Here is a 144179-nt window from a genome sequence, read left to right on the forward strand (position 1 = left end):
CAAAATCTTGGTATACACCAACCATCAATCGACATTATACTGAAAATGAACAACGTTAAGGCATACTTTGCCTTATGGAAATACTACAAGGATGCAGACATCAACATTTAAAAAGTTAAAGAGCAGAATTAGCAAACTAACGCAAATTATTATCATAACTACAATTATCCAGTGAAACAAATCAAAAATCTACAATATTCCCATGAAATATATTTTTACCCGTGAAAGTGGCAACATAGACTTAGTGTCTCATGTCACTTTAAATTCCACCCCCAAACATGGTGGAATCGACATATGAAACATATGCCTGAAGAAGAAGAAGAAGGGGGTTCACATGAATAGAAAGAAATATCATAGTGGTTTAATGCCCCCTCTGGGGATCTCATTGGCATGTTCAGCGTCGATGCATGGCCCAATTATAAAGGTCCTCTCTCAAAAGCAAATGATTTTGATTTGAGCTGTCAAAATTCATATTTGTCATTTGAAATCGCTGTGAGGTAGAAAAATGTCAAACTGTAGAGGAACAGGTAGATGCATATCGAAAAAAGAAAAAAAAAATCAACTTTATGTTGTACTCGTAAAATGTCGGCATTTGTTGTTTTGTATTAGAATTTAATTTACAATAACTTATTTTGGCAGTTAAAGATCGATCAGGTGGTATTTTCTGTTACGCCAAACAAAAATAACTGCCTCAACAACTTTTTCTCGGAAAATGTTATGTATGCATCTACCTTAATTGACAATAATGAAATTCGCCTCAAACATATTCCGTGTCGGCGGAAACAATTTTTTCGCCTTTGTTTATGAATTTTGACATTTCAAATCTTTGTTTTTGTTTGAATTCGCTTGAAAGAGGACCTGTATAATTGGGCCATGCGTCGATGGCACTTGGGAACCTAAGGCCATGTTTATATTATAGCCTAAGGCAGGGTTAACCTTCCTAATTAGGATTTACTTGACGTATACGTAAAGGAATTGACATTTGAAACCTAGTGGGTTTGTTAAATCCGCTTATACATATGTATATAAATGTACTATAATACAGTATGGTCCATCCGAGCCAAACAGACTGTTATTTTTGGCAATGAAAGAAAATTTAACCGTTTTGGGTCGGACGGACCAAATAAGGTATGGCATAACGGCCTTGGACCCTAAACATACAATTTCAACCGTAACCCTGCGTTTACAAATGACAGGACAGTTGACTTCATGTATTGATTGTCAAAATCCCACAACTTGCCTGTGTGACGTAGGCGTCCCGACAATTGCAAAAACAGTTGTAAAACAAGTAAAAAAGTATCAGTCGGCTTTGCCGACAGAGATATACCCTCAACCTGTGTATATTGAAACAATTTTTCCCAAAATACGTATGTATCTAGGGGGTTTTAAAATTTTTGGGCGTTTGAACCGACAAAAATGTTGATTAGGATTAAAGACCAAAAGTTTAGCGGAGGAGATACTAAAAGGAATGGATCGACATTGACAGTTATTGAAGTGGGTCTCCAGCCACTACATATGGTGCTATAGGAGGTTTTTACACTCTTCGGGCTGTTTGCTCAAGAAGTATGGACTTGCCCCTGAAACAACTTTTACCATCGCAATTGAGGCAGCGAATGCAAGTTGCTTCAACAAAAATCAAAGTGATTCGAAAGCAGGTCTTAAAGTGAACATGTATCCGAAATTTTGTGTGGGAGGTACCGGATGGAGTGGACAAATATAGTCCATATTTGAACCTGATCTACATCTGGTAGATATATTAAGATGTGTAAAGTACGGTCCAATTCGGCCACTCTCTTCAAGAGTTATCGTACGCACAATTTTACCGAACATTTTTGAACTTTTGTGGGGGAGGTACCTGAAGGAGTGGACCGATATGGCTTATCTTCGAACTTAAACTATGTTTGGACAAAATATTACTAAGACCAAACTTTGGACCGAATCGGCAGACCTGTTCGAGAGTTATTTTGCCCTCCAACCTCCTCACACGGTGTCATAGGGGTTTTTTGCAACTTTCAGGCTATTTTCTCAGGAAGTATGGACTTGCCCCTGATGAAACTTATACCGTCGTATGGAGGGCAGTGAATACAAGTTGCTAAAGCAAAAATCAAAGCGGTTCGAGAGATGGTCCTAAACTGAACTTTTCCAAATTTTTGTGTGGGAGGTACCCGACGGAGTGGACCAATTGAGTCCATATTAAAACCTGATCTAAGTCTGGTACACGCTCCACGATGGGCAAAGTATGGACCATATCGGTTACTCCCTTCAAGAGTTATCGTGCGCACAAATTTTCCGAACATTTTCGAACTTTTGTGGGGGAGGTACCGGAAGGAGTGGACCGATATAGCTCATCTTCGAACTTAAACTAAGTTTGGGCAAAATATTACGAAAGCCAAAATTTGAACCGAATCGGTTCATCCGTTCGAGAGTTATCGTGCGCTCCAGCCAGCCAGCCAGACAGACAGACAGACGGACATTGCTCAATCGACTCCAAATTGTCTGAAACACATTTCGTCCAAACATACTTGGGGTCTAACACCATTATTTCGATGAGGCACATTTTGCCCGTATGAAAGTGTATATACCCTTCATAGCCTAAAGGCTGAGGGTATAATTATGAATGAAAATCATCGAATTCCTTTTGTTTTCCGTTCACATATTTTATTTTCGTTCATGTTCTTTTGTTTTCAACACATTTCAATTATTATCTCACACATTTTTACAAAAAATTTCAAAATTTTTTTAACCCGGCTGTCTGTGAAGGAATGATGGACAGCGGGTAGCCAAACGACAAATGTATGTATGTGTTAGTAAATCAGAGTTGTATTTGAAGACAAACTGTCTAGTGTAAACGCCTAGTAAAGCACGTAGGAGGATCTGTTATGGAATGGAGTTGTATAAATGCTTCCGGTGTAGGGAATCTTGTCTTTATTGAAGGAATTATGGATAAGATGTGTTATTTAAATATTCTGAAGGATAATTTGGAATGTAGCGCTAAAAAATGGGATTGGGGACAACATTCCAATTTTATCAAAATAATGACCCCAATCACAAATCACACATTGTTCGAGAATGGATGCTATATAACTATTCAAAAGTAATTCAAATACCTCCCCAATCCCCGGATTTGAATCCTATAGACAATTTATGGAGTATTTTGGGTGCAAATAAACATAGCCCAGGAAGTCTGCGTTCACCTTAAAACTTTTCAAAAATGATACAAAACATTACATAAATGGGTAAATGAGAACAGTTTTACTTTCATAAATATTTTATTCGCGCTCTTTAGTACAAGAATAAAAAGAAAAACTTCAGAAAATACATTACTTGCTGTGTTCCAGAACCTGCTAGAAGCTACTATTTTTTACTACGATAACATTTTTTCCTTTATGTTATCGGAAAAAAATTGTAAAAATTAGTAGATTCTTGCAGTACTGGAACAGACCAACTATTACGAAGATAAGGTTGAAAATGTGTTTCAACTACTAAATTAGAGACCCAAAAAGTCAGCGTTCGCTTTGTATGTTGTAATAGAACCATTAGTTTTTTTGAATTTTTTTTTGCAGTTTTCTCTCATTTTTAATCAATATTGTCACATTCTGTAAGCTCGTTTGCACACTTAACTTAAAAGAGTAAATTATTTCAAGAATGGAAAACAAGGGCAACGAAATTAGCATTGATGAAAGGAAAATTTTATGGAAAAAGCTACTGAAATATTGGTGAAACTGTAGGTAGGACATATTAGTCCGTATAGAGAGTGGATCTCAAAGCCTTACGATCTCAGCAGTATGCTTTAAAACGTTATCTTGTTGGAACCAAAATGTCGTAGCTAAGCCAAGTTTTTCTACACTTTGGATCAAATTGTGTTTCAAGATGTTTAGGTAAGCATACTTGTCCTTTGTCGATTCAATAAATATAAGTTGACCCACTCCAGAAGCTGTTATACACCCCCAAACCATAACACCACACCACCATGTTCTACCGTGAAGAAGATTTTGTTTTTTAAGCACTGTTCCGACTTTTCTCCAAACTATTTGACGTCCTTTTATTCCAAGTACCAATCACCGCTTCATTTTTATTATAAACCGTCGCCTGGTGTCTATCATCATCGCAACCTCAACAACAATACATGAATTATCTCTACAATATACCAACCACCGCACATCACTGCAGTATAAACCAGTCGCCACACACAACAACTTGATTATAAACTTACATCCATCATCACAACCTCAGCAACAACCTATAAACTCACATCCATCATCACAGCATCACCTACACACTCAACTTCACAACAAATCCGCAATAGTCCAGCATCTATCATCATCACATATAGCCCAAGCACAAAACACAGTTTCTTTAAGAATGATCACAATGGACCTCAAGGTCTCCGAGTGAAGTAGCTGCCAACAACGGTAGCTGCGCGTCCTAAAACCAAACCATTCCAAGTATACAGAACCTCGTCATTTCTGGGTTAATTCATTAAGTTGCATGTTCTTCCGGCTTTAAGTTAAGAGTCAAAGCATACGAAAAATCGTGTTTCAGCACACATTCAGCCGCATAGAGTTGCCACCTCTACGCGGCTGAATAGGTGTGTCTTTTTACGTGATATTTTGTAATAATTATTACGAAATGTTACTAAATGCTGTCTTTTTACACAAAAGTTCAGTAAAAGAGAGCGAAGTGAGAGAACAATTTTGACAGTTCTTTGCTGAGAAATTGCTGAAAGAATTTTTCCCAGCGACGTTTAGCAAGTTCGATCAGCTTTTTTTTAATCATCTGCTCATGGTCAGCTGCTCAATGTTTACCTTATTTTTGTGGAAAAATACTATAAATATTACGATTCAGCTATATTTATTGATTATTATAGTAATATATTACATGGTAGAACAAATACAAGGTAAAGTTAATACTACAACAAATACAACTCGAACAACAACCACAAAGGAATTTGTTTTTGTTTGTAACGTTACTGCCAATTGTATTTGTAAACAAAACAAGGAAATGTCTATAAATTATTGGAATTTAAAAAACTAATAATTTTTCACATTTGATTGAATATTTTGAAAAACATGAATGAAAACTGGTTAGATTTTCAGTTTGAATGTTTCCGTATCATTCCACTAAATACACAATATCACGCAGGAAGTAGAATTCTTGCCAAAATGTTTGGGGTCGCTCGTAATTCATTGAAAAAAGAGAAGCTGTTTCAATCTTTTGTTTTTGAAAACAAAAAGCACATGTTTATTAGGGCTTTATTATTTTCAAGTTTAATAAAATACCACACATATTAACAAATATTGTACCGTCTCTATAAGTGGTGTTTTAGTGTGCGACATGTCGTTCGGACCTGGAGGAGGTTACATGTCATTGATATGAAGGAGTCTTTGTGGGAAATTGTTTTTATTTCAGATGAATAATTTTTTTCTTCAAAAAATATATATCCCTATTATACATCGAACATAGAAATAAATATATAAAATGTCGTATGGAATTTGACACTAACACTACAGCCCAGTTCAGTCAGCTGGGTATTGCTGCTACCTTTTCTTGTTCTACCATGAATATATTAATAGTTTTTTATTTATTTTGCTTAAAATTTAAGAACTTTTTCATTGCTTTGGAGTTAGTTTTTCTTTCATGCATTGGCGCCAATGTTTTTGTTTTGGTAATCAACTGTTGTCTTGCTAAAGTTTACTAAATGCAGTCTTTTTACTTTTTTCTCTATTTTCGTATCAAAGAGCAAAATATCTCTTACTCTCTGAAAAGAAGTTACTGAATAATTATTACTGAAAAAGTAAAAAGACACAACTAATGTGTGCTGAAACACGATTTTCGTATGCTTTGACTTTTGACTTAAAGCCGGAAGATCAAAGCCAGAAATCCTCTTATGTGACGAGGCCTTAAGAAATGAGGGGAAAAATCTTCCATAATAGCCAAATCCTTGGAAAGGCCGGTGAGTTTTGCCTAAAACATATTGAAACCAAAACAAAACTGAAGAAAGACAAAAAAATCGATAGTCCTACTGTTGCCGTCGCTAAAGGGACCTATTAAACTCATCTTGGGTAATTACTGTTGACACAGGTAATGTTATATTCACACGAATACCTCGGAGAACACTAGGCACTAGTGGCTACCAAATTACCAAAAAAGTTAACAAAAGCAGTTCAACTGTTTCGGAAAAAAAATTGTTGACGAGGTCCTCCTTCACTAAAAATCATATGGGTTGATTCGGAAAAACGTATATGAACAAATTGGCGAAATTTCTTCTAGAGCAATGAAATGAAAAATCACATTACATCACATTATAGATGCTGGGACCAAGTTCCAATACAAAAACTTATTGGACAACACAATGTTGCTAAAAAAATGCTTTTTATATGCAGAACTAGGGTCCAAAACATACATCCTCATATGTCAAGGATTGGTTCCAGGAAAGGTACTTGACTCGCCTAGGCCGAAATCGGACATGAATCCAATAGTAAACCCTTGTGGACACATAAAACAGTGAATTGGTACACAAAAACAAAAAAAAAAAAACATTGTTCCACAACATCCCATACGGGACAAGGGAGACTTCTCTCATATCAATGAGTGCACCCCGATTCATATTTAGCTCAATGATATGGGACCTACTGTTTATCGCCGAGTCCGAACGGTGTGTCTTAAGACACCACTTGTGGAGAAGTTTTTCAAGGCTGAAATACTCAGGAAATGTCGCCAACATTACTGAGGGGTATTTTGTCACCGTTGAAAAATGTTTGATGTTGCCTGGCCGGGGAATCGAACCCCAGACCTTCTTCAATTGGTACACAATCATTCCAAAATAAGCATCAAATTTGGATTTTTATAAAAAAATGAGGTATTAAATATCTTTTGAAAATTATAGGTTTGTCCTTGTACTTTCTCAGTAAATATTACTCAGTAACTTCTTTTTAGAGAGTAAAGCATTTTATACTCTTTCAAAGGAAAATATTAAAAAAGTAAAAAGACAACATTCAGTAAAAATTTTCAATTTGATTAATAGTTACGATTATGATATTTGAATATTTTAAACTTTTGACAACTTCCTAAAGCTACAAAATGTTACTGAACAAAATTCCTTCAGTAAAAATTATAAGTTCTCAGTAATAAAAATTTCAAAACAAGTTTCTCAATTCATTCTCTTTTACTGAACATTTGTGTAAAAAAACAACATTCAGTAATAATTTGTAATAATTATTACAAATTATCGAGTACGCAGACACACTTTATAGCAAGCTTCTAAGGAATATGCCAAAAAGAATACAAAAAGTAGTTCAAAATCACCAAATAGTAATAATGTAAACATCCTAGGGGTCGATTATGGATAGCAACTCAGATGAGAAAATAATGCAATTAAAATAACTGAAACGACAGAAATCCGTTCAATATCAGTGTTTTGAACCTTCAGCTATTAATTTAATTGTAAAAAAGTTTGAATTTCGATACAGGTTTATGGACTTGTAGGGATTCTAAATCTACAGAGTAGTTTTAGTGCCGAAATTAATTGTTGTCCAAAGACGAACAACAACAGCACTTCAATGAATATAGACAACACAACAAGTATTCAGGCGATACTTACGTGTTGCTATTAGGAAACTGGTGGTGTAGGTTAAATGAAACACTTAGTTTAATAGACGCAGGCGATCTGAACTTTGGTTTTATTTATTTTACAATTAATTCTTTTGCGGCAAAGTTGCTGCTTCTACTTCAAAGGTTAACAAATGATTGTTCTCTTTGATTTGACGTTGATGACATTTTATATAGCGCCAATAAATACAAATTGTCGAGGTTTTTGACAGTTATCGGAAGTAATGTCATATAGCCTCCAAACCTCGACAAATACATATTCAGCCCTATTCTGAACGCATGGGAGTTGGGAATTTTTTCCCATTCCCACATTTTCGTATTCTGAACAAAATTTTGTGGGAGTTTTTTTCCCATTTCCCATCTCCCCTCATTCTGAATGAAGTTCGAATTGGGAATTTGTTCCCATGGGAAAAAAGTATACATTCTCTATCTTGAATTGTGGGAGAATTTTGTGTCTTTTTGTGGGAAAAATCTCCCCAGCAAACAGTGTGGGAGTTTGAAAAAAAATTCAAGAAATTTCATATTTTTATGAAATTTCATATTTTAAGACATCTACACGACAAAATTATTGCAAATATTTATAATCGCCATGTGTTTGCTTAATAAAAGCATACAAAATGTACTGTAAAATATGTCATTAGTAGACTTCGGATTTTGCATATTCTTATATGATACAAAAACCTGCAAGAATCTAACATGTTTTACACCGATAAAAAATTTTCCTTTATGTTATCGAACAAAACAAAAAAAAAGTAGTAAAAATTAGTAGATTTTTGCAGTTCTGGAACAGACCATATGTATTGAAATATGAGAAAAAGAGTCATGGTTGATTCTATTAACGCAGAACAACAAGTAAAAACAAATCAATTTCAAAAGAATTTTTGGCAATAATTATTAAAATATATTGGAAAATAACCATAATATATACAATCTTTACAACTTTTATTAATTTTCGTAATATAACCTTCGGATTTTTTAAATCAGACGACCAAAGTTCTATTGAAAACGTGTTAGTCTCCTCAACGACACGACAACGATCACAGGCGTACATACATATATGCCAAATTATTGCAATGCTATTCCATTTTCCGAAATGCCTTTTCTTGAATAGGATCGTTATTTTTGAACGTAGAAGCTTGAAATTTTGCAAGGGCATGTGTTTTAGTTTTAGATTCAATCACAAACGTATTTTATTATTATTATTATTTTTTTTTTTTTGAGATACGTCTTCGGATATTTATGGTGACGATATGTAATAACAAGGAAAAATATGTAATAATCGAGAAAAATATCCGAACTTATCCTTTTGAATTTTTTTAAAAATATGCAAAATACGAGTTCTAGCGATCATTAGGAATAAGTAAAACTAGCGATATACTCGTTAAACCCCTAACTAAAATTACTCGGTATCAACATACAATTTTTAAATTCGTTACAAACTTAAAAAGTTCCTATTACTTTTTACATAAAAATTATGTTTGCCTACTAATTAAAAAATGCTTACACCAATTCGCACAATCTGAAGAAAATGTGCTTATTAGAACAACATCGTTGACACCATTCAATTAAAAAATCCATAAATCAATGCACGGTTGTTGAATTAAGTAAGTTGTGCTTTTGCTAATCTAATTCAAAAACCGCGAATTCAATGCAAATAGGCATTTTGTATTACAAAACAAAATTACAGCCCCCCAAAAGTATGCTATCATAATTTGGTGTAACTAATTTTAACTAAAATTTCGAAAATTCAATTCCCATGATTTGATGTTCCCACGTCGTTGAGAATATGGAAAACGTGGGAATGGGAAATTTCGCTCCCATGGGAAACAGTTCCCATGGGAATGTTCAGAATAGGGCTGATTAATTAATGATTTCCAAAATGTATATATTATTTAGTCCATCAATTTTTATGACTTTTTTTCTTAATATCGAATTTAGTAGTTTGTCTATCTTGAAGATCTACACAAACGTTATTTTTTAAGTGTTACACATGTTGCCAAAATTAAATTTAAACTGAGCTTTGTTTTACAGTGAATACATTTCCTGAATTAAACGAAAAACCTGCATACTAATGTTTGTACTTATTATTTTGGCCATATGTGTATGTAAATTTTGACTTGCACAAAGTGCCCGCATTTAAATTTCCTTTAAGTGGATGGACGGCCTTCAGGCGGAAATTTAAGGCGTTTACCTATGGACAGGGTTCAATCCTGGCTCCGCGCTTAAATGTTTCGTTTATAAATGAAACAAGTAAAAAAGCATTAAGTTCGGCCGGGCCGAACTTTTCATACCCTCCACCATAAAATATTCATTCCTGTCCCCAACTTTAAGTGAGTACGTTAAAATGTCAGATAATGTACATAAAATGCTTCATTCGGGAGGCCCTTTTTTATGGTGCCTATATCTAACTGTTGACAATTTTTTGGTGGGAGGTACTGTTATATAGGGGTTATAATAAAACATGGGTCTATGTTGAGAGTTTTTGATGGGAGCCTTTAATGTCAAATAACTCCTAATTCGGTTAAAAAAATTAGCTAGAATCCTCAAAATATCGAAAATCGGTACATAACGTGGGAACTTCAAATGTCATTAACAGCTAGTTCGGAGGTATCTGGGCTATACGAAAATATGAACTTAAATGAACAATTTTTGTTGAAGAATTTTTGTTGACTTTTAAATTTTAAATTACAGAAAGTTCGTCCAAAAATAAAGCTAAGGTACGGAAAATCGGGAGGTTTATTTTGGGGCTATACAAAAACATGGACCTACGTTCGGTTAAACATTTTAAGTAAAATCCTCAAAGTACCGAAAATCGGGAAGTATCGTTATATTGGGGCTATGTTGAAAATTGTTGATGCAGATGCGTGGTGACCACCACAACCTTCAAATGTCAAATTACAGTTAGTTCTGTTAAAAATTGTAGCTAAAATGGTCAAATTACTGAAAATTGGGAGGTACCGTTAAATGGGAGCTATATCCGAACATGGACCTATGTTGACATTTTTTGATGGAGAGGTGTTGTGACCACTAAGAACTTCAAATGTAAAATTACTGCTAGTTCGGTTTAATATTGTAGCTAAAATCATCAAATTACTGAAAATCGGGAGGTACCGATATATAGGGGCTTTCTTAACAATTTTTAGTGGAGAGTTGTGGTGAGCACTAAGAATTTCAAATGTCAAATACCTGAAATCGGGCGGTAACGTGTTATGGGGGCTATTCCAAACCATGGACCTATGTCCACTAGTTATATATGTTTATTGACATTTAAGAACACTAAATGTCAATTGATAGCTAAACCGGTATGAAAATGTAGCTAAACCCGTCAAAATACCGTAAATCGGGGGGTACCGTTATATGGGGGCTATACTAAAACGTGGACCTATGTCCACAACTTTTGTTATATAAGTTTATTAACACTTAAGAACCCTAAATGTCAAATTATAGCTACATCGGTCTGAAAATGTAGCTAAAAACGTCAAAATACCGCAAATCGGTGGTTACCGTTATATGGGGGCTATACCAAAACGTGGACCTATGTCCACAACTTCTAATATATAAGTTTATTAACACTTAAGAACCCTAAATGTCAAATTATAGCTACATCGGTCTGATAATGTAGCTAAAAACGTCAAATACCGTATATCGGGGGGTACCGTTATATGGGGGCTATACCAAAACGTGGACCTATGTCCACAACTTTTGTTATATAAGTTTATTGATACTTAAGAACCCTAAATGTTAAATTATCAAAGATGTCAATATTATAAGATAGGAAAAGTCAATTGTGAAAAATTAACTGTAGAGGGGGTTAACCTCTTTTGCTACGACATCATAGCAACATTCTGTTAAACGAAAACTGTTACTCATTGGAATATTAACAAGAAAAACATTAAAACTCAAATTTTACGGCGTTCAATTTCTTTTTTTTTATGAAATAAAAAATAAAAAATAGTGAAGAAATAAATTTCAGCCACAAAACACGACGTTAATGTTTTCTGTCGCGAGAAAATGGAGTCAAAAACTATTGGCATTGCTGCTATCAATTCCATTGAGCTGTGTAGCCACCTGAAACCAAAATGTGGAACTATTAGCATATGTTTTTGGAAAATGCATTTGTTCGGGTCTTTATTGATTTACGTCTTTGAAATTATAGCTAAATCGGTCTAAAAATGTAGCTAAAAACGTCAAAATAGAGCAAATCGGGGGGTACCGTTATATGGGGGCTATACCAAAACGTGGACCTATATAGCCAATCATCGAACTTGACCTGCCTGCAAACAAAAGACGCATTTTCCCAAAATTTCAGCGTCCTGTCTCCATTTTTGTGGATGCTAGAGTGATTACCACAGACGGACGGACGGACGGACGTGCTCAGATCGACTTAGAATTTTACGCTGATCAAGAATATATATCGTCACCATAAATGCCGGAAGACGTAACCGACATGAAAATAGAAATTAGTTTTTTGATGGAATCTGATACATAAAGCTAAAATGCATGCTCCGGCAAAATTTCAAGCTTCTACGTTCAAAAATAACGATTCTATTCAAGAAATGGCATTTCGGAAAATGGAATAACATTGCAGATGTTTTTGTAATGACAGATCGCAAAACCAAGCGTTTTCGCGGTTTTAGTTTCATTACTTACTCCCATTCATACGTGATTGTTAATACTTCAAATAATCAAAGATGTCAATATTACAAGATAGGAAAAGTCAATTGTTAAAAATTAACTGTAGAGGGAGTTAACCTCTGTTGCTACGACATCATAGCAACATTCTGTTAAATTAAAACTGTTACTCATTGGAATATTGACAAGAAAAACATTAAAACTCAAATTTTAAGGCGTTGACTTTTGTTTTTTTATTAAATAAAAAATAAGAAATAGTGAAGAAATAAATTTCAGCCACAAAACACAACGTTAATGTTTTCTGCCGCGAGAAATGGGAATCAAAAACTATTGACATTGCTGTTATCATTTCCAATGAGTTGTGTAGCCATCTGTAACCAAAATGTGGAACTATTAGCATATGTTTTTGGAAAATGCATTTGTTCGGGTCTTTATTGCTATACGTCTTTGAAATAATCGCTCAAATAAGATTGATATTCTATAAAACAGTTTTTGATTTTATAACGTTTTTTACTTCTACTGTAAAGTTTTGATTTTGTGGGTTACGTCTTCGGGCATTTATGGTGACGATATACTTTGTGGGGTCGCAAATGAGTATTTCAATGCGTTACAAACGGAAAAACAAACTTAATATACCCTCCATACTATGGTGGAGGGTATAAAAATGTTCCAATACCCCCAGTTGATCAAGACACAAACGTGCCAATATTCTTAGGGAGCATATTCATGTAGGAAAGTTGCATAGTATTGTACATTTAATCACAGACCTCCATCAGATTTTTTTAAATGATGAATATGTTTACATTGACGATACTACCAATGAGAACTTATTGAATCCGATTCTCAATTTATTTGTTCTATGCTAAGCGATGTGCATTTATTTCTGATTTAGCCATGTCCGGTTGTATTTCAGAGCTGTGGTGTTCGCGATAACTTCCAATAAGAGTAAGGCTGACTTCCGCATCGTCAGTTGCTTTGTGTTTGTTAAACCTCCTATTCTCAATTTTGTTGTTCTAAGCTAAGCGATGTGCATTTACATATTTCTTATTTAACCATGTCCGGTTGTATTTCTGAGCTGTGGTGTTCGCGATAACTTCCAATAAGAGTAAGGCTGACTTCCGTATCGTCAGTTGCTTGTGTTTTTAAACCTCATCAAAATATTTTAGCTGCACATTGAAATGCAACAACAACAGAAATAAAAATGACACATGTTTGCTTTTACCTGCTTTAAGAATGCAAAATACACGAAAACTAAGCGTAAATGGGGTGAACAAAATGCTTGAGGCGTGAAGTGAGAGTTCAAGTGTGTCTCAGAACATACCCGAATACTTCACACATTTGCAGCCATTTGCCAAGCAACTGACGATACGGAATCCGCCTAATCTTTACTTTTCAAGCTATGTTCAAATGTTCTCTATTTAGATCAGTTCCATCCCGTAACTGCTCATAGTAGATGTTCAAATTGGTTTGCTTTAGTGCAATTTGAGGTATCATCGTCTTGAAAGTGGAACAAAAGATATACAAATTTTCTACTCACCAACTTTAAAAGCTGTGGAGCAAAATAACTCTGGAATGGAGAGATCAGTTATTCCAGCTTAAATTATATTTCGTAGGTGGGCTATATAGTTCCATTCCTTTTTGGTACATCTATATTATTTTCCAGGTAAACAAAGGGCCCCATGAAATAAATAAGGATTTGTGCATAAAATTGTTCGATTCCATCCTAGCGAAAACTACCCCACAAACACCGAAAGTATGAAATTAGGTTCGTTTACTCAACAATTTGCAAGACCTTGTAAATGCTTTTTACTTGAGAAGTTATTGAACAGGCCTATTGTTGCCAAATTTAATTTTTTTATGGCTGTGTATTTCTCCAATTATTTTTCTTTTATAATTTATAATTATAAAGGTTGCAAAATTCGTTTTAGTATTTGCCAACTAATAAAGGATAATTGAATTTAAAAACAAGAACTATTGCCCGCACAAGCACTATTGTATAAACAGCGTCCACAAAAATTCCATAATCGCATTTAATAACTGTATTTAAATTTCATTTATTGCTGCAGAATTAAATTCCATCACCAAGGGCAAATGAAATTTTAACACAGAGAATTGTTTTTTGTTTTTACATCCACTGTTCGCTGGAGAAATGGTGCACAAGATTTATGAATTAATTATTTAAAGTAATCTAAAAAATACATGTATTTCATCGATCGACATATAATTGGCATTAATCGATTTAGACATCATAACCAACAATGTGGCGTTTGCCAATGCATTCACCAATGTAGAACCAGAAGCAAACTTCCATGGTGACCAATGTGTTCAACCAGGCTTCACGAACAGTCAAGTTCTTGTAAGCACCGGTACGAGCACCAGTAATCAAGCGGCCAATACCTTGACGAATAGCAGGAATGTCAGCTGGTGTTGGTGGAGTCAATTCCACCTTGGCGTATCTCAAGAATGTGTCCAATTGAGGACGAGCTTGAGTAAGCAATCCTAAAGAAGGGATAAAAGAAAGCGAATGAAAAATACTCCAAAATCAACATAATGACAAAAAGTTATGAACTTTGCAAATCTAAAAATACATTACATAATGAAAATGTAAGGTTAGACTTGTGTTCTCTAATTTGGAATATGTTTTACTTTTTGTATTTTTATATTACTTACTGTTCACTAATGTGGATCCCTTTGTAGCAACACCAGCCATTTTCTTTGTTTATTCGTGGACAAGTAATCTACAAGAAAATAAGAATTATTTAACTTATAACACAGAGCGTCGTAATTTTGGGTATTTTTCGCATACCTGTCAATGAAATACACAGTTGGAAATGTATGAATCAATCACAATAATATGAGAGTTGTTGCTTCACATAGTAGTATTGTACTAAGTGTTGCCAACAACGTTTAATTAAAAGTTATAAAATATATTATAGATGGCGTGTTGCATATTGATACTGAATGAATAGTAGTACGTTTACATAGGAGCAAGTTCAATGGATTTCAGATGAGTTTTAATTTGACGTATACTCAAAGGAATTGACAGTTGAAATCGAGTGGATTTCGTAAATGTGAACCAAGCATGAGTGGGGTACACACGATCAGTTTTGACTGCTAGTTAAGGGGGCACCCGCCTCCCTTCCCACAAGCCCCATAAACTTCCCAAGGGGGCCCGACCTCAACTTGCCCCCTTCCTCAACTTGCCCTCCCCCTTAAATTGCCCCCGCCCCTCAACTCCCCCTTTGGAGCTCTGCAATTTTTTCTCCTGTGTCTATGAATTTTGACATTTCAAATCTTTGTTTTTCTTCGAATACTCTTGGTGAAGTACCTGTATTATAGCCTGTTTATATAATAGGGTTTTCGGTTAACCTTCTTTATGAGGATTTATTTGACGTATACCCAATGGAATTGACATTTAAAACGCAGTGGGTTTGTTAAATCCGATTATATAAACGTACTTTTTTGAGTTAACCTATGTTTACATTTACGAAATCCACTCGATTTCATCTGTCAAATCCATAGGTTCAACGTCAAATGAAATCCAATGGATTTCAGATGAGATTTCATTTGACGTTTGAGCTATGGAATTGACAGATGAAATCGAGTGGATTTCGTAAATGTAAACTTAGCATTACCGACAAAAATCAGTAAAATTAAAACGCAAAATTATAAATGAAAAGTTCAAATAAAAGTTGACAAAACTCTTGCTATCGGTAGAACTTTACGCGACTACTATTTATTCGTCGCTAACTAACCGACAAACATCGTTAATTACCGTAATTGCTTATAAGCATTTTAATTTTACCGCCAATTTTCGGTAACTCAAAAAATGAGTTAGAGAATCGCACTACAGGGGCTGGATTCTGTTTCTATGAAAATGTGAAATGAAAAAAATTATAAAGGAAATAAATGCCAAATGAAAAAACTATAAAGGAACTATTTTTCATTTCAAATTTTCATAGAACAAGAATCCAGCCCCAGCTGATGTCATACATGTGAAAAAGCATATGGTGTAATATAGCCATTATTGTGAATAAAAAAAACATACAAAATGTAACCAAGTAATTCACAATAATACATTATTGTGACCAAATTTGACGTTTGGTTTGATTTGATGTAACACCTAGTTAAGCCTGATTTAGACTATGCTGGATTTAGCAAATCCAGTGGATTTAAGTTGTCATTTTCATACAACATATGTCAAATAAAACCAGATAATTGCTAAATCCAGCGTAGTCTAAATGGACTTTTATTCCAACATGATATGAACCATGGCACAATTACCCGGGTAGTGGCATCGTAAAATTTTGAATATGTTATGTCAAAACTTTCTTTATGTTGTTGGGGAAATTACAACAAAAATATTTTTTATAAAGGGATTTGGTACAAGATCTATATAACAGGTCACGTAAGTAGCACAACAACAACTCTATTTTGACCGAAAATTCTTCAATATGTCAAAATGTTTGTTTACGTTTTCATACAATTTATTCACAATAACAAAATATTTGACAGATTGAAACCAATCAGCTGGCCTTTTTACGCCACCTTATAATTTCATTATGGATTTGGTAGTTCTGCCATGATACCTGGTAGTTCTGCCATGATATGAACGTAGCATAAATCGATAGTTCGATGAATAGAATTTACAAGTTATCGATTTACTAAATTGTCGATAAATTGACAACCTACCGAACCCTAATTTACACCAACTCACGCCTTTTTCTGCAAACGAAATTGATGTCTTGGGACGAAACTCGTCGGCATATAGTTTGTATAATTTTTTCTCTCGAAAAAATATATTCTGTAAATTTGAAAAATTATAAAATTATCGAATAAAGTGTTTGAAGAAAAAAGTGAAGTGAATACATGAAATAAAATCTCAAAAAATATGAATAAATGAAACAAGAAAAAAAATCTAACAGTGGAGGCGGGGGCAATAACAAGATGAGATCAAATAATCGATGATGAAGTACTACTACACGAATGAAGAGAAGATGGAGAAAAAAAGTAATGAAATGTGAACACAATACAGCAACAACGACGACGACAAATAAAAATATAAAAAAATACGTGCAAAGTTTTTTTGTGTTTCTATCCGACTTCTTCTCCATCTGAATACGAGACGAGAGTGAATAATAATAATAAATCTTATGTGAATTGCTTTGTTAAATAAAGTATAAATATTAAACAAGACAAGTAAAGAAAAGTAAAAAGTTGAAATTTTCAAGTCAAAAGTCCTGTGTAATGTTGTTTAACCTAAAAGAGCTGGATTTAAAGATTTGTACGTGAGACCATTTAGAAAGATAAGAAGTGTTCCAATTGGTTTTTTACCAGACTACATTAAATGAAAGAGGTGCCGTCGCAAATATCTACAAGGAGTAATTGTTTTAATCATTCAGTTCACACACACACACAAACTCGCAAGAAAAAAAGGTAAGGTGGCCCCCCACAACACTGCTGCAGTGCATAATAACTGAACTGCGGGTTTTAATTGTATTTAAGGCGTTGGTCGTCATCCTTTATATTGACGTTATAGTTAGTGCATTCGTTGAAGATGTCCTTGTTATCTTATTGTTATGATTCCCTTTACTATTGTCCATGGATGGAAAAAATGTTTGCAAACGCCACGCCCTAATGAACTTCCCAAAAAGTTAGCCTGTATGACAAAATTCAGACAAAAGTTCCACAAAAACAAAATAAAATTGACAAATATTTGTTTTTGGTTGCCTTTCCGAATGAATGATAAACTATTTTCTTCGTTTTTGTTGTTGCTTTTGGTGGGGTTTGCAAAAAAGTTCTCCATTGCAAAACGTCATCAAGTTTTCGTCTGTCTTCGTTGTGACGATGATGGTGATTGTTTTTGTTGTTGGTACTGGTGGTACTTACTCTTTCTCGTTCGTTGCTGTTATTTGCTCTTTGCTGGTTATTACTCTCTCCTCCTCTCGTTACTCTGGTTGATTTGGCTTTTCGTTTGTTGTCAACCTTGTTGACTTTTTCATATGGTGCTGTCATTGTTGGTTTGCGAATGTGCAAATAAATTGTTTATGATGGATTTTTAAAGTTTTAAGTAAATTGGTTTTACGTAAAGCTTATTTAAGAAATAAAGAGACGTAGTTCAGCTATTTAAATTTATTTAACTGTCAAACACAAAGACACAAATGCAAATTGTATTTTGTGTACCCAGTTAAAGGAATAGGGTAGGGGTATGTTGGCAAATTTCATGTGTGTTTCTTAAGTAAGGTAACGTGATCGCTTAGTTTTTCATGCTGCAAAAAAAACTTAACATTTTGATTTATATTTTATTATATAGGTGGCGAAACTACTTGCGTTCAAAACGATGTTTGCTCCTCAGGTCGATCGTCGTTTCCCAGCAAACCAAAATCGGAAAAAACATCAGAGTTCGGACCGAATTCGGTCCGAAAGTCGGATGAAACGTCCGAGTTCGGATCCGAATTCGGTCCGAACTCTGACCGAAAGTCATATGGCGTGGTTGACGTGTTCTCTGACCGAAATTCGGATGAAAATCGGATGTTTTAGCCGACTTTCGGACCGAATTCGGTCCGAACTCTGATGAACTATCGTATAAATTTCTGATGTATTTACCGACTTTCGGACAGCTATCGGTCCGAATTCGGAAGTAAAATCTTATGAAATTCGAAAGTGTTTTAGTTAAGAAATATCCAAATCCTATAAAAGTTTATCTACTATAAACATATTAAAGGTTTTAATATCATCTGAACAAACTGTGGAGAACAACAAATTCGCCAACACGATTTGTGAAAATACATGTCTTCACATGCAAAAAATGTTCATATCATAAAAGTGGTAATAAATTTAACTTTGGCCATATGCAAATATAAAACATAGTGTTGAAGTTTGACGAAGAAAATCTTTACTTTCATTAACTTCACAAAAATAAAGAAATATGTATGCAACCGATCTCTATGAATAACATTTAAACACAATCATGCATCAACACGAATAACAAAAATAAACCAAATTTGTTCTCCGATACAGAAATTAAAACCCGAGCACTCAATTTTTCTTCGTACTGCATCAATGTCGGCACATAAACAATTACACATTTACAATGTGCGAGCGAAAGAGGACAGAAAAAGTTCGTCAGACTAGTCGGACAGAGTTCGGACCGAAGTCGGTCAGACGCCTCGGAAAAAACTTCCGACTTTGAGCAGACGCGTCGGACGTCCGACATTGTGTTTGCTGGGTTATTACAGGCGCCCAGTAAAATATATCTTTTTCTGTTCTTCATTGTCTTTGATAGGGACGTGGAGCCAAATATAGCAGGTGTTTATGTTATAAAATTTAGGAGAGATTTTAGCTGCTTCAGTCTAACCACAAAATTCTTGCCAAACATATGTTCGTATTTTATAACATTGGGCTTATTCATAGTTTATGTAAAATCGTCGGATCGATTTGAAATTTTTACCATAGATAGATAAAAACTTGGCGGCGGTATTAACCTTTTATCCGGTTTTTTTAACCGAAATTTCGGGTAAAAAACCGGTTTTTCAAAACCGAAATGGGTATCTAATGAAAGTTTATGAAACCAGCTATCCAAAAAAGTAGTATTTTCTTCCGTATTCCTACTAACCGGTTATAAATATAAAGCCAAGAAAATGAATTTAATTTATTTCTTTCAACCACTATTACCGAAATTTTGTCCGCGTAGTCGAAATTTGCACTTGTCCATATGAGAAAGTCCTAAATCCCCGGGCGAAGGCCGGCTACTTAAGAAAACTTACAATTTTAAAGAAATTTTGCCCGCGTACCCAAAATTTGTTCTAGAATTGTAACCAGTTTATATACATCTGGAAATATTACATTTCTGGATAGGTGTTTTCTTAAGCTTTCGTTTGATATCCATATCGGTTCAGAAACCCCGGTTATATAGGTATCCGTTTTTTTTTCGGTTCGGTTATGACCGTCGCCAAATTTGTATAATTTTGTAATCAGGGCAACAAGATTTATCTATGGTAAAAATTTCAAATCGATCCGACGATTTTACCCCAACTAGAAATGTTCCCCAAAAATATAATCGTGCAGCAATAATAGCTCATTAAAATATACCTTCCCTTACTTGCAGTACAAGAAATGTTGGTGGAGATGTAGGGCTTGTCATTTCAACCAAAGTCCCAATCAATACCATGTGTGCAAAAAAGATGTTCGGGGTCAAAGTTTAGATTATAAAGTGCTTTAAGGTCTACGCCTGGGCGACTGTAATTAATGCAGCCGTTTCACTCGAGACTAAAGGTGCATCAAAGAGTGGTAAAAAATATCCCACAACGCCTTGTAAAACGGTTTAGATAGACTTCCCTTTGGTTTAAGCATTGAGTGCTTTGCTAGTACGTTCTTTTAAGATTTACGCCTCACAATATTGTTAAAGCTTTTTATACCCTCAAACTTTAGGCTAATGAGGGACGTTATCTACACTTTCATACAACTCAAAGTGTATTTGAAACGAAACCCATTTCAGACAATTTCGAGTCGATTTAGCAATCTGGCTGGAGCGCACAATAACGCCGAACGGATCAACCAACTTGGTCCAAAATTTGGTCTTTGTAATATTTTGTCCAAATTTAGGCATAAGTTGGGCTGACTCGCTCAACTCGGATCGGTATGACATTTTTTCACAGGAAGTTCCAGCCTCCCTGATCACAGCAATATACAATTTTTATTTGGGAAGTCCACACTTCCCCAGATATGGGACTCTAAAGCTTCGATAATTCCCTTGATAAAGGCCGGTTTTACAGTTTAAAAGATATATAGTACCCGTGCCCGAAATTGGCACATGTCCATAGGAGAAAGTTTTAAATCTCAGGCTGAAGGACGGCGATTTAAGAAAAGTTTACAATTTTTAAAGAAATTTAGTTTGCGTGGCATGTTAGCTCAACTTGTTGCCAAACTTATATAAACTTCAAAAATAGGCCATGTATGTACGTCAACTACTTCGGATACCTCCCACACAAAATTTCAAAATTGTTTGCAAAAGTGCGGTTCCGAATCTTTTTTATTTTTTTTTTTTAAACACTTATCTGCGCATACCCTTTTACGACGTCTTAAAAACTCTTTAAAAACTTTTCGCAACAACTAAAATGAATAATCAGTTTTCTTACCGAATTGACCCGAAATCACAGTGTTTCGGTCATCGGCTGCCAACCGAGCATCAAACCTCCTATGCTTCTACGTAGGTTTCTATGCTTCTTTAACAAAAGCTAACGACTAACGGTATTGATTGGGCATCCCATTTGGACGAAACTTTGCACATCGTAAAAATTCTTCCAAATGTACAAATTCCCAGAAGCTCTATATCCGGCAACACCTTCGGGTACCTCCCTCACAATAGTTATTTTAGCTCAAATGCTGTTTATTTGCTGTTCGAGGATTCCTTTGAATTGTTTATCGTAAAGTAAGCCTTATGATTCTGATTGCAACGATAATATTTTTTCGTTGACAAGTCAATGCTTTCTGCCAAAATATTCCAAATGTTAAATGGATGGTACGAGCTATCGAAAGGAATGACTCTCAAAATTAGATCCAGTTCCAGTTCGTGTATTCCATCAGGTATCTATCTACTCCGCAAAATTACAACACTTTTGCGCTTTAATCCAGTTTTAAGATCATTTATTATTTATTTCATTTTAACTGTTTTTGATCATTTTCATATTTTGTTACAGTCGTTTTCAGTACATTGAGTTTAAATAAAAAGCAGGTGACTATTGATACATGCCGAGCTTAGGAGCACTTATCACGATCTAACATCCATGCAATCATATTAAAAACTATGTATAAATATCGTAAATATCTATACGTGCTAATTTACATTCAGTAAACTTCCACCTCTAGGTCTTCAAACAAACAACAACTAAAAATGCTTAGATATTTCATTTCGGTATCTTCTTGTGGCAATAAAGACGAACGCACTTTTAATTTTTGTTTATGGTCGAAAACAATAAAATTTTTCCGGTTTATATTTTCCCCCATTTCTTTTATTGTTTATTTCTATATTCAATGTGCAAATTTACTAATTATTAACTTTTTTATTTCTAAGGCAGCACAACAATATAATAACTCAGCAAAAAATCGAAAGAAAAAAAAAACATTGGCAAAATCCGTATTCGTCACGCAAACCATGAATGAGTGAGTGTACTGTGTGTGGGTATGGATGGAAAGACAGACAACTTGCGTGTATACGTATTTATGTAGCAATAACTTCTTGTACTACATCACCACTTCTACAAGTCTTACAAACATCCAGCCAGCCACTACAACTTTCTTTATCTATAATTCAACTCCCAAATACTCCCCTTTTTTTGCCTTGTGGCGGCGGTGGCACTGCATGGCATGGAAGTTTTCTTTCGTACAGAAGCAGCAGCAGCAGTGCGAAATAATTGTTGCCTATGAAAAAAGTAAACATTGCGCAAGTTTCAAACTGTTGGTAACTAGATGGATAGATGGATGGATTGTTGGCTGGCTGGCGCTGTTGTTTGGATTATATTGCACTTGCTTGCTTCTTTGCCAGCTATGGGGGTCGATCGGTCTAGTTGCAGAAGAAAAACAAACGTTACTCACACACATAAATTCATGTAAAAAAGATTTTCCAACAAACGTTTTTCCATCTATTTTTGTTTGTTGGCTTCTTTGGTATAACATTTTCATTTGAAAAAAAGAAAAATATGCGTTATTCCTACTCTAATGCCATTCAAAACCACCAAAGAAAGAATTGTATGTACTGAACCAAAACTAGCCAAGCCAAGTAGAAGAAGCTCTATTGTATCCTCTTACCATTTTTCAATTATTATATTTAGAATTTGCAGCGGAGAGATCTTGTTGACTCCTTTTTCTTTGTCTGTTGCCAGCACTTCTTTCTATCGTCATCATCATCATCATCATCACAAACAAACCTTAAAGTTTACAAAGACGACGACTCTTCTTTGTTCTGTCAATGTTTGTAGTTTTTTCGAGAGTAAAGCGTAAAATTCATTCATTCATGGTTTCTTTCTATTGTTTGGGATTTTTCAAACGTCTATGGTCTGGTTTCTGTTGTTGTGATGTTACTGCTTGCTGCTGCTTATGTTACGGCCTGTGGTTTCATAACTGTCATTTAACTTGCCTCTTCTTCTGATTCTTTCCTAGACATAATTTGTTTCAAATAAAAAAATAGTTGTTCTAATTTGTCTGAGCTCTTACCCATATAATTTTTCTTTTCTTATTACCAAGAGAAGAGCCTATTCATTGAAGAACTTCTAATGGGTATGGAAGTAAAGTTGAAGTAGTTTTTATTTAACAATTTCCTAAAGAAGGAACTTTGCAGTTGGGAGAAAATGTGAATTGTAACTTCCTTATATAATTGCAAAACATTGAAATCTGAACGTTGAATAATACAGATAATTATAGTTCCCATTTGGCAGGCATCCGCTAATTTGGAATATTTTTAAGGTTTAACACAATTTTGATCGATCCACAGGGTCATCCACCAAAAACAGTCACTCCAATTCCACGTCAGCGGGTTCTGTGCACGGGACTGACCCGAAACCAAAAGCGTTTCGGCCAGTGGCTACCAATCTAGCACCAAACCTATGCTGCTTGGCGACTTCATACCACCAACATTGGATGGAGTACAGTTGCATCTATCTCCTGAGGCCAAATACCTAGGTACAATCCTGGATTCTCAACTGAGATGGAAAAGGAACGTCGAGGAACGGACGAAGAGAGGTATGATCGCACTCTATTCAAGTAAGAATTCGATTGGGAAAAGTTGGGGTTTAAATCCAGCTATTATACACTGGTTGTATAATACTGTGGTGAGACCCATCCTATCCTATGGATGTCTTGTCTGGTGGCATGCGCTTCGACATAAATCGAACTCGGGCAGCATAGACAAGGTGCAAAGGGCAGCCTCGATCCTGATAACTGGAGCTTTTAGAAGTACACCACAAGCAGCTCTGAACGCGATGCTAAACCTCTTGCCCACGAGACTTAGCATCAAAGGTCAACCAGCACGTAGTGCCCTAAGGCTACATGAATTGAATCGTTGGCGTGACAGCACCTATGGTCATGCATGCATTCTTCGAGAGCTAGGGCAAAACCTTGGCTTAAATCAGCAGGGGAAATTCAGCGACTACTTATCACCCATCCATAGATTTGATGATTTTGAGGTCGTTATCCCTAGTAGAGATGACTGGATCCGTAGTAACCCTCCTCTGGACGGTCTGGCTTTCTATACAGACGGTTCCAAGATGGAAGAAGGTACCGGAGCTGGCGTCCACTGCGAAAAGCTTTGCCTCGAATACTCATATAGGTTGAACAGCGACTGTAGCGTTTTCCAAGCAGAAATCTTCGCGATCAAAATGGCCGCAGAGTTGATAAAAAGTCTGGATGCTGAAATCTTTGAACCGGTGACTATCTTCGTTGATAGTCAGCCGGCTCTTAAAGCCATCAAATCCCCCAATATCAAGTCTGAGGCCGTTCTTGAGTGTAGAACTGCCTTGGCAAACCTAACTAACGCTGTCCGACTCTGCTGGGTACCGGGACACTGTGACATTGTGGGAAACGAGAAGGCAGATGAACTGGCAAGACTCGGATCTCAATCAACAAGTCAAGCTATCACTGTTTCTATTAAACCACCCATATGTCACGTTTTTCGGAAGGTGGAGACGTTCCTTGAAGAACAAGCCAAGGAACTATGGCATAATGAACCAAGGTGCAACGTGTCAAGGGCCATTTGGCCGAATCTTTCAACAAAGAGAACAACTTCGCTTTTAAGTTTGAGTAAGTCAGAAATCAGGGTATTGACGGGAGTCATTACCGGCCATTGCAACATCCGAGCTTTTATCGGCAAATGGCAGGATGATGGCGTGGACTATTGCAGGCTCTGTGAAGATGAGGAGGAAACGGAGACGATCGAGCATATTTTATGTCGTTGCCCGATGTTAACTCGAAAGCGGTATAGATTAACAGGAATACGCTTTCCTCCAAGCTTAACCTTCTACTCAAACATGGAACCAACAATCATAAACAACATCATCAAAAATCTGAAGTGGCTGGGACGGCGCGACCCATAAGCGTAACTACTTCTCTGACAGTTTTTTCCACCATCGCCAAATAAACCACCCTCTCTGTCTTTATTATATCTTCATTCTTTCTTATTAATAATTCATTTATTACTACTCTCCAAACCACACCCCCCTTTTTTCTTTATTCTTCTCTCTTTTCTCTTCTCTTTTCAGGTAATTCTGAACCTCCTTTTTTCTTTATGGATGATCACAATGGACCGAAAGGTCTCCGAGTGGCGTAGTCAATATACATATATATTGACTACACATCCCCAAACCTAACCTAACCTATGCTGCTATAACAATAAAAACCACTTCACTCGCAGACCTTTGTTCCATTGTGTTCATTCTGGACAGATTTAAAGGTGATAATGTGAAGATTCCATGGTTATTTCTTGTTGAATTGAGATGAGAAAGTTTCCAGAAATATTATAAAATGAAACATTTGTAACATCACAGTATTCAGTTCGTACGTACCAGGAACACAAGACACACACACACATGGTGGCCTTAAGAGTTTTTTTTTTACAGCTTTTGGACCATTTTCTCATATAGTATGGACGTACCACTGAAAATACTTGTACCGTCGTAATGCGATTCGAGGGCAGGCCTTAAACTGAAATTTTGTGTGGGGTGGTCCAGGACTTAAGTCTGTTCTATAAGGTTGCCTCAAGCCCCTATCAACAATTGTGCAGCTTTCCTGATAGCAAAATTAGTTGTTGTTGTTGTTGTAGCAGCATTTAAACCTACATAGAATTATATGTTTATTGCTGGGTTGGCAGCCGCTGGTCGAAACACTATGGTTCCTTGTCAATTCGGTACTAAAGAACCCGCTGCCGTGGGATTGATTAGTGGGTGGTTCTCGCAGTAGACGCCGGCGCCAAGGCCTTCTTGCATCTTGGACCCATCGGTATATATTGCCAGACCGTCCAGAGGTGAGTTACCATCAACCCAAGTGTATATATCTGGAAATTTTTCGAATAATTAGTGAAACATGTAAAATGTAATCGCTTAAGCAACACCTGTCATTTACTTCAAACTTCGCATATCCGCCACGATCCTGATTCCGCAGACCGAAAACCATCCTCGCAGATTGAAACTGGACCGGGATATCTACAGGTTGTAGATCAAGGATCACGTTCAAGGCAGCCTGAGGAGGATTGAGCCGGTAATCTGTATTGACGCCGTCCTTCGTACACTTGATAATTTGGACAGTAACGCTTTATTTCCATGTGCATGGCACCGGATAAGTTTAAATACAGCCAGTGTATGATCACATTTTTCCCAATAGAGCTCTTGCAGGAGTAGAGTGCAATAAGATCTTTCTTCGCCCGCTCCTCGATATTCATTTTTTCATGTCAAACGATGGTCCAGAATTGTACCGAGATATTTTGCTTCCGGAGGAAGTGCCAAAATTTGTGACTGCAAATCGGTAATATTGCGTTTCCTGGTGAATAGTAGAAATTCCGCTTTCTTTGGACTCATTCCAAGACCATGGGCCCTTGGTGCTAGTTGTATCAGATCACTTGGCGTAAGGTAAGACAGTGTTGGTAGAAATTTTGCACTTGTCACCTCTACCACATTATGAGCGTAGGCTACCACCTTAGTCTTCAGCCGGTCGAAACACACAAGAATTTCATTTATCATCAGAAGCCATAGCAAAGGTGACATAACACGCCCATCTCCTCTCTCTCTCTCATATGCTCGAATTCATTATTACCACTCATCAGAGTTTAACACCACTTGAGTCTTCAGAAAAAAAGAGAAAAAAAGTTCTCAACTTGCACTTGAGAAACGAAAGTTCGATGACAGTGAAGCTACTGCACAGCCGATATGTCTGAAGAGCTGCTACCAGCAGCGAAACATGTTGTTGTTGTTGTAGCAGCTTCTACATGTATGTGTATGTCTTGATTTCATTGATTCGGCTTTGCCTCCAGCTCCGAGGACGACACCTGAATGGGATTAGTCCAACGTGAGAGTGGAGTTAGGTTAGTCGGGTGGTGTGGGCAGTTAAAAAGGCGCTGCTGCGGACCGGTGCCGCATGATGGGCAGATATCCTGCGTGCCATCAATCTTGGCCCAGTAACAATTGAAGCGGCTGCACCAACCAGATCTTAGTTATGCCAACACGACCCTCGTTTGCCATGGCAGCTGACTTCTCCGCTGGTGATCTTCGAGGACGATATTCGCACTATAGGCTTCTAAAGCCTCAGCTACCGCATCAGTGTGAGTATCTCTCAAACCTGCCTGATGAGAACGTTAATCTAGGGGTTCTCTTTTATATCTCTGGACCTCTCTGACTCGCCTGGAGTGTTTGGGCATATCCACCAGATGGTGATTTGGGTGGTCTTGAATATAGCATCCAAGCAATTACTGCATCGTCAACATCCTGTTGTGTGGACGCACGGGCAGGATCTTGGTCTCATCATGCAAATCGTTCACTGAAGACATGAGGTGTCACCCTGTTGCTGTTCCCAAGGCAGCATTCTGACAGATTTTTAAGTTATCCCATTGTGTTTCACTTACGTTATCAAACCACGCTGGCGCCGCATAGTTTATCATAGACCGACCTATCGCGTTGTATGTGGTTAACAAGGTTTCTTTATACGCACCTCAAGTGCTGTCGGCTAGACACTTGAGGACCTTGTTCCTGTTTCTCAACATATCGCAGATAACTGCAGCATGCTCGGACGACTTATACATGCTATCAAATGTGACCCCCAGGACTTTCGGGTAGTTTGTGTTCAGAATAATTGAACCGTCGACCTGCTTCATTTGAGAAACCGGTCACAATGGTTCGAATCTTCGGCTTTCCTGTTTCCACTTGCAAAAATCTTCGGATATTAAGCTCGACTCCAAGGAGATATTAATTAAAATTAATATTAAAATGATCTTCGCTATAATAGGCAAAATTTTCAAACACTCAAGGATTTCATTTATCACCAGAAGCCAGAGAATATGTGAGAGAACCCCCCCCCCCCCCCCCCCTGCTTTGTGCCTCTGTTAACAGTTTTCCTCACTGAACTATGCACGAATTGATGATTATATTTTTCAGCATCGCATAAATCAATTCCATTTGGATGGAGAAAATTCCAGTTTTGCTGAGGGTTATATAGATGGATTCAAACTTCACATTATTGAAGACCCCTCTATATCGGGAAAGGCCACCAAGTTTGAATTCTCCATGTTCTTCTCAATGTGTCCAACCACCTCATGTAAGCGATTTCCACTGACTTGCCCTTGATGAAGACGTGTTTAGATCTATATAACGTCACAAAGGTCGTTTCTAAAGGCGACAGATTGTAAGATTCACATTCGCTGACACCCTTGCTTTGGTAAATTACTCTACTCCTGAGAGAAACACCAAACTAATGTAGTAATCACTGTAATTCTCATTTATTCCATTATATGTGCCAAAAAAAAAGTTTAGTCATTGAAGTAAATGGAAAGAAAATCTGCTATAAACTACGCCAAATTTGGCGTCCATTGTGGGACATGAACCATCAATAATCCTAGCAGTAAGCAGTTCAAATCGCAATACACTAAATGTTCGTTATACAGAAACTCTGAATAAGATATGTACTTACAAAATACATACCGGCTTGGCCTACATTCAAAGACCATCGTTTGTCTACCCTTTAACTGTGTGTGTCATCCATCCAACAGATTTGCTGCTGTTCTACATTTTTTGTAAACACATTCTCTGTTTGTTTGCTATACCTTTGTAGTTTTACAATTGCAATTCCATCTAATATCTTGTTTTTTTTTGCCTTCGCACTAGAATCTCGGGGCATATATGCAGTTTTTTCCTTCTTCTATACAACTGATGTTCTAGTTGTCACACATTTTAATGCTAGTGATGACGACAGGAACAACAACGACGATGGTGGCTACAACGTCACTATGTTATCCATGTGTGTTTTTCTCTCTCTTGATACCGGAAAGATCCAATTGAGTTATCTAAATAGGAAAGAAAATTGGGCCGTTTGTATGGCAGTGGATAGATGGTTGTAGTTACTATTTTATGTGTAAGCAGCATGAGACTCATCATCAGCGGGGCGGCATCATCATAACCATCGTCACCATTATGATTATGATTTATGTGAGAGTAAAATTTAGACAGATGTCAAATTGTATTTCATTCAACAATTCTGTAATTTATAGCATTATTCAAATAGACTGAATGTTTTGTGTTTTTATTTTTCATATCTCACATAAGGTGTGAAGGTTTACCGTTCTTTTTTTCTGCAAAAACAACCTTGAAAGCATTTGCTTTTTGAATTCATCATTTTTTTTCTATGGAAGGCCGTTAAATGCTTTAATTTTATTTGAAAATGGAATGAATAGATGGATTTTGAATGGATTTGAATCTTTTAGAAAAGTTGCCCTTCAAAATGCAGCTTATAGGAGATGAAAGCTTGGAACCGGGTGAAACATTGTAATTTCCCAAATAAAAGATTGTGTTATGTACTTATGTGTATTTTTTGGCATATTAAAGAATGGTAATGTGATCTTTGTCCGATAACAAGGTTTGAGAATCTTATCTCGTATCTACGCAGTACTCGATATCTAGTGTGCAACAATTGGACACCTGCAAAGTATACGGTCGAAGTGATAGATACACTTCCGCATCTCCACATAATCTACAGTAGTCAACGCCACTGTCACCCCATCTTGAAGTTAGAGATCATACCCTATAGTGACCCGCAATAAGTCCATTATCCTGATCCTCATACTTAACTTATCGAGTGATATAGGGGAAATGGTTCTACGTTGAGAGATAGCAGGCCAGATGGCTTAGGTCATCCTGGCTTAGGTCAGATTCCATAAGCCATCTGCAGTGCGCCTTCTCAAGGTAAATCCCACAAAGTTTGCCTATGTAGTTAGTAGCACCTCGGTGGCCTAAAATATTCATAATTTGGCAAATCGATCTGACCATCTGCTAATTCGTTATCCCATTATATTACTATGATCTGAAACCCAACGAAGTTGAACGATATTTCGTATATCATACAGAATTTTCTGCAGTCGTCTGTCATACAGAGCCTTTCAATAGTCTATTATACAAAGCTTTCCTAAGAGCATTAAGGCCACCTAACTATCGAAATATATTTTCGGTCATGGGTCCTATGAGACTTCAACTTCAACTCCTCTAACCAATTCTGCTGCATTCCCCATATCGAGAATCTATTCTCGGAAGATGCTACAGCTATCGTTAAGTTTATATGTGTGTTTAATTGATTAATTTTCGCAATAGACACCGGCATATAGATCTCCGTATACGAACCATTTGTGTATATTGCCAGGTCATTCAGGGAATGGTTACATTCAGCACAAATGTTCCTACTTTTAAAAATTAATGAGGATGAGACAAACCTGAAAGTTCGACTATCAATTAAGTTTAATGCCTTTGTATCATGTTCGAAATGTGAAATCCTCCACGATCCTGACTCTCGGAGCCCAAAAGCCATCCTCGCTGTTTGAAACTGCACCGATACATCCAGAGGTTGAAATTCCCGAATCACCTTCAAAGCAATCTGAGGAGTGCCTTTAATTACTCCGGTAATCAGAATTAACGCAGGCCTTTGCACACTTGATAGTTTGGACTTTAGTGCTTTATTCCCAAATGCTTGCCTCGGGACTAGTCCACCATGGATTAAGATGGGCAGAACCACAGTTACATAGAAACAGTGTATGACTTGGGGTTCGAGTCCCCAACTTGTCCCATTGGAGTTCTTGCAGGAGTAGAGTGCAATAAGACTTTTCTTAGTCCTATCCACGATATGCCTTTGTCATGTCAAGCAATAGTCCAGCATTGTACCGAGAGAAAGTTATAATGCAACTCTGACCAAAACTCTGATGGCTGGAATTCGGAAATTTTGCGTTTTCTGCAAGTTCTCCGAGTGCGTCCACGCTAAAACCATTGTCATGGGACAGCTTGACAGTTGTACCAGAATACCTTGCATATGGTAGGACAAGTTTGGTAAAAATTTAAGGCACCATCGTTGGTCGAAACACACAAGAATTTCATTTATTACCAGAAGCCAGAGTAAAGGTGAGAGAACTCCATCCTATGGTTTACCTCTGCGTAAATTTATGTTCCTGTTTTTTAGCATTTCACGAGAATAGAGCAAATTCTTGTGTTGCTGAGAGCGTTATGGATGGATTCAAGATTTACATTATTGGAAGTCTCCTCTATTTCTAAAAGGCCGCTAAAGTAAAGTCTGAAATTTCCATATTCTTCTCAACGTGTTCAATCACCTAATTTAAGGTGGCTAAAACCCATCTGCCCTTGATGCAAGCGTGCTGAGATTTACTAATCTACTTGTGCTCTGATTTCAAGATCCAGTAACATTTCCATTGTCTTCAATAGAAAGGAAGTAAGACTTATTGATTCTTGGTTTTAAGTCTTTAGGTGTATGATTCGGCTTGTATATCACCTATACCTCTTCCCACCGACTAGGTGTGTGCCTGAAATTGTCTGCTCATCGAAGTGTTCTCTTAGTCCCGGGCCACACTAAGAGTAATTTCACAGAAATTTTGACATGAAAGTAAAAGAAAATGTAAAATAAAACGACCTGTTTGTTTCATACGAATATTGCAACAAAGCAAAATTGCAGAATACATGAAACAGTGTACACTAGTTTTTTGAAATTAAGCATTTTTCCCAAAAAATGCAAAGTTTCATGTCAAAATTTCATTGAAATTGCTCTAGTGTGGCCCGGGACTTAATAAATCAATTGATTAATGCATTGTGGGGGGAAGTAGCGTCGTCTTGTTGAAACCAAAATGTTCGCCGAGATCACGAGCTTAATTGTCAGGCTATCATGACACGATAATGGTCGCCATTGAATGTGACGTTCTCACCGACATAATGTCTGAAGAAGTATCGACTGATGATTCCACCAGCGGACAAACAGTTATTTTTTTCTGAATGAAGGGACAGTTCACATCGCTGAACAAAATTTACCTAAAAACACATTCCCCAAAGTGCGTGAATTTTTGTAATAAAGTTGAACTATTTCCAAATGTTGGTCGTGACAACATGACACAACTCGCACGTGATCTACCAAGAAAAGGATATTAAAAAAGTACCTCCACTTGGATCACCCGTTATAATGAAACAATAGTGGACTTTCTCTGCCGTAGATCTAGATTGTCAGTCAAAATATACATGCTGTTTGGTGTATGAGATGGTATCTCTCTTTTTCTTATTCTTCCTCCATAGACCCGAGAGCACTGTTAACCTACTGCAGAAGCCTTAAGAGGCTATGGGACGGGTCATCCTACACTAAGCTAGTTCAACTAACTGTCTTCTCTTGCCCTCCTACCCCTTTTTATGTATTTTCAAGATGAACACAAGGAACCGCCGGTCTTCGAGTGAAGTGATTGTCAACAGCCAACGGCAATAACGCATTCTATAACCTAACAATCTTGCGAAACATAACCGTTTCGTTAAATTCCTCAATCAGTACTGAGTTCCATCTTATTGAACCACAATCCGAATTTCAAAGATATTTAGATGACAGTATGCAAAACATTTACCATGCATTCTGAGCTTTTTGAACTATTAAGCCAAACTTACTCAACTAATTACGAAATATTTGTCGCGATCGTCCATGGAAGTAGTCACATTTCTATTTAGACCTGAAAATTTAACAGAAAAGGATATATTTCAATGTTTTTAGTAATCGATATTCGAATGAAATTCAACGGCGCAAAAATATCTGAAAATGTCCCTTTTACTTTTAACGTTTTACGTTTATAGAACGGTACCTACCGAATTTCGGTATTTTGAAAGCTAGCCACCTTGTTTTCTTGTAAACGAAATGGAACAAATAGTTCAGTTTTACTTCAGAACAACTCGTGGTGGAGGGTATATAGCCGTTCTTACTTGTTACCTTTTAAATATTTACACATTTGTTACAGTTGTAACATTTTAAAACAAGTCAACATTTTTCGTGTATCTGGCGTAGAATTTAAAAAAGCTTAGATTGTAGTCTACAAATCTGCTCGCTTTTGTTTATTCATCTCTCGTTTTCCGACAATACAAGCAATAACAAACTTTACAAGATTACGTCAACATCATAGATCAAAATCTCAAATACAACAATAAAAAAAATCGTGCTATCTTCATTAAATGTCTATTAGTTTTATTAGTTAATTTTACTTGTCAGTGTTGTAGTCATTTCTATCAATAGAAATTTCAGTTTTAATTAAATCAGTGATGTTCAACCTTTGCCACATTTGATGAACATATTGTATGAATTGGCATTGAGTTTATATTCTAGACATCACCAGCACACAGGTGATATTGGGTTTGGAACAAAGTACAATAATAAAAATATCTCGCACCTGTTCAACAAAAGGGTAGTAAATCAAAATTTGTGAAATGTTCACTTTTATTAAAAAACGATACATAATGATCAAATCTAACCACAATAAAAATCTCCCATTACTTTGTCTACTCTTTCGTCAAAAAATAACGTTATGTCATCCTTCATGTATTCAGAGTAACTACCTATGAATCAACAGTTTTTTGTTTCCAAAAAAAAAAAAAAAAAAAAAAAATTTGAGTTACTACCCTTTTGTTGAACAGGTGCGATATGTATTTATATTTAAAGACAATTTATAAATTTTTCAGGCAATTAACTTTTGCAATGTGGTTTCAAATAATTATTATACTAGATGCGGAATAGGTTTTTTTCAATGAGAAAGTAAAATCTGGCTGAGCTCATTAGACATTGTAAATTTCAAGGCTGATAACGGATAAACTTTTTAATATATTTATTTTGAAATCCGTGCATGATCAAAGGATATTTTCTTGTGAGTTGATCTGAATATTGGAAGATATTTAGCGACGAAAATAATAAGCTGATTAACCAACGGCGAAATTCATCAAATAATAAAAGAAACCATTACTTACTTACTTAGCTGGTCTTTTACAGAACATTTGTTCCATAAGCCGAACTAAGAAAAAATCTCCAATCCTCTCTGTTTGCTGCTGTATTTTCCCAATCTGGGATATGTAGTTTACTGATATCTCGTTTCACTTGTTCGCTCCAACGAAGCTTTGGCCTTCCAGATCTGCGAGAACCTCCATGCGGCCCGTATTTATACGCCTTTTTAGCAGGTTCATCATCACTCATTCTTATAACATGGCCTAGCCATCGCAATCGTTGTATCTCGATTTGTTCAACTACATTGATGTCATTGTATAGTTGGTACAGCTCGTTGTTCATACGACGCCGATATTCGCCGTCAACACATATTGGCCCGTAGATCTTTCGAAGAATTTTTCTCTCGAACACACCAAGCACTGCCTTATCTGCTTGAGCAAGTACCCATGCTTCGGAACCATACATTAGCACGGGTAGTATCAGTGTTTTGTAAAGTGTTACTTTTGTTTGACGAGAGGTGGCTTTATTCCTAAACTGCTTACTCAGCCCAAAGTAGCATCTGTTAGCCAACACTATTCTTCTTCGTATTTCACAACTGATGTTATTTGTTGTGTTTATGGCGGTGCCGAGGTAGACAAAGTCCTTTACTACCTCAAAATTGTAGGTACCAACATTCACAAATGGTGCGGGGTTTGTGGTAATATTACGCGTCGATACCATCAACTTGGTTTTTTCGCCGTTTACTGCCAGACCAACTTTAGCAGATTCTCTTTCGACTTTTGTAAAGGTGTCAGTTACTTCCTTTACCGATCGATCCATGATGTCAATGTCGTCGGCATAAGCCAGTAACATATGGCTGTTCGTGTATATCGTTCCATTTCTTTTGACCTTCGCGTCTCGTATGACCTTTTCCAGCAGGATGTTGAATAGATCACACGACAGGCCGTCTCCTTGTCTGAAACCTCTTTTGGTAATAAACTCTTCGGAGAGGTTCTTTCCTATTTTAACTGAGGATCTCGTCTCAGTTAATGTCATTCTACAAAGCCGAATGAGCTTTGCAGGAATACCAAAATCAGACATGGCTTGGAACACCTTTGAACGTATAGGGCTGTCGAATGCTGCTTTATAATCGACGAAAAGATGGAAGGTGTCGATCTGCATTTCTTGGGTCTTTTCCAGGATTTGTCTCAAGGTAAATATCTGGTCAATGGTGGATTTGCCAGGTCTAAAGCCGCACTGATAGGGTCCAATAATTTCATAGACCATAGGCTTTAGTCTCTCACACAATATGCCAGATACTATCTTATATGCAATAGGGAGCAGACTTATGCCCCTGTAATTGGAGCACACAGTCTTATCACCCTTCTTGTGGACTGGACATAGGATGCTCACGTTCCAATCGTCGGGTACGCGTTCTTCCTGCCAGATGGTGCTAACTAGCTGATGCATACACCTTATCAGCGTGTCGCCTCCGGTTTTGAACAGCTCGGCTGGTAGTCCATCTGCTCCTGCCGACTTATTATTCTTTAGCCGGTTTATTGCTGTCCTTACCTCATCTTGGCTGGGCGGTATACATTCAATACCATCTTCTGTGATTGGATCTGTGGTATCTTCGCCATTGGCCACTTACTTTTATACCCTCAGTCTTTAGACTAATACGTAATAGGTGCTCTATGGTTTCCGTCTCTTCCTCACCCTCCTCGCATAGCCAACAGTAATCGACACTATTATGCCATTGACATGTACTGGATCTTACGAGGCAGTGCTCCCTCATGACTTCTATAGCAATTCGTATCTCAGCCTTCTTAAGGAGTAATAAGGAAGAAGTTCCACGACTCGATATAACCGGCCAGATAAGCCTCGAAATCCTGCAACCGGTCTCGTTCTGTCATTTGCGAGCAGATAGATCTGTGTAGAACTTATCCAGTTTATTGGTGAAGTTACACAGTGGAGGATACACAGTTCCCTAAATTTCAATATTCGGAGACTGCGATCCTGCACGTGCCAGCTCATCGACAATTTCATTTCCAACAAAGTCATGGTGTCCCGCTACTCAGCAGAAAGTGATTTCGTTCTTCAGCCTTCCTAACAAATCTCTACACATGTTAACAATCTTTGACTTGATAGAGCAGGATTTGAGTGCCTGGAGTGCCGCCGGGCTGTCCACAAATACCACCATCGTTCTCTCGGAACCACGCAAGCTGACCTGAATCAGTTCAAGGGACTTTTACAATAGCTAGGACCTCCGAGCGCACAATAACTTTCGAACGGATCAACAGATTGGGTCCAAAATTTGGCCTTTGTAATATTTTGTCCAAACTTAATTTAAGTTCGAAGATGGCCCATATCGGTCCACTCCATCAGGTACCTCCTCCACAAATATTTAAAATGTTTTCGCTTTAATGGTGCACACGATAACTCCCGAAGGCATTAACCGATTCGGCCCCTACTTTGCACATCGTAAAATTTCTATCAGACATAGATGATGTTCCAATATGGATTCTATCGATCCACTGGGAGGTACCTGAAACTCCCACACAAAATTTCGGAGAGTGCAGTTCAAGACCTCCTCACGGATCCCTTACTTTTCTGTTGCAACAACTTGTATTCGTTGCTCCCATTACCACGGTACAGGGTTTTTTTAGGGGCAAGTCCAGAAAAATGCTTTAAAACACGCCTGTGGCACCGATACGAATCAAATTTTGCATTTTGGAATATTTTGCCCAAACTTAGTTTAAGATCGAAGATGGGCCATATCGGTCCAACCATTCCGGGTACCACCCCCACAAAAGTTCAAAACTTTTAGCTAAAATAGTGCACACGATAACTCTCGAAGGCAGTAACCGATTTAGTCCCTACTTTTAGATGAGGTTCCAATATGAATTATATCGGTGCACACCTTCGGGTACCTCCCACACAAAAGTTCGGAAAAGTGCAGTTTTAGGACTTCCTCTCTTCCCCTTTGTTTTTGTTGCAACAACTTATATTCGCTGCTCCCATTACCACGGTACAGGGTTTTTAGGGGCAAGTCCAGAAGAAAACTGTAAAACATGCCTGTGGCACCATGTGTAGTGACTGGAGCGTACAAAAACTCTCGAACGGATCAACCGGTTCGAATCAAATTTTGCACTTCGGAATATTTTGCCCAAACTTAGTTTAAGATCGAAGATGGGCCATATCGGCCCACTCATTCGGGTACCTTCTCACAAAAGTTAAAAATTTCCCTAAAATTGTGCTCACGATAACACTCGAAGGCAGTAACCGATTTGGTCCCTACCTTGCACATCGTAAAATTTCTATCGGACATAGATGAGGTTCCAATATGCATTTCATTGGTCCACTCCTTCGGGTGCCTCCCACACAAAATTTCGGAAAAGTGCGGTTTAAGATCTACTCTCGAGTCCCTTTGTTTTTGTTGCAACAACTTCTGTTCGATGTTCAGGGGCAAGTCCATATTTCCTGAGAAAATGGCCCGAAAGCTATAAAAAACACTACGACACCAAGTGTAGTTGCTGGAGCGCACAACTATCGAACGGATCAAACGATGGGTCCAAAATTAGGCCATTGTAATATTTTGTCCAAACATAGTTTAAGTTCCAAGATGAGTCATATGGGTCCACTCCTTCAGGTACCTCCTCACAAAAGTTCTAAACTTTTCGCTTAAATGGTGCGCACGATAACTCTCGAAGACAGTAACCGATTTGGTCCGTACTTTGCACATCGTAATATTTCTACGATACATAAATCAGGTTCGAATATGGATACCTCCCAGACAAAATTGCGGAAAATGCAGTTTAAGACCTCCTCTCAAATCGTTTTCATTTTTGTTGTAACAACTTGTATTCGCTGCTCCAGAGACGTACACAGTGGCGTGGCAGGGGGATACCTCTTGAACGGATCAGCTGATTCGGCCCAGAAGATGGCCTTTATATTCTTTTGTCCAAACTTGGAAGTTGGAAGATGGGTCATATAGGTCTACTCCTTCGGGTACCTCCCCCACAAAAGTTAAAAAATGTCACTAAACTACGCGATACATCTGTTGTCCCCCACAAAAGTTAAAAATGTCACTAAAATGCTACGCGCTACATCTGTTGAACAGAGCAAACGATTTGGTCCAAACAAATTTTGGGCCTCCTAATATTTTACCCAAATCTAGTTTAACTTTGAAAATGGCCCATTCCGGTCTTCTCAGGGTACCTCCCCCACAAATTTTCAACATTTTTCTTCAAGTGCAGTTTAGGGTCTTTTCGAATATTCTTTCGAAATGTTTACCGATGCTACTCTTTGTGGTTCTGTTCACAGCGATATTATGTTTTTTTTTCGTGGGCAAGACCATGCTTTCTGTTATACGATCTATGGGGGTGCGTGATATCTATCGAAAAAGGTGACTCCAAAAATAAGATCCAATCCCAACATGGACTATGTCGATCCATTACTTCAGAGGTATTTCCTACGCAACACTTTTGAGCTTTAATCCGAATATATAATTTTTTGGCGGCATACGTCCCAGTCTGAATATACACTAATTCAACAATTTACACAGGATGAGGGTATATCTCTGTCGGCAAAGCCATCAGATAGTAGACCTCTCCGACCCACAATTTTACCTTGTTTCAAAGTACAACATGTTCAAAGTTCTCTAAAATGTTTTTATGCCACTGTGTGTCGTACAATGTCATGAACTTTTCATCAGACATACATATATTGGGAATATAAAAAAACTTACTGTTGCTGCTGTTGGGTGGTTAGTTAGCAGTAGTGGTAACCCACAAATTTGAGGCGAAATATGATACGAATTTTGTAAAATTTGCACAATTCATTTAATTTGCTGGTGGTTTGTTTGCATGATTTTTGGTTAGCGGGGGGTGTGTGAAGCGGGAAGTAACCCCACCAATTTATAATAAACACGTACGAATACTATACCAAAAAGGAGGGGGGAGAAACAACGAAAACCAATAAAACACTAATATTTATTTCAACATAAGCTTTTTTCTTGACTCGCTTTAGTCAGTATGCGCATTGTTTGGTATTTCTAGCTCAGGGTTTTTGTTTGTGGTCTTCATTTTTTAATTGGTTTTGAAATGTTATCTGTTTATTAAACAGTTTTAGGGTTTTTGTGAAGAAAGGAGGGGGTGCGTTGAGAACAAGTTTTTTTTTTAATAATTTTACAAAATATTGATAACCCATTTTGTTCTAAGTTGATATTAAATGTTATCACAGCTTTTTTGATAAGTTGCTTTGGATTTTTTAGCCCATTTTTCCTTTGCACCACTCCTCCCACCATTTATTTTGCTGTTTCGTTTTTTTTTATTTATACACCATTCGTCTTTGCTTAATAACCACCAGCGTCGTAGCTGAACAACAGGTAGTAGCGCCTTTTGTTTAATCATCGTCGATTTCAATCATTCCAATCAAAATAATGTTTGCCTCATTGATTTTTGTGGAGCGGTTTATGATTATTGCTAACACCGATGGCCTAAATTTATTTATTTATTCCCGGTCTGCACGCAATATTTGTTTCATTGTTGTGAGCCATAGGACTTAGACAACGAAAACGAATGATTTGGTTTCAAATCTTTGAATTGGGATTATCCACCTGAAAAATGATTCTCCTTTAAAGTTGTTAAAAAACATGAAAGACTTGAAGATGATGATGTTCTTCTCGGGTTTCTATAAGGAGCTTGGAGACCTCCATCAAAAAAGAACTCGAAGAATATCTTCATATGACCCGAGAAGGAACATTCTTTAGATATCCTCCAATTTCTTAAGACAGAGTCTTCAAGATTCGAGAGGGTTAGGTCGATGACCTCCTCTCTATCCCTAATTTTAAAGGTTTGATCGCAGATTATATGATAAAATAAAATCGAATATACCTTCACCCCTTTTGTTGGTGTCCTTGCTGCCCCATTGGAAGTGATGAGCGTTTGCGTCGCATCCCAGGATCACGTTGCAGGTACCCATCAACTCGTCGAGCATCATTCGGACATACAGGTTTGGTGGGTCCGGGTTCTCAAAAGGCATGTATACGGATGATAGTATAGTGGTCATCCCCGTACCATGCTCCAGCCTGACCGTACACATGTCACCGTTGCTGTAATTAGATAGAAAGATTAAATTTAAGCTCTTTAAGTCCTCACATTGTCCCCCTCGGACGCGGCGAAGATGTCTAAATTAGCATTACTTCGTCCAAAAACTATATTCTTATAGATATAAGGCTCCTGGACCAAGACAATGTCTACTTCAGAGGTCGTGAGGGACAAGAGTAGTTCAACGGCGGCGGCTTTGCAGTGATGCAGATTAATCTGCAAGATGCGCGGCCTTTGCCGCTTCCCTACTGCTACTGAGTTTCGTGGGGTGGACTCAGTCGAAACCGAACCCATCCTGAACCAAAGTTCAGTTTTCCCACACGTTCTCTAAGATACAACTCCCCATGGGGGTCAACCGCCACTCTTGCAACCATCCCACCATCCTCGTTACAATGTGCTAGACTGATGTGCTAGACAGTCCAACTCGATATAGTGAGGTTGGGATTCTGCAGTTTTAACATCCTCAGCAGGAGTTCTTTGTCTACAGTAGGTGGGGGAACCCAGGCTGAAAGAATTTTCCTGGACGGAATCTCGGATAAGGAGACCGCAGCAACATCAGCTATTTCCCACAGTGCGGCAAAGCCATCCACCGTCCGCACGAGGAAATCTCGCGATATCCTGTTCAGACAGTTAATCACCTTGACATCCTTTCGCAAGAAGGCACTGCCAAATCGACGATCCCCCTGATCTTCCGATCCAGATACGATGGTCGACCGAAGACCGATTTCAAAGAGCAACCAGTGAGTGTCGCTGATTCTCCCATTAGGATCAGCTCTGTCGATGATTGCCACTTGGAGGTCTTCATCAATCGCCACTGTAACCGGTCTGTCGTATGGCTTTTTGCGCCCTTTACCTTGGAGATAACATTTCCAGAGGAGGTGGATACCTTTTCTGTACTCAGTTGCTTCTCCTCGGTTGTACGTTCAACGGATGCCGCATACGAGGTTGATGGTTCAACCAGCTGAGAAGTCATCGTCTTCTTAGGTGAAGGCTGTGGACCCTCGGAGGAGTGAACGCGCTTCACAGATTTATGCTGTGGGGCATTATTCGTTCCACCAGAAGACGATGTTTCCTTGGCTGACTTTACGATCTTCCTGTTAAGAGCGACATTTCCAACCGCTTCTCCTTTGATTTTTGGAGAAGAATCGGGCTTTGAGGCAGAGTCATTCACCGGTCGATCACCCTATGGGTGCCCGTTCGTTTGGGGTGCACTCAATAGCCTTTTCCATTACATTTTGGCTCAGGTTAGGCTTCGGAACAGATTTCGGCTCAGCATATTTGCCAGCGGCAGTGAGCTTAGCCAGCTCTACTACTTTATTCGGGAGGAAGATCCTTTCCAACTGGAGCTCGCGATGAAATTCACGTGGGTGGACCTCCCTCTCCCCGAACTTGCGAAGATAGATGCAACCTTTGAGTCGCTGCCCGTTGTCGGGTTATCGTTAGATTTCCCGTCGTCGGACATCGTTTCAGTTGCCGTCTGCCTTTGAAGCTTATTGTCGGCATGTGCCGACACAGGTTGGACATCAAGGTCCATACTCCCTTCGTTAGAGCCACAGCAATGTTCTTGAGTAGACTTGGCCGGAATCACCGTGGTGTCCAGCTCATCATCAGTCAGGGTTAGATTGTGTAGCAATTCCTCCGGGTGTATGTCATCACTATGCTCATACGGGACAAGCCTGTCCATCTGGTCGAGGAGTTCCCTACTCTGCCTCTCTAGACATTCGTGGATAGTTTTGAGGGTCCCGTGTAGGTCGTCCCCGCCCATAACTACGGTCCTGTCTGCCGTAGACTGGTTTTCACCAGCCCTGGCTAAATCGTGTTCCATTTGAATTGCCGGATCGTCATCTATTTTTGGGGTTAAAGTTGCATGCCCTTGTTATTGCTTGGCCTGGGAGTCGAGCAATAACGTGCAAGGCGTGTAGCAAGGCAACAATTTTGCCACTTATCAGAACTACAACATCATCGGAATAAACCACTACCATAGTTTTAGCTGGTTGAAAAGCACGAATTTAATTTATCATCAGAAGCCAGAGTATAGGTGAGCAAACTTTACCCAATGGAGTACCTACATATGTTAACAGTTGTCCCAACTGAACACGAATCGATAATCCTGCTTATCAAAATCTCATCAATCCATTCCACTCCAGGAAATTCCTGCATTGCTGAGAGCGTTACAGATACTCTATGTCGAGAAAGTTGAAGTTTTCCAAATTCTTCTCAATGCGCCCAACCACCTCATGCAAAGTTGTTTTTTTACTAATTTGCCCTTGATGTAGGCCTGATGGGATATACTGATTAATCTTTTTGGAACCAAATTGCGTTCTAATTTCAAGATCCAGTAACCTTTCCATGGTTTTAATACAGGAAGTCTTTAGGTAGCGTGAGACTCTTCTTCCCCGCTTTGGGGATGTAGGACACCCTTATCTATTGTTATAGACTGGGAATGTGCGTAAAACACAGACCAGCCTTTAAAATCATCGGCAGGATCATTAACACCGGCCACTACTTTCTGAAGCATTGCTGGTGTTATACCATTCGTTTCCGGTGACTTGTAAGGCTGAAAACTGTTAATCGCCCATTGAAGTCTTGTGAGACAAGTTATCAGCTGTTCATCCTCCTCAGTAGAGGTTTGATTATGGCTTGCTATTGGCAGAACACCACCAAAGTCCGCAAAAGAGAGAGCCTCTATTTCAGAATTAGCCCACGAACCGTCGCTCGCTTCATTTGGTTTGGAATCCTTATAAACATAAATGTATGCTCTTTGAACAGGGGAATACTTTTCGAGTAAAAAGTGGTAGAAAGTGGAAGACTCTGGCACGTAAAGGAACAAATACCCTAGACAGACGGCAGCGTTAATTTGCATTAACTGCCTTAATTCAAATTAATTCGTGCATTATCCACATTCTTAATGCACAAAATCAAAGGGAATTTAAACTGAATTTAGGTATTTCAATATGGCATTTCTGTAAAAGAGAGTCCATATTCATATAGGAGAGAGAGCATATTCATGCTCTGAGACACAATTTGCATTGCAAACAACAACAAAACAGTTGTTTACCAGCAAACAACGATTTCGTAAATTCAGAAACTGTCGTCTGTCAGGTTAAAATTAAATGCACATCTTAATGCAAATTAACGTTGCCGTCTGTCTAGGGTAAAAGATAGGTTGGGGGATGTGTAGCCACATGTGTGAGTACGCCACTCGGAGAGCTTCCAGTCCATTGTGATCACCCAAAAAAGTATAGGGTTGGAGTATAGCCTTGATGTTGTCATGCCCAAAAACATTATTGAAATTAAAATCTAAATTTTTAAAAAAATGTATCATTTGCAATAATTTAGTTGACTAACTGTATGTAGATTTCAAGAAAACAAGTAGATTATAGTGAAAATCTAGACATCAAACACCATTCACACCCACATCCCATATGGCATACAAATATGGATGGGGGTAACATATCATTCATTGACATATTTTGCTAAAATATTTCAAGAATTTTTGGAAATTTTGTAAATAAATTACTAGCGACGCCCAACCGGCATAAAATTGTTGTTTTCACTGTCATCGTTGTTGTTCTTGTCTCTTCTACGCCGTTATCAATCGCCTTACTACCCTGCTTGCCGGACTAGCTTTCTTACCATCTGGGTACGTACGCATGGAGTGGGTGCGAAAGATAACAATTTCGTTATTTTTAGAGATATGTTTTGTTATTGTAAGAAAGTATTTGGCGATTTTATTTTTCATCCGGTCTTTTATTTATTAGTTTTCTTCTACAACTTCGTTCATTCATTCGATTTGAGTGCTGTTTGTTAAGGCTGGTTGGTGGTGAGTCAAATTGTGGGGATTTTTTTCTTTTTACAGTGTTTTATTTAACTTGCCTTGGTGTGTGTTTAGTTCAAATCTGGTAACTCATTTTTAACACGGTTGCAGTTGACCAATCGAACTAAAACTTTGCACACTTCTCAGATTTGGATGACAATACACGAATATGAAATCAAAACCAATATTGGTCCATTTTTACACTGTTTTACAGTGTTTTGTCTAATTTGCTTTTCAAATCTGGTAACTCATTTTTCACATAGTTGCAGTTTACCAATCGAACTTAAAATTTGCACACTTTTTAGATTTGGATGACAATACATGAATATGAAATCAAAACTAATATTGGTCCATTCTTACAGTGTTTTTGCGGTGTCTAACTTGACCCCCTTTTCAAATCTGGTAACTGATTTTTAACACGGTTGCAGTTGACCAATCGAACTAAAACTTTGCACACTTTTCAGATTTAGATGACAATACATGAATATGAAACCAAAACAAATATGGGTCCATTGTTTCCTATAGCCCCCATATAACGGTACCACCCGATTTCCGGTATTTTGCTTTTCAAATCTGGTAACTCATTTTTCACGCAGTTGCAGGTGACCAATCGTACTTAAACTTTGCACACTTTTCAGATTTGGATGACAATACATGAATATGAAATCAAAACAAATATTGGTCCATTCATACAGTGTTTTTACAGTGTCTAACTTGACCCCCTTTAAAAACCTGGTAACTGATTTTTAGCACGGTTGCAGTTGACCAATCGAACTAAAACTTTGCACACTTTTCAGATTTGGATGACAATACACGAATATGAAATCAAAACCAATATTGGTCAAACACTGTTTTACAGTGTTTTATCTAATTTGCTTTTCAAATCTGGTAACTAATTTTTCACATAGTTGCAGTTGACCAATCGAACTTAAAATTTGCACACATTTCAAATTAGGATGACAATACATGAATATGGAATCAAAACCAATATTGGTCCATTCTTACAGTGTTTTTACGGTGTCTAACTTAACCCCCTTTTCAAATCTAGTAACTGATTTTTAAAACGGTTGCAGTTGACCAATCGAAGTAAAACTTTGCACACTTTTCAGATTTAGATGACAATACGTGAATATGAAACCAAAATCAATATGGGTCCATTTTTTCCTATAGCCCCCATATAACGGTACCACCCGATTACCGGTATTTTGCTTTTCAAATCTGATAACTCATTTTTCTCACAGTTGCAGTTGACCAATCGAACTAAAACTTTGCAAACTTTTCAGATTTGGATGACAATACATGAATATGAAGTCAAAACCAATATTGGTCCATTTGTACAGTGTTGTACAGTGTTCTATTTTACATGCTTTTCAAATCTGGTAACTCATTTTTAACACAGTTGTAATTGACCAAGCGAACTAAAACTTTGCACACTTTTCACAGATGGATGATAATACATGAATATGAAGTCAAAACCAATATTGGTCCATTTTACACTGTTTTACAGTTTTTTATCTAATTTGCTTTTCAAATCTGGTAACTCATTTTTCACACAGTTGTAGTTGACCAATCGAACTAAAACTTTGTACACTTTTCAGATTTGGATGACAATACATGAATATGAAACCAAAACCAAAACCCAGTGGTACAGAAATTTCTCCACCAAAACTTGTGAAATAGGTCCACGTGTTGGTATAACCCGATTTGCAAATGTATTTGAGAGATATGAAAAGCGCCCAACTGAACATTTACAATACAACTTTACAGAAATGAATCTTATGGAGTTTGCAATGCGCTTCGGACCATACTATACGAAGCTAGTAGACAACGAACATATGAACAAGATGAACCAAAGAAAAAGATTATTATCAAATTATACGACAACACAAGAATGGTTGCAAGAAAAACATCAGCTGTAATCCGAGTGCCTCACTTCGTAGCAGCTACTGATCCAGAGAACTACTTCTACAGCCTCTTACTACAATACTTACTATATCGTAATGAGGAGGAACTACTGCTAGGTATCGACAGTGCTCAGGAAGCATTTTTAGCACGAGAACAAATATTGAAAGAGATAAATGAACATATGGAGTTATTGCGTCAACGAAATAGACAACTTGAAAATGCCTTCAAGAACCAGAACCTTTCGAAATTGACGAAGAACAAGAAGAAGTACCACTTCAGCCTATAGATGAGAACGAGCTTCAGGCAGCACATCGTGCAATGGATATTGGACAACGAGAAATATTCACCATCGTTACACGAAGTATACAATCACAATTGACAGGCAATAAAGAAAGACTGAAAATATTCTTTACTGGTGGAGCTGGTGTAGGCAAAACATTTATATTAAACTTGTTACGTAATCAAATTAATAGATGCTATACAAAACAATTTGGATTCAATGAAGGTATGGGAACGCGAGAAGCACTACTTGGACTTAACGTATTAATACAAAAATGTCGAAAAGTTCAAAAAGACGTATATATTTGCTTCGTGGATTATGAGAAAGCATTTGATACGGTGAAACATGATAAACTGATGAATATTTTGACTTCTATTGGGCTAGACGAATGGGATATAAGATGCATTAAAAATTTATACTGGAATCAAGTAGCAAATATTAATGTAGATGGTGAATTAACTGACAATGTTCAAATTTCAAAGGGTGTAAGACAAGGATGTGTTTTGTCTCCCCTTCTATTCAACATATATTCAGAACAAATATTCGTAGAATCCATTGCTAGAAAGAACATTGGTATTGCTATAAACAATACGCTAATTCATAACATCCGTTACGCCGACGATACTACGTTACTAGCAAGCAGTTTTGCGGGGCTACAAAGATTATTAGATGTACTTGTGAAAACAAGCGAAATATATGGATTACGTATTAACATAAAAAAGACCAAATATATGATTGTGAGCAGAAAGTCTGTGGAAACAACTGCACCTATGTTAATAAGTAATACCGAAATAGAAAGAGTTAAAACGTTTAAATACCTGGGAGTCCAGATTAATGATCAGTGGGATATGTCGAAAGAAATCAAGTGCAGAATTGAAATGGCACGAAATTCCTTTTTTTAATAAATAAAAAACGCTTACAAGTCATGATATAAGCCTAACAACAAAAATGCGCTTTGTTAAATGTTACATATGGCCAGTACTATTATACTCAGCCGAAACCTGGACGGTAAAAGTAACAGAAAAGATTAAATTCGTTTGAAATGTGGATATATCGCCGTATTTTAAAAATTCGTTGGACTGAACGTATCTCAAATGAAGAAGGGCTTAGACGCATGAATTACACGTATTATAAAAACCAGAAAAACTGCCTGTTTGGGCCATTTAATGAGGAATGAAAAATATAAGCTGCTCCAAGCGATTATACAGACCAATATCGAAGGAAAAAGACCCAGAGGAAGAAAAGAAACAATATGGATAAGTAACATTAAAGAATGGACGGGTGTGCTAAACGAACGAATTCTTTTAAATGCCGCCAGAAACCGAAGCCTTTCGATAATTGAATAGAACATATTTAATTGTACTATAATATTAACAATTAGTTAAGTTAATTTATGTAACACTGCATTATAATTGTATGATCGCTAACATCCGAACACGGATTGGCAAATAAAGAAGAAGAAGAAGATACAAAACATGCAGTGAAAGTATGCGCACTAACAGGAGTTGCAGCTCGCTTAATTAATGGCTCAACGATCAACACCACGCTAAAGCTGCCAGTTCAAAAATATGGTAGAATTACAGTAGAATGTCACCGCTAACTGGAAACTGTCTAAGAATCATGCGACAGAAATGGAGAGATATTGAGTTTATCATAATAGACGAAATGTCAATGGCATCTTATCAAATGATTTGTATGATAGATTTTCGATTAAGACAGCTAAAAAATAAGGATGATGAGTTTTTTTTCTCTTTGGAGATTTGATGCAGTTACCGCCTATCAAGAGATCAGGAAATCCGGTGTATAAACAACCTCAACATCTAGAGCCAGCAACAAATCTGTGGCACCTCTTCACGCTCTGTGAACTCCCAGAAAACATGAGGCAACTAGGTGATAATACCTTTGCAGAGCTGCTAAATGCACTACGCATTGGAGAAATGAAAGCAGAACATTTTGAAATACTGTCAGAAAAAATTTTAAAAGAAGCAACGGAAGAATTTTCTATTTAAAGGGCGTTAAGAGTATATCCAACGAATAAGCAAGTAGAAGATCACAACACAGCTGTGCTGCAATGGTTCAAAAATCGAAATGTCGAAATCGAAAGCACAAGATCAGTTAGTGGACGCAACACGCCAATTGGGAAACAGAGATTTGGATGAAGTCATCTCTAGTGACATCAATAAGACCGCCGGATTACCAAAAACTTTGGAAATTTTTGTTGGAGCTAAAATGATGTTACGACCAAATAAAGGGATTAGATAATGGATCAATTGGATTTATAACGAACATAATTTGGCCTCACTACCGCAGAGATCAAATGTACGAAACTGATATACCGTCAGTAAGGGTTGACTTTGATACACATGTGATTCAGCCAAAAACAATACAATTTTCTGCTAAGTTCAGTTACGGAACTGCTGAAAGATGAATGCTCTAATGGGCCTCAACTGTTCATAAATTACAAGGGTCAACTGTGGACTACGCAGTGGTGTATCTAGGATCCAAGCTTTTTGAAGAAGGGCAAGCATATGTGGCATTGAGTCGTGTAAGATCGCTGGATGGATTAAGTATAGAAAAACTGGTTTGCTGGAAACTAACAGAAAAGAAGCCATGCAATAACGAAGCGTTAACTAGTTTCAGTGTTCTATTTTTAAATGCACTAAAAACTAGAAAATAAGTATATAATTAAAAAAATTAAGTAGCAGTGTTTTATTTATAAATGCACTTAAAAGTAGAAAATAATTTTTCATGATGGAATCTCTAAAATAAAACGCTTGCATTTGAGTTAAAAATTGTGACAATATTGAACGGCAAGCGTTTTATTTGAGAGATTCCATCATGAAAAATTATTTTCTACTTTTAAGTGCATTTATAAATAAAACACTGCTACTTAATTTTTTTAATTATATACTTATTTGATTATTTCATTCATTTCGTCATACTATCGAAGAACATGACAGTTATACCAAGTTTATTATGAGGTTTGTAAATCTATAAAAATTACATTGATTTATTTTATCATAATGAGTGAGGTTTGGTTCGAAAGAATTTAATTTTTAATAATCGACTGCTATAAACCCGTAATTACTCTCTAAACACGATGACCAAATACTGTCTGAATCAAATTCGAATTAGGTTGCCAAAAGTGTAAGCATTTGTACTGTTTTTAAAATTAGAGGTTTTGCTATATAGTTTGTCCCATAATGAAATAATAGTATGTTTATATATAACCGGATTTAAAAAACCAACTGGGTTTCAAATGTCAATTCCTTTGAGTATACGTCAAATAAATCCTCATTTAAGGTTAAACATGACCTTAATCCCTTTATAGCTCAAGAAATCTGTCAGTCAATAAGGAAAGAATTATTCAATTTTATACCACCCACTTCCTTCAAAGCGAATATGTGATAATAATCTATGGCGGGAGATGAGTGTATATTATAATATTCTTTCAGAAAAATTTATCTTTTCTTCTTCTTCTGTTATATTAATTTTTGTTGTGCGTCACCAGTTTTTATCAGTACGTGCGTATAAATTTTAAATTGTGTTGATATGAATTTTAAAGATATATGAAAGAGAAAAAAAGTCTAGTGGTCAGCAGCGGCTATATTTTTTATGTATTTATTATTTGTATTTATTATTTGTTTGTTGTTTACACTCAAGTGGTTAATGTGGCTTCATTGTTTGACACTCTTCATATTTATGGCTGGCTCTCTATTTCTTCTGACATTTCAAAGAAGCTGTAATAATAACAGAAATCATGATTAGTCATTTGTCATTGCTGCATACTTTGTGAGCGAAGAGTTGATAAAAAAAACTATTTCCAAAACAACAATAAGAAGAAAAGAAAAACAACAGTTTTACCCCTAAGCAATGACTTATGCGGGTCAGTCTGTCATGATAGCATTAATAACATTAAATTTGTCTGGGTGGGGCTTATTATATAATGTTAAGTGTTTTGACTTTTTGACTTTTTACGAAGACGGTTTTTAGGGTTTTCCAGTATGCTGTTTCTGAATTTTTGATCGGCTTCCTCCTATCTGCTCTAGTTTGCGAGATATCCAAGCTTCGATGCCAAATCTTAAACTTTTTTCAGTTATAAAATTAATATTTTAAAAATTTACAAGTTAAAAAACACAAATCACAACTTTAACGTTTTAGAAGTTTTTAATTTGTTCCATATTTTGTACAATATTTCACATTTGTGTCATAAAGATGGATATGGAACATATGAACAAAATTTCTATTTTTAAAAAGTTCTCTTTAACTTTTATATTCCGATACATAGGGTAAGTGCACCAGTAGTCGGCACTTTAAGGATTCTCGCATCTTTAGCCGTATGTAATTCCGAGTCTAAATGTCCAATCAAATTGAATTTAAGTTGCTATGATTCGTTATTTTGTGTAGTTTTAGAATATATAAACAATTTTTTTGATTATTTCTGTTCAACATGCAAAAATTACAATTTTAGTAAAATACTGTTTTTTCACCAGTAGTCGGCACCATTACCCAATAGTCGGCATGATATGATCCAGTAGTCGGCATGTTATATTTAAATAAAGAACAAATGCATACTTCATATTTTTTCTTAAATATTTGAAAGAACAATAGCTTAAGCATTAGTTATTTACACGTTTCTAGTTTATTATATTCATTTCTATTGATTTTACTTCAAAAATAAGGAAATTTAAACATATTGTTTAAATAAATTAGTTCGTACCAATAGTCGGCATCTATTACCCAGTTGTCGGCACCCCACAACGTACGTACTTCAAATCATGGCTAAAATCACTAAAGTTCCTTTCAAATTGAAACAATTTCTTATTAATTAGCCTTTAAAGTATTTATTTATTTTTAGCTAAAAGTAATCGATAAAAACCAATGTTTATAACCCCATGCCGACTTCAGGCAAATTTTATATTTTTTTGTCCCTAAAGTCGGTATCAACAAAAATTGCACAATTATAAATATTTTTTAAAAATTTCTTTTCCTAAAGTGTTCTTTTAACTGTTCTCTACCTATACAACAAAAATGTTGTGGAAAATTTCTTCATTTTAATATAATTACAGAGCTTATAAGGTTAACATCTCCACAATTTTTTTCTTAAGAAACATGCATTTTCGGTTGTGGTGGAAACCCTTCACTGACAAAAAATTAAATTTCGATATAAAAATTGGTCCTAGCTCAATGAAATTTTATATAAAGTTAGCTGACAATATTGTTAAAGGATTTTTAAGATTATTTTCCTATTTTGTTTTCTTAATTTTCAGTTATTTGAGTTCAAATTCAAAATGTGCCGACTACTGGTACATGCCGACATTAGGTGCACTTACCCTATTCCTTTATACTTTTGCAAATATGTTCTATTGCCTGGCAGGTGGCAAGGGTAGTCTTTATACCCAAACCTGGCAAGGCAAGTTATGCAACACCAAAATCTTATCGACCGATAAGTTTAACTTCATTCTTACTCAAAACAATGGAACGGACAGTCGGCACCATGATAAAGAGTAAGATCCCCAACGATATGCTTAAATTCAAACAACATGCATACGTTAAAGGCAGATCCACAGATCCACCACATAGAAAGAACCTTCGAAATGAAAATGTACACACTTGCTGTATGCATCGACATCGAAGGCGCTTTCAATAACGTAAGCATTGAGACACTTATCCACTCCTTAGACGAGTTTCAGGTAGACAGGGCCTTAAGGAACTGGATAAACCACATGCTAAGGAATAGATGGATAAGCTGCGGGCTATACGACGTGAAAATAAGAGACAAAGTTGGACAAGGAACGCCACAGGGAGGGATACTTTCACCTCTGTTGTGGGTTACCACCATAAACAGTCTCTTGAGGACCCTAACCGAAGAAGAATTTGACCCAGTCTGCTACGCAGACGACGTTATAATACTTCTGAGGGGAAAGAATCCGAATTAACTCTGTCGAAGAGCAGAAACGGCTCTAAAAATTGCTTTTAACTTGTCCAGGCCGAGAGGTCTGAACATCAACCCGGAAAAAACAGAATTATGTCTATTCACTAGGAAAACGAAAATGGTCCACTACGAGGAACCAGTTTTTCTAGATAAGACAATAAATATCTCTTATACAGTTAAATATCTAGGAGTAATTCTGGATGGGAAACTTAAATGGAAATGGAAATATGTTGGTCAACCTGCAGAAGGGCGATATATTCTCATAATGTGGGTTCAATCCTAGGATGATACACTGGCTATACAGAAGCGTAATTAGACCAATTCTAACGTACGCAAATGTGGTATGGTGGACAGCCATGGACAAAAAATGCAATGTGGAAGTATTGCAAAAGATCCAAAGAACATGCTGCCTAAGCATTAGCGGAACAATGAGGACCACACCGACTAGGGCTTTAGAAACAATTTTGTTTGTACACCCAATAGATATTCAGGTAAGGTATGAGGCAGCCATCGCAACTGTAAGGCTAAAGTCGATGAGCGAGTGGATCGAAAAGAGCCACCAAACATACCACCAACACATATTAAAGGTCACAACGGGTGAATCTATATATCATGTAGTGTCGGACCGTATACCTGAAACTAGTGAAGTAGCCTTGTGTGAAGTGTCAATACCTGACAGAGACATGTGGATCGGGGGAGCTCTAGCACAGATTCCCGCTGGAAGCTGTGGGTTTACGGATGGGGCTGTGCTAGGGGGAGAACCGGACTGGGTCTTTATATAATGGAACCGGAAATCTCCCTCCGTCTGTCGGATCATAACACGGTCTTGCAGGCGGAACTCCGGGCGATAACAGAGTGTCTGCTTTGGTTTGATACCCACACAAGGCCTACCACTGTAAATATCCTTACGGATAGCAAATCAGCCATTAGAGCTATATCAACCATGACAGTGAAATCTAGAACTGTCTTAGAATGTATTAAATCTATAAATAATTACTCCCAACACGGTAAGGTAAACATTATATGGGTACCAGGGTATACCGGGATCAGGGTAATGAAATAGCAAACTCCTTGGCAAAACAAGCCAAGGAGCAACCCACGGTAAGTCTAGAAAACGCTAAGCCGTTTAAAGCTACGCGACAAGAACTAAAGACATGGGCAAAAAATGCACATGTATCCCTCTGGAGTAGTGAAGAGAAGGGAAAAACACACAAAAATCCTATGGGGAAATGCGATTATCTCAAAACGGCGTATGGAACACTTAAGCATGCCACCTACGATACATATGGCATACAGTTATAATAATAATAATTGTTCCACAAACATCCCAGGCGGGACAGGGGAGACTTCTCTCATATCAATGAGTGCACCCCGATTCTTATCAGCTCAATGATATGGGACCTACTGTTTATCGCCGAGTCCGAACGGCGTGTCTTAAGACACCACTTGTAGAGAAGTTGTACAAGGCTGAAATACTCAGAAAATGTCGCCAACATTACTGAGGGGTATTTTTTTGCCACCGTTGAAAAGTGATTGATGTTGACTGGCCGGGGAATCGAACCCACGACCTTCAGAGTGCAAGGCGGGTGTGCATACCATTGCACCACGGTGGCGTACAGTTAGTCAACTGAATTATTGCAAAACCAAAATTATTACAATATTTTTAATTAAACAACGTTCTATTGGTGTAAATAACATTATTAATATACCTATTTTTAAATAGGTAAATAAACTAAAAAATGTAGCTAAATTTTCATTCTTCAAATTAACAAAAAAGAGAACAACTCACTGTTTTTACTCCATTTGGCGTGAAATTGTCTCTGTAGCAAATCTGAATCGCTTCTCTATATTTTACTGGGAGAGTAATGGCTTCTTCCTAGCCACTCGTAATGAATACTTGTTCTTATGTATCACTTTTCTGACTTGGTGTGACACACTTCAAAACTGTTTTCAATTAGAAGGGCCAATTTTTAAGGTTGGTTTGGGGGTAAACATTGTTTTTCTTAATTATTCTTCTGAGATATGCTCGTTAGAAAAAAAAATTATTCCGATTTGTAGGTAATAACGAAGTTTTAAAAGCCGTTTTCTCGAAATTGCATTTTTGAATACTGTACCCACTGTAACTCGAAAACATATCATCCGATCTTCTTATGTTTTGGCAAGATCATTATTGTCCTTAAGCGAAAAAAAGGAGAAAAAAACTAGCCATTTTTCGTTAAAATCGAAATTTTGATTTTGACAGATCGCCATTTTTTTAAATGGATAGTTCTTAATTCTGTTTCTTAAATTTGCAGATATGAAGCATTTTTGAGGCCTTTTTCTTATCAAGTCAATCTAGTGTCCTGTCTAGAATCATTTCTCAAAACATACACATCTGCAAATCGAAGGGGGTTTTCCTTCAAGAATTGTAATGCCTTCCATTTCTAAAGACCTCGAATTTAAGCCGACATATCTTCTTTTTTTCACAAAGGATTTCTATTGATCCTTCTTCCTTTTAAAGGGGTGAATAATATCTTTCGAACAAGTTATTATTTTTTTTAATCGGTTGACAAATGGCTAAGTTTAGTGGTTTAAGTCTGAAAACCCCCAAAAAAACTATAACTGAATTTCTCATAATTTTCAAAAATATGTTTTTTTGTTTTGTTCAATATTTATTTAGAAAATTCTGAGAAATTCAGTTTTAGTTTTTTTGTGGGGGTTTTCAGACTAAAACCACTACAACTTAGCCATTTCTTAACCGATTTAAAAAAATAACAAGTTAAAAAGTATCAGTCGGCTTTGCAGACTGAGATATACCCTCAGCCTGTGAAAATTGAAACACTTTTTTTCACAAAAAAACTTATGTATTTAGGGGGTTTCAAAATTTTGGTCGTATGAACCGACAAAAATTTTGATTAGGATTAAAGTTCAAAAATATTGCGGAAAAGGTACATAAAGGAATGAACCATCATAGACCATGGGGGTGCCATAGGGGGTTTTTACACCCTTCGGGCTGTTTTCTCAAAAAGTATGGACTTGCCCCTGAAACAACTTTTACCATCGTAATTGTGGCAGCGAATGTAAGTTGCTTCAACAAAAATCAAAGTGATTCAATAGCAGGTCTTAAAGTGAACTTATCCAAAATTTTGTGTGGGAGGTACGGGATGGAGTGGACAAACATAGTCCATATTCGAACCTTATCTATATCTGGTAGATATTATGAGAATGTGTAAAGTATAGACCAAATCGGCCACTCCCATCAAGAGTTATCGTGCACACAATTTTTCCGAATATTTTTGAACTTTTGTGGGGTAGGTAACTGAAGAAGTGGACCGATATGGCTTATCTTCGAACTTAAACTAAGTTTGGAAACAATATTACGAAGGCCAAATTTTGGCCGGAATCGGAATTTCCGGAATCGGAATTTCCGTTCAGGCTATTTTTTCAGGAAGTATGGACTTGCCCCTGAGGAAACTTGTACCTTCGTATAGGGGACAGTGAATACAAGATGTTACAACAAAACCCAAGACGATTCGAGAGCAGGTCCTAAACTGAACTTTTCCGAAATTTTGTGTGGGAGGTACTCGAAGGAGTTTTCCGATTGAGTCCATATAGGAACCTCATCTAAGTCTGGCAGAAATTTCATAATGTGCAAAGTATGGACCAAATCGGTTACTTCCTTCAAGAGTTATCGTTCGCACAAATTTTCCGAACATTTTCGAACTTTTGTTGGGGAGGTACCGGAAGGAGTGCACCGATATAATGCATCTTTGAACTTGAACTAAGTTTGGACAAAATATTACGAAAGCCAAATTTTGGACAGAATCGGCAATTCCGTTCGAGAGTTATCTTGCGCTCCAACCACTACACACGGTGTCATAGGGTTTTTTGTAACTTTCAGGCTATTTTCTCAGGAAGTATGAACTTGCCCTTAATGAAACTTACAGCGTCGTATAGAGGACATCGAATACAACTTGCGTAAACAAAAATCAAAGAGATTCGAGACCAGGTCCTAAACCGAACTTTTCCGAAATTTTGTGTGGGAGGTACCCGAAGGAGTGGACCGATTGAGTCCTTATTGGAACCTCATCTAAGAGTTATCGTGCGCACAAGTTTTGCGACAATTTTTGAACATTTGTGGGGAAGGTACCTGAAGAAGTGGACCTATATGGCACATCTTCGAACTTAAATCGAATCTGGACAAAATATTTCGATACCCAAAATTTGAACCGAATCGATTGATCCGTTCGAGAGTTATCGTGCGCACCAGCCAGCCAGACAGACGGACAGACAGACAGACGGACGGACATTGCTAGATCTACTCAAAATTGTCTGAAACGGATATCGTACAAACATACTTGGGGTCTAAAACCATTATTTCGATGAGGCACATTTTTGGTCGTATCAAAGTGTAAATACCCTCTTTAGCCTAAAGGCTGAGGGTATAATAACTTGTACCTTTACCGTTATAAAAAATAAAACGAAGTGACCCAAACGAAGTAAAGGCATTGTCGTTGTCCAGGGATCCCAACACGTTATAATTTTGCATCAGAACGCTTGAATATTTTTCTGGTCAACTTTTGTAGCACAGTGCCATTTATCGACATTTTTCGAAAAGTTTGCTCCTTCTAAAGGCCAAAACTGCCTGAAGAAGCGTTTCAATGCGATGTATTAGAGAGTTCTTAATTACTGTATTGGCTACAATTGTTGTCCTTGTGTTCGATCGTAAGGCTCGATTTTCACCGTAGACCTATGGTCTAGTGGACTTTTTTGCTCAGTACAACCCCAGGAATAAGAAACGCGAAGGGCCCATTAAGGTTTTCAAATCGCCCCGGCCTATTGTACAGCCATAGCTGCCGGGAAGGCCGGTTGATTCGTTACATAAAGAATGTTTTCGAGGAACCACTCGTGGATTTTCTAAAGAATATGTTTAAGGAATCATTTGTGAAGTTTTTACAGAATATTTGTAAGGAGCCATTCGTGTATTTTTGAAGAATATTTTTGCTGAATATTTCAAGTACGTGCTTTCTTCGATTCTTTTAAAGAATGGTCCTTTTTCTTAGGGAGACGACGACCAGGCGCCTCGAACCAAGTTTTTCTCATTAACATTTCCCCTACCGAAAAAAACTACTTTGTCTTCCCTTCCTAGGATCTTGAGGCAAAGTTTTCTCCCTGATTTATTATCTCTCTTATATGCATAGCTAATAATATGTTTCTTCTTCTTTTTCATTGCAGATAATTTAATGTTCGACCAAAATTAAAAGCGCGGAATATATCTTCCATTTTCTAAACTCAGTCATCGTATTGAGGAGATTCAAACAACAAAATGCCACTGCCCAAACGTTCTATTGAGCCGGTGCATGTGGCCCGTTCTGTTTACCAGCAGGATGAATTACAATCTGTGGAATTGGAAACGGTGACAAATACAACGCTGACCAATATCATACGTCAGCTATCCTCTCTGTCGAAACATGCCGAAGATGTTTTCGGTGAATTGGCCCGTGATGTGGGCAATATTGGTGATCGTGCAAACTCACTGCAGGCCCGTATCGATCGATTAGCCATTAAAGTTACCCAACTAGATAGTACCGTAGAAGAAGTACCGCTAACGGATATCACACGAAAGAAAGCTTTTAAATCTGCCAAAAATTTCGATCAACAAATCTTCTCACGAGCAACAATGCCAGCACCAATGCTCGAAACCTATGCACAATGTGATAAGCCACCACCATTGGATAAACTCAACATCTATCGGGATGATGGCAAGGATGGTCTCAAATTCTATACAGATCCAAATTATTTCTTTGAGCTATGGCGACAGGAAATGCTCAAGGATACGGAACGTGTTATGCACGATAAAGGCAAGAAAATGCATAAGCCACGACAGGATGGTGGTGCCAGCGGACGTGGTCACAAGAAACGGGTGCGAACGCCGCACAATACCCGAGAGAAACAACGACAAATTGCCATTGGTCATGGGGAAACTTTAATGCCAAATAATGTTATTTATCGTACCCCGAATTCAGTGGTTAATGAGGAAGCTGGTTATGGCAGTAAGTATAATGTTTTATGTAGTAAGGTTAACCATGTCCCATATGTGTGTGGCAACAGACAGTGTGTCGGCGGTGATGGACTCATTGTGCTGGTCGTTCGTCGTCCTGCCACATTGTGGACAACAACAACAAAAACAAAATTGTTATAATAGGTTGTGGGTAGATTAATTTTATGTTTTTATGGTTTTAATTAATTATAAGTTTTGTGTATTTTCTGTTTTATTTATTGCGCGGGTAATGTACGTACGTATACACACCTATTCACACACACAGTTATACACACATACGTACAATTTAAATGTATTCTACAGGGTGTTGTCCGGAAAAGCCTTAGGGACTAAATATAAGGGTGTTGTTGTTGACAATCCTACATAGTATGTTCATGCATGCATACGTTGTTGTTCATACCAAGTGTTCATACTAAGTGTTAAGTTGCTCTTCTGTTACTATCTGGTGTTGTAAACGCAAAACGTAACTGTAATTTGTAGATTATACACAGCCATTTCTATGCAAATACAGGCTTCGCATGTAATAATTTTTATTAAAACAGACAACTTGGGTTCTTTGTTCGTTTAAAGTGAAAATGGGTAGGTTTTAGAAAAGTTTAGTTACTATTTTAGTTGGGGATGTTCCATTTCTAACATAATTTAAGGATTATCTAGTTAAGTTACATGGAATAAAATTTGAACAGTAATGTAACTAAAAGTTAAAAAATGTTTTTAAATGTGGTTTCGTAGCACCCATATCCTCTTCTCCCCCAATAATACTCAAATTGGCATGGACATAACTTCTAAGTGTATAAAGAAGTAATATAACAAAGATCAATGCAGGATTATATAATAGTAGAAGGACCAAACTAAAATCCCATAGTTAATTTTAAATTTTTCCACGAAAATCCCAAAAGGGACAATGGGGACTTCTCTCATATTAATGAGTGCACCTCGATTCATATGTTATCTACAGTTTATAGCAAGATTGAAAGAAGTCAATTGACTTGTTATGTATTTTTACCAAACCATGATCGGTACTTGGCAATTTAAAAAATTATAATGGAAACTATGTCTTAAAGGAAGATCAGAGTATTCATCTCATATTTAGCCGGTGGCAATGACATCTACGAAATAGATACCACGGCAGCGGGTTCCTACGTACCGGATTGTCCTGCTGCCTACCCAACATCAAACCTGTCCTTCTACGTAGTTTTAATGTTGTTACATATGTTCCCACAACATCCCCAAAGGGACAAGGGAGACTTCTCGCATATCAATGAGTGCACGCCGATTCATATTGACTCAATGATATGGGACCTACTGTTTATTGCCGAGTCCGAACGGCGTGTCTTACGACACCACTTGTAGAGAAGTTTTTCATGGCTGAAATACTCAGGAAAATGTCGCCAGCATTACTGAGGGGGAATTTTGCCACCGTTGTAAATTTGATGTAGCTTGGCCTGGGATTCGAACCGCAGACCTTCTAAGTGCAAGGCGGACGTGCTAACCATTGCACCACGGTGGCCCCCAATGTTGTTATAACAACAAAAACAAAACATATGTTCGACAGTCTCTATTTCTTACCCATCTTTACATAATCTACAGTGATCAATGTCACTGTCATTCCTTTTTGGCATTAGAGGTCAAACCCTACAGGAACCCTTAATAAGTCTCATAGTGATTTTCATCCCTAGGTTAGCTTTGGTTACAGGATGCGCAGCTGCAGTTGGTTGTTTACAGATACTTCACTCGGACACCAGCGGTCCATTGTTTTCATCCTGAAAAGGGATAGAATGGAGGTGGGAGGGGGAAAGGAGGTGAGAAGGACTGGAAAGGGATATGTATAACGGAGAGGTGGAGAAGAGGATGCGTTTAGCTCAACTTGCTTAGTTAGTCTATGATTACCGGCCCCATAGCCCCACTTAAGGCTCATCCTTAGGTTAACAGAGCTGCAGGTCTATGGAGGAAAAAATAAGAGAGATATACCATCTGATGCGGTCTTGGGCTGAGCATAGAAGTTGCTCGATTGTTTCAGTATCTTCCAGATTCTTTCATAGCCCGCAATACTCAATGTTGTTACCTCCCCTTACAGCGATTCTGATTTCTGAGATTACCGGCCAAATAGACTTCGATACCTTACATCCAGGTGTGTTTCCTCTGCGGTGCTTGGCACAGTTCTCCACCCACTGCGTGCCTCGTCTTGCCAGCAAAGCAACTGTCTCATTTTCCTCAAAATTGCAGTACCCCGGTACCCAACAAAAATGTTCGGGTGTATTACGAGTTTGACTATCCTCCAAGGTCTGTGACTATATGCAATGTCTGTCATACCTACTAGTAGTTCTAAAGCAAATACTTTTGCCTGAAAATTACTGCAGTTGTCGTTAAGTTTGTACGAGGGTCTGATGGACAGTTCGTCACAATATACCCCATATTCTTCCAATTTCAACCCATCAGTGAAAATGGATAGCCTATCGGGAAGTGGCCTTCCATTCTCCCACTCACTCCTATCAGGGATTATTACCTCCGCTAAGTCAACGGATGTCCTGCATCCAGGTTCCCAAAGTCATCTTCGGTGTGCTTTCTGAAAGTAGATCTCACGAAGTGAGACAGATTCATTGATTGGTAGAACAAGGTTGCTTCAATTTCACCAATTCCCGCCACTTAAAACTGGATCAGGATATTCATAGGATGGAGATCCAGGATAATGTTAAAGGCGGTCTGAGGAGTGATTTTATTGTTCCAGTAATCAGTTTTGGGGCAGCCCGATGCACACTTGATAATTTGGAAAATAAAGCTTTATTCCCAAGTGCTTGTCACCAGACAAGTCCACCATGGATTAAGATGGGCAGAACCACAGTGTATGACATTTTGTCTAAGTCCCCAAATTTTCCCAATAGAGTTCTTGAAGGAGTATAGTACGACACATAAGACCGCTCCTTGGTATTTCGTTCCATGACAAGCAATGGTCAAGGGTATATTCAGATGTTAGATTGACCGACCACGGTGAGGTCTCCTACGTATTATAGATGCCCTATCGCCGGGGTGTCAGGCGCCTTTCGAAGATTTAAGGTTTGTATGGTAGGTACAAACTGTATTAGAACGGAGCCTTGTTTACAACTGGACATTTCAACGTCGTACACTCTTAGTTGTCACGTCCTTGCTTGGTACTAGAGGGCTATGCCATGTTGGACCTCCATTCCCCACTAACACAATGACGCATGGATCCAATTAAATGGATTAATGGATCCAATCAAAATCCAACGATGACAACTCCAAATCCCGATTTTGACAAAACCACGTCTTGAGAAACCCTGTCTACCGTTGAAGTGACGGTAGTTTCGGGAGGGGACGGACAAATGTACCCTGTCTAAAAGTTGTCAAGGACGGTCTGGCTGACCAAAGCCGATAACTTCTAGACCTACTGGAGCAACGCTGGCCCGGAGCCTCAGCCAGGGTAGTGCTTCTGTTGGGATCGAGAAAATGTCACCACAGTCATACCAGCGGCTTCAGCGGAAGCAAACGAAGCCTTGAAACCAGGACCATCTGAAACACCAACATCCATACTTACCCTAGAGAAATCCAGAATATAACAGGCATTCACTCATCCCGATGACTGAAGAGGCCAAGCTGGCCTCTACGCCAACATCGACCCCTATAGCCACCAAAGGTTAAATTGGGAGCGATGGTGGTGGAACCAGCGACCCGCGAGGTATTCACATTACTTGACTTCAATTCCCTCTTCAAAGGGAGGTCCTGTGCGAACAGTGTCCACCTTAAAGCCGAGGGAGCTGAAGGCAAAAGAGACCAACATAAACTCAAGGACGCACAGGGTTGGGAAGTCTGGCACGGAATCGGCCTCTGTATCCTGAGGGTTTTACCAAACATTCTGCCACCTCTGCCGACTGTCAAAAGAATGAAAGCCGGAAATAAACCATAGTGAAGGTAGCCCTTTAGATAAACTGAATCAAAATGTGTTTTCCGGATATTGTATCGCGGGTGGTTGCGCTGGACAGAATACAGGCCGACCAATGGTGCCAGATGAATTTCGACCAACGACATCTACGAGACGTTGTGTTCGTGGACGGTGGGAACCTCCCAAACATATGCAGTTCGGTAGCACTGCCCCGAACAGAGGAATCAAGATCATCTGTTGTGAAAAAGGAATCTATAGACTTCCTTGTCAACACTATAGACGGCCTTGGAGATCTCTGGGAATGGTGCCGACTATGCTTGAGGATAAACTCTATTCATAATATTTGAGAAGGACTAATTTACTTCTCCATGATCTACGAAAGTCCTGCATTCAGATTTTTTGGGACTTATTGGTAGTGGGTGGTGTGACCTATAGAAGACGCGACTGTCGTGTACTAATTTGGTAGCTGTTGTGGCTATCGGTGCTTTCAAGAAAATTCCCTCAATTAAAACAGCGCTATATTGTGTGTCATAGATACATAAGTAGCTATAGACACATACGACAATACGCTGTCAATCACATGGCAGTGGGTTCTCATGTACCGGATTGACCCGGAACCTCATAACATACGCGTTTCTATCATTTTTCTGTGTTGGGAGCAGCATATCCCGGAATGCCTGCCTGTAGAAACTATCGCTCCCTTTCTTTACCTTATCTCTGAGTTACATGATCTCTGTCATCTCTGGGTTAAAAAATCGGTGGGGGCTTAGGCACTTTCGATACCGGAAGTTGTACTTTCACTACAGAAGAATGTTGAATCTGGTCAATGGATATGGATGGTACATATTTATTAGTCAGATCCCCTCTGAGCGATGCTGAACCCATACATACATAGTTAGATATAAATACTAGCCTCTTAAGTCATGTGTGAAAATAGATACAGTTAGCTAGCTACTTGGGGGAAATAGTGATTTATCTAAAATTGCTGTTAGTATACAGGTATTTAACTTTTTAAATCATTCGATGTTTTGAAGACAGCGGATATGGATACGTAGATGTTACTGACTTGTTTAGAGTTTACAATTGTCCGATGCAGTTGCCTTAGATATCATAAGTTCGTGACACTTATAGCCGTTTTTGTACTACATTTTTCAAACATACCAACAACATTATTTTTTTCAATTCGTGAAAGAGTTTTCGAAACGTGATTACTTACTTTCCGGATGAATGCGTGTTTCATGTTACATTTTCAATTTGAATTGATGTGCGAAGCGATGTCTTGCAAATTACAGCACTAGGTTGGTGGACAGAGAGCAACTTTCTCCAACTACAGTGAGGAAATATCCAACTGCGATTTATTTCTTTGTTTTGTTTTATAGTTTTTGATCAAAAGTAGGTACTAACAATTTTGTATTTTTGTTTCATTTTTTTAATTCAATATTTTGTTGGTTTATTTTTAAACAACTCAAATCAACTAACTAAAAAACAACCCACCTATCTACTACCCAACGTAACAACACTTTCGTCGTCAACAATGACAACAACAACAAATTTGTTGATTTTTTCCCTCCCAATATTTGATTAGCACAACTTGTTGAAATCCAAACTACTGTCCCAGTGACAGCAGATAGTGAGAGTACAACACTACAACAACAACAACACCAACAACAGCATCAAGAAGATAAACAACTACAACAGCTTCTACTGTTACTGCAACAAGAAGAAGAAGAACACGATCAAATACAAGGTGGTGGTGGTGATGGTGATATATTTTTCTTAAAACGCAATCATCGTCGTCACAACAACAACAATAATCGACAATATTTTGTGGTCAGCAACAAGACAAGTGACAGCAACAACTTTGATGAATTTACATGTAGGTACGACAACGCAACGACAGCGTTTTTTCTTCTTCTCTCAAAGCCATATCAAAAGCTAGCTACTAGCCAGTCAAGCAGTCAACCAGCCCACCAACCAACCAACCATCCATCCACATTATTTCTTCTATCCCATTCAAGTTGAACAAAAAATCCATCCAGTCAAACCATTTCATGCTGTCACTGCAAGTTGTTTAAAACCAAGCGAAAAACGAATGAAAAATTAAAAGCAAATGCTACGCAAACCATAAAATCAATCCATTTTAAAGAAATCGAAACTAGCCTGCTGTATTCTCTTCTTTCTACTACCTCTGTTCGTTCTAGTTCTAGTTTTCCTAACATCCCACCCCCGCCCCTTTTCAACTTCTCATTGTATATTTTAAATGTTGTTTGTTCTACAACTACATTCCTCTCATACCTACTCCAAATCGTTCTGAATGACAGATATTCGCCCATTAACACTAATTTTAGTTCCGTTCCTTTAAAGAATTTAGCTTATTTATGGCCAAAAATATTTCGCTAAAAAGGGAAAACAAAGCACAAATTTCAAGTCATCATTACCACCACCACAGCAACATCAACAACCATTAGTTAAGCAAAATGACATAGCCAAATCATTAGACAAAAGCCTTAGCTTTTAAGCCACAACTTAAGCAAACAGTTTGCTGCAAACACATACATACATAGCCGACTTTTATAAGCATACGAATGTTTTTTGCTCCTGCCTATAGGCTGGTCAGATATTTGTCATTGATTAAATCGCTGTCACTAATTTCGAGAGGAAAGATAATGGAATGAAAACATAAAAGCAATGAATCAGAATGAGAATCTCATGAAATTGCAGGATTCAATATTGGAATTTGGGAAATATAATTAGGCAAGTTATATTTGGTCCCACTTATGGGAATTTTATTGGGTAAAGTGAATTTTTAAGGAAAAACTTTAGAATGGTACTAATGGGGTGAAATGATTAGCATGCCCACATTGTTCACAAAAAGTAATGGAGTCGCATTTCAAGCAAAAGATCTGTAAAGAGAAGATAGAAAACAAAGAGAAAGAACGCAGGAAGAGGAAGTGGTATTTTAGATAGATAGGGACAATTTAGGATTAGTGAGTCCAAATTACACCGTCCCATCCACTTCAAACTCTTGATGGCATTATTGAAGGTAACGAGCTTCATTTTTGAATAAGAAGTTGTCGCAAAGTCCTGATAACCAATATTACCGGAAAGCATTTATAAGGTTTTCCAAGCCTTTTCTGCACTCAATGACGTCTTCAGATTTGAGGTAAGTGGATTTGATGGCTTTTAGTAGTCGCTTGGCTATTCACGAAGACAGTCACCGGTTCAAAGATCTCAACATCCAGAATTTTTAGGAAATCTGCTACCTTCCTGCTTGGAAATCGCTACAGATTTTATCCTACGTGTATGAGCCCCATCATGGGGCCAACATCGGTCAATGTCTTTGTGGCATCCTGCCTCGGAAGGGTTTTTTTATCGATGATGGACCAACTGGTACTGGTGTTGTCGATAGTTGGGCACGTGATTCTTCCACATCACCTTCATCTTCCTTTCAATTCGATAGTATTGAAGCTGTTGGCAAAAGACTGTTTGCATCATTCTTGGATCTAGCATATTGTGGAACGCAATTGTAGCATGTACGGCTGTAGGTACCAAGGGATTCACACCTGATTCAGCTGGATCAAAATCGGTCACAATTATCGAAAAGTCTGTGTGTAGTGTTCTTTAACATTTGACTCTAATATAGTTGGTGTTCAATGGTTTCTGTCTTCTCTTCATCTCCAGTAGTCGAAATTGCTTTCATCTCACCAACAAGTCAGATATTTGTCATCAATTAAATCGCTGTCACTAATTTCGAGAAGAAAGATAATGGAATGAAAACAAAAAAGCAATGAATCAGAATGAGAATCTCATGAAATTGCAGGATTCAATATTGGAATTTCGGAAATATAATTAGGCAAGTTATATTAGGTCCCACTTATGGGAATTTTGTTGGGTAAAGTGAATTTTTAAAGAAAAACTTTAGAATGGTACCAATGGGGTGAAATGATTAGCATGCCCACATTGTTCAAAAAGTAATTCAAACTCTTGATGTCATTATTGAAGGTAACGAGCTTCATTTTTGAATAAGAAGTTGTCGCAAAGTCCTGATAACCAATATTACCGGAAAGCATTTATAAGGTTTTCCAAGCCTTTTCTGCACTCAATGACGTCTTCAGATTTGAGGCAAGTGGATTTGATGGCTTTAATAGTCGCTTGGCTATTCACGAAGACAGTCACTGGTTCAAAGATCTCAGCATCCAGAATTTTTATGAAATCTGCTACCTTCCTGCTTGGAATTCACTACAGATTTTATCCTACGTGTATGAGCCCCATCATGGGGCCAACATCGGTCAATGTCTTTGTGGCATCCTGCCTCGGAAGGGTTTTTTTTATCGATGATGGACCAACTGGTACTGTTGTTGTCGATAGTTGGGCACGTGATTCTTCCACAACACCTTCATCTTCCTTTCAACATCAACTGTCAGATTGAGTAACATGTCGCCTGTGATTATGGTCTGGTTCTGCTCTTCTGAGGCAAGCCTTGGTCGAGGAGTTTCCAGCCATGGTCAATGAGTTTCTTACAATAGGTCGAGAAGTTTCCTACTTCAGTAAACTATCTTCAAGAGTTGTGAGAGTCTTTTTTAGATCGTCCCCGCCGATAGTATTGACGCTGTCGGCAAAAGACTGTTTGCATCATTCTTGGCTCTAGCATTTTGTGGAACGCAATTGTAGCATGTACGGCTGTAGGTACCAAGGGATTCACACCTGATTCAGCTGGATCAAAATCGGTCACGTACTCACAAAGAAATCTTTTTGACCTATTATAAAGCAATAGGTCGGTCTGTGGTAAGCTACGTGACGCCAGTGTGGTATGCAAATGATGGCGTTATGCACTGGAAGAATATTCAAACCTGCCAGATTACTGCCACTAGTGTACCATCTTCATGAGGAGACGAAGATTTTACCGGTACATCAGCACAACAATATGTTGTCGATGCAGTACTATCGCCGTGAGCATCCCTGCTTCCCCCACCCAGGCACGGCAGGAGAGATCTTTATGATCTGGAGAGAGGGGTCCAAATGTACCAAGAACCTCTAGATCAACGAGCCTATTAGGCAGGCTTGAATGGAAATCATGCTGATGCGGCTGCGCAGGCAATACAAAGGTACAGTGTGAATGTTGTATTCGGAAACCATCCCCCAGAATAAAATATACGAATGGACATATTTGCGTTGCTACAACAACAACCAGCCTCTCAGTTTGCTTGTATCAGCTTCAGGCTCTTTAAAATAGCTGGAATTTCCACTTAGAAAACGGTATAGACGTGATTCAACTTATATGATCGCTTGACATCGTTATTATAGCCTCTATGATGTTGAGTATTGGTGAGAAGTAATCACTTATCTCCAGAGGTCCCAGATAGCCTCCTCAGCGAGGATAGAAGCGTGTTCAAAATCCCACTCGCCCTCACCCCTGGGCCAAAAAGGTGGTGATATTTTCAGCCATAATATTCAAAGGTTTGATATCCAGCATTGCGTTTAGCGTAGTGCTTTTTATGAGGATCGTTATTTTTTATTATACTATACCAGCGGCGACCAGATCAATACCAAAACATGTGTGAATGTATTGATGAAAAACGACAACCAGATGATGTTTATCATTTGTTTTATTCACGTACACTGTACATGAGGGAGGGAAGCAAATTCAACTCAATGGGATCGCGCCATATACTGTCTTTGTAAAGAAGAGCTTCCCTGTATTATACAGAGCGCATGCAACCTTACAAGACATTTACATATTATGACGGGACAGACCAGAGCCTTATAAATCCAATAAAATAGCAATCGCTTCCGTGGAGAAAAGAATTAAATTTTCATTATTTTTTAAGGAAACTACTAATATTTTTAAGTAGATCTTTCTTTCATCTGAAAGACCACATCTTAAACATCTTTTGGAATTTTTGTTGTTATAATATAATAATATCCTTCCTTCGAATCCCTCTTTTTGTAAAAGCGTTTTGCGGTACCAACGATAGCTCGAAAACGAATTGTCCGATCTTTATACATATATGCTGTGGGCGTTTTATGAACCTAATAATTTTGTCTTAAAGCGAAACAGAATTATAAAATATCTACATCAAAAAACTAGTGAACTGTCAAAGTCCAAATTTCAAAAAATGGACCTATTTTGTCAAAAAATCGGTCTATTTTCTTTAATCTGTCTTGCTTAAAGACAAGATTTATATGTATTTATTAAGCTTCCCAAAATATATGAACTTTAAGCTATCGTTGGCACCGACTTCAAAAATGCCTTTTCGATAAAAACGCGTTTTACACAAAACACAACGGGTTCTTCGCATTGAACGATCATATATCAGCTAATTTTAATCCGATCGTCTTGAAATTGTTTGCGTCTATTTCAAAATAAGCTAATAATTTTTTTTTCGATTTTTTAAAAGTAGGGGTAACCCTATCAACTGATACCAGTATGCGCTCGGTTTTCAATTAAATTTTGGTGCAATCTGAATTTTTCTATTTTAATGTTATTGCCCCAGCGGCATGTAGGCGTTTTTGGGGCGAATTACAGAAAATAAAAAAATTAAAGATCTATATTTTATAAATTAATTTGTAGTATATATTGTAAATAAATAAATAAAAAATTAAAGGACGTGACATTTTCCATTTTAAAGTTTACATCAATACTTTAATTAAAATACAAGTGAAAATTACGTCATTAAAATGTTAACAACTGTGCATACTTAATTGAAGAAAATACGTTGAAGGTATTTATTTCAACCTACCTTATGTAATAACATGTTATTTGTTAGAGAACGTGTTTATTTTTTAACAGAAAAATGTGTGGCATGGAATATGATAGTTCGCGGAGGCACAGATACTTATGCAAATGACAACATACAACTTTATAATCTCTTACGTGAATCCTTACTTGAGCCCTTTATAGGCAATTTTGTCCTCGCCATTCACAAATAAAATTCGGGTCTCAATTGTCCAAGTTTATCGTTGATGATAAGTCTAGCGGTGGATATTTATTCCATAACAAGGTTCGAATATAAAAGGCAGTCAACATCTTATGGAGATTATTGGAATTTCTTCACAATTTCCCAATATTTTACCAGATTTCATGAGATTCCTTGATGCGCGCTATTACTTTATACTGCGTAAAAAAGAAACATCTATAAATATTCATACTTTTGTACATTTTGTTAATATTTATTTTTTATTAATAATAATTTATTATATAATTTAATTTGTAGTTGTTTATAATTTCTGTTTTCATAAATGTCATTCATCTTAACATTTCAACAACAATCGAATCAATTCAATCACATTTCGTATATATCCATATATGTATCTTCCAGGCAATGTTAAACCATATAATATGCTTTCACATCTGGAAAATAACAGTAATCTAACGAAGCAAACTGCTGTTGCCATTGCAGGTTAGAATTTATTTGAAACAAACAAATGCAAAAAAAAAAAAAAAACAACAACAGAACATCAGTGTTTATTAAAAATACTAATAAAATTATATTTTTTATGTACCACTACTAATTATTCTAAATCCAACATAATACCAAAATAACTTCCGTCAAATTATGACTCCATTTATGCAAGCAACAACAACATAACTTTTTATTCGTACACTACGCAAAATTCAAATTCAACAAAATACACTTTATTCGTCCACGAGGCAAAAAATTAAATCGGCTTTCAGCTACATTTGTTAATAGCATAATTTCTTATTGGAATTGTATAAATATTGTATTGTATTAGGAAATTTCTCAAATTCAATATCCTTGCTAAAAATCGATCATTCAACATCAATTTTTATATAACAGTATAGTTTTTACAATATTTTTGGAGTTTTCCCTCTTTGGGGAGTGTAGTATAAGTTTTGGTTCTATGTTCATAATCCATGCGATGTATGTGTATACCTCTTATTCTCTATTATTATTAGCTGAAATCAGTTGTTCAGTTCCTGGTAACTAATTCGTTGCTAATTATTAGCACATTAAAACATTTCTGGTTTTAAATCAATTTGTCACTTTATTAGATTTGGGAATATTTATGTGTAACTCTGGAACATTTCGGGTCGAAGCTCTCACATTGCATACAATGACGAAACTCGCACCCATCCAAAATTATTGAAAAATTATATCATGAGTTATTTTTGACTTGTTCGATCTTTTTGAATTTCTTTTCAATGTGTCAATCTCTTAAATTGGCTTTTAATAAAATAAATATGAATACTGAACACTAATGTGTACGAAAATAAGTTATGTTAATTGTACATACATATAGATTTTATAGTTTCTTTTCCGATTTCATTTATTATTCTCTAATCAAAAACATATAGATCAGTTATTCTATACGAATAGCGTTAGTCAACAGCACTTCATCACATTTCAATTAACACACCTTCTTTCACTTACCCCCCCTCAAAAATAATTTTAAATTTTCTAATGTTTGTTTTTGTTTTGTACGTATGTATGTATTATTTATTGCTACTTCAGTTCCTTATTGGTTTAATGTGTTAATTTATTAATTATTATTTTTGTTTGATGTTTTACTATATATACAAATAAACAAAGAAACATCTTTGTCTATACACCACAACACACATTATAAACATTTACTATAAATGTATGTATGTTTTGTATCTCACGAGGCAAAGGGAGGAAACTATAGATATCTTCAAAATATAATTGTTAAAATCTATACGCTAGATGAAACAAAAAAGAAAATCTGCACCGTTCTCTAAAATAGTTTCGAAAAATAGTCTTGACGAGGTATAAAACATGTTCCGGTGGTCATTAACTAAATTTTTGTCCTATTAATCGCACTTATTATAGATTTTAATATCATCTTCCAAGTGAACATTTTCTTGACTCTTTAGCATTTTAATAATGTATATGTATTTGTGAAAAGCGAACTCTTAAAAATATCGAGTATTCTCTTTTAAATGAGAATGATACTACTCGCGTTTCCCAAAAACGTTTATCTTTATCCTTATTTCGGTTTGTTTCTACAAAAATGCCTTATGTACAGTGTTGCCGAATTTGACGATTTATCGTAATTTTGACGATTTGTTGGCCCAAAATTGGAAAATGACGATTTGTTGATTTTATGCTCTGAAATGACGATTTTTCACGTTAGCCAAAATTGCATGAAATAAAACAGGATAAATATATTTTAACCAAAATTTAACGAAAGAATTTAATGAAAACAATGTTAAAAACTCGATTTTATATGAGCATTTTTAATGTTCTTAGTAATTTCCAGACAGATTGGCTACATATCTGGTATACAGGTAGTTTGGGCATTTTTTGCCTCACATTCGAATTATATCGTTTAGGATTGTTAATGGATGAAAATCGTCTATCTCGTTGTGAAAAATGTAGTAGTTCAGCTTTCTGCGCTCTTTAAGAGGTCAGTTAGTCAGTCATGGCCGAAAGACATAGATGGTCACACAGACGATTTTTTGGCCCAAAATTGCAAAATGACGATTGATGATTTTATGCCCTGAAATGACGATTTTTCACGTTAGCCAAAATTGCATGAAATAAAACAGGATAACTATATTTTAAACAAAATTTAACGAGAAATTTAAATAAAACAGTGTTGCAAACTCGATTTTATGAGCTTTTTTAATGTTCTTAGTAATTTCCAGACAGATTGGCTACATGTCTGGAATACAGGTAGTTTGGGCTGTTTTGCCTCACATTCGAACTATATCGTTTAGGATTGGTAATGGATGCAAATCGTCTATCTCGTTGTGAAAAATGTAGTAGTACAGCTTTCTGCGATCTTTAAGAGGTCAGTTAGTCAGTCATGGCCGAAAGACATGGATAGTCACACAGTCAATCAGGCGATATTTGAGCTGTCATTCAAAACTAGCACTGTATTTAGCTTGCTGCATTGTTACAAACTGGTGAAAGCTTCTTATGGCGGTATTTAAATGAGATTAAGTTAGCTTTACTGCTGTGTTTGGACTTTTATACTGTAAGTCGGAGACAAAGATTATACAGGCGCATCAGCAAAACAACTAGAGAGAGAGAGAGGTTCAAATGTACAAACGAGAACTTCTATAACAACGAACCTAACATGGCAGGCTTTGATAGCATTCACACTGATGCAATAGTGCAGGCAGAAATGTCATGATTAACGTGGGTACCTACCTTCCGGTCTAACCCAACGGTGTTCTCACAACACGGACTGGTTACAAAGCGACCAATCAGCGCCCTTTGCACCGTAGTGAGGTACCAATTGTGTTCAAGTGTTTGGCCCTGTTCACCACCTTGGTTTGGTGCGGAACCCATCCAAAATTCCTGTCTTTCTATGGCTCAGACAGCCGGTTGCAATGCAACTCCACATTCAAGCCGAACACTCTACCCGCGATTTGGGTACAACCACAACTCCCACAAGGGGGGCCGACACCAATTACCAGTCTAGATTAAAATATCTAGGGGCAACTGGTTCCCGTGGTCCCAGAATTAAGTCTCTGGTACGACCTCGTAACCAGTAACCAACGGAGCCGGGACTGGTGGCCCGGAGTAGTGCAGGCAGTTAAAATTCGGACGATGCAGCCGTCTTAATTCGTATTGGACCCGAATTGATGCCACGATACCCAACACACGCTACATTTGTTTCGCTGCCCAGCTAAACCCACTCACCTGTCTCCTGATTTTTTATGGACACAATCAGTCCATGTGGAAGAATTTTTGAGTCTGGATAAGCAGGAATCAGAACCAGAACCACCTAAATTGCCTTGTATCAGTTCCAGGGCCTTTAAAATAGCTTGCATTTGCGCTTGGAAGACGGTAATTAACGATAAAATATAATTAAACTTTTATGATCATCCGACATTGAGCTCTTCACAAAAGAGCCAGAGTCCAGTGCCTTCTTCCAGTTGGATCCTAGCCACTCCTAGTTAAAATCAATAACTTAGCCTCTTTGAAGTTTAGTATTGGTGAGAAATAACAGGTTAGGTTATGTTATAGAATGCGCAGCTGGCATTGCTTGTTGGCAACCACTTCAATCGGAGACCAGCGCTCCATTGTGCCATCCTGAAAAGTACAAAAGGGTAGGAAGGGTAAAGGTGCTTAAAGCTGGTCATGAAGAATGGATAAAAACGAGAGGTAAAATAACAAACGGGTTAACTAAAATTTTTAAATATTGAAAGACCCGCCCTTTAACACTTGTTCTCCTGCAATACCTTATCAGGACGGCAGGATCTATGAAAGAGAAGTAAGAGAGACAACGCCAGAGAAGGAGCTCAATTTTTTCAGTATCCACCACATCTCCACATAGGCTGAATTTCTCAAAGTGATTGTCCTCCCTACTGCTTCAATGGGCAGTAATGACCCCTACAACAGTTCTGGTATGTGATTTGCGAAATGAGAGAAGGGACTCAGTTCTACGCCCTGAGAATGACTTCGATAGCTTGCATCCATCCTGCCAGATCTTTCTCTGAGTAGAGCGTATTGAGTTTGAAGGAACAAAGCTGTGGCTGGACCCAGTCCTACACAACTGGGTCTAACCCGCTCATGAATACATACATACATATGTACCCATAACATCCCGGAAGGTACAAGGGAGACTTCTCTCATATCAATGAGTGCACGCCGATTCATATTGGCTCAATGATATGGGACCTACTTTTTATCGCCGAGTCCGAACGGCGTGTCATACGACACCACTTGTAGAGAAGTTATTCATGGCTGAAATACTCAGGAAATGTCGCCAACATTACTGAGGGGGAATTTTGCCACCGTTGAAAATTTATTGATGTTGCGTGGCCTGGGATTCGAACCGCATACCTTCTGAGTGCAAGGCGGACGTGCTAACCATTGCACCACGGTGCCCCCACCCGCTCATGAATACATTTTGACAAAAACTCAAAAAAAAAAAAAAAAAATCGGGGAGTTTTCGTTAGGATCGTTCCCGTTGGGCTCTCGATTACACATGTGGGGTAATGGGCTATTTTTGCATAAAATGCCTCTAACATGGAATAACTACTAAACACGCTCCGATTTTGTTGGATTCTTTTTGTAAAGATAGGAAACATATATTTTTGGGGGGACGGACCCGGTTACTTCGGTTATTTTAGCCGGTTCGTCTAAGTATGTGCATATTTCCCTTATAAGTGCATATAAATGATGTGATTTTTAGAACCGCTATATCTCATGAATGGTCCCTTCTAGGAAAAAAGTAAAGACCAATCTCCAGAGAATTTGTCTGTCTACAATATTTGCTCTAGTCACTTTTTGATTAGACCCACCGCCTTCAAGAAAAAATCCGAAAACCTAAAAAAATCATACAAATTTTACCTTTGACCCCAAATAATTGTTTCTGTACACATGGGGTTAATGGGGACTTTTAGGACATTGCTTTCAATGGCAGACACTAGCTCTCCACCAAAATTCAGCTATGTGGGAATTTTTGCTATTTCAATGCCTATTTTGACTGGACTAATTGGATGCTTAAGATATTTACAAGGCAACTGACGTTTCGGCGGAAGTCAACCTGTGACCACTTATTACATAAGGACAGGTTTTAGAGGTGGATAGGTAGGGAAAGGGTCAAATTATGGCAAATGAGACCCACATAAGTCTAGACATTGTCATGTTTACCTAACCAGGAGCTATTTTTGTTATCTACCATCTCATATGCTCACATTGATTTTGAAATATGTACAATTTTTTTTAGTTTTTTCATGTGTTTTATTTGTGTGTTTTCTTTTTTAATTTTGTGTTTTTATTCTATAGCAAATTCCTTAATTTTAGTGTACAAAATTTTTTTGTATTTAACTTCTCTAGACATGTGAAACCACCCCAAATTTCTTTCCAACTATCTTTCTATCTCTTGAACCCCACTAAATATACATTAATAGCATTTTCAAATCTCCTTACTTGAAATCTTGAACTTAAACAATACCATTTAAACGCATTTTTCTCTCTTCTCTCTATTTAAAATAATAAAAACTCAATGTTCTGTACGTCGTTAAAATAAATCGCAAAAAGTGCAGCCTAATCTATTCTCAAAATTAACTATTGTGTGTGCGTTGTTGCTATTGTGCTGGCTTTTTTAGTTTTCCAAAACTATCAATTGGCATCTAAGAAAAAAAAAAAACACTTTTACTAATATTGGCTTAATCGATCGTCATACATTCAACAAACTGTCGTACAGTTCATGCTAAATAAAAAAAACTTTTGCAAAACTTCTACTCAAATACGCAATACTGGAAACCAAAAAAAAAAAAAAAAAAAAAAAAAAAAAAACAACAACATATTTCGATGTTTAAAGGTCGATAGAGGGAAAGGAACTGCACATTTATTAATAAGATGGAATTTTGAAAATTCACCCACCTCACGAATCATGAGCGACCAAATTTTAGATAAAATTCATACACTTTATTCCATTGTTACATAAATTGCTTCCTTAGAGGAAGGACTCCGTAAATCTCACTTATTCCCTTGCCTAACATAAAATTGTGAATATAAGTTTAAATCATCCATCTTAATGCAATAACATTTCATTCGTTTTAAAGAGAGTACCCTGTTCATAGAGGCCCTTAGTGCAGTTCCCTTCTCATATTGTCGTCCTTTTTAATGTTTTTCCATTTTGTTCTTTTGTTTGTTTTGATTTTTTCTACTGACATTTTAACTTGTTTGTTGTCCTTAAAGCTCTTTCATATTTCTTGTGAATAGTCAGAGTCGTCGTCTCTTGTTTGTTGTTTTATTGTTTATTCTGTTCATTATTTTCTCTACCTTTGTTCATGTTCGTTTTTTTATTGTTTATTGAAATTTACTTGATGCCTTCTAAAAAGGTAAGCTATTTCAGTCGAACATGGTTAAATATATTGGAAAACAGGGTGGTGGACTTGGTGTATGACAATTTAGCTCAAGTCTAAACTGGAATAAAGCACCATGGTATTGGAATAAATATAAAGGAACAGTGTATGTTCCAGAACTGCAAGAATCTACTAATTTTTACTATTTTTTGATATCATATAATATCTGTTCCAGTACTACAAGAATCTACTAATTTTTACTATTTTTTCGATATCATAAAGGAAAAATTTTTATCGTAGTAAAAATTTGTAGATTCTTGCAAGTATTTTCAGTACGAAAATCGAAGTAACATATGTCTAACGAGCCCTTTACATCCTTTGATCATAACCATATTCGATTGAAATAGTTCCAACTTACTATTCTGTATGTGTGTTTCATCATGTTTAATGTTGTAGATTCTTTTTTCAAATAAGTTTTATTTTCAATTACTAATTGTATTGCATTTTCTTTCTATTCCCACTTTTTTTGTTATTTTCCTACAGGTATGGGCATTTACGATACACGACCTCCAAGGCCAAACTCTATCGAATTACGACGCAGTTATCAATCAGAGCAAATTGATGGTGTCTATGGTCCCCTGTCACCACAGACGGCTGGCCAAATGATGGCAAATGCCCAAGGAGGTGGTAGCCAGTATGCCACCACAGCATATGCAGCCAATGGTATGCATCCGTCACAACAAATGCTCCATCAGCAGCAGGGTGGTAGTGGTATGCAACAACAACATCATGCTCAGCAAATGTATGAAGATGCCTTATACCATCAGTCACAAGGTTTATATGGTCAAACAGGAGGACAGGGTGGTCCAATGTCACCAGAACCCATATATGCACCAGGTACACCATCACGCACCAAACCACGACCCTCGGTACCACCACCAGCTCCACCTGGCAGTAATGGTGGTACACCAACCGCATCAAATGCTAATACACCAACAAGGGGTCGCAGTATGTCGACCAGTCGTGATGCTTTACCGCCACCACCACCCATACCCGATGGTATGGTCAATACAAATTCACCATCACAAATGTTAGCGGCCATGAATGGTGGTGTGCCCGGTGGCAGCGGTCATATTGCAGCGAAATTATTGGCACGTACCAATAGTACATCGAGAGCTGGCTCTCCTCAATTGGCACCAAGCAATAGTGTGCAAGATGCTAATGCCATGGTTATGGCTCAATTAAATAACACAATAAACAGTTTCAATACCATGAGTTTGGGTGGTGGTGGTCAAATGAATTCATTGAATGATTTACCTCCACCACCGCCGGTGCCAGATCAGGTAAGTTTAGCGTATTTTATTCTTGTTAAGGGTAGGGGAATTTAATTGGATAGGTTGCCATTGATATTAAAGATTTAGTTTTTTTTTTAACGAAAAGAAGTAGCTTGAGAAACAATGACAATTTTGCAAACTATTCTTAATTTGCTGAAATCTCTAAAAAAACACTAACTAAGGTGGTTAGGTTTCGAAATAAACAGCTGAACCATTTAACTTAACTTTAAAATACAGTCGAAATTCTCTATAACGGAGCACTTATAGGCTAGGATTATTTTGTATGAGAATTTCCATTTGTGCCTTAAGAACAACATTATTATAGAGAAGTATTCGTTACAGGAAAGTTTGTTATATAGAAATTCGACTGTATACACTCCTAAAGCCTCTGGGTACACTTCATAATTTGAAACATGAAATCGATTTTACAAGAGGTTTTTTGAGATGAACTGTACAACGTCCAAATTAGTGCTACTATTTTTATTTTTATTAAAATTTAAATTCTTTTTTCCATTTACTCTTTATCCTTCCCGAAGGGCTACTACGGTGTATCAAAGGTACTTTTCTTGATCTACAGTTTTTACAAATCATTATTTTTATTATTGCTTGTTTGTTCTATAGTTTTGTTATTCAGTTTTGTTGAAGCAAACATGTTTTGAGTTCGTTTTCCAACTTGATTATGATTGTGAAAAGTCAGGAAATGCTTAACCTACAGTCTATTGTATCTGGATACAGTTGAGTATAGCTGAGAACTTAACAAATATTGTGTATCTTGTTGTTCCAATCAATCGACATATTAGGACGGACATGTTTGGGTATCGTGGAGTCAGTTTGACACAATAAGAATTGGAGTATAGATGGTATCCTAAAACGTGACTCACTAACTGAAAATTTGTTCTATAAACTGGAATAGATTGCCAATTGCGCCGGTCTTTAAATTGGGACACCAGCAAGTTCATATTCATCACCATGTGCGATAATGGGGAATATAGATTCCAAGAAATTGTCCCAAACTTGTACTAGGATTTATCTTGGAGTATATGTTTGAGAGGAAGGAGTTATCAAGATTTTAAAACTTATATTTCCCTTTGGAGTGACGGAATCAATCTTGAGAGTAGCCTTACCGATTTCCCAAGAGCTATGGGTACGATCTGGAGAAACGGATATGATGCAAACAAGTCGAAAAGATGAGGTTTGTGATCTCAACGGCACACAATTGTCTTAGTCCAGTGCTTCTAAGTATAGGAATCCGCCATTACATGTGCTCAATCGTTAACGTGCTAAAGGATTTATCTTGGTTACACTTTCACTGACAAAGACCTTTAACACCCGATGCATACTGAAGTAGTTTAGGTTAAATTTATATATAAGCTGAGTTGGTAACTTTTGGCCTCGCTTTTGGGTCAATGCGATACTTTATAACAACTGCTTCACTCGTAAATCAAGGTCCATTGTGTTCATCCTGAAAGTATATAATGCAATAATTACAATAACACTGCATCCAGTTAAGTGAGAAAATGTGAGACTTGTGATCTTAAAGTCGCAAATTAGAATTTGCCCAGTGCACTTAACACCAGCCGTTGTTTAGGAGACAGGTGTGGAAGTGCCGAGGTAGAGTTGCTGAACGTATACATCTAGCCGACAAGTAGTTGTACTCTAGGTTCTAGGCCCAACATTAGCCCGCTTTTGGATGGTCATAACCGACTGCTCTTGGGCGACTTTAGTGTTCATCATGAATTGTGCATTTGGTCCTAAGTAATCAATGAGTAAGTTCCTATCAAAATTAGCGGAGAGTGTCGCAGTTCGCCATATATAACCATCGTGTCACCTGGTCTGACAAATTACGTCACCTGGCAACCCGTCGTTTCTGTTAGGTTAAACAATCACCCCATAATTGTCTCTATCAGCAGAACACCCGATTTCGTCGCCTCTGAACGCCGCATTTTTCTCAATCATGGGAAAGCCTAGTTTCAGGCAGTTCACTAATCACCGCTTCACCTTCTGATAGCAGCGGACATCATCACTGCTGCAGCTAGCCATATACCTGCAGATCCAATATCCGAAGTGAGACCAATTTTCTCAGCAGAAGCGGGACTTGCATATGAGCGTGATGAGCTTTGTCTAGCCAACCCTAGTCACCCCAGAGTTAATGAGCTGACACTGGATGGTAATATGTTGGTCGGTTGAGTACAAGCGGAACAAGTGGCTAAATCATGTGAAGTGTTGAAACATTGAAGCCGGAATAAGTGAATTGTGGGCAACGGTTAGGTTAAGTCACTCACCAACCTTGGAAAGAATTAAGATAGGACCTCAGTCACGTTTGGCGACGTTACACTGATACTGATACGACGAGGTGTGCAAGTTATTTTAATCGCCAGTTTACACCACAATTTACAGTGGATGATGTTGCGAATGCCATCAGTCCAAAGCATTGGGCCTTGATGGAATCAGCATGGTAATACTGAAAAAGCTGTATCAGCCAGGAGTTGCGGATCTTACAAAAGTTCTCAATCTGGTGTCCGGAGTCTGGAAAACGGAAAGGGTGGCTGTTTTTAGGACATCGAGCAGGCTATCGTCCTGCATGCTATGCGAGCCAGCCAGTTCGCTAACATAAGTGCAACGCGATGGTACAATATTCAAATATAGAACAATATTCAAAACAGAGTGCCACCTCCTGTCATTCGTTGACCATCTGCATGAGGAGTCGAATATTCTTCCAGTTTGGCAATTCAATGGCATGTTCTTGTTGCAGTATTTGCTCAGTTGTTACCGTGATTGCCATCCTAATCACCATTTGGTGTTAGGACCGTCCGAATCAAGCATGTGAGGAGGTATCTCCATGAGCTAGGGAGAGAGAAAGGTCCACCGATATAGGAGAGTTATCCCTAGATCATCAAACCTATCAAGTAGGTTTGGATAGCGTTTACACAGATGCAGTCACAGATGCCAAAAATGATCGGCTCTTATATTTTATCATATTGCACTATAACTTTTATGCAAGGATAATTGTGTTTAATTTTAAATAGATTTCTTGTTGATTTTCTTGTGGTAGATGAACGAAGTTTTTAAGTTTTCATTGGCTTTTTGTTAAAATTTACTGATTATTAATTTGATTTGGTTTATTTAATTTTACTGATTATTTCGATTTATTTCCTTCCTCTAATTCCCATATATTTTAAAATATTGAATAATATTAACAATTATTTTTTTATTTTCAATTTAGCATGAACCAAAGTTATCACCACCTAATTCTGCGCCACCACCGCCGCCTCCACCACCTCCACTAGACGAAAATGGCACATCACCAATCCAAACGCAACCACCACATCAAATTATGCCAAAACCTTTGCCCAATGGTGATATACAAACGAATGGTCTTAAGCATTTGCCCAAGAAAATATTGCCACCATTCCATGATACGCGATCGGATCTAATGAAATCTATACGTGATGGTAAGATCTCACACACGCATAAAAAACATACATTTTAATACAGAATATATTTCTCTTCCAATTCTGTAGGCATTACACTGCGCAAGGTGGAGAAATCTGAACAAAAGGAAATTGAACGTAGCACCGGTCTACATGATGTCGCTTCCATATTGGCCAGACGTGTTGCAATTGAATTATCCGAATCAGAAGAATCTGAATCGGATGATGACAGTGAAGGTTGGATGGAACCAAATGAGACTTCTGCTTGATCCCTTATGTCTTCTTTAATACCTGAAAAAATCAAAAAGAAAAAGTAAACGAAATAATTACGAAAAAATAGTTTTGATGTTATAATGATGGGCTTTATAAAGTAGAAAGAAAACAATACAAAACGCAAACGATTTCAGTCAGTGCACTACATAGACACACACTCTCTTCTCTATTCCTTCCTATAATCAACATCATACCCCGCTCTTTATATAGAACATATATTAAAATGAAACACAAAAAATAACTAAAAAACAAATATTAAAGGTCAAGTCATTTTCTAAAGAAGAAAAAAAAAAACAAAATCTAAATAATATTATGAAATTTAAATGAGCAAAAATTGCCACAGCATAAAACAATTTTGATATTTTATATTTTTCGCTCAAAAAACAAAAATTGCATTCTTTAAGAAAAACACAAACAAGTTAAGGAAACAAAATGTTAAGCAACGGAAAATCAATCAAACACACGAGGAATTTGTTCAAAAGGACATATGCTGTTAAAAAAAACCCAGCGCATGGACATAACGACGAAATATTAATATCTTCAGTCCCCTTTCTTGTGGTCCTTATAAACCTAACCTTATTGTATGTCTTTGGTAACAATATTCAATTAATAATAATGATAAAAATAATATGATAATTATTATAATTAATATAACTCTTTGTACATATATATAAACAAACAACAATTTAAGAAAAAATAATGGTTAATTTTTTAAATATAAATCAACAACAACAATAATAAACAATAAATAACTTATTATATTCTACAATGAGATACAAATTACTTGACATGAATATGTATTAGCATAATGCAACTGGGGAGAAGACACAAAACCACATTAGGATACATTTTTAGGGGATATGTTTGAAGTTAAAGTGCGGTTAGGTAGCGTAGAAACTGAGATTAGGTTGTGCTGTTTTTTTCTGATTGTGTTGTGACAATCTTTGGGCCCTATTCATATTTTGAACGGTTATCCGTATACCCTGTAAAGGGTAGGGTATGTATACTAGACTGGCAAAAAAAAAAAAAACGATTTTTTTGATGGATTTCCAACCTCTAATTTTTTATGACGATCGGTTAACGTTGACCTGTGCCACCCGGGTTGTTGCGACTAAATTTGTGAAATGTGATCGAATTTTGATATAGCTCCAATATGCATATTTTGTCGATTTGGACCCTTGATATAATCCGATCCGATTTGCACCAATTTTTTAGGATTCGTTTTTTGCCACAACAATGAACTGGTAAAGTTTCTTCATCGATTGGGCCATTAGAAACATTTTTAGAAATTTTTCGTGAAAATTCACTTTTGTCCCCATACGAATTACTATGGAAACAAAGATCGCCCTGGTGGCACGGGTTAATGTTAACCGATCGACATAAAATGTCATATACAAGGCGCCGCATAGCTAACCAGAGACCGAGCATTCGCCTTATATGTGGTCAGCAAGGTTTCATTATCTGCACCCCAAGTACTGCCTTGTTCCTACATCTCAGATTGTAGCCAACAGCAGCTATGCATAGAAGACGTGAACATACTGTCGAATATTACCCCAAAATCTTGGGGTATTTGGTGTCGGAATTCAGGTCTGGGCTCATCTCTGCAGTCCATGTGGCTAACAGAGTGACCGTAAATTAAGTGGCGAACAGATAGGAGTTAAGCCTTTCACAAATAACATCAGGGAAGGTACACGACGCCAAGATCGTACAATCATCCGCAAACGTAACGATCTCAATACCGTCTGGAGGGGGTGGAATACAGGCACTTTATGGGGCTTGGACTTCCTGTTCCTGAAATCCACATATATAAATAATTATCCATCGTTTCATACATAGTCTCCTCAATGTCCTTAAAAAGCGTGGAATGCTTGACAGTATCAAAGGCTTTTGATAAGTCGAGCGCCACCAAAATTATTATATCGCACGACTTTTTCTGGTTGAGTCCTCGACTAACATGTGTGGAGATGGCAGCGCCATTGTAGTGTTGTGCTGTTTACGGAACCCATGCTAATGATCTGGAAAAAGATAGCTATTTCTGATGCTGGAAAAGAGTAAAGCCGCAGGAGTCTTTGCTACAGGACAAAAATGCAAATTCGGTCTATGCCAGGGACTTAGGCAGGGTGTTTTTAGGGCGACAGGTTGAGAACTTTCGTAATATACTCAACTCCCGGCTCATCCAGCTGTTTCGGCATTATCGTGGAGACACAGCCAGGGCCAACGCTTTGGGTGATTTAGCATAATTTGTTTTCTCCTCGCAGAAAGATTTAAAGTACGATCTATTGCGATGTGCTCGGCAAACTTTCGATTAAAATAACTTGCGCACTTCTTCGGATCAGTCAGCACAAAGTCGCCAAACGTGACTGAGGTTCTATATTTCTTTTTCCAGGGTTCAAAAGTGTCTTTACCGTTGCCCACAATTCTATTATTCGGGCTCCAATTTTGCAACTTTTCAAATGATATAGCAAATGGCTAGCTTTTGCTCGCCGACCAACCTATTAACTTTCCGTGTCAGCTCCATAACTTAGGTCACTAGGATAGGCTCGACAAAGCTCATCACGTTAATTTGCTAGTCTCACTTCGGGTATTCGATCAGCAGGTATATAGCCGGCACATCCTTTCTGCTAAACGAACATTGACATTTTATATAACTTGCACACCTCTCCGGATCAGACAGCAAAGCGTCGCCAACCGTGACTGTTTTCCTATCTTCCTTCCAGGGTTCAAGAGTAACTTAGCCATTGTCCACAATTCAATGTTGCAACTCTTCAGATGATCTAGCCACATGCTCCGCTTGAACTCACCGACCAACCTATTAACATCCAATCTCAGCTCTCTAACTCTGGGCCACGAAGCTTATCACTCTCATTTGCTAGTCCCCTGTCTCTGCTAGGAAATTTGGTCTCACTTCGGATATACGACCAGTAGGTATATAGCGAGCGGTTGCATCTTTGAAGATGCCTCGAAACAGCCTTTCTCTTACACTCACATCATAAAGTTTGGGCAGTCCATTGAAGCGGTGATTGGTAAACTCTCTTAAGGACTTGTTTTCGTCGTAACTGATGCAGATGATCCACACTCGTCATCTGGATACTTTCGGTTGCGGTTCGCAGGGCATTGTTTCGCATTGTCTGCAATCATCTCCATTGGGTGTCGCTAATGACGCAGCGTTGTTAAGCACTGATCTGCTGACTGTTTCGTAGATAGCCTGAAATATTTCTTATATATTTACCCCACGTAGTGCCCCAGATGGCTTTGAGCACCTTGTTCCTATTCTGAACTTTAGACGTCAGGACTGATGCATGCTTGGGGAATGTAAGCAGATTGGCGAATGTAACTTTTGTCCCATCTCCGATCCTGATCTTTAGTTGTTGTTTCACCTCCTTATATGAATGATGCTTCTCTTAAGTCTTCTCCAGAATTCGACGTAATATACAGGTGTTGTTGGTTATGAATTTCCCATTAAAGCGTGTAGAAAACTTATGCCTCTATTGGTGACACATAGCAGCCTGAGTCTGCAGATTTAATTCGACTGATTAATCTCTATGCTGAACCCATTGTGTCAAGGCGGCATAAAGTATACTGACCATTGCAATTTGTATGGGGCCAAAGGTGCATTTTCACAATGAACCGGTAAATGCGGGGTTTAGAGAATTTTCGTGAAAATGTACCTTTGGCCCCAAACAATTTACTATGGAAACACAGATCGCCCATAAAATTTAATATTAATACATTTTGGATCAAACAGAACAAATTTAGGCGGTAGAAGTTCCAAAAATATTTTGTTTGGTTAAGGTAAGGTCACATTAGGTAAATATTTGCTCCAGCGACCGGCAGTGTGCGCTTACTGAGAGCAAGTGATCGTTAATAATGCATTGAAATTTATGGTCACTTGCTCTCAGTAAGCGCACACTGCTCGTCGCTGGAGCAAATATTTGCCTAATGTGCCCTTACCTTTAGTCTAGTATACAGGCATTACCTGAATATTTATATGGTTCAGGATTACTACATTTAATAACAAAAACTCTGCAAGAGACTCTTTTCAGTTCCTCAGCAGACTATCTGTATGTATATGTCCAGCCAATACCACATCCTCTTTATAATCTTTGCAGGAGCATATACTTGCACCATAACAATCAGTTTGGAAAAAATTGTCGGATTTCGATCTTAATTTTGTAGTTTTCAGTTCAGATTTCAGTTTTCCAAGCATACACTCTTTTTCTCGTTGTTAAAGTTAACCGGAACAAACGCTTTAAAATGTACTACTCTTTTCTTGAAGGAACGCCTGCACTTCAAAAATCAACAGATAAACGACACAAAATATGTACATAAAAACTTTTTATTTAGTATGTTTAAGTTGAAACAGAAAATACAAAATAAGATTTTTCACATGATACCAATAATAAATATTAAAAGATAAAAAGACCAGGTTAGTAGGTTGCGTGCATGACCATTTATGCAGTATAATGTAAAAATTTTGTTTTTGTGTTTAAAAAGAAAAAAAACAAAGTGTGGTTATAGTCGCCCTGGTGATTTGCACAGTTGAATGGCCTAACCAATAACAATACCTTCTCCCCAAGTAGAGGTGTAGAGTATTCAGGTTACCTAAAATAATAATAAAAATATAAACTATAATTCACATAAAAATGAAATATATATTATTTTTTAAATTGAAAATAAATATAAATTTATTTGTGTATTTGTTTGTTTTTAATTATAAGTATTTGTTTTGTGTGTGTATAAAAATATTATTTATTATTTTTAAATAAATAAAAAAATATGTACTCAATGAATTGAATTTTATTGATTTTTCTTTATTATTTCTCTCCATATTTGTTTTAGTTTGAAAAAACTGAAGGCTTGTGTTTCTTTTTGGTCTTCATTTGTTCCTTATTTATGCTAATAGCAAACAAAGAAAAATAATAATTAAAAAAAAAAGATTTATACATGAATTCAAAAAACATTTTGTTTACACTAAATAAATCTAATGAAATCAATAATGAATAAATGATGAATGCATACAGAAGAAAAACAAGAAACTAATTTAAGAAGTTTACAATATTTAAAAACAAATCAAATTTAATAAATGAATCATATTGATATATAAATAAAAAAACGTATGTAGTTTTGATTTAGAAAGACTAAAAAAAAAATAAAGTCTCCCTTGTCCCGTAAAATGAAGTAATTAATTGAATTAATCGAGCTAACAAGAATTGTATTGAATACAAAATCCTTAGATTACGTTAGCTCGATTAATTCAATTAATTAAAAACTTTCATAAATAATGACCTTCGTCCTAATAAGACAACAATAAATAAAACAATGTCCAACATACTGGATATTTTTGCAAGCTTTTGCGGTAGTTAAATGTAATTTACCAAAACTTCAAGTGGGAATTTTATTTTTGTCTATAAAAAAATAGTTCTGAAACAACCATTAGGATCCCTGCAACATGTTTTAGCCAAAAAATTAGTTGGATCATGAGTGCAAGTGATTCCGAACTACATATTTGTACGTTAAAGAAGTCATGATTTGTATGTGGTTATACTGAAACATGGACTGACGTTGGAAATTGTTGTGGGAAAAGTTTTGTGACCACTGGGAATTTTAAATGCCGACTTACAGGTATGTAACTGAAATTTTAAAAATACTGAAATAACTGAATTTTTCAAAATACCTAAAATTGAGAGATACTGTTACATGTGTGCTATGCCAAAACATGGGTGGTGGAGTAGTTTTGTGTGAATCTCGAATGTAAAAATATCGCTAGTTTGGTCATAAAATGTAGCTAAAATTCTCAAAATACTTGAAATCGGGAGGTACGGTTATATTAGGGCTATGCCAAAACATGGACTTATGTAGACAATTTTTGGTGGAGTGATTTTGTGTCCACTGGGAACCTCGAATGTAAAATTACCGCTTGTACGGTCAAACAATGTAGCCAATATCCTTAAAATACAAAAATAGGGAGTTAACGTTATATGCGGGCTATAACAAAACATGAACCTGTGTTGACGATTTTTAGTGAAGAAGTTTCGTGACCACTTGTAACCTCAAATGTCAAATCACAGCTAGTTCGGTTAAAATTTGTAGCTAAAATCCTCAAAATACCGAAGATGGGGAGGTACCAAAATATTGGTGCTCTATCAAAACATGGACCTATGTTGACGATTTTTGGTGGAGAACTGATGTGACCACTAGGAACCTCAAAAGTCAAATCACAGCTAGTTCGGTTAAAATTTGTAGCTACAAGTAAAAAAATTTCATGGTCAAAATATTAGGAGACCCAAAGTTTGGACCATTTTACTTCCGGGGAAGTACCGGAAGTTATGGACCGGTATTGTCCATCTTCGAACTGAAACTAAGTTGTGACAAAATATCACGAAAACCAAATTTTAGACTAAATCGGTTGATCAGTTCGAGAGTTATCGTACTCTCCAGCCACTACATATAGTGCCATAGGGGCTTTTTACAATTTTCGGGCTGTTTTATCAAGAAGTATGGTCTTGCCCCTGAAATAAACTTTTACCGTCGCAATGGAGGCAGCGAATGCAACTAGCTTCAACAAAAATCAAAGTGATTCGAGAGCTCGTCTCAAAGTGATCTTATACGCAATTTTGTGTGGGAGGTACTCGAAGTAGTGGACAAATATATACCATATTCGAATCTAATCTATATTTGGCAGATATATTAGGATGTGTAAAGTACAGACCATATCGGTCACTCCCTTCAAGAGTTATCGTGCGCATAATTTTTCCGAACATTTTTGAAATTTTGTGGGGGAGGTACCGGAAGGAGTGGACCGACATGGCTTATCTTCGAACTTAAACAAAGTTTGGGCAAAATATTACGAAGGGCAAATTTTGGACCGAATCGGCAGTTCCGTTCGAGAGTTATCTTGCGCTCCAACCACTACACACGGTGTCGTAGGTTTTTTTGCACCTTTCAGACTAATCAGGAAAAAAAAAACGATTCGATAGCAAGTCCTAAACTGAACTTTTCCGAAATGTTGTGTGGGAGGTACCCGAAGGAGAGGACGATTGAGTCAATATTGGAACCTTATCTAAGTCTGGTAGAAATTTCACGATATGGTCCAAATCGGTTACTCCCTTCAAAAGTTATCGTGCACACAAATTGTTCGAACCTTTGTCGGGGAGGTACCGGAAGGAGTGGACCGATATAACACATCTTCGAACTTAAACTAAGTTTGGACAAAATAGTACGAAAGCCATATATTGCACCAAATCGGTTAATCCGTTAGAGAGTTATCGTGCGCTTCAGCCAGCCAGACAGACGGACGTGGCTAAATCAACTCCAAATTGTCTGAAACGGATAAAGAAGAAAAGAGCAACCCAGTCCGAAATTTGTTCGGCCTTCTTTATTCTTTTGTTTTTATTATGTCAGAAATGAAGTAGAAAAGCAAGGCAACCAGGCGAGGCAGAGACGGATCGCATACGGGCTACATAATTAAAATTTGTTTCCTACAAATTGTATAGTCACTGAGTTTCAGAATTTCGGATCCTTTTTTGGACGTATAAACTTTCCGACAAGAATAGTGAAACATTTGGGATACATACATATCTTCACGGTTATGAGCGTTGCGATATGTATATTTTATTTTTTTATTTTTATTTATTTCATTTCATAATACAAGGCCTAAAAGACCATATATACATATTACTTAGTCCTCAAAAAAACCTGAGTTATAAAACTAAACATATTTATTCCATAAAAATTACCAAACTCCTATTTATTTACCTTTCCCTATCTATCGGCTCCCCAGCCATAAATATAAGCAATATAGTATTTAATGTCCATGTTAACTATAATTCGCAAGTTAATGATCAAAGAATTCGACGCAAAACAAAAAAGCATAAGATGATATTAATTAGATGCAAAATGCTGAAGAAGTTTCAATCGAAAAACATTATTTGTGTGGGAAAAAATTCGAAGTTCATGAGGCAATGCATTCCAACATCGCGAAATCCGAATCAGAAATGATCTTGTGTAGGAATTTTTGTAGATTCTAGGAATAACCAATTGTGGGTTCCTAGTTGAATGCGAAAATCTAAAACATCTCATCAAAGTTGTTGGTTTTCTGTTCTTTACTATATTATAAAAAGAAAGGAGATTTCGAGATCGGGTAAAGTCATTAAAGGAACAACCAATGAATCTTTTTACATATCCAGAAATGTGATCCCTTCTTCGAACATTATATACAAAACGGACAATCGAATTTACAATTCTCCGCAAACGGACAAGATTCACCCCAGTTGTTCCTGACACAACTTCGAAACCATACAAAATTGTAGGCATAAGCAGAGCGTGAGCCAATTTCTCTTTTATAGGAAAAGGGATATACAATAGGGTTATGACATTTTTCCTCAAAAATGATTTCCTGTAGCAGGGATGAATGAACTTTTGCCTATTAATCACTATGCTATCGTTTCTTCCATTGAAATATAAAAAAAGTTCACGCACAAATCGTTTTTAAAAAAATATTTTTTTGAAAAAATATATGAAACGACATTTTTTTTTTAAAAATTATTATTTTTTTTTTGCATGAATGAATAAATATAAGCCTACTAATAACTATAATAACGTTTATTTCATTCAAATATTAAAAAAGTCGCAAAAAAGTCACTTTGAAAAATTTAAAATTGTTTGGTTTTTTTGTTTAAAAATTATATTTTTGAATAAAAGCGTTTACGATATTTTTACGATTCTCAGAATTGAAGAAAAATAATGAGAAAAAAATTTTATGTCATTTTAATTATCTCATGTGGCTCTAAAGTTTATTTTTAATTATGTATCTGTTTTCAGTGACTTCAAAAAATTGTCCATAATTTTGATAAATTAAAATTTTAAAATCATTTTGTGCGTGAGGTTTTTTCACAGAATCACCTTATAATTAAGATTTTATGTAATCTTATGGCAAAACTCTATACTAAACGCTATAATACAGGGATATGAGGTTGTGAAAAAAGTCATAACCCTAATATACAAATTGGCAGCATGAATCCTTCGCAGCGTAGACCAGACCTTTCCAGATATAAAGTCAATCTGATATTTAAAAGACAGGTCGTTATCAATATCGACTCCCAAACATCTGTGGTGAGTAACAAATTCAACATTTTCATTCAGCAAGTTAATATTGATAGCAGGATACCTATTATTAAACACTCCAAACATTATAGCCTTCGTCTTAGAAGTATTAATAGAAAGAAAATTTAATGATGCCCAAGAAGAAAATCGACTAAGGCATACATTAATATGTCGTTCAAGCAGCGTAGGAGTATCACTGTGACCATTAAAGAGTAAAAAAATGTCATCAGCAAACTGAAAGGTTTTGCAGAATTCTGTACCAGTATAATTCACCAAATCATTCACATATAGTATGAATAAGAGTGGGCCTAACACAGAGCCTTGAGGTATGCCGCTATAAAGGTGAACTGTATCGGATTCACAGCCATTCAAGGAGACAAACTGCGACCTTCCAGTAAGATATGAATAAATTAGTTTGCAAGCAGTAGTCGAAAATCTGAAAATATTTTTTAGTTTCATAATCATATGAACATGATTAATAGAGTTAAATGCCTTCGATAGATCGAGAGAAACGAGTACAGATACTTTACCCTCATTAATGTTTTGGCGAATGCAATCAGTAGTTTCTATGAGTAAGTGAGTGGTATTGTGCCCGCGCCGAAACGCAAATTGGGTATCAGATCATTCTCGATGCATAGTCCATAATTTGGTCCTTCATAATAATTTCCACAATTTTGGATATTGCTGGGAGGATCGAAATTGGTCGAAGATCATGCGGGCATCTAACACCCTTAATCTTAGGAATAGGGACAATTCGAGCTTTCTTCCAAGACTGAGGGAATGTAGAAGTCATAAGAACATAATTTACAAAATGGAGTAAAATATCGGAAACGTGCGGATAAATCATCTTTATAAATTTTATTGGTAGCTTGTCAACGCCTACTGACTTTGATTTCACTTTATTCAATGACTCAAATATTACGGAACCAGTAACCTACTGAAAAGAAAAAGAAGAGTTAGAGTCAATGAACTGGCTGAAATCAATTTCCTCTTCAGACCCTGAATCACTACAAACAAATGCATTGTTTATATCGTTTACATCCATATAGAAATCATCGGTGTCATTCCTGACACAACCAGAGTTTTCCAGTAACTTCCAGATACCAGCTGTATTCAACCTCCCAAAAAGAGTAGAATAATGATTCCTTTTTGCTCTACGAATAACCGTCCTAGCCCTGTTTCGGTATCTGCAATACGTTGACCAATTTCTAGAACAACGATCTGTCTGAAATGCAGAGAAAGCTAGATCTCTTAGCGATCTTGCAAATTCAATATCTCTGGCATTAAAGCAATCATCTACCTGTCGTTTAATTTGTTTTCTTACAATTGGTACACATGAGTATAGATTCTCAAATAACAGGGAAATATGGGAATATTTTATATTTACATCAGACTCACCTAATAAAACGTTAAAGTCAAAATCATGCAAAAACGAGAAAAAACGCTCCCAGTTTAATTCGTTAAAATTCCGGTATTCTATAAATTCCGAGGGGCAATTAAAGTCGAAGCAAAAAGACAAAAATATGAGGGCATGGTCAGAGACTGACGGACATTGAACCTGATGACTATAGTTTACAGATGATACATCGCTAACCAATGCAAAATCTATCAGTGAAGTCGATCTTCTGCTCAAATCGAAGTGTGTCGGTTGTGAGTTGTGAATGATGGATATGTTATACCTAGCACAAAGGGAACGAAAAGCAGTAGCCTTGGACTCATCAAACAAATTAACATTAAAATCCCCCAACATAATAATGTTAGGGTATTCATAAAAAAGATTCAAATGATAACATTCAAAATTATACAAATTGCCCGTGGGTAAGTACACTACGCCAAACAGAACCTTGGAATCACCAAAACACAATTCAATGAATAGAGATTCGCAGCCAGGAATAGAAATTTTAAATACAGTTTTATATGACAGTCCATTACACACAAAAATTCCTACACCGCCACCTCTGCCCGAAAATTGGCGATCATTACGACAGAGTTTATATCCTGGTATGGAGACGGCTCTACCAGATACCTCGCTGGTAAGCCAGGTTTCAGAAACAGCGAAGAGATGAAATACATTGCCCTCCAAAATGTGACGCAGCTCATCGAGCTTGAGCTTAGGCTTTATGCTCCTACAATTTAAATGGCCCATTTTCACTTCATTATGACGCGAGCACAAAACGGACTTAATGTATGAATTATTGCTAACAATCGGACCGAGATTATCACTAAGAGACATTAAAACCAAATAAAAATATTAGAATAATAATTGGGTATATTCAAATGAACCACCCTCAATAACCCCAGAAGAACCGCATTGTTTGGGTGACCCTCTCTTTCGATGTCTTTTTATACTCTCAACCATAGCATGGAGGGTATATTCAGGGCAATCATGAATATTTCCCTCGGAATTTTCCGCACGGAAAATAATTTTGAAAGTGAAATTTTATTAAAATCAATGTTTGTAAAACTTTGAAAACTACTAGATTCACTTAATTATGACGTATTCTAGTCGAATCTACAAAAATATTCCCTTTTTGGGGCATACATATTGAAATAGAAAATTGTGAAATTGGGAAAAGGGAACAAATTCCGCACGGAATTTTTATTCATGATTGCACTGATTAAGTTTGCTTTTCGCATTGAAATAATAATTTGCGACCATATAAAGTATATATAATCTTGATCAGGATAAAATTCTGAGTCGCTATATCCATGTCCGTCTGTTGTAATCACTCTTGCGCCCACAGTAATTGTGCTAGAACTCTCTATTTTTGCACGCACAAAAAAACCACAAATCTCTCCACCAACAATTTTGAAGATAGGTAAATGTTTTGTTATAGCCCCCTGCTTTAGATATTTTGGAGGTTTTGCTCCATTTTTTTTTCTGAACTACCGCTAATTTGACATTTCAGGTTCACAGCCTTCACGAAACTTCTCCACAAAAATTGTCATGATAGTTCATGTGTTATAGCCCCCATATAGGGGTAACTTCCGTTTTGCGATATATTGAGGATTTTAGATCTTTTTTAGCTGAAATTTGCCATTTAAGATTCCCAGTGGTCACTAAACTTCGCCACCAAAGATTGTTAACATAGGTCCATGCTTTGGTATAGTCCCCATATAAGGATACATTCCGCTACATTGAGTTTTACCTATTTTTTACCCAACTAGCTGTAGCTTCACATTTGAGGTTCTTATGGTCACAAACTTCTGCACCATATTTCATTGTGGAGGATTTTAAAAGTTTCGCCAGGCCGAACTTAACGCCGTTCTTACTGTATTATTGTTCTTCAGTACTTACGCTCATACATACATATGTATATTGTTGATTTCAATTTGGTTCCATGGATAGAGATTTGAAATATTGCTGCCAATCTTTTGAATATTAATTCCAGTGATTCTTCAACATTTGATTCAAACCAGAATGTAGAAGAAAGATAACTATTGAAAACACCTATCATAATACCACTTTATAAAGAATGAATTTCATAAATATTGAGCAAATTGTTTATCATTTAAAAATATTTTTATTGAATTATAAAAAAACTCCAGTCTTTTAAAAATAATTTTTCATTCAGGGCGATAATGATGACCATCTTCCTGATATTCTTTGCTAACCTTCAACGAGTGATTTATGTTACTGACTCCGCCAGGAATACCAGGATATCCTTGAGGCGCTTGAGATGGAGCGGGTAGTTGACCAGGGACGGGTGGTGGTAGTGCTACACCCTGTGGTGGAGGTGGTTGATTATAATAACCACCATAGGGATAAGGCATACCATAGGGGATCGGTTGTGCTGGTACTGGTTGTGGCGGTTGTTGATACCCATAATAGTAAGGCGGTGGTGCTTGTTGATAGGGCGGATACGGATAAGGTACGGGCGTAGGTTGGGCTACATAAATTGGATTATTGTTTTGATGTCCAGGATGTGGAACTTTTTTCCCTTTATGTTTATGACCTTTGCGTTTTTTCTTACTATCACTGTCACTACTGCTACTGCTGCTACTACTACTACTACTGCTACTACTGTCACTATCACTGCTGCTATCGGCTTTAACGCCATCCATAAACAAGGGTTTAACCAAAAGCGCACCAAAAATCCAATGAAGCCGATTCATTGTTATTGATATCACACGGACGTCTGTATAGTTAAAGAAGCACTGTCGAACTGGCTGGCCATGGTCATGGTACATTGTCAGAAACTAAAGATTTTTGTTTTTAATATCTGGATGATAACACAAAAGAGACAAACAAATTATAATGATCACACGCTATTTGGTTAAAACTATTACACTGTGCAACATTTTCGTAAAGTGATGTGAACGAATATTTATCATAACATATTTTACGTTTTTACAGCTTAATAGAGTTGGGCAATTGATCGACAATCGAGTTCATTTTACAACGGTTGTTTGTATGAGCAAAATTCGTATACTTAATATCTCACGTTAGTTTGTATGATGTATGAGTTTTTGAACTAGGTCGTTCAATTACCCAACTCTACCGCATAACACAGATGAAGACACATATCTGCTTTGGCTAAATGCTTAATCGCTTTCGATTATTTTTGGTCTCATCTTAAACTAATTGGGCGCCACTGTGAAATAATGAATATCATGTACGACTTGCACATTGAATATGTGTTTCTGGTTACGTATGAGGTTCTAAATGAAGAAAGGTAGACATAAAATATAATGCAGAAAGTACTCATTAGGACTGTTCGATAACTTCGCAAGTTATTGCAACAACTTGCAAGTACTTCTCAGTTCACTTTTACTGAACAAATGCGTTATCGAACAACATTTTGTACAATTTTTTGGTTTATCGTACAGACCTGCTGTGTGAGAAGTCTTTCCTTGCCTTCTAGATACAATAGCTTTTTATTAAAAATAAATCAAAAATTTCAATTTTTTGTTGCACAGTGTTATTTGAGAGTGTTTGCTGTGTGTTTGTGTGTGGGAATCAATAATTTACAAAATGAAGAAGCTTTCATAAAATACATACATACAAGTTTCCAAGAAATCCCACAGCATATTGTCGAGCAGGGTATTGTTGTGTTTTTGACAAATAGTTTTTAATGATGATCTTTAGAAAATAACATGAATGATTTACTGTCAAAACATTCCATGTTCTAAAAATGAGCTGGAAGCGAAATAGAATTAGCGAGAGAGATAGAAAGAGAAGGAAAAGAGATTTTACACATAGATATGTATGTATTTCATACAATAAACATAAATTAGGAGATTAGTTTGCTTTGATGTAAGTGGAACGTAAAGATTCTCTAAGTTTTCTTGTCGTTCAAAGTGGTAAAGTGGCATAAACAAACTTTTTATTACGTTGGAACTTTTAACAGCTTTATGATTCTAAAAGCCAAAGGTCAATATACATGCGTTTTACGTTTTACGAAATGTACGAAATGTATAGATACATATTAATAAAAGAGTAAAGTGATTGACTGACTGATTGATTCATCAACGCCCATACGAAACGCCTGAAGCTGGAAACTTAAAAATTTGGTTAACGGTCTGTCTTGTTCCGTAGATATAATATATGGTTGGAATCTTGAAAAACCCCCCTAAAAGGGTACCGAAACAACGTGGCTAACCTTCAAAATACCGAAATTCAGGACGTACCGTTCAATGGGGGCTACAACAAATCGTCGATTTATACCAACAAATTTCTGGCGGAAAGTTTTTAGACTCAAAGAAGACTAAATGCCAAATTTCCGATATTATATGGGCAAAACCTAAAAATACCGAAAATCGTGAGATACGCTTCTATGGGGGATATATACTAATAATTCTCTTCTGGAATATTTTATAACCCATTGGAAGAGTAAATAACAAATTTCAGTAATTTCGGTGGGATATTGACGTCACAACCTTCAGGTTCTATGGGGGATATATCGAAACATGGACCTATACCGACGAATTTCAGTCGTAAAGGTTTTTTTCTGTGGCTGAAATCGGGAGGTACCGTTCTATGGGGGCTATATGAAGACCTATACCGACCTATACCGGGTCACAACCCTTAAAATACCGGAAATAGGGAGGTACCGTTCTACCGAAATGGAGACTTGTGAGAGGTGGCTGCTGGTTATGGATGTGAGTGTGTGGTTGCTGAGGTTGTGGTTAGTGTTGCAGTTTTATGTTCATGTGGTGGTGTGTGGTGATTGGTCTATTCTGAAGTGAATAGACCATTCACACTCACATCCATAACCAGCAGCCACCTCTCACAAGTCTCCATTTCATCACATCAAACTACTTACATCAACAAAATCTGCAATAGACCAACCATTATACACAACTTCTTTAAGGATGATCACAATGGACCTCAAGGTCTCCGAGTGGAGTAGCTGCCAACAATGGTAGCTGCGCGTCCTAAAACCAAACCGTTCTATGGGGGCTATATGAAGGCTTGGACGTATACCGACAAAATTCTGGAAGAAAGTTTAATACTCTCAACGAATACTAAATACCAAATTTCAGCCATTTCCGTGTGATAATGAGGCTAAAACCTTCAAAATACCGAAAATTGGTTGGTACCGTTTTATGGGGGCTATATCAAAACTTGGATCGATATAGCCCATTTGTAATACCAATCATCATATGAGTAATATAGACTTCTATACCAAATTACAAAGCTATATCTTAAAAATTGCGAGCTGTATCCTTATTTCAACAGACGGACATGATGACCGATGAATATTTCCCTATTGTAACTGATACTCGCCCCTACGTTAAAATAGGAAAGAATCTCTCCGAATATTAGTACCAAAAGAGGTTTAAGACAAGCAGGTAGCCTTTCCTGTGACCGATTCAACATTCTGTTGGAAAAGGTTACACTGTGCAACACTGAAAATGCAAACAACTTCTGATATGCATTTTTTGAAAGTACATATTTAGACTGTAAAAACCCTAGTAGGGTTTTGTCCTGTCAGATCCAGTTCGTATTTTATGGCCTCATCTAAACCGGGCTAAATCTACACTTTTTTGCATTTATAAGGCCTTTATCTCAGAAACGAATAGGAATTTGGCGTTGCTGTCTTTAGCAATATTGTAGCCCTAAACTAGTAGAACTTCTCTTTTGAGGAAACCACATAAGAAAAACTCCATCTAGGGCATCAAAATCTATAAAATATAGAAAATTTTACATAATTGCTGAAATTCTGGTCAGTATTGGCTAAACTATTGGGAGTTGAACCAACTAACATTTTGCAAAAATCTTCCAAATAAAGTTCTCAAAAATTCTTTAGAACATTCTGAAACTCTAAAATGCTTGCTTCACGTTGTTTCAGCGGTATTTTGCATCATATCTTTTACATGAATTTTGATTACAACAGAACTTAGACACAAGACATGTTGAACTATTGTGGGGGGTTTACCATAAGGAGAAAATCGATTTTTATCGATTTTTCAGAAGTTAAACTAAATTTGGACAAAATATTAGGAGATCCAAAGTTTGGACCAAATTGGATGCTTCGTTCAAGAGATATCGTGCAAACACACCATTTTAGTGACATTTTTTAAATATTGGGGATTAGCATCGGAAGTTGGTGCCTTTCTTTTGCCCGTATATACCCTCGTTAGCATAAATGCTGAGGGTATAATAAAAAGGTTATTACACAAATAATAAAGTAACTACTTGTACTCTCAGCATTTATGCTAACGAGGGTATATTCACTTTCATACGAGTAAAATGTGCTCATCGAAATAATGGCTTTAGACCCCAAGTATGCTTGGACGAAATACGTTTCAGACAATTTGGAGTCGATTTAGCAATGTCCGTCCGCCTGTCTGTCAGGCTGGCTGGAGCGCACTCTCGAACGGCTGAGCCGATTTCGATCTACATTTGCCCTTCTTAATATTTTGTCTAAATTTAGTTTAAGTTCGAAGATGAGCCATATCGGTTCACTCCTTCAGGTACTTCCCCCACAAAAGTTCGAAAATGTTCGGAAAATTTGTGCGCACGATAACTCTTGAAGGTAGTAACGGATTTGGTCCATCTTTGCTCATCGTAATATTTCTACTAGATATATATTAGGTTCGAATATGGACTATATATGTCAACTCCTTCAGGTACCTCCCAATTTAAGGCCTGCTTTCGAATCGCTTTTATTTTTGTTGTAACAAATTGTGTTCGCTACCCCCATTACGGTGGTACAAGTTTTTTCATGGGCAAGTCCATACTTCCTGAGAAAATAGTCCGAAAGCTGTAAGAACCCCTATGACGCCATGCGTTCAATAACTCTCGAACGGATCAGCCGATTCGGTCCAAATTTTGGCCTTCGTAATATTTTGTCCAAGCTAAGTTTAAGTACCTCCCACTGAATGTTGAAAAAATTCACTAAAATAGTACGCGCTATATCTGTTGAACCCAACTTTGAATCTCCAAATATTTTGTCCAAATGTAGTTTTACTTCAGAAATGGTCAATATCGGTTTTCTCCTTAGGGTACCTCCCCCCACAAAAGTTTAACATTTTTGTTTAAATACAGTTTAGGATCTGTTGGAAGAACCTTGTGGTCCTTTCGAAGTGATATTATGTTTTTTCGTGGGCAAGTCCATGCTTCCTGATATCGTGGCCCAAAACCTCTAAATTATACGGCGACCAACTGAACTGGAGGGCACAAAATCTATCGAAAAAATGGTTCCCAAAATAAGATCCACTTCCAAAATGGACTATGTCTCTCCATTCCTTGCAGTACATCCTCCGCAACACTTTTGAGCTTCAGACCAAATATATTTTTTGTCGACAAGTTCATACTTCCAAAAAGGGACACAAAATCTGCGTAGCCGGCGTTAGTTTCGATATTGTCAATAGATGAAAGTTTCAATTAACACAGGCTGAGGGTATATCTGTGTCGACAAAGCCGACTGATACTTTTTTACTTGTTTGTAAAAAGCAAGCCAGATATCAGTGCTATATTTTTGTTCAAGATCAAGCATGGTTTAAAGTGTTTGAGCGCATTTTAAACTCAAAAAAGTTTTGTTTTTTTAGTAAATAATCTGAAAATCGGTAAGTTTTGGAGATATCAACATGAAAAGTTTACACGTGATAAGGGTAAAAGGCGTAGAAGAAAAATAAATTGCTAACTCAGAAAACGCATTTTTAAATGAGCTATATGTATATATGTACATATAACTGTTGTTGAAACAAGTAAAGAAGTATCAGTCGGCTTTGAAGACAGAGATATACCCTTAGCCTATGTGAATTAAAATAAATATTCACCAACATTTTTTTTTCAAAATTTTGGGCGTATAAACCAACAGAAGCATGGATTTTTATTAAAGCTCAAAAGTTTTGCGAGGGAGGTACCTAAAAGAATGGACCGACATATTCCATTTTGGAAGTGGATCTTATTTTGTGAGTCATTCCTCTCGATAGATTCTAGATCCAAAGCTTACACGAAATTGGTTACTGTGTGTATGACAATTTTAGCGAATATTTTCGAACTTTTGTAGGGGAGGTACCGTAAGGAGTGGACCTATAAGCACCACCTTCGAATTTCGTATAATCGAAGAAATATTTCGATATGCAAAATGTGGACCAACGCAGTATTCGGTTCGAGAGTTGTCGTTCTGGCTGTAGCGGTTTTTTATAGCTTTCGGGCCATTTTTCTCAAAAAGTGTGGACATGACATTTAAAAAACTTGTACCATCGTAAGGGGGGCCTTGAGTGCAACCTGTTGTAAGAAAATTAAAATGATTCGAGAGGAAATCCTAAACTGCACTTTCCAAAATTTTGTGTGGGAGGCACCCGAAGGAATTGACATATATAGTCCATATTCTAACCGAATTTATGTCTCGTAGAAATATTACGATGTGCAAAGTATGGATCAAATCGGTTACTGTCTTCGAGAATTATAGTGCGCATGATTTTTGCGAAAAGTTTTGATTTTTTTGTGGGAGAGGTACCGAAAGAAGTGGACCGATATGACCCATCTTAGAACTTGATTTAGGTTTGCGCAAATTATTACGGTCTAACCGTTCGAGAGTTATCGTGCACTCCATCCACTACACATTGTGCCATAGCAGGTTTTTACAGTGTTCGGGCCATTTTCTCAGGAAGTATGGAGTTGCCCCTGAAAAAAATTTGTACCGTCGTAATAGGGGCAGCGAATACAAATTGTTACAACAACTATCAAAACGATTCGAGAGAAGGTCTTAAACTGCACATCTTCGAAATTTCGTGTTGGAGGTACCCGAAGGTGTGGAGCGATCGATATAGCCATATTCAAACTTGATCTATGTCTGGTAGATTACGATGTGTAAAGTAAGGACCAAATCGGTTGGTCTCTTCGAAAGTTATAGTGCGCATAATTTTTGCGGAGAATGTTGAACTTTTGTTGGGGAGGTACCCGAGAGAAATTTTGGACTAAATCGGTTAATCCGTTCGCGAGTTATCGTGTGCTCCGGACGGACATTGCTAAATCGACTTCAAATAAAACGTATTTCGTCCAAACTATAGCTTTGTTTCTTTACCTTTTTAATGGTAAGAGTGGTAAAAGAGAAAAGTGTCAATATTGCTTAAAATTGCTCTGTCATGAACATTTTAACCAGAAAAGTAAAGGAACGGAAAAATTGTAGATCTGGCAGCAATGTCAAAAAGAAACATAAAAATCAATTTTCGTCTTTTATTTCACAGTTTTTAATTTAGTTTTCTCAGCGTTCGACTTTTTCTTCTGTTTTTTCGTCCATTTTCTTCTTCATTGTGAAATAATCGTCAAACAAAAGTCGAAAAATCAGTTCTGCCATTTTTTACCTGCAGAAATTTTGCTGGTAGCCTGTGGTAGAAGAGAAAGCCATTTTCGCTCTCTTTCCTCTCTCACTCTCTTAAAAATGTCTTCCAGTTTTGGCACTTTTCGGGGTTAAGGAACGCTTTGCAGGTTAAAAATGGTAACAAATGGTAAAAATGGTAAACTCAGGTAAGCAAAGGAACACAGCTTATGGTAATAGGTAATGGTAATCGATTTTTCCACTTTTCGATTTTGGCGCAAAACTAGAAATACAATTTTTCGGTCTGGCGATTATTTCAGTTGTCTTCATACTAGAGCTGGCAAACAACATTAGATATTTTCGATATAATGTTTTAAAATATCGATTGCTACCGATATTATCGTTAAGTTGTCATGGCCATTTTTAAATAATAATCGATATTATCGATAGTGCCATCGATTTTTGCCAGCTCTACTTCATACTCGACTTTTCACTTTTTCATAAGCGCAGAAAATCGATTATAATCGCTTATTCGACGATTTTCGAGTTTTCTTTTGAAACTGTAAACCCGCCAAAACCGTAAAGCGGGGTACACACGATCAGTTTTGACTGTCGATTTTTCGGAAATATCGCTAAGTGTCAAACTGTCCAGCAACCACAAAATATTTTGTGGTTGCCTGATAACTGACAAAAATGAACGGACACACCGGCAAGCAACCGATTATTTGAGCAAAACCCCCCACTTAAAACCGCCATGTCAACAATGTGTGGGCAAACTCGAAAATCGATCACAAGATAATCGATTATGCGATTTTTCCTCAAGACAAAAGTCGACTACGATTTTTAGACTTTTGAATGCAAAAAGTCGATTAATCGAAAGTCGGCTCTAGTCCATGGCACAATTACCCAGGCAAGGCAAATTCATATAAGGTATATGCATGAATTACAACAACTAACAAATTTACAAAAACAACATTGTTGTTATCATGGCAGAACTACCAGGTAGTGGTATCACACCAGCTGATCGAATATGAAAAGTCAAATTCCTTTATAAAAAAATTATTTTTGTTGTAATTTCCCCAACACCATAAAGAAAGTTTTGACATAACATATTCAAAATTTTACGATGCCACTACCTGGGTAATTGTGCCATGGTTGTTATTGAAAATTAATTGTCAAAGAAAATATTGAATAATAGGGTCGTTCCAAAAATTTTCTCAAGAAAAGCATAAATACATTTTGAAAATCCTCTAAAATAGAACAAATTTGAAACAAAATGTAAATAAAAAGCATTCAGAACTGTCGTAGCTCATTTTTATTACAGGTTTAGGATGAAAAGCAGTATTTTATGGTAGCAAATTTCGAAGTTTCATATTTCATGAGCAGACCCTATTACATTTTGAAAATTAAATTTACAAAAAAAGTAAGAAGATAGTGGCATCGTAAAATTTTGCCAAAACTTTCTTTATGTTGTTGGGGAAATTACAACAAAAATAATATTTTTATAAAGGGATTTGACTTTTCATATTCGATCAGCTGGTGTGATACCACTACCTGGTAGTTCTGCCATGCTCTAGTTCAAAAATTCTTGGGGTAGAGCTGGCAAAAAATCGATGGCACTATCGATAAAATCGATTATTTTTTAAAAATTAAATATCGATAGATAGTTTTGCCTATCGATATTATCGGAACAAAAATCCGCAACATAAAATTCATTGAAATAAATAAAAATTTCGCTGCATTTCGGTCTTGTGTGTGTGAGAAAGTAAGTCCGTAGTTACAGGTACACAAAGTAAAATGCATTTTTTTAATATTTTTATAAAATAAAAGCAATTGTTTATTCTCCTTTACATTTCTGTGAACTACTTGTGCAAAATGTCAAGAAAAGCATTGACATTTCCGCCATTTTCATCTCCAAATTAATGGTGTTGACCACTTAACGATAATATCGATAGCAATCGATATTTTAAAATATTATATCGAAAATATCTAATGTTGGGAATATCGATGGTTTGCCAGCTCTAACTTGGGGTCTAATGCGGGGTACACACGATCAGTTTTGCTCAAATAATTGGTTGCGTGCCAGTGTGGCCGTTCATTTTTGTCAGTTAGTATGACACTTATCGATATTTCCGAAAAATCGACAGTCAAAACTGATCTAGTGTACCCCGCTTAAAACCATTATTTCGATGAGGAACATTCCCATATAGCGTGGTATTTTTTGGTTATAGCCCTAATATACATATGATTCAGTGATAGGAACCATCAATATTGCTGACAAACCGTCGGATGTTAATCCCAGTAATTTTTCAACATTTGATTCATACCAGAACGTAGAAGAACGATAAGCACTGATAACAGCAACATTAACACCTTTAATGTAATTCTATGAAGAATGACCCAATTTTTGTCATTTAAGGAATACATTTTTATTTAATTATCAAAACATCTCTAGTCTTTTAACAATTATTATTCATTATGGACGATAATGATAAACAACGAGCGAATTATGCTACTGATGCCGCCAATAATACGAGGACACGGCAGGCAGTTGACCAACCATTGGAGCGTTGGGTGGTGATAGTGATGTACCCTGTGGAGGAGCCTGATTGTAATAACCATCGGTGGGTAAAGAATTGTTATAGGGAATCTGTTGTGTTGGTACTGGTGGTGGCGTTTGTTGATATGCATAATTGTAAGGCAATTGTGTTGGTTGTTGATGGGATGGATAAGGCATTGGAGGAGCTTGTGCTACATAAATTGGATTATTGTTCTGATACCCAGGATGTGCAACATATTTTCCTTTATGTTTAAGACATTTGCGTTTTTTCTTACTATCACCGTCACTACTACTGCTGCTGCTATTACTACAACTGCTGCTACTACTACTGCTGCTACTGTCACTATCACTGCTACTATCGGCTTTAACACCATCCATTAACAAGGGTCTAACCAAAAGTACACCTACAACCCAATGAAGCCGATTCATTGTTATTTATAACACGGACGTCTGTATGACTGAAGAAATGCAATCGGACTAACTGACCATGGACGTGGTGTATTGTCAGAAACCAACAATTTAAGTTTTTTTGTATCTAAATGATAAGAGTGATAAAGACGACTCACTGTTCTATTGAAATAATGACACTACGAGGGCTGTTCGAAAACTCTCTGGCCTAGGCAACACTGCGTTTGAAATGTTTGGACAGTGTTTAACCTTAACGTACTCGGGACAGTTTGACATATGACCATATGTCCGTTTACAGTGACTTGAAAAAATAAATTTGCAAAAAAAAAAATCGAATTTACTTGTCGTCATTTTTCACAACTTTTGACGTGGATAATCACGGCATGAGTGCATCGGTCAAATGAAGTCTTTGTCGAAAAAGGACAATCCTATAGCACTATGAAAAACTGGTAGAATGAATTCAATCAGAATCGCACAGTGGTTCAGCATCGCTTTTTTTCTGGCGAAAACTCTGTATCTTTTGAACGGTTAGATACATTTGTTCGATATAACATAATCTGTTTTCCGATGCACTAACCCTGGGAACCCTAAATATCAAATTATAGCTAATTCGGTCTGAAAATGTAGCTAAAAACGTCAAAATAGCTAAAATTAGGCGGTACCGCTCTATGGGGGCTGTACCAAAACGTAGACCTATGACAATAATTTTTGGTGGAGATGTCGTTTGATCACTGACAACCCTAAATGGCAAATTATAGATAACTCGGCCAGAACATGAAGCTAAAAACGTCAAAATACCGGAAATCGGGCGGTATCGTTATATGGGGGCTATAAGAAAACGTGGACCCATATCCATAATTTTTGGTGGGGAAGTTTCTTGCTCACTGGGAACCCTAATAGTCAAATATATAGCGGCTATATCAAATCGCTATATCAAATCTTCGAACCAAAAACACATGTGTACAAAATTCCAGCTCGACTCGTTCGGAAGATACGTTATTACAACAGACGGACAGGGCTAAATCGAATTTAGAATTTTACGCTGATCAAGAATATATATACTTTATAGGGTCGCAAAAATTTTTAAAAAATATATTTTTTTTTTCAAAAATTAAAAAATTATATTCCTTGTGTTTTCATAAAACTCTTATAAAAACTCATATCGGCCTTTTTGTAGAAAATTTACTTCTGTTGAAACTGAGGTATGGGGTATTGTATCTCGCGAATTGTTGTAATATACCATAACTTTTGAACGCATTTAAGTAAAATAAACTGTTTTAGCACGATTCACCGATGGATTTCTTAAAATTATAATTTGAGCGGAAGCTGTGGTCATATTAATGTAAAAAAATAGAAAAAAATCGTTGAAGGAAACGAGTTTTTTTAAGTCAATTTTCAATTAGTGGCTTTACAATACAATGTAGAGTATAGTGTTCAAAGAAGAAGTTAAAGAATACACTTCAGAGATGAAGTTTCTAATGTATGATTTTTTAATATAACCACCGCATCAATCTCAAAAGGAAGCTGACATTTTGAAGACTGAAAAATTGGGTTTTTTGAATTTTTGCTCTAATCGGGACGCGCAACTGTACTCGTTTAAAAACTGATCATGAGATTTTAGTACTCGCGATTACGCATTTTTTGATGTATAACTCGGGCGTGTAGCCTTCAAAGGTTCACAACAATCTCAGCTTAAAGTCGAAATTTTTGTGCGTATTTTTTTTTAAAAAACCAGTTTTTTGGATTCAAAACTTACAAATGCCTTTCGATTTCAGTGGAAACCCGCGTGAATTTAGTTTTTTTACGTTCTGAATCTAACAAGCCTTTGCGCGTCTAAATCCATCCACTAGATCGGCGGATATGATACCACTCAAATTTCGAAAATATGCAAAAAATATTTTTTAAAATATCGCGTATTTAGACGCGTTTTAGATGTGTTATTCCTACTTAGATAAATAGAGCGAAACGCATATTTAAAATGTGCGAAAACAGATATTGAAAAACGTTCGCGAATCCGGAGATATAATAGATTTTTTCTAAAAACTGAGTGCGATGCTACATCCACGGTTCTTGATGGATCGCATTGAAATGACATAGGATGATGTATTTTTTAATGGTGATCATTGAAATCGGATGCGCATAAAATGCAAATGTACTTCGTGGAAATTATGGGCATTTTACTGTTTTTTGCACCCTAACATGCAACTGATGCTACATCGTGGTCGTCAAATGGAATTTCACAAAGTGTATATCAAATAAGAGGGATTGATTCGCTGTTTTAGAAAATCGGATGCGCATCTTGTGATTTCCACTATTACGCGGTTTCTATGCGTTTCAAATGTTGTAATATTCAATATAACATTATTTTAATGTTATGCCACAATTGGAATACCTTGTGATTTAATATAATGTTCTAAAAATATTCGCCAATAGGAAAACTATAAGTGAAAAAGTTGTTGCAACGGAATATCTTCATTATTGCGTGAAATTTGGACGAAAATGACAAAGAACTCAATCATTTTTCTTCAACATTTCCTATAAAAACATAAAAAAATAAAATTAGAATAACATAATTTTTATTTTTTCCGTCACATTTTCATTGTATTTTTGCAAATAACACTAATACTATAGCTCCAAACTTCACGACTTAGGTTTCATTTTATTCCTCACAATGTCTGGATGCTGCTATAATTTTTTTTATATATTTTTTGTATGTATAAGCGCCATTGTTTCAAAAATATATTTGTAAATACGTGAAATTATTTAACAAATTTAATTTTTCGCGAATCCACTGAAACTTTTTGATTTTTTTTTTGCATATTCTCAAAGGGTGCGAATTCAGTTAACGACGATTGGATATAACAGCTTACTATATTAAGCCGCGATTTTTTTAGAATTTTTTCTAATTAGCATAATTAAAAGGTCATATCTTTTGCGCGCAACAATCAAAGTTAGTAACGAAAACAGATTTGGAATGACGATTTTTTTCTTAATCTATGTACCAAAAATCATAGATGTAGTATCAAATTTTTTTTTTGATTTTTTTGAAATGGAAAAGACGATTTTAGACATTTTTGCTGATATATTAAACAAGTAAAAAAGTATCAATCGGTTTTGCCGACAGAGGTACACCCTCAGCCTGTGTGAATTGATACAATTTTATCCAAAAAACGTATTTATTTAGGGGGTCTTCAGAATTTTGGGCGTATGAACTTGCCAACAAAGATATGGATTAGGTTAAAATTTTAAAAGATTTGCGGGGGAGATACCTAAAGGATTGGACCGACATAGTCCATATTGGAAGTGTGTCTTATTTTGGGAGTTATTCCTCTCGATAAGACCATTATATCAGGAAATATGGACTTTCCCACGAACAACGTCATATCACTGTAAACAGGGATACTAGGAGTACCTTCGGTACGAATTTCCAAAGGATTCTCGCACAGACCCTTAACCGCACCTAAACAAAAATTATGAACACTTGTGTGGGTGGTATTTTAAGTAATGGACCGATAGGACCCACTTTTGAACATAAACTAAGTCTGGACAAAATATTTCGAAATCCGAAGTTTGGATCAAATCGGTTGCTCCGTTTACAATTCCAGCGAATATTTTCGAACATTTGTGGGGGAGGTACCAGAAGGAGTGGATCTAAAAGCACCATCTTTGAATTTCATATAATATTGGAAGAAATATTACGATATGCAAAATGTGGACTAACGCAGTATTCGGTTCGCGAGTTGTCGTGCGCACCAGCCACTACACATGGTTCCATAGTTTTTACAGCTTTCGGGTCATTTTCTCAGGAAGTATGGACTTGCCCCTGAAAAAACTTGGACCCTCGTAATGGGGTCCAACAACAAAACCAAAATGATTCGAGATGAGGTCTAAAACTGGACTTTCCCGAAATGTTGTGTGGGAGGAACTCGAAGGAGTGAACTGATATAGTCCATATTAGAACTTAATCTATGTCTGGTAGAAATATTACGATGCAGGGTTTCGGAGTCGAACAATTTTGCTGGAGTCGGAGTCTGAGTCGAACAAAATAACTCGACTCTGACTCCGGGCAATTTTTTCTACAATTAGAAATATAACATTAAATTCTGGACACTATTTCTTTCAGTATTTATTTTAAAAAGGAGCTAAAAGAAAACATTTAAACAAAAGGTATACTATACAAATTTAGAGGACCATTCACAGGATATTCACTGCCCTTTGAAGTCTATTCTTTTCATCTCACTTTTGGTTACAAAATGCATGCCCAGAATATTTTTTGGTCCAATTCATCCATTAATTTTTTGCAAGCAAAAATAAAGTTCTATGACAATCGAATTATAGTAGGACATTTAACGTCTTTTATATGAGCCCTACAAGTCTTCTGTCAAAAGACCTAGTAGTCTTCTCACAAAAAAATCTACTGATCTTTTTATCTTGGCTTTTGTGAGATGTCATCCTTGTCTTCTATTAATGAACCTGTTGGACTCCCGTTGATGAAGGACATTGTGCCCGCTAAGGGAAATTTTACTGATTACACTGTGACATAAAATGGAATTCAAGGTCTGGAGGTAAAAAAATCACTTTGGGAATGAAAGCCCTTATTTAATATATTAAGAACTCCAAAGGAACCATTGCAGAAGTTTCTGAGTTATGACGTAATGATTTTTTATTGAGCCCCAATAATGCTTGAGTAAGTAGCTATATATCTTTGTTTGGCGATATTGATTCATAATTTTGAGATGAAATGTTTTCAGATGGATAGAATGAAGAATCCTTTTGTAGATAATTTTGTCCTTCTAGCTTGGTTCCTTCCATGTCCTTTTTGTTCTTGAACTGAAAAAGAAACACAAGATCAGACTTTCTACATTAAAATTTTTTACAGAAATTTTCCTCTAGTAATTCATCGATCGATTTTATTTTTTAAATCTTTTTTGCCCGTTTTATGACCAAAAACGTCATTTCATGTAAAGCCAACATTGAAATGTTGTATTTTTCGGTCCGCCATTTCCGTAAAATCTACTATTTTTTACAAAATCGATAGATGAAGGACTAGATTTTGATGTCCTATATAAGCCCACAAAAGTGTATGACAATTGGATTATTAGTTTTCGAGCTAGAGTTGGCACCGCAAAACGCTTTAATGGAAACAGTGTTTCGTATATGGTCATTTGACACAAAACTTCTTACAGTCTGTATATGTATTTTGAAACAAAAATGTGTGCGCATGAAGCACAACCAAACGTTTGTTTTCGAAATTTTATTTCCTTTGCATTTTGGTAGTGTTTCTTAAGGCCTGCGTTCATTAGCTGCCTTGCCTGCTTACCTTGCTTACTTCTGATAAAAGAATAAAAAAGAAAAGGGCAACCCAGTTCGAAATTTCCTTGGTCTTCTTTATTCTTTTATTTTTATTATGTCAAAAATGAAGCAGGAAAGCAAGGCAATCAGGCAGAGCAGCTTATGTACGCAGGCCTTTACTCATTCATATTCTTACCGACATACATAAACAGGCCCTTAATATTTTTCAACTAAGAATTCAGAAGAACAGAACAGATTAAGTTAATAAGTCTTTCAGATGAAGGAAAAATCTACCACACAAATTTCGTGGGGGAAAAAATCATGAAAAAGGGTTTTTTTTTTGGCTGGGAGTAACCTTTTAAGGCTCTCGGAGAACTCTAAACTGTTGGCTTATATCCATTTTAAAACCTGGTCATGAATTGCTTATAATTTTTACTGTGCCACTTTATTTTCACATATTTTCTGACGGATAAAAGTTCCTTCCAGAATATTCTCGTGCAACAAAACGGGCAAAGCCGACAAAGACTTACTAACTTGTATTTTGTTGCTATTTACAATGTAAGATTCAGCAGAAACGATATAAATATGAATTTTACTTCATATTTATGTTCTGTAGTTGAGTATTATATTCGAACGGATGCCCTTTCAAAATAATATCTTAGGAAAAAGCAACCGATAAGCCGATATGGGCCCAAATATACGAAATAGTTAAAAATTTGTGCACATTTTATTAATTTTAGCGGTATAGGAATTTACCCTCGGAGTCGCCACGGAGTCGTGCAAAAATTGGTCTAGAGTCGAGCTAAAAATACCTCGACTCCGAAACCCTGTTACGATGTGCACAGTACGGACCAAATCGGTTAGTCCCTTCGAGAGTTATCGTGCGCATAATCTTTGAGAAAAAAATTGAACTTTTGTGGCGGAGGTACCCGACCGATATGGCCTATCTTCGAACTTAAACTAACTTTGGGCAAAATATTACGAAAGCCAACTTTGGACTAAATCGGTTCATCCAAGTTATCGTGCGCTCCAGGCAGACAGACGTACGGACATTGCTAAATCGACTCCAAATTGTTGAAACGGATTTCGTCCAAACATACTTGGGGTCTAAAACCATTATATCGATGAAGCACATTTGCCCGGTATGAAAGTGTATATACCCTCGTTAGCATTAATACTGAGGGTATAAAACATGCCCATTTATGTAAAAAAGCTATAATTTATATGGGAAACGGTATGAAAAGAAACACTTTTTACCCATGTAATAGTATAACCGGATTTAACAACCCCACTCGGTTTCAAATGTCAATTCCATTGCTTATATTTCAAATAAATCCTCATATAGGATGTTAACCTCTCAAAAGCCTATTTTATAAAAAAATTAAAAAGTGTTAAACGGACGGAACGGGACTGGTACAAAAGCGTATATGGGTTGAATAAGGGCACTCTCGGGCATCATTCTGCGAAAACCCAACTTTGTTCCAAGCTGTTCCCTAAAAGTTCTAGTTCACTAAAGTTGAAATTTCACTAAAATTTAGTACCTGAGGAAAAATAAAATAGCTCACTTCGTGTAAACGCTACGGTTGTTAAAGACAACAATCCTACCAATCTAACAAAAAAAGAAAAAACAAGTAAAAAGTCATTAAGTTCGGCCGGGCCGAATTTTTTAAACCCTCCACCATAAAATAGACTTAATTAAAATGGAATAATTAGGGTCGTTTCACAATTTTAGGTGGAACAACTTTTCGACAATGGATAGACTCCTACTGCCTCCCACTATTGCTTAAATTACACTGTGAACACAAATGTTGGGGCAGAGATAATTCCTTTTGGAGATGAAAGCCCTTGGTGTGTGTATATTAAAAACCCTGAAGGACAGATCCGCCGTGAGTCGAACTTCCGCCTTATGGCGTGATGAAGTTTTTGCAAGAGACCCTGTAGGCCATCATGAATTAGCATTATATCTTTGTTTGTTGTTTTTGTAGAGCACTTAAGCAACAGTAAACAAAGATATAACACTAATTGCTAATGGCCCACAGGGTCTCTAACAAAAATTTCATCACGCCATAGCGCGAAATATACTCACCAAGGCCTTTTTTCCCCAAGAGGAATTTTCCGTGCTCCAGACTTTCACCTCCATTTTGTTGCACAGTGTTATCTAATCTAATCTAAAAAAATGTGTTCAGCTAGGTGAAAGGTACCACATACGGGGCTATATCAAAGAGTTAACCTATCTTTAAATTTTTTGGCGGAAAAGTTTTATAGCTGCAGGGAACGTCCAGAGTCAAATTGAGGTTAGTTTCATCAAAACAATGTAGACCCTCAAAAATGGACCCATGTTGACGAATTTATATAATTTATTGGCTCAATGATATGGGACCTACTTTTTATTGCCGAGTCCGAACGGCGTGTCTTACGACACCACTTGTAGAGAAGTTTTTCTTGGCTTAAATACTCAGGAAATGTCGCCAACATTACTGAGGGGGAATTTTGACACCGTTGAAAATTTGATGTTGCTTGGCCTGGGATTCGAACCGCAGACCTTCTGAGTGCAAGGCGGACGTGCTAACCATTGCAACACGGTGGCCCACGAATTTTAGTGAAGAAATTTCGTGACCACTGAAAATTCCCGAAATTCGGGAGGTACAGTTATATGGGGGATATACCAAAACATTATATTGACGATTATTTTTGAATAGACAAAATTGTGGCTAAAATTGTCAAAATACCGATCATTACAGCTAGTTCGATTAAAAATGACCTCAAATGGGAAATTACAGCTAGTTCGTTTAAAAATTTTATCTAAAATTCTCAAAATACCGAAAATCGGGAGGTTCCGATATATGGGGGCTATACCAAAATATGGACCTATGTTGACGATGTTTCGTAGAGATGTTTCCCCTGAGAACCTTAAATGTCAAATTGCAGATAGTTCGGTTAAAAATTGTGGCTAAAATTCTCAAAATACCGAAAATTGGGAGGTACCGTTATAGGGGGGCTATTCCAACACTTAGACCTATGTTGACGATATTTGGTGGAAATATTGCATGACCACTGAGAACCTCAAATGGGAAATTACAGCTAGTTCGGTTAAAAATTGTGGCTAAAATTCTCAAAATACCGAAAATCGGGAGGTACCGTTATATGGGGACTATACCAAAACATGGACCTATGCCCATATCCTTTCGGATATAAGTTTGTTGATCACTAGGAACCCTAAGTGCCAAATAATAGGTAATTCGGTCTGCAAATGTGGCGACGAACGTGAAAATACCTCAAATCCGGAGGTACCGTTATATGGGTCCACTCTATCTCAATTATTGCGGACGCTAGAGTGATTACAACAGACGGACAGACGGACGGACGGACATGGATAGATCGTCTTAGAATTTTATCCTGATCAAGAATATATGTATATACTTTATAGGGTCGCAAATGATTAGTTCGATGTGTTACAAACGGAATGACAAACTTAATATACCCTCCATACTATGGTGGAGAAATAGCTATATCCGAGAAATAGATATTTCTTTCTACAGAAATTTGCAAAAATTGCGAAAAAATAGCCGTATTTATTCCTATATTTGACCTAGATTTTGGCTTTCCTTAGTTTAAATATGTTTACTATCGAATCCATATAGAAATTAACATCGGTCACGAAACAATTTGGAATTTTGAAAGTACATAAAATTAATTAAATTTTTATTGAATTCGTTAGCTAAGTACTCCACTGCAAATGATCCATACTCAGTTTGGCGATTTACTCCGCGAAACGACTTCAAAATGCACTTAAAGTTGCACTTTTGTATAATTTGGATTCATTAAAAAACAAGTAAGCCAATGCTATAGTCAGACGGGGCCGACCATGTGATACCCTACACCTTTACCACTGGGAATTAGCTTTTCACAAATCAAAATTTCTTTATGGAACAAATAAACTTATTGTAAGAAATAACTTTGTGGATTCTGGTACCGTATCACACCGAGCTTAAATCTATACTTATAAAAGAGTTCTGTAATGATGACTCACTGATTCACTGACTGACTGATTGATAATCAACGCCCAGACAAAACGGCTGGAGCTAGAATCTTGAAATTTTGGGTGAGGGTCACTCATGGTCCGAATAGGTCAGATAAGGCTCGGTTTTTGGAAATTCGAACTAGAACAGTACGAAAAGTACTAAAAGGTACTATATATGGTACCCTTAGTATCAGGCAAACGCGAAGAGCTAGAATTCTGAAATTTGGAATGAGGTTCACTGATGGAGAGTTAGAAAGGTGTACCAAAGGGTTTTTGGAAATTCGAACTATAAGTGTACGAAAAGTAATAAAAGTTACTAAATGTAGTACCATTTGGTATAACGTGAACGGACAGAGCTAAAATCTTGAAATTTGGAATGAAAATCAAGGTTTAGAAGATAAGTTGATATTTGGAGGTGGTTTTGAAAATGTGTACTCATGTGTACGAATAGTACTAAATAGTACTAAATTTGGTAAAATGTGAATTTGGGCGAACCGATAAAGTTGGAATTCTGAAATTTGGAATTACTATTACTGTTGGAGTGTAGGTTTGATATATGGAGGTAGTTTTCGAAATGCGTACATATGGGTACGGAAGGTACTAAATAGTACCAAATAAGGTACAATTTGGATTTGGGGGAACGGATGGACCTGGAATCCTGAAATTTAGAATTAGGATTACTGTCGGAGTGTAGGATAGAGGTATTTTGGAAATTCGTACTTTTGGGTACGAATAGTACTAAATGGTACCAAATTTGGTACAATATGAATTTAAGTGATCGGATAGAGCTGGAATAGTGAAATTTGGAATTAAGATTACTATTGGAGTGTGGGATTGGTATACTTTTGGAAATTCGTACTTATGGCAACGAAAAGTACTAAATGGTACCAAATTTGGTACAATTTGGATTTGGGTGATCAGATACATTTGGAATCCTTAAATTCGAAATTAAGATTACTTTTGGAGTGTTGGATAGAGGTAGGTTTGGAAATTCGGACCTATGGGAACAAAAAGCACTAAATGGTACTAAACTTGGTACAATTTGGATTATGGTGATCTGATGCAGCTGTAATTCTGAAATTTGGAATTAAGATTACTGTTGGCGTGTAGGCTTGAGGTAGTTGTGGATATTCGTACTCTTGGGTACGAATAGTATTAAATAGTACCAAATTTGGTACAATTTGGGTTTGGGTGAACGGATATAGCTGAAATTCCGAGATTTGGAATAAGGAGTACTATTGGAGTGTAGGATTGATAAAGTTTTGGAAATTTTTAGTTATGGGTAGGAAAAGTACTAAATAGTACTAAATTTGGTACAATTTAGATTTCAATGTTGGGATACATTTGGAATCGTGAAATTCGGAATTAAAATTGCTGTTGGAGTGTTGATAGAGGTAGGTTTGGAAATTCGTACTTTGGATACGAATAGTACTAAATGGTACCAAATTTGGATTTGAGTTATCGGATGTATCTGGAATTCTGAAATTCGGAATTAAGCTTATTGTTTGAACATAGCACTGAGGTAGTTTTGAAAATTGGTACTTATGTGTACGAAAAGTACTAAATGGTACCAAATCTGGTACAATTTGGATTTGGGTGAACGGATATAGCTGGAATCCCGAGATTCGGAATAAGGATTACTGTTGGTAAGTAGGATTTATGAAGTTTTTGAAATTTTTAGTTATGGGTACGAAAAGTACTAAATGGTACCAAATTTTAATTTATGTGATCGGACCATTTGGAATCCTGAAATTCGGAATTATTGTTGGAGTGTTGAAAGAGGAAGGTTTGGAAATTCGTACTTTGGATACGAAAAGTACTAAATGGTATCAAATTTGGTACAATTTGGATTACGGTGATCGGATGCAGCTGTAATCCTGAAATTTGGAATTAAGATTACTGTTGGCGTGTAGGATTGAGGTAGTTGTAGAAATTCGTACTCATGGGTACAAAAGTACTAAATGGTACCAAATTTGATACAGTTTGCATTTGGGTGAACGGATATTTTATTTTAATTTATGTGATGTTGATGTTGGAGTGTTGATAGATGTAGGTTTAGAAATTCGTACTATGGATACGAATAGTACTAAGTGGTACCAAATTTGGATTTGAGTTATCGGATATATCTAGAATCCTGAAATTCGGAATTAAGCTTATTGTTTGAACATAGCACTGAGGTAGTTTTGAAAATTTGTACTTATGGGTGCGAAAAGTACTAAATGGTACTAAATTTGGTACAATTTGGATTTCGGTGATCTGATGTAGCTGCCATACTCAAGTTTGGAATTAAAATACCTGTTGAATTGTACCACTAAAGTGGTACGTATTAGTACACAAAATGTTTCCACCATTCTATATTATATATTGTTTATTTGTTTTGTATATTTAACGCATACGAAGTAGCGGGCACTTTGCTAGTAATAATATAATTGTTTCACAAACATCTCAGAAGGGACAAGGGAGACTTATCTCATAAAAATGAGTGAGTGTACCCCGATTCATATTCGCTCAATGATATGGGACCCACAGCTTATCTCCTAGTCCGAACTGCGTGTCCTAAGACACCACTTGTAGAAAAGTTGTACATGGCTGAAATACTCAGAAAATGTGGCAAACCATACTGAAGGATATTTTGCCAACGTTGAAAATTTGATTTTGCCTGGCTGGGGAATCGTTTTGTAAAAAGGTGGCAAGGCGACCATGCCGCAATGTATGTATAAAAATCCAATTGGACAATTAAAACGTTAGGGCACCATGTAATTTGCAGTAATGCAAAAACTGGGAATAGGAAAATGTGGTTCTCTAAACAAAGCACATTATATATAAGCAGTAGGCCCGTTATCTAGCAGACTCGTGATTGCAATTTGCATCAGGGGGAAGATCAGTAGTTCTATTTCCATATGTAGTTTTCTTTGCCGGCATATGCCCTCCAGGAAATAAAATATAGACCAAAATATTTTTTTGTATTTTTCATACAAAAGTAATGGTCCATGTCACCAGCTAAATAATATCAGATCATCATCCAAAATTGTAAGCATCTTCTACATAAACTTTTACCTTGTGCAAAATTTCGTGATTATTGAGCTATAATTGCGAACTCTAGTGTGTTTATGATAACACTACAGACAAATAACTGGGCATATTAGGTTGTAACTCTGTTATCTTATCATGTACACCAACACAATTGACATCAATAGAAAGGTCAAGGGTTCCTCTTCCAAGTATAGCTTATTTGCCTGGAATGTCTCTTTCAGGTATAAAATAAAAATTTTCACAATTTTCACACATAATATTATCTGATCGCTCTTACCTTCTTTAAAATTTCGAGGCGATCGGACTATTATTGCGACCTACAGTGCTGCTACAAAATCGGATAAAAATTATGTTTTTGGTCCATTTCACCCGCTAATAATTTCACGATCATCACCAATTGAAATAGTGATCTATTCTGATGTGAAACCGACCTCCATGCCAAATTTCGTGACGATCGATCCATAATTGCTGCCTGGAGTTTGATTACAATTTATAATGGACAGACGGACACACTGACGGACGGACGGACACACATCTCAAAATCGCTTTATCTCGTCGAGATATGAAGATTGGTATACCACATTGGGGGCCTCCGACGAATATTTCGCGGTGTTACATGAATTTTTATTAAAACAAACTTATAATACCCTTTCCACAAACGTAGGGTATCAATAGCGTGGCGCGGACAAATGGTAAGTCAGTATGCCATGATTTATTTTTCAAATATTTTACAAAACAATTATGATATTTTACTAACAAAATGCAAAAAACTCGTATTGTTTTCATGCAATTTTAATATGAAAGAAGTGCTTTTTTGAAGTTTTCAATTTTTTTTTATTATCCGTCGATATTTCAAAAGTGAGTTCCATACATTTCCGTGTTAAGATATATATGATCTCAAAGTTTGTGGTCTCCTCTGTTCGCAAAGCTGCGGAAACGTGCGGGCTCAAGAGAAATTCAAGTTTTTTTAAATGACTTCGGAAATTTCATTTAATTGCATTTTCCAAAATGGTAGGTAAACGCGACGATGAACGCCATTGTTGACTGTATTTTGAAGAAATGGACTCACTAATTCTAACAAATGATGATTTCTGTTAAATTAAGAATCCTCTCGCAATTTTTCATAGTTTTGACCTGTAAATGTTGGTGATTTATATATAGTGCAACATTTTTGGATGCTGTGGTTCAAGTACCAATATACGTTAAAATTGTAATGCAGTTCCAACATGAACTTGATCTGAGAGACAACATTAATAAAATTAATGGTACAGACCTGCTAAATAGACCAATAAACATTATACACCTTTTTCAGATGTAATTCGAATTATTTTAATTGTAATTCGAGAATTCTATTTGTATTTCGTAACATTTCATTTGTAATTCGAGAAACTAATTATTCCATTTTACTTCAATACAACTTGTGGTGGAGGATATAACAAGTTCGGCCCGGCCGAACTTAACACCTTTCTTACTTGTTTGTCTTCATTTGTATCTACATCTTTTTCAGATGCAATTCGAAACATTTTAGTTGTAATTCGTAACATTTCATTTGTAATTCGAGAATTCTATTTGTAATTCGTAACATTCCATTTGTAATTCGAATTATTCTATTTGTAATTCGAATTATTCTATTCGAAATTCGAATCATTCCATTTGTAATTCGAATTATTCAATTTGAAATTCGAATTATTTAATTTGTAATTCGAATTATTCCATTTGTAATTCGAATTATTCCATTTATAATTCGAAATATTCCATTTGTAATTCGAATTATTCCATTTGAAATTTGAATTATTCCATATGTAATTCGAATTATTCCATTTGTAATTCAAATGATTTCCTTTGTAATTTCAAATAAAATAATTCGAACTACAAATAAAATAATTCGAATTACAAATGAAATAATTCGAATTACAAATTAAATAATTCGAATTTCAAATTGAATAATTCGAATTACAAATGGAATGATTCGAATTTCAAATAGAATAATTCGAATTACAAATAGAATAATTCGAATTACAAATGGAATGTTACGAATTACAAATAGAATTCTCGAATTACAAATGAAATGTTACGAATTACAACTAAAATGTTTCGAATTACATCTGAAAAAGATGTAGATACAAATGAAAACAAACAAGTAAGAAAGGTGTTAAGTTCGGCCGGGCCGAACTTGTTATACCCTCCACCATGAGTTGTATTGAAGTAAAATGGAATAATTAGTTTCCTTTCGTGTATGAAGAAGACTTAATACTAAATTTCAGCAATTTCGGTTAAACAATGTGAGGCACCATTCTATGGGGACTATTTCAAAACGTCGATCTATACCGACAAATTTCTGACGGAAAGTTTTTAGACTCAAAGAAGACTAAATACCAAATTTCCTATATTTCGGTAAGAGAATGTGGCTAGAACTTAAAAAATACCGAAAATTAAGAAGTACGCTTCTATGGAGATATAGGAAGACGTGGACCTATACTGATAATAGTCTTCTGGAATATTTTATAACTCTTGGAAGACGAAATAACGAATTTCAGCCATTTCGTTGGGATATTGACGTCACAATCTTCAGTATTACGAAAATCCGGAGGTACCGTTCTATAGGGGCTATATCGAAACATGGACCTATACCGACGAATTTTAGTCAGAAATGGGGCAATATGAAAGCGTGGACCTGTACAGACATATTTCTGGCGAACAGTTTAATATCACATTGAAGACTAAATACCAAATTTCAGCCATTTTGGTGGAATATTGAAGACACAACCTTCAAAATACGAAAAATCGGGAGGTACCTTTCCATGGGGGCTACATGAAGGCGTGGACCTATACCGACAAATAGAAAGGGGAAGTTTGAGTACCCCAAAATTTCAGCCATTTCGGTGGAATATTCAGGCGACAACGTTCAAAATACCGAAAATCGGGAGGTACCGTTCTATGGGGGCTATATGAAGGTGTGGACCGATACCGACAAAATTCTGGGGGAAAGTTTTATACCCCTAAAGAAGACTACATACCAAATTTCTGCCATTTTGGTAGGATAATGAAGCTAAAACCTTAAAAATACCGAAAATCGGGAGGTACCGTTCTATGGGGGCTATATCAACGTGGACCGATATATCCCATTTTCAATACCAACCATCCTGCAAGTAATAAAAACTTCTGTACCAAATTTTTACTCTCTATCTTTAAAACTCCGAGCTGTATCTTGATTTCAACAGACAGACGGACGGACAGACGGACATGGTCAAATTGACATAGAATTTTATGCTGATCAATAATATATATATACTCCGACGAATATTTCGATGTGTTACAAACGGAATGACAAATTTAATTGTAGCCTCCATATGGTGGAGGGTATACAGACACTCCGGTGCAAAATTTTCTCTCAATTATTGCGGACGCTAGAGTGATTACAACAGACGGATATGGATGGATCGTCTTAGAATTTTATCCTGATCAAGAATATATATACTTTATAGGGCCGCAAATGATTAGTTCGATGTGTTACAAACGGAATGACAAACTTAATATACCCTCCATACTATGGTGGAGGGTATAAAAAGTAAATAAAAACTTCAAAGTACCTGAAAACGGACGGTATCTTTATATGGGGGCTATACAAAAACGTGGACGTGCAATTTTTGATAAAATGTTTTTTGACCTACAGAGACCCTAAATGCCAAATTGTATCTAATCCGGTCTGAAAATGCAGCGAAAAACACCAAACAGTGGATCGATATAGCCCATCTTCGAACTTGACCTGCCTATGGAAAAAAGACCCTCGGGTGCAAAATTTCTATCTCTATCTCAATTATTGCGGACGCTAGAGTGATTACAACAGACGGACAGACGTACATGGCTAGATCGTCTTAGAATTTTATCCTGATCAAGAATATATATACTTTATAGGGTCGCAAATGCTTAGTTCGTTGTGTTACAAACGGAATGACAAACTTAATATACCCTCCATACTATGGTGGAAGGTATAAAATTATTGACATTTTACTCCATAATGGATGTGTGGGGTTGTGGGGCTTCACCCAGAAGTGGACCTATGTTGACAGATTTTATGTGAGGAGGATGTTTATTCGCTAATATCTTAAAATTTCCATTTGCATCAAAATCGGTTGCAATTTTTGTATTTTAATTTTAAAAATACCTAATATGAGGGGAACCCGTCAAATGGGGACTAGACCAAAACGCGAACCTATGTTGCTAATGTTTCGCACAGGGGTTTCTATCTACGAAGAATATAAAATTCCAAAATACAACCAAATACGTTGGAAATGTGTCTGTAACATTTAAAATATATCCTATCGGCCGGTACCGTTCAATGGGGGATATACCTAAACGCGAACCTATATTGAAAATATTTTGTACATAAGTTTTCTGTCCACTGAAAACTGAATATAGCAATTTGCAGCAAAATCGATTGAAAAATGAATGTAAAACATAACCAGTAAGGAAGGGATCAAAGTCGGGCGGGGCCGACTATATAAAACCCTACACCACTACACGCAAAAAAACGGCCTCTCTAACATATGTCGCAAACATATTTTGCAGCAAACATATATATGTTTGCAACAGTCCCAAACATAATATATGTTTGGGTGGAAACAAATTTATGTTTGGGTGCAAAAATATTTATGTTTTGGTGCAAACATATTTATGTTTGGGTGCAAACATATTTATGTTTGGGTGTAAACATATTTATGTTTGGGTGCAAACATATTTATGTTTGGGTGCAAACATATTTATGTTTGGGCGCAAATATATATATGTTTGGGTGGAAACAATTTTATGTTTGGGTGGAAACAATTTTATGTTTGGGTGCAAAAATTTTATATGTTTGGGTGCAAAAAAATACAAACCCAAAAGGCACAAAACAAAAACAAACACATGCACCAGTGGGCGCTTACTGAGAGCAAGGGAGCGTAAAATTCAATGTAAAACACTTTGAAATGTATGCTCACTTGCTCTCAGTAAGAACTCACTGGCTATCTCTATAGTATACACACAAATGTTGTGGCTGTATATTGGAAGGCAAAAGAACAACAAACGCATAGGTACATACAAAATTCCAAAGAAATACATAACACACTTTAATAAAAGAAAAACTGATTGAAATAATTTGTAAATAGTCACACTTTTAAAAAGAAAAATATATAGAATCGTAGTTGGACGCTTCTCCTTAGTTGTGAAATAAAACAAATTTTCCTCATAGTTGAAATCATCAGCGGGGAATCGGCATCTGGAATCAAATGATTATGTAATGTAATAAATAAATATGGATATGCCATATTTCAAATATACATAAGTATGTATGCAATTACCAATATTAAATGTCATTTCAACTTTCAACTTTCCGATTCAATTATAAAATGTATTGGGCATTTAATTTACTAAAAAGCACAATTTCTTTAAGAAAACACAAGACACTGATTTATTCACTCACTTTACCGTCTTGACTATACAAAGGCATCTAAAACACTGAAGAAAGAAAAAATATAATTCATATCTTTCTTCTTTCTTCTTTTCTTCTTCGCCCGCTAGGTTGGTTAACAACAACAAAACAAGAAACACACGAGTTTGACGCATACACGCCACCAAAGCCCCCTCCTTCGCTTCTACGTCTTCTATTATACAATACACACAACTCTTTATTACAAAACAGCATTCCACAGCCGCGAGAGCACTGTTTTTACTCTCCTTGACAAACATCCTCTCTCCACCCATGAAAAAAATGTTCTAACATAAAAAATATGTTTTACCCAAACATATCAAATTGAGATATGTTACAAAATGTTGCAAACATATATTTGTTTGGACCCAAACATATTATGTTTGGATCCAAACATATATTTGTTTGCAACCGGTCCCAAACATATATTTGTTTGGATCCAAACATATTTCTAACATAAATTTTTCTGCGTGTATGAATATGTAAAATATATATGGGAGCTAAATCCAAATCAGAACAGATTTCGATATAATTTTTCACATTTATTTGTAGACCAAATTCCGTCCCATAGTCCAAATTTCATCAAAATCGGACATACATATGTAGCGTGTTTCGTGCATCAAATATCTCAAATCTACCTAAAATATATATGAGAGCTATATCCAAATCTGAACCGATTTCGATATAATTTGGCACACTTATTTCTAGGCCAAATCCCGGCAAACATTCCAAATTTTATTGAAATCGGTTTTATATAACGGGTTTCGTGCATCAAATACCTCAAATCGGTCGAGAATATATATGGGAGCTATATCCAAATTTGAACCGATTTCTATATAATATGGCACACTTATTTCTAGACTAAATTCCGTCGCACATTCCGAATTTCATTGAAATCGGACATATATAGCGTGTTTCGTGCACACTTATTTCTAGACTAAATTCCGTCGCACATTCCAAATTTCATTGAAATCGGACATATATAGCGTGTTTCGTGCATCAAATACCTAAAATCGGACGAGAATATATACATATAGGAGCTATAGCCAAATTTGAACCGATTTCTATATAATTTAGCACACTTATTTCTAGACTAAATTCCGTCGCACATTCCAAATTTCATTGAAATCGGACATATATAGCGTGTTTCGTGCACCAAATGCCTTAAATCAGGCGAAGATATATATGGGGGCTATATCCAAATCTGAACCGATTTTTACCAAAATAAATAGCGTTCGTCCTTTGGCCAAAAAAACTATCTTCCCCAATTTTCATGCGAATCGGACAATAAATACGACCTGTACTTTGTTTACAAAAATACATGGACAGACGGACAGACAGACGGACATGCGTAAATCGACTCAGAAAATGATTCTATGTATATCCCTAAAAGGAACTATGGGTCTATCTCGTTTCCTTTTGCATGTTACAAACTAATGCACATAGACATAATACCACTTACCACAAGGTGGTGTAGGGTATAAAAACGGCAGCCGGCGTTACATGAACGCTACGGCAAACCGCAGGCCTATGTGGGCCAATTTGAGCCCCACACTAGCCACTAATATAAGAGACATTTATGCAAAATTTTAGGAATCTATGCCCTTTCCTTTAAAAGTTATTAGTAAAGTTCCGCTAAAGTGCTCATATTTCGCACTGTGCGTCCGTGTGGGTCTTCGAAGACGAGCCAAATCCAATGAATGTTGTTCATGGTTGAAGCACTTCGAAGAAAATGGTCGCTTGTTTCTTCGGCGAAACTGACCCTATGGCGACTATACGGATTGAGCCACGTAAGACGGTTAATTCTGAGTGGCACACTACACTTTGTTTGCCTGAAGTCTTCTGAGAAATTCGAAAAACGAACAAGAGAAGACGAATCATTCTGCAACATGACAATGTGAGCTCTCACGCATCGATTCAAACCATCGCATTTTTGACCGGACAATGACTTCTTTTATTCCCACACATCAAGAAAAAAGCGTGTTCAAATATTTTCCTCGCCAGAATGTGTTGTTGAAGCGTTCAAACCCCATATTTTGGAGGTGTCTCATTCGGAGTGGGAAAATTGCTTCAACAATTGGTTTGAGCGCATGAAAAAGTGTATAAATTATGCTGGAGAATACTTTAGAAAATAATAAAACTATTTTTGATGATAAATATGACCGTTTTCATTATTAGGCCAGAAAATTTTAGAGTAGCCCTCGTAAAAGAGTAATGTGATTGACTGACTGATTGATTCATCAACGCCCAGACAGAACGGCTGAAACTAGAAACTTGACATTTTGGATAAGGGTCACTCTTGTTCACAAGGTGTCAGATAAGGCTGGGTTTTTCGAAATCCGCATAAAATGGTACGAAATGGTACCTAACCGAAATAGCTTAAATTAGTTATTTGGGCTCTCCAGTGTTCACAAAACAATCTCTACATAAAATTGTGAAAATTAATTATTCAATATATGTAAGTTCAGAATATTTCATGGAGGAGGGTATAAACAATTCGGCCCCACCGAACTGTATGTTTTTTTTACTTGTTACTGTGTAATTTCCTTTTATGGAGAATTGGTACTAATTAATACGCAGCTAAATATATTCCCTTCAATTTTTTTTATATAATTAATAAATATTTGAAAGCGGATTGCTGAATTTTTGGTCTGTCGATTATGACAAACCAGACGTGACTATTTTTATACTGTCTGCATTCTTAAAGATGTTTATAAAGACGCTCACAAATTGTTGTTGTTTTAAGAAAATACTTTTTATTAAAATTTTACAAAAACTTCAATCTGTTAACAATCATTATTTATTCTGGACTATAATGATGACCATCTTCATTGTATTCTTTGGTAACTTTTAACGAATGATTAATGGTGCTATTGCCACCGGGAATACCAGAATATCCTTGAGGTACTTGAGAGGGATCAGTTGGACCAGGAGCTTGAGCGTTAGGTGGTGGAGGTTGATTGTAATAACCTCCATATGGATAAGGATTGCCATATGGAATGGGCTGAGGTGGTGGTGGTGGTAGATACCCACCATAATAGGGCATTGGCGGTGGTGGTTGTTGATAAGTAGGATAGGGATAAGGTAAGGGAACAGGTTGTGCTGCAGAAATTTCACGGTGACGACCTTTTCCTTTACGCTTATGGCCCTTGTGACCTTTATTACTGCTGCCACTGCTACTGCTACCACTACTGCTGCTGCTACTGTCACTATCGCTGCTGCTATCCGCTCGAACACTTGTAAATAAGGGTTTAACCAAAAATGCACTTAAAATCCAAGGAAAACGATTCATTGTTTTTGAACAAGGCGACGTGTATTTGGTTGAAGAAACTATTTACAACTGAGCGTTGATGTGGTACTTAGCACAAAGTTAAGCTTTGATTGTTTTTTTTTCTTTATTTGGATATTGAAACAAACAATGAGAGACGATGATTTTAAGAATAGAAAATTGAGGATGACCACACACTATTAATTTAAAAATAATTACACTGTGCAACATTTTTTTAGATTATCCATCCGTTGTAATTCTTTATCCGAACTAGCCGTAATTTGATATTTGAGGTTCCCAGTGGTCGCAAAACTTCTCTACCAAAAATTGTCAACATAGGTCCATGTTATTTTAAGCCCCCATATAACGGTACCTCCGTATTTTAGCTGCACTCTTTGTCCGAATTAGCTGTAGTGATTCGACATAAGTACATGCTTCTGTATGACATTTGATATTTCCAGTGGCCACAAAAATTCTGCTCTGAAAATTATCAACATATGTCCACGTTTTTGTATAGCTCCCATATATCGGTACCTCCTGGTTTTAGGTATTTTGAGGATTTTAGTTCCATTATTTTAGTTCCATATTTTGAGGATTTTAGCTGCAGTTTTTGTTCGAACTAGCTGTAATTTTACATTTGAGGTTCCCAGTGGTCACAAAACTTTTCCACCAAAAATTGTCAACATAGGTCCATGTTATTTTAAAACTCCATATAACGGTACCTCCGAATTTTAGCTGAATTCTTTGTTCGAACTAGTTGTAATTTTGTTTGTGTTGCACAGTGTTGTCAGAACTAGTTTGTGTGTGCGTGCGAGAAATGTTGAAAGTGATGATTATTAAAAATTACTAAATAAATCTTTGATAAGTACAAAAACCTCAATAGTATTTGGTAAGAATGGTTTTTGTGTTTCTCCAATGATGACTTTTTAATGTTTCCTAAAATAAGACATGAATGATTCATCGGAGAGCAAATATGAATTGCAAGGCATGAAGAGGGAGAGAAGAAACAAGACAATTAAATCAGTACATATATAAATAAGTATAAGTGATATAAAACCATTGTCAAAAATAAAATCGAAATAAACCCTGTTGGAAGGGATATTTTAAGTTTGGCCTTGATGAATGTCTTGTAATCTCCGCTCTGAGCACAAAACGACTTGAGCAGAAAATACTACAAATTTTAGCATACTCGCGTTGGACATTTGTCATAAAGATTGTTAGACATATTTTTATGCAGCAACTTATCGCAACATATAGTAATTATTATTATCTTCTGTGTACTTGGATACGGAAAAACTCTAATCGCCACTAACTTGGAAATGGCCTGTATTTTTCAAGCAGCTTCCGATTTTAAATCATGTACTTCCCTCACCGGTAATTCCAACGCTAGAATCGGATGATGTTACCCAATGAGATTATAGAGCGACTACAACCATGGCAATGAGAAACCACTGATATATCATTTCAAAGTTTCATCTATTTTGGTTGGATAACGCGATTAAATCTTTGAAAAATACCGAAAATTATGTGGTACTGTTCTATGGGTCCTATATTAAAACGTGGACCTGTGCCCACAATTTTCTGGGCTAAAGATTTCTAGTTCCAAGATTTTTAAAATGTTTTAGCAATTATTGTACCAGTCGGGGGCAATAAACAAACTAAATTGATGGTCAAATAACTTCAGCTCGGGAATTATAGAATGGGCATCCGAGCCGAATAATCTACCATATATGAGGCGCTCAGCGCCAAAACGGCCTAACCCACATTTTCAAAAAAATCAAACTGACTATGCTGGACGAACCGGAATCTTTTGTAATATATACTAAAAAAATCCCCAATTGCATAGGTTAACCCTATGTTATTCTACATGCCGAAAACCGTTTTTCCTTTATTGAAAGTTTGAAAAAATGTGGACGCCAAAATGGCCTAAGCCACATAGACAAAATCGAATACTGGAAAAAATCCGTGTGGGTTAGGCATGTTACGTTTTAGTCAGGAGTATATTTGAAAAATAATATAAAAATAAATTTTCGAGAAGATTTTGTAAGTAAAAACCAAAGGTTATGTAATAAAGTATGCTTACGCCCTGGCGTCAATGTAGAATGTAAGAAGTTAATAATGTATCGCGATCAATGTGGTGGCCAAAACCGTAACATAAGAATGAACAATATTTGCACATTCATAGTCAATAATTCGACCTTCTCAGTGGAACGGATAGACCACAAATTTTTAGTGTCTGGCCATTCATTCCTACCATGCGATCAAGATTTTGGTCTCATTGAAAAGGAAAAAAATATTATAAGGGCATTTTTACGCCTGATGATTGAGATCGTCACGGCAAAAAGGGAACCATGTCACTTGGTAAAGATGACGACAGATGAAATAAAAAGCATATCCTCAATTGAGAAACTAGTATCAAACAGAAAAATTTCCGAAGACAAGACTTCAAAAGTTGAATGGCTTAAGATTCAGTGCCTTCGATTCCAAAATGCGAAGCCATTTATAATTCAATACAAATATTCAAATAACATAAATAAAGGGTAAATCATGCATTTTATAATAATTTAAAAACAAATTCGAGAGCCGAAGATGAAGATATCCAGGAAGAAGACCAATAATTTTTATTAATATGTATCAATTAAAATGCTCACAGTTATTTTTATTATTCATCTTTTTATTATTCATTATTCATAATGGAGACAAAATGGCCTAACCCTCAGTTCCTATCAATATATATTTTTTAGATGGATGCCAAAACGGCCTAAGCCACTTTAATTTTTTTATTAACTGATTAAAACAGTCTTTATCTATGTAAACTAATACCTAATGATTAACCTAAAACAAATATTACAACTAATATGTATTTATGATTAATAAAAAAATTATAAAAATATTTTAAAAACTTGTTTTCTTTGAACTTCGTTTTTCTCAAAACCATCTCTATGTGGGTTAGGCCGTTTTGGCGCTGAGCGCCTCATATGTAAGTGGTATTTTCTTCAGAAGATGATTAATGGTGATTATAATTATTTAAATACGAAAGTGTATTTGAATTTGAAATATGCAATCTCTAAACCTATCGTGTGCACAAAAAATTCATTCAGTAATACCCACTAATGCTGGTACAATAAATAAGTGCTTACCCATTTTCAAAATCGAAAAATCAAGCAGTTTTTAAGATGCTCAATATAAATTTAGAACGAACTAGTTCCAAGGAACTATTCCGGACAAGGAACTATTGAAACTACGTATATCCAGCTCTTGCATTTACATATATAGTTCCTTTAGTTCATATAGTTCCCTTAGTTTTTCTCGTGCCTCCAATTTAACGCCTACGTCGATCTTTGGTGGTTGCTTTTTGTTCGCTGCAATTTATTTTTATGTCAATTCATCCACCAAACATGAAAACATTTCGGCCGCGGAACTATTTGGAACGAAGGAAACAAAAAGAGCGACGAAAGAGAAAGATTGTACATATGTGGGGTGATATCTCCGGAACTGTTTACCCTCTCCTGTATTCCGCCCCTTCCAGACGGCATCGAGATCGTAACGTATGCGGATGATTGCACGATCCTGGCGTCGGGTACCTATCCTGATGACATCTGTGAGAGACTGAACAACTATTTAACCGATCTTACCACCTTTTTCCATTCGAGGAATATGCAGATTTTCGCCAAAAAATCAACAGCCACTCTGTTCACCACATGGACAGCGCAGTTTAGAAGAGAATTGAATGTCGTGGTCGACGGTAGCAGAATTCCGACCACAAACTGCACCAAAATTTTAGGGGTCACATTCGACACTATTCTCACGTCGTGCGCGCATGCCACAGCTATCTGCGACAAACTGAAGAGTAGGAACAAGGTCCTCAAGTCCTTAGCCGGCAACACTTGTGGTGAAGATAAAGAAACCTTGTTGACCACATATTACGCGATAGGTCGGTCTGTGGTAAGCTATGCGGCACCAGTCTGGTCCCCGAGATTATGTGATACGAATTGGAAAAAGATTCAAACTAGCCAGAATGCCGCCCTGAGAACAGCAACAGGGTGCCTGCTCAAATCTTCAGTGGGCCATCTACATGAGGAGGCAAAGATTCTTCCAGTAAAGCAACACAATGAGATGCTTTCGTTGCAGTACCTGATTGGATGTTACCGTGTTAGACATCCCAATAATCATCTTGTGGGTAGGCCCAGCACATACAGGTAGATCAGGAACGATATCCATGCTCTAGAGGGAGAGGTCCAACGATACAGGAGAGAACCCCTAGATCAACAAACGTATCAAGCAGATTTAAATTGTATTCACACGGATACAGTTGCCAAGGCCTTAAGTAGTTATAGTGTGAATAAAGTCCTCGAAATACATCCCCCATCTATTGCAGCTGAGGAGCTTCAGATGCCACGACAAACTAGAGTAGTTTTGGCTCAACTACGCTCGGGATATTGCAGTCGCCTAAATTCCTATTGGGCGGAAATCGACGCGCCGTGCAAGACATCTGCCCAGTACGTAGCAAGGACCCGCACGACACAAAATACCTTTTCAACTGCCCAGCCAACCCTACTCATCTAACTCCAGTGGATCTGTGGTTACATCCCATCGAAGCAGCCACTTTCCTGGAACTAGAGATAGACCCAGAGACAGATTGAACAAAAGAACGAACATACAAACATAATAACAAACACTGTTACAACAACAACAAAGAGAAAGATTCGTTGAACTATTTCGGTCTTGCAACTTTTTGGAACGAAAAGAACGACGAATGAGAAAGATTCGTAGAACTACACTATGCAACACTGAAAATGCAAACAACTTCTAGTATGCATTTCTTGAAAGCACATATTGAGACTACAAAAACCCTAGTAGGGTTTTGTCCTGTCAGATCCAGTTCGGATTTTATGGCCTCATCTAAACCGGGCTAAAACTACAGTTTTTTGCATTTATCGGGCATTTATCTCAGAATCGAAAAGAAATTTGGCCTTGCTGTAATTGGCAATATTGTAGCCCTAAATTAGTACAACTTATCTTTGGAGCAGACCACATAAGAAAAACTCCATCTAGGGAATCAAAATCGCGAAAATATAGAAAATTTTACATAATTGCTGAAATTCTGGTCTGATACTGAGGGGATGGAAGATACCAATGAACGGTCCTGACCGGTTTTAACATAGCAAAGCCCAGAATTTATCTTGGTCCCTCTTTCGTCTCAAGTGGACACTGACCTCTCCGTGGTGTCACCTGGGGAACTGCCTTTAACACCCGTTAAAAGTAGTGAGCTAACATGTGCCGCGCGTTCACCCATAAGAACTTTAAAAACTTGGGTTTTGGGCGTCGGGTTAGTAACCCTCCCCTAGAAAAAGCAGCCTACTATGAAAAAACGAAAGAACAGAAAAACAAACCCTTCTAAAGTTGACGAACCCCGCAAACGTTTTAAGGACTGTGATCTGCGAATCAGCACCTGGAATGTTCGCACTCTTTATAGAGAAGGTGCAGTCTTCGAATTGGCAGACGTACTTGTAAAGTACAAGGCCCATATTACTGCCATACATGAAATACGATGGACTGGGAAAGGCGTCACGACAACACCTCAAGGTATCATAGCTGACATGACGTAAAGCATGAGTTTGGTTGCGGATTTGTAGTTAGTCGGAGACTAAAACATCAGGTATCAAGCTTCACCCCAGTGAATGAAAGACTGATGCAATTCGAATAAAAGTTAATTCTTCAACATCAGCTTTATTTGCGCTCATGCTCCCACTGAAGAAAATGACGAACAGACCAAAGATATTTTTTACGAGCGCTTAGAAGAAACATATGATCGTTGCCCTGCCCATGCCATTAAAATTATTCTAGGCGATTTTAATGCCAAAATTGGAAAGGAGAATATGTTTGGCCCAACAGTCGGGAATTTCAGTCTCCACAGTGAAACATTTGACAATGGTATGAGGCTGATAGACTTTGCAGCTGCAAAAAAACATGGTAGTTAGCAGTATTAGATTTAATCATCTCGATATTCATAAGGACACATGGCTGTCTCCAGATCAAAGAACAAGTAATCAAATTGATCATGTTGTGATAGATGGAAGACATTCAAACATTGATTCGGACCACTACCTTGTTGCAGCAAAGGTACGTACCCGTCTAAACGTTGCAAATAAAGCACGAACAGACACAACGCGGAAGTTGGACATCGATAGGCTGCAAACACAACATATAGCCACAGCATATTCCACTCAACTAGCCCAATTGCTTAATGAGAGCACTCCTTGTCCCGATGAAATAACAACACAATGGCAAAATATTGCCTACTCCGCAAAATCCATACTTGGATACCAGAGACCTTCATAAAGGAATTCATGGTATGACCAGTAGTATCGTGCTGCTACCGAAGTGAAAAATGCGGCATATAGGGCTACTTTACAATCAGTAGCAGCGCGTAGCGCACGAGAGAGATATCGGGAGAAAAGGAGAAAAGAGAAACTTCTTTTCCGCAAGAAAAAGAGAGAAATGGAAAAGCGGGAGTGTGAAAAAATCGAGATGTACAGGAGCCAGAATGAATTCCGAAAATTCTACCAAAGAGTGAAACATCAAACAGATGGCTTTGGCAGAGGCACATCCTCCTGTAGAGACCAGCAAGGTAATCTGGTAACAGATACAGATAGCGTGCTCAGGATATGGAAGGAACATTTCTCCAATCTGCTGGTATCCAATAGTAGCGAAGACGATGATACCACAGATCCAATCCCAGAAGATGGTATAGAATGTATACCGCCGGGCCAAGATGTGGCAAAAACAGCAATCAACCGGTTGAAGAATAATAAATCCGCAGGAGCCGATGGCTTACTAGCCGAGCTGTTTAAAACCGGAGGCGACGCGCTGATAAGGTGTACGCATCAGCTAGTTAGCACCATCTGGCAGGAAGAACGCGTACCCGACGATTGGAACCTGAGCATCCTATGTCCCATCCACAAGAAAGGAGACAAGATTGTATGCTCCAACTATAGGGCATAAGTCTTCTCCCTATTGCCTATAAGATAGTGTCAGGGATATTGTGCGAACGACTAAAGCCAATGGTCAACGAAATAATTGGACCCTACCAATGTGGATTTAGACCTGGCAAGTCCACCATTGACCAGATATTTACCCTGGAGAAGACCCAAGAGATGCAGATCGACACATATCACCTTTTTGTCGATTATAAAGCAGCATTCGACAGTCCCTTCCGATCAAAGGTATTCCATGCAATGTCTGAATTTGGTATCCCCGCAAAGCTCATTCGGCTTTGTAAGATAACTTTAACTGATACTAGGTCCTCAGTTAAAATTGGAAAGAATCTCTCCGAACAGTTCAGTACCAAAAGAGGTTTCAGACAAGGAGACAGCCTATCGTGTGACCTATTAAACATTTTGCTGGAAAAGGTAATACGAGATGCAAATGTCAAAAGAAATGACACAATTTACACCAATAGCCACACTTGCTTATGCTGATGATATAGACATCATGGGACGATCAGTAAAGGAAGTAACTGATACCTTTAGGAAGGTCGAAGCAGAATCTGCGAAAGTGGGTCTGGCGGTAAACGGCGAAAAGACCAAATTGATGGTGTCGACGCGCAAAGCGTCCATAGAGCTCGGACCAACTGTGGAAGTTGGTACCTATAATTTTGAGGTAATTAAAGACTTCGTCTACCTCGGCACTGACATAAACACAACAAACAACATCAGTTGTGAAATAAGAAGAAGAATTGTATTGGCCAGCAGATGCTACTATGGTTTAAGTAAACAATTTAAAAACAAAGCCACATCTCGTCAAACAAAAATAACACTATACAAAACGATGATACTACCCGTGCTAATGTATGGCTCCGAAGCATGGGTACTTGCGCAAGCAGATAAGGCAGTGCTTGGTGAATTTGAGAGGAAAATTCTTCGAAAGATCTACGGGCGGAATTGCGTTGACGGTGAATATCGACGTCGTATGGACCACGAGCTATATCAGCTATACAAAAACATAAATATAGTTAAACGTATCGAGATGCAACGATTGCGTTGGCTAGACCATACCATAAGAATGAGCGATGATGAACCCGCTAAAAAGGCGTATGAATACATGCCACATGGCGGTGCACGCACAGAATCGGCAGGCCTAAGCTTCGATGGAGCATACAAGTGGATGAAGAAATAAAAAGGCGCGGTACTCCAGAAAGCGAAGCGAAAAACAGAGAGAATTGGAGATCTTTTCTTAGTTCGATCTATGGAACAAATGTTCTGTAATGGGCCAGCTAAGTAAGTATCATATAAATTATTTGAAGTTGAACCAACTAACCTTTTGCAAAAATATTCGAAAGAAACTTCTCAGCAATTCTTCAGAACATTCTGAAACTGTAAAATGCTTACTTCATGTTGTTTCGGCGGTATTTTGCATCATATCTTTTACAACACGTATTTCACAGTTCACACCAACAGTTTATTCTCTCATTTCGAATTTCATCACATTATTGACATATTTATTAAATCGTCCTTGACAAATATACTGAAAACAAAGTGATAGAGGCATTTCACAACATTGACATGTTCTGAGGAGTTGTGTATTACATTCCAGCGAATATTTTTCCAAAAGAAAACATTAAGAAAAAATTACGGTTTTGGAGATATCGTGCGATATGTATCCAAATTATGGAAATTTTCTATATTTTATAAAATTTGAGACAATAAATGTAGTTTTTAGAGTTCATTATTTCTCCAAATATTTTTTTCTTGCCCTTATCTACAAATTTGCTTCAGAGGTCAGATGAAGATTCACATACATAGGTTTCGAAGATATATCCCAGAATTGCTTTAAAAAGTCAATATTTACCCATGTTTAGATGGGGCCACAACAAAACCCAACTAGGGTTTTTGTCGTTTGGGTCTGTACTTTCAAAAAAGCCTCAGATCAAATTGTTTGCACAAGATTACCTTAAAAATGTTGCACAGTGCTATATCGGTCTCGGAACTATTTCGAACTAAGGAACTAGTTCCTTTTGGGAAAAGGAAAAAATAGTAATTTTTCGAATCCCACTACTTAAAGTTTTGTAATTAGTCGTATTGATAAAAATTGATCTTAAATATTAAATCGCCAAAATTGTACCCAAGCCCACTGTGCGAACGGGGACATTCCTGACCATTTTCTGAAAATTTCATGAAATTGGGTTCAGTAGTTTTGGAAAAATAATGTATTGAAAAGAGTAGGCGAGGTCATTAGTTTTCAAGATATAAAATATTTAAAAAAGTGGTCCAGGATTTCGGCTCCAAATATGTACCTTTGGTCGGAGACACAACCCCATTGCATTGGCATATACATAAAGCGTTTAAAAGAAAGGCGTGGGGAAGGTACCTAACCTCCTCCGTAATTCATAAAATGTACATTATCATCGGAAATCGGTTTAGTAGTTTTGGAGATATAACATATTTTACGGAATTACTTACTTACTTAGCTGGCCTTTTACAGAACATTTGTTCCATAAGCCGAACTAAGATAAATCTCCAATCCACTCTGTTCGCTGCTGTATTTTCCCAATCTGGGATATGTAGCTTACTGATATCTCGTTTCACTTGTTCGCTCCAACGAAGCTTTGGCCTTCCAGATCTGCGAGAACCTCCATGCGGCCCGTATTTATACGCCTTTTTAGCGCGTTCATCATCACTCATTCTTATAACATGGCCTAGCCATCGCAATCGTTGTATCTTGATTTGTTCAACTACATTGATGTCATTGTATAGTTGGTACAGCTCGTTGTTCATACGACGCCGATATTCGCCGTCAACACAGATTGGCCCGTAGATCTTTCGAAGAATTTTTCTCTCGAACACACCAAGCACTGCCTTATCTGCTTGAGCAAGTACCCATGCTTCGGAACCATACATTAGCACGGGTAGTATCAGTGTTTTGTAAAGTGTTACTTTTGTTTGACGAGAGGTGGCTTTATTCCTAAACTGCTTACTCAGCCCAAAGTAGCATCTGTTAGCCAACACTATTCTTCTTCGTATTTCACAACTGATGTTATTTGTTGTGTTTATGGCTGTGCCGAGGTAGACGAAGTCCTTTACTACCTCAAAATTGTAGGTACCAACATTCACAAATGGTGCGGGGATTGTGGTAATATTACGCGTCGATACCATCAACTTGGTTTTTTCGCCGTTTACTGCCAGACCAACTTTAGCAGATTCTCTTTCGACTTTTGTAAAGGTGTCAGTTACTTCCTTTACCGATTGACCCATGATGTCAATGTCGTCGGCATAAGCCAGTAACATATGGCTGTTCGTGTATATCGTTCCATTTCTTTTGACCTTCGCGTCTCGTATGACCTTTTCCAGCAGGATGTTGAATAGATCACACGACAGGCCGTCTCCTTGTCTGAAACCTCTTTTGGTAATAAACTCTTTGGAGAGGTTCTTTCCTATTTTAACTGAGGATCTCGTTTCAGTTAATGTCATTCTACAAAGCCGAATGAGCTTTGCAGGAATACCAAAATCAGACATGGCTTGGAACACCTTTGAACGTATAGGGCTGTCGAATGCTGCTTTATAATCGACGAAAAGATGGAAGGTGTCGATCTGCATTTCTTGGGTCTTTTCCAGGAATTAGGGTCGAATTTATTCCCGTGTAGACGTTGTTTTTATCCCAGATACGATTTGTAGCAAATAAAACGAGAGTTCGTTCTGGATTACGATTCTACAATGCTTTATTGACGTTATTCAGCCAGGACTTTATCTCTCTACTAGCACACAGCTAACTCTAGTAACTAGTAAGCACACAGCTTTACTCTATTCAGGTTACTTCTTTCATGAAAACCGGTTCAGTAGTTTTGTAGATGTAACATATTTTAAAAAGCGGGTGTGGTCAAGTCTTTTGGTCCAAAATAAGTAGGTAAGGTCGGAGACACAACCACAATGGTAAATCTAGCATTAAAAATATAGGGGAAGTACCCTGTCCCCTCCGACAATTCGACAAAATATGTAGCCTATATTCACCGGGGGCGATCCCTGTACATTCCCTGACAATTTTTTAAAAAGAAATGAAATTGAATTTTTAAATTTTCTTTCCATAAAAACCTATTTTAGGTCATTTCCAAAAAAAAAACGAATTATCCAAATCGGTCCAGCCGTTCTAAACTGATGCGACATTTGATTTTTATTTATAAAGATATAATAGGTATAATAGGTAAGAGGGGAAGTACCCCCCTTCAAAATTCAGCAAAATATGAAGCAACAAATTGTTGTGTAACACTCAGAATTAACCGTTCTACATACATTTCTCAAGCCGTATTGTCATTACACGGTCAGTATAGCCGAAAAGAAAGGCTTTTCTTTCATGAACAACTTTCGTTGGATATGGCTCGCATTCGAAGACCCAAACGGTAGAATCCTTTTTTGTTTCGGGCTCCTAAGCATAGATGCAAGATTCGTCGTCTGTGACGATCTTATAAATGCCGTTTGAGGCACCGCGATTGTTCTTATTCACAACTTCCTTGTACCAATCCACAAGAGCCTTTTTTGAAAGATTGACCAATTTTGCTAGGTCTAGCGAGAAAAATCCATTTTTGCGCAAGTTGTTCATGCAATATCAAATGCTAGTTGGTGGAAGAAATGGAAGAATTTAATTTATAACTAGAAGCCAGAGCAGACGTGAGAGAATCCCCTCCCCTTTCGATGTTCTTTTTTAACACTTTTCCTCACAGAATTCTCCTATTCACGAATTGATAATCCAACTTTCACCATCTCATCAATATTTTCCCCTAGGATAGAGGAAATTCTGGTATTGCTGAGAACAATATGGATGTATTTATGTTTCATATTTTTGATGGCCTCCTCTATATCGAACGGGACCGCAAATGTGAAGTTTGAATTCTCCATATTTTTCTCAACGTACCCAACCACCTCATGTAAGCCGATTTCCACTAATTTACCCTTGGTGTAGGCGTGCTGAGATTTACTGATCTGTTTGGAATCTAAATGTGGCCCATTTTTCAGATCCAGTAACCTTTCAATCGTCTTGAATAGAAAAGAAGAAAGACTTATTGGTCTATGGTCTTTGGGTAATGTGTGGCTCGGCTTTCCCTAATCTCTTTCCCTTACCTCACTCATAGACCGAGTATGTGCGAAAAAAAAAACATTCGGCCAATGATTATGGGAAACCAAAGTTCCGTTATTAAAATGACGGGTGTTTCAATTAAATTGAAATTGCTTCAAGATTTAAAGACGGAATCAATGGATGTGGCGTTTGGTAGCAATAAACAAGGAAAACTAGAGGACCTAAATACTACAGCTGTAATCAGTACAGGCAAAATGTCCATTCAAAAATTCATAAGGCGATTCTAAGAAGAACCATAAAGGTAATTCTGCGATGGGAGCAGTTTCTGTGCCAACGTTGAAAAATAGCGATTGGTACTTTGATTCTGGTGCAACCGCCCATATGTGTTTCAAAGCTGAATGACGACTTTCAAGAAAGGAAACCTGTAGTAATTATAGCGAATAATACAAAGATGCTTGTGAATGGTGCTGGAAATGTGGCTATGGTCTCTAAAGTTGGAAACTTTAACAAAGAAAATTCAACTTTTTGGGAAGTCCTGCATGCTCCAAATTTGTGTATTAATCTGCTATCAGTATCCAAAATCGTGGAAAGCGGGTACGAAGTTATATTCAACAAAAAGGGATGCAAAGTTCTAAACAAAGTTAGAGTTTTGGTAGATGGTTTGTTTCGGATGAATATCGCTAATAACAAATCTCTCATTTGTCAAGAAAAAGTCAAGAACATAGAATCACATCGCCACAAAATTTGCGAAGATCATCTAGAATTTCGTAGCCTGTAAAAAGATATGATCACGTGTACAATGCTATAGATACAAATGAAGAACCCAAGACTGTGAAAGATGCACTTACTAAATCCTTGACTAGATTGAAACATTATCATTGTTGTGAACTTATTGTATTGGGAGTACAATGTAGTAGGGGTGTGGAAGAGTGATATGTACTACCAAAAAAACACTTTGCTATGTTTAATTTTGTAACATCAATATATCTTTGTATTCTAAGTTGTCAATTGAAAAATAAAATTATTCATTTCCGTTGAACCCTTTAATATAATAACAGAAACCTAGTCGCTTCATTAACTCCACTAATCCAAGAGCTCCGCTTAGCTTTCCGCTTATAACTGCTCCTCCCGATTTTTGGTATTTTGAGGATTTTTGCACAAATGTTGACCGGAATATCTATAATTAGACATTTGAGGTTCCCAGTGGTCACAAAACTTCTCCACTAAAAATTGTCAACGTATGTCCACCCTTTAGTATAGCCACCATATAACTTTACCACCCAATTTTACATATTTTGAGAATTTTTGCTACAGATTTTGACGGAACTGCCTGAGATTCTCAGTGGTCACAAAAGTTATCCACCGAAAATTGTCAACATCGACCCACTTTAGGTATTTTGAGGATTTTAGCTGAACTTTTTGTCCAAACTAGCTATACCATCGAGGTTCCCAGTGGACACAAACCTTCTTCACCAAAAGTTGTCATTATGAATATAATGGTACTTCCCGATATTACGTATTTTGAGAATTTTCGATATAACTTTTTAACCGAACTAGGTGTAATTTGACATTTTATGTGCCCTTTTATTTACGAAACTTCTCCACTAAAAATTGCCAACATTGTTCCATGTTTGGGTATAGCCCCTATATAAAGGTACATCCGACTTTAGGTGTTTTGAGAAGTTTAGCTAAATGTTTTGCCAAATTGTCTATAATTTGACATTAGAGGTTCCCATTGGTTACAACACTTCTTCACAAAAAGTGTCAACGTAGGTCCATGTTTTGATATTCACTTTCAGGAATTTGGAGATATTTGTCCCATTTCACCAGGTATTTTTAAGTTATGATCGCCGTTTTCGGCCCAAATTGTATGTAGTTTGGAATTTAGGGTTTGATGTAGTAAGTCGGCGTTTAGGAATAACCCCATATAAAGGTACCGCCCAATCTAAGGTACATATTTTGAAGTTTTTAGAAAGTCATAAAATGATTATAGCGCTGAAAGTTCTTCAAAAAATATTCTTAAAAAAACATTATTACAAATTTAGTGGTATTTTAATAAATCGACTAAGAAGAGCGCACATTTCCAGCTATTAAAAACACTATTTTATTAAATTACAAAAAACATCGGTCTGATAACAATTCTTTATTCAGCTCTGGGAGCGTTGGAACCATAATGATGACCATCTTCATTGTATTCCTTGTTCACGTTCAACGAATGGCTAATTGTGCTGCTGCCACCGGGAATACTAGGATATCCTTGGGATCCTTGATTGGGAACTTGTGGTTGTGGTGGAACACTCTGTACTGGATGTTGATTATAATAACCACCATATGGATAAGGATTACCATAGGCTATGGCTGGTTGTTGATAACCATAATAGTAGGGTAATGGTGGTTGTTGATAGTACGGGTAGCCATAGGGTGCGGGTATAGCTTGTGTTACATAAACTGGAGTATTGTAATGATATCCAGCATAAGGATAGTAGTGGGGTATATGTGCAGGTGTTATGTCCTTGTGTTTTTGAGCTTTACCACTTTCATTGCTATCACTACCGCTACCACTGTCACTGTCGCTGTCACTATCGGCACGAACACCACCCAGAAATAAGGCTGTTGCTAAAAGTACACTTAAAAACGATTGAAAACGGTTCATTGTGATCGGTGCCGTTAATGTGTGCGGATTGTTTAAGATACTATTTTAAACTGACCATGAATGTGACACTTAGTTAAAAAAACTAAGCTGTAAAGAAATGTTCTTTTTTTGTTCGTTTCTTATTTCGAACTGAAATGGGGGGCAGACAATGAGAAATGATTTTTTAGAAGAAGAAAAAAGAAAATCACAAAGAAGTCCAAATAATACGTATTTTAGAAGGTGAGGTGTATTTAGTTCAAATACAAAGAGTGTTTGAGTTTGTGTGTGCGTGTTCAGAACACAATATTTTGCAAAAATGACTAACCGTCATTTGTTGAATTGATTTTAAGCAAGTAAAAAGTCATTAAGTTCGGCCGGCGGAATTTTTGTGAGCAAGTTTCTTGTTCAGATTTTTTTTTTTTATTTTTCTCAAAAAGTGAAAGTTGTTGATTTAACAATTGTCTCCAAGAGTGGTCTTTATGACTCTTAAAAAAACTTACCATCGAGATATCGCGATCTAAAAGTCAAATTAAAAATTTGCCGCGTCAGTACATTATGAGGCAAACTGGTTAAAATAACCACACCATGTGTTAGGTATTTCCATAAGCTTTCAAACGAATCCACTTTGCTGTAATCGGTTCAGCAGAACCGGGTCTAACCCGGTTTTTAAATCTGGCCTTTTGGGTCGAAAAACCGTCGAACCGGATCCGCCGCCCATGAAAATTATACATTTCCGTAATCAGCCCAACAAACCCCACTTTCGGTCAAAAATTCAAAAAAATCGGAGATCGATTACACATCTAACATAGAACAACTCTACTAAAGACTCTCCGATTTTATAGGATTTTTTTAAAGATAAGTATAATTGCGCTATTCAAGGAAACATATATTTTGGGGGGGACAGAACCGGTTACTCTGGTTATTTTAGCCGTTTTACCTTTATAAGTTCATAAAAATGATGCGTTTTTAGAACCGCAATATCTCAAGAACGGTTCCTTCGAGGAAAAAATAAAAAGACCAAATTTGTAGACAATATTTACTCTAGCCACTTTTTAATTCGATCAACCGTTTTCAAAAAAAATAAATCCGAAAACATAAAAAACTCTTTAAATTTTACCTTTGACCCCGAATAACTTTTTCTAATGGCAAACCCTAGCTTTCCACCAAAATTCAGCTTTGTGGGAAGTTTTGCTATTTCAATGTCTATTTTGACTGGGCTACTAGTTCGGATAAAATTTAAGCTAAAATCATCAAAATACCGAAAATCGGGAGGTACTATTATATGAGCGCTATATCAAAATATGGACCCATGTTGAAGGTTTTTGGTGGATAAGTTTCGTGACCACAGAGAACCTCAAATGTCAAATTACAGCTAATTCGGTTAAAAATTTTAGCTAAAATCCTCAAAATACCGAAAATCGTGAGGTACCGTTATCTGAGGCCATACCAAACCATGGACTTATATTGAAAAATTTTTCAAAATGGTCCCGCTACTGAAACCAATTACGGTTGTCAGCAGCATGTCCTAGAGGCACTACTCCTCCTCATGATGAAATGCAGTTTCCCAGTTGCCCAACATCAGCATGGACTCCGGAAAATTTACATTATCACACCAGCAAAACACGGCATATGCACACATATGAGGACTGAACCGGAACAGGCCGTGCGACCGAACAGTCATGGTGGCTCTTAACCTATCGCAGGCTTTCGATACCGTCAACCATGCCAAGCTATTCGAGGACATAGATAAAACTTTCCTCCAGCCGTATTTCAAACGTTGGATGATCAACAATATGTGTAGAGGCCTGCTGTTTGTGGAATTCAGAAGTCTATGGCCTGTAAAATGAAAAAGGCAACAGTTCTCCGGAACTGTTTAACCTCTACCTTTCTGAAATTCCACACCTTCCAGACGATATATAGATCTTAATATATGCGGATGATTATACGATCTTAGCATCGGGACCTTTCGTTGATGACATATGTGATATGTTAAATATTAACATAGGTGACTTAGTACAGTTCTCCCGTGGGAGAAATATGAATATATCAGCCGCTAAATCCATTGCCATACAGGTATGGCTGATATGAAGAAGTTTGCAGCCGACCATTAGTAAACAACCCTCAAGAAAGCAGAAACAAAGTCGTACCAGAAAAACACACCGAATCAATTTTATCAGAAGTAAAGTCTCCCTTGTCCCTTATGGGATGTTTGTGGAACAATTATATAAATTCTGTTGCATAGTCTTGAACCGGGAAACCGGCAGAGATGGAGACAATTTATAGACCAATCCTACAACGGCCGGTTCTTCCATACCGGATTGACCCGGAACTACACTACATCAGTGTTCCGGGCAGCTGCTACTACTTCAGTGTACACATATTTGTATTTGTATCGTTTTTTTGTGTTGTGAGCATCATATTCTGGAATGCCTGCTCCGGATCTTTTTGGTTCATGCGATTAGTTTGCAACACTTAACACTTCGGTGAGATGCAATAGATGACGGGAGTGGGAGTATCTCAAGGGTTGCTTTGACCTCGTCTATGTGAGGAACTATGACAGGGACTATGCTGCTGCATGAACATAGCCCCCAGTGAGAACACTAGACTCCACTGCAGTCCCCATAACATCAGGCACACTCGCAGCACTTACTCGACGTTGCTGTTGGAATCCGTGAAAATGCATCCTTTGTCCAATTATTTGCAATAGACTCCGATGTAAGATCGAGGAAATGGTGGATTTCATGAGTCGGAAGAATATCACGGTCGCGGCGGTGCAGGAAACCAAGTTTAAGAACAACTGCAGCTTATAGCGTTGTGATGGTTACAATGTACTGAGAAAGAATCACACCAGAAGTGAAGTGGGTAGGACAGACCTATCTCGCTTGAGCCTAGATCTAATGACCCTTACATGGCATTTATGGGGGATAGAGGTCAAGTGTGGAACTGCCGAGGTAGAGTTAATGATCGTATACATCCCACCCATAAATAGCTGTACTCCAGATTATATGCCCAACGTTAGCCCGCTTTTAGAAGGTCATAACCGTCTAGTCTTGGGTTACTTTAATGTTCATTATAAGTTGTCGCATTCGGTCCTCGGAAACGACTATCGGGATATAGTGTTGGCTGATCCGATTGATTGCTCTACGTATTGTTCGGTCAATGAGGATGCCTTTACCAGATTTTGCGAAAAATTTTACAGTTCGCCACATATAACCATCGTGCCACCTGGTTTGACAAATGACGTCACCTGGCAATCCCTCGTTTTTCTTGGGTCAAACCATCTCCCCATAATTGTCTCCCTCAGCAGACCTCTCGGGTTTTCACTTCTGAACGCCGTACTTTCATCTATCATTGAAAAGGTAATTGTTTTAGTTTCAAAGAGTTCAATAATCATCGCTTCAGAGATCTGCCCAACTCTTCTGTTGCTCGCGTTTCGATACATCATCACTGCTGCAGCCGCTTGCCATATACCTGCTCGTCGAATACCCGAAGTGAGACTAAAGTTCCCAGCAGAGGCGACGGGATTAGCAAATGAGCGTGATGACCTTTGTCGTGCCAACCCCAGTGACCCAGAGTCAGGGAGCTGACACTGGAAGTTAACAAGTTGGTCGGTGAGCGGTGAAGAGTTGCAACTTTGAAGCCGGTATAAGTGAATGGTGACCAACGGTTAAGTCATTTTTGAACCCTGGGAAGAAGTATGACAAAACCTCAGTTACGTTTGGCGATGTTACGCTGACTGATCTCAAGAGATGAGCAAGTTATTTTAATCCATAGTTTATGAGCACACCACAGGGCGATGAAAAGAGTACTACATCATATATATCTTTTCCTACCGATGTGGAACCACCACAATTTACAAAGTCTGGAAAATGTTCTGGTTGGTACTGAAGCCAGGCAAGGATACCTGAAAAGGTGAATCGTAAGATTTCGCTTTTGTCACCCTTAGCAAAAACTCTGGAACACTTTAATCCTTCCTATTTGTCGATCATCAGCATGTGTCCTGTAAGCAGCGCAGCACGATAACAGCCCTGCACGCCAACTCCACATATATTAGTCGAGGACTCAACCGGAACAAGTCGTGTCATAAAACAGTGATGGTTGCGATTGACTTTTCAATAGCCTATTGAGGACATTGAACAAACTATCCTCCGGTCAAGTTTGAAACGTTGGATAATCAATTATATATGTGGACGCCAGGCTCAAGTGAAATTAAGGAACAAGAAGTCCAAGCTCCGTGGAGTGACATAGGGAGTTCCCCAAGGTTGGATGATGTCTTCGGAATTGTTTGACCTCTACCTCTCCTGTGTTCCACCCCCTACGGATGGCACTGAATTCGTTACGTATGCGGATGACTGTACGATCTTGGCGTCAGGTACCTTCCCCAATGTCAGTTGTTACAACGTACTGAGGTGGAGTGAATCTATGGAGTGGAGTGAATCTCCGGAACTATTTAAACGCTACATGTCTTCTATTCCATACCTTACAGATGGCATTGAAATCCTAAAGTATACGGATAATTGTAAGATCTTTGCGTCAGGTACTTTCCCTAATGTCATTTGTCACTTTGGCCACTTTGTTTACCATATGCTTTGCATAGGTGAGCACTGAGTTAAATGTCATGATCGATGGTAGCTGAATTCCGACCACCAAC

The 144179-nt window shown here is 37.1% G+C and overlaps 3 protein-coding genes across 9 annotated transcripts; 1 reads left to right on the forward strand and 2 right to left on the reverse strand.

Annotated features, from left to right (window-relative positions):
* Window positions 1-14269: 14269 nt before the first annotated feature.
* ATPsynG (ATP synthase, subunit G) lies at window positions 14270-15102 on the reverse strand. 2 transcript variants are annotated; one of them, XM_073969504.1, is made up of 3 exons: window positions 15047-15102; window positions 14911-14978; window positions 14270-14739 (listed from the first exon to the last, which is right to left on the reverse strand). In XM_073969504.1, exons 2-3 carry the CDS (start codon window positions 14948-14950, stop codon window positions 14480-14482), a joined length of 300 nt encoding a protein of 99 aa, XP_073825605.1. In that variant the 5' UTR covers window positions 14951-14978; window positions 15047-15102; the 3' UTR covers window positions 14270-14479. The 2 variants fall into 2 exon arrangements, with proteins under 2 accessions (XP_073825605.1, XP_073825604.1); XM_073969503.1 differs by lacking the exon at window positions 15047-15102 and having other exon boundaries at window positions 14911-15043.
* A 1820-nt stretch (window positions 15103-16922) lies between these two features.
* SCAR (wiskott-Aldrich syndrome protein family member 3 SCAR) lies at window positions 16923-81004 on the forward strand. 6 transcript variants are annotated; one of them, XM_073969491.1, is made up of 7 exons: window positions 25491-25785; window positions 25848-26251; window positions 57453-58270; window positions 63759-64049; window positions 76470-77269; window positions 80484-80712; window positions 80782-81004. In XM_073969491.1, the coding sequence occupies exons 3-7, from the start codon at window positions 57544-57546 to the stop codon at window positions 80958-80960; spliced, it is 2226 nt and encodes a 741-aa protein (XP_073825592.1). In that variant the 5' UTR covers window positions 25491-25785; window positions 25848-26251; window positions 57453-57543; the 3' UTR covers window positions 80961-81004. The 6 variants fall into 6 exon arrangements, 5 of the variants coding, with proteins under 5 accessions (XP_073825594.1, XP_073825591.1, XP_073825593.1 ...); XM_073969490.1 differs by lacking the exons at window positions 25491-25785; window positions 25848-26251 and adding an exon at window positions 16926-17676; XR_012410476.1 differs by lacking the exons at window positions 25491-25785; window positions 25848-26251 and adding an exon at window positions 16946-17676 and having other exon boundaries at window positions 76470-77817.
* A 43288-nt stretch (window positions 81005-124292) lies between these two features.
* LOC141393117 (uncharacterized) lies at window positions 124293-124932 on the reverse strand. The gene has a single exon (XM_073966073.1). It carries the CDS (start codon window positions 124852-124854, stop codon window positions 124363-124365), a length of 492 nt encoding a protein of 163 aa, XP_073822174.1. The 5' UTR covers window positions 124855-124932; the 3' UTR covers window positions 124293-124362.
* Window positions 124933-144179: the final 19247 nt, after the last annotated feature.

This window comes from Musca autumnalis, unplaced genomic scaffold (genome assembly GCF_047663935.1).
Source record: "Musca autumnalis isolate F117 unplaced genomic scaffold, ASM4766393v1 scaffold_2, whole genome shotgun sequence".
Classification (NCBI taxonomy): Eukaryota; Metazoa; Arthropoda; class Insecta; order Diptera; family Muscidae; genus Musca; species Musca autumnalis.

Coding starts and splice junctions, on each gene's coding strand:
- ATPsynG (XM_073969504.1), bottom strand. CDS start 14,950: ATGGCTGGTGTTGCTACAAAGGGATCCACATTAGTGAACA. Junction 14,740..14,910: donor GGGATCCACATTAGTGAACA/GTAAGTAATATA, acceptor TCCCTTCTTTAG/GATTGCTTACTCAAGCTCGT.
- LOC141393117 (XM_073966073.1), bottom strand. CDS start 124,854: ATGAATCGTTTTCCTTGGATTTTAAGTGCATTTTTGGTTAAACCCTTA.
- SCAR (XM_073969490.1), top strand. CDS start 57,544: ATGCCACTGCCCAAACGTTCTATTGAGCCGGTGCATGTGGCCCGTTCT. Junction 64,050..76,469: donor CAACTTTGATGAATTTACAT/GTAGGTACGACA, acceptor ATTTTCCTACAG/GTATGGGCATTTACGATACA. Junction 80,713..80,781: donor AATGAAATCTATACGTGATG/GTAAGATCTCAC, acceptor CCAATTCTGTAG/GCATTACACTGCGCAAGGTG.